We start from the raw sequence: 144,179 nt of genomic DNA, 5'->3' as shown, positions 1-144,179 counted from the left end.
CAGCGTTTCCCCAGAGAACCTGCACCTGTTACCTGTTGATCTTCTGTACCTGACCCGGCTTCCCGTGACCTCTTCTGCCTGCAACCTGCCTCTGACCCCGGCTTCGTCTGACTACCGCTTCTGCTCAACCCCTGGCTCTGTTATCTGCCCACCTGTTATACCGACCCGGCCTGGACTTTTGACTACTCTTTCGGACTTGCTCTGGTTCCTGATCCACCCGCCTGTGCTTGATCCGGTCTGTGCACCCGCTTGATTCCTGTTCCCACAAGTGCCACATCTCTGCACCTGCCTGCTGTTGGTATCCTGCCAGGACCCGCTCTACACCTGCCTGCTGCCACATCCGGTCCGCTACCCAGCTTACCATCAGGCGCATGTGCCCCTCTGGACTCTTGACCCTCTGTCTGCTCTACCAGGGGCTCCTGAATCAGAGGCTTACGAGAGGCCGCTCCCTGCACATTGGGCTCCACAACCAGGTACGTGACAATAACATATATATCATGTGTTTTTTTCTAGATTTTTGATTGATATCCTGTCTCTATCATTTAAAATACACATATGATGGAAATTTTAGTCCCTTTTTTTTTGGAAGTGGGCAAAATCAAACCCAATTTTAAAAACAATATTACCATGCATAAACAGGCATTCTATGTGCTGGTGAATCAGGCTTGCTGTGGCCTTACCAAGAGTCTAATAGTAATTACTGTACATATAAAGTTTTTTTTTATTGAATGAGAGGCATACTTTTCTAGTATATATTAAAATAGACAGGACACAGAATGAATGCACAATGTGCTATGTCCAAGATATTAATGTAAATGTATCCAATAAAAAATGATTGACAAGGTCATTCAAGAAAATTTTAGTCCCTTTTTTTTTTTTTTGGAAGTGGGCAAACTTACAAAATCAAACCCAATTTTAAAAACAATATTACCATGCATAAACAGGCATTCTATGTGCTGGTGAGGACTAAAGAGGTCTCAAAAGGAAATTAAAGTCAAACTGAATAGAAGGAATTTGAAATACTGTATATCAACTTAACTCTCAAGTGCCCAAAAGGCAAAGTTCAGTTCTCAAGGCTTAGAACTGCCCATATCCTTACAGCACATGCAACAGAATTCCTAGGAATCAAATACTAACTTTCTTTTTTTACAGAATCAGGCTTGCTGTGGCCTTACCAAGAGTCTAATAGTAATTACTGTACATATAATAATCATAACACATAGGACAGCTAGCTCCCTTTGCATTCAAGAGGACTTTCCTGCTCAAATGACAGGTTATTTTTGTCCCTGGAAGCTTGTGCTGTAGTAACAACTAAAAATGTTTTATGATCTATCACTTGTTTATCAGTTATTATAGAATCAGCTCATTAAATATAAACCAGTAAAATAGGGATTTGATACACACTACAAAAAAGTTTTAAAATATCAATCTATAATAAATGATTTACAGTGACACTAACACAAAACCTGTCACACAAGAGACATAACATACAGTATTGTAATTGTAATGAATTAACAAACAAGTGATACATAAATCTGGAAGGGTTGCACTTTTTTGGGGGGATGGGAGGTAAAATGTGCTTTTGGTTGCTGCATGAATTTTTTACATTTCATTTCATTTTTTACCACTGAATTCCCCCCCCCCCTTCTAACCAACGAGGATTCTGTATTAGTAGTAGTAGAATCTATGACCATTAGGACAACCTGCACTTATATTAGGAAAAAATCCACAGGTCCCCATGATTCAACTCCTTTACTGAACCAACACGCCCAACTTTCAGCTTTCATAGCTCATTGTTTATTTTTATAACTACCAATGCCTTTGTTAACAGCACAACTGCATTTAAAATTAAATTTTTATTTCTATGAAACAGTTTAAGAACAGTACATACTGAGATGCTTTAGCTTTCCTTCAGTAATAGCTGATATTGCCCCTCTTCTGCAGTTTTTTTTTATTGAATGAGAGGCATACTTTTCTAGTATATATTAAAATAGACAGGACACAGAATGAATGCACAATGTGCTATGTCCAAGATATTAATGTAAATGTATCCAATAAAAAAATGATTGACAAGGTCATTCAAGAACATTTTTGTTTTGTGATTTAAATTCAATTCTAAATAGGTGTATGTAGTGCAGAGATGTTGGCACTGTCAAATAACACTATCTTAGATCTTGGATATATACAGTATCCATGTTAAAGATGTATTGTTTCCTTATAGCTGTTCAGATATTCAAGGTCACTGGGTAAAAAGAAATGATGTAGTTAAAATGATAATACAATACACAATATATCTGGTTTAGTCCTGCAGACATAAGGGCACAGTTGACTGTAATAAGGATGTTACAATGTTGTTTTCTTTATAAAGAACAGTGTTTTAAACATTAATGGTTAAAATATTTTACCTATAATTACTATGTACTTGCATATGCAAATCAATGGTCTAAATAGTTAAGTGCGGAATTCAATATACTGTACACATTCTTATGCTATTGGAACCATTAAAGGGATTCATTACTCTGATGATCTGCTCTGCTTACTGGGAACATGGCTAAGGACATTTCTTGGAACAAAAACTGGTGAGACCTGTCCCAGCCTAAAAAAGCACCAAAATGCCCTCATCCCTAAATATTATGTAAAAAACACTATTTCTTTCTTTGTTTTTACAGAAGGGCATTTCTTGCCACTGTATAATGACTATAACATTGTGTGACCTTGGGGAGTGGTCTGTGAGTGACTTCAGCCTGCTCACTATATTCTTCTTGCATCTTCACAAACAATTGAGTATTGTCCATGATACTTTTTTTTATTTGCACTAACATTCAATTTTTCAGGACAAGCATTTGGGTTGTGCCCCTTTCTTCAAGGTCTAAGGCCTAGTACACACGAGAGGATTATCCGCTGGAAACGGTCCTCCGGACCGTTCCCGCGGATAAGTCCTCTGGCGGATTTTGATCTGATGGTTGTACTAACCATCAGATCGAAATCCGCGCGGAATCCATCCGCGGTGACAGGCCGTGCCGTCGCCGCGATGATGACGCGGCGACGTGGAAGGTAAAGACTTCCCACGCATGCGTTGAATCATTACGACGCATGCGAGGGAGGGGATCGGACGGATTGATCTGGTGAGTCTGTACAGACCACTGGATCAATCCGCTGGACAGGATTCCAGCGGATAGATTTCTTAGCATGCTAAGAAATTTTTATCCGCTGGAAATCCATCGGCCCGAAAAAAATCCGTGGATAAATATCCGCTGGGCCGTACACACCACAGGATCTATCCGCTGGAACGGATAAATACCAGCGGATAGATCCTCTCGTGTGTACGGGGCCTAAGCCGTGTCATTATCAAGTGCTGTTTTTTTGGATGTGCCTACTGAAAATTTAAAACTGTCCTTCTCTATTCAAAATTAGAAAGTTATGGTTGGGGACCTTAAAGGGGTTGTAATGGTTTGTTTTTTTATTTTCTAAATAGGTTACTTTAAGCTAGTGCATTGTTGGTTCGCTTACCTTTTCCTTCGATTTCCCTTCTAAATGTTTTTTTTTTTTTTTTTTTATCCATAAAGATTTTATTGAAAGGAAGACAGGTAAATACATCGGTACAAACATATCCTAAAAGGCAATACAATGAAAAGCCAAGTCTTCACCAGAGGAAATATAACAAGATGTTTACAGGAGGGATAAAGGTACCCTATAGGTATGCAATGTATGAATCAGAGAACAGTCAGGGAAGCCTTAGAAAACATCTCAACCCTATTTCGCACCTAAAGAAGATGGGCAGTAAAGTAGTTCTGGGGTAACAGTTCCAATTGTTCCTAATACAAAGGGCTTCAGTGATCACCGAAAGACCATACCCAATCTGGAATCCCTGTCTATTGGATTATGTCCCATATTTGCCGTTCGGATCCTCTTGATTCAAGTGGGGTGGGGGAGGTGGCCGACTAGCGGGGATCCCATCTACCACCCACGCCCGGCTTCAAAAGATGAGAAAGAGAGAATGAAAAGAGAGAGAAAGAAAAAGGAAACATAAAGAGGGAAAGATAAAAGAAGAGAGAGAGAAAGGAAAAAAAAAAAAAAAAGGGGGGGAGGGGAGTGGGGGGGGAGCCTTTTTCTTGGAAGATATATTTTTAAAAGAAAAGGAGGTAGGTGGGGGAGTCCACTACCCTCACCGTTTACAGCGCAGCACTCGCGCCACAGAGTGGCAGTGTCAGAAACCAGACATCCGTCGGATATCTCCAGCGGGTTCTCAATTAGCCCGTGTTCCGTATGAAGATCTGGTACTCCGTGGTGACCCGGAATTCAAACCACGTATTCCAGATAGAAGTATATTTGGAGATCTTGTCATGTGCAGTGCTTATCAGTTCCTCTATCGCCGCAGTATGGTCAATGCGTGCCATCCATTCTTTAATAGTGGGTGGCATTGTGGCTCTCCAATGTACAGGAACACACAGTCTAGCGGCATTGATCATATGTATCGCTATCGAGTCGCAATACCGCTTCTTGTTAATTTTTGAAAGATGAAGGAGGTATTGTGCTGGTGAAAACTCCAGGGGGAGCGAAGAAACTGTTGTCGTCAAGTCATGAACTTTTTGCCAAAATGGCTGAATCATGGAGCATTCCCACCAAATATGGAGGAAAGTGCCTAAGGCCCGTCCACATCTCCAGCATTTATCCGTTATTGAGGGAGAAAATTTATGTACGATGTCAGGCGTCCTATACCATCGCGTCCTAAGCTTGTATCCATTTTCCTGAATGCTCACATTTAGTGAGCCTTTGAAGATAAACCAATTGATCTTCTCCCATTCTGTCCTCATCACTGGTCTGCCCAGCCGGGCTTCCCATGAGGTCTGTTCTGCCTGGATACATGCAAAGGGTTCCCTAAACATGGATGCATAGAGCATCGAGATCACATGCCTCTGAGGTGACTTACTAGAGCACAGCGACTCCAGCACTGTGGGCGGTTTCGTAAGACCACCCCTGAACTTTGGAGTATCTAGATAGTGTCTCAGTTGGAGATATGCATATAAGGGAAACTTCTTTGTGAGAGACCTCTTCTCAAGATCTTTCAAGGATAAAAACCTATCTCCTGAGAAAAAATGCTTGGCCAGCATATCTGCGTGTGGCCACTCAGCTTTCAAGAAGCTATCCTCTCGTCCCGGGATAAAGTCCGGATTGCCCCTAATAGGGGTTAGTCTACATTCTGTCTGCGAGACCTCAAATTTATTACACGCCTTCGTATGTGCCAACAAGGTTGCCCCTATGATCGGATGGGACATGACATCAGGCATCCAATGTCTCTTGGATATCCAAGGGATGTTTCCGAGTTGCGTTCCTGTTATCTGATTTTCCAATCGTACCCAGTCCTTACAACGCGTGTGGATCCGCCAATCTACCACATGGGTCAGGTGTGTGGCCCAGTAATATCTCTGCAAATCCGGAAGACCGATACCTCCTTCTACTTTGGGTAATACAAGTTTCGTCCAGCTAATCCTGGGCGCTTTGGATCTCCAGAGGAACTTCCCACATAGTCTTTTGTATGTGGTAAAGAAAAAGGGCGGGAGCGTGATTGGAATTGTCTGGAGTTTATACAACATACGGGGGAGGACCGTCATTTTCAGAATGGCGGCTCGTCCGAACCAGGAGACTACGGGAGAGTCCCATTGCACCAGATCTTGTTGTATAGATTTTAGTTCGGTCGCAAAATTCTTCTCGTAAAGTTCTGAAAGTTTACCCGGGAGCCGAATACCTAAGTATGTGATGTCATCAGATTTCCAGCGGAAAGGGAAATTTTCCTGACAGCGGAGAGCTAGCGATGGGGAAAGAGATACGTTTAGAGCAAACGACTTGGAATAGTTAATTTTCAAGTGTGATATGAAACGAAACTGTTCAAAGACTTGTAGTAAATTAGGTAAGGATATCAGAGGGGAGGAAAGGAAAAGCAATATGTCATCGGCAAAGGCCGCTAGCTTATAATCTTTTTGGGGTAGTTTAACCCCTGTTATGTCAGGATGTGCCCGAATGCAGCGAAGTAAGGGTTCCAGCGCGAGGATGTATAGTATAGGAGAGAGGGGGCATCCTTGTCTGGTGCCGTTGTGGATGGAGAAGGCCTCTGACAGGTGACCATTGACCCGGACCCTAGCTCATGGGTTTGCGTAAAGAGCTCCAACAAAGGCCCTCAATCTGGTCCCAAGACCCAGAGCTTCTAGAACCGAGTGCATGTAATCCCAGGCCACCCGGTCAAAGGCCTTCTCCGCATCCAATGATAAAAAGAATCCCTCACTGCCTGTGGAGGTAAGCCAATGATGCAAATTAATGGCCTTTATGGTGTTGTCCCTGGCTTCCCTGCCAGGGACAAAGCCCACCTGGTCCAGACCTACCCACGCCGGAACGTAAAAGGCCAATCGAGTCGCCAAGATTTTCGAGAAGATTTTGACGTCGACGTTTAGGAGCGAGATCGGCCTGTAGTTTGCCACGTCTGAGGGGTCTTTGCCCTCTTTAGGTATAACTGCGATATACGCTTCCAACAAAGTGCTGGAATTGGCAGGGGAGGTCGTTAAGGAATTGAAGGCTTTAAGAAAGCCCGGTGCTAGAAGTTCAGAGAAGCACTTGTAATATTGTGCTGTTAGGCCGTCCGGGCCCGGGCTCTTGCCCGGTTTGGTGGCTTTCAGGGCTTCTACCCATTCTTCAGATGACAACAGTGATTCTAATAATTGTCGATCCTCCACAGACAGTGCTTGGGGTAAATGTTTTTTTTCTTTGTTTTCTCTGTCTGAATTTCTCACTTCCTGTTCTTCCTCAGTAAGCTGTTCTAAATGACTTTCCACTGCTCGGATGATGGTGGAAAGCTTACTGAGGAGAAACAGGAAGTGAGAAATTCAAACAAAGAAAAAAAAACATTTAGAAGGGAAATCAAAGGAAAAGGTAAGTAAACCAACAATGCATTAGTTTAAATGAACCAATTTAGAAAATAAAAGACAAACCTGTACAACCCCTTTAAGAAAAACTATTGCAGAAAGAAATAGGAAACTGCAGTTGTTTACATCTCCTTATGAAAATGGTAGTTGTCTGGTGGGCCAGCAGATCCTTTAAAATGTAACACTTTCTGATCTTGTGACCTGAAGGCAATAATGCAGATCAGGTGTTCCCGACTGCATGTTTGTTCCAGATCGGTACCCTAAAACTTTCAGGTCCAGAGGTAATTAAAGCCTTAAAGACCAGACCACATTTTGAATTTGGTTTGCAAGTTTATTCAACAATAATTTTTAACTACTTTGCATTCCAAAATGATTTTTCACATATTTTTCACATATTTTTTTTGCACATACAGTATGAAAATTGATTATTAGAATATCCATAATAAACCTATAATAGGCAGATAAATAGAAAACAAAAGCAAACAAATTAAAATGTTAGTTTGTTTAACATATAATGTAATTTGTGTAACCATAAGAACTTAAAATATTTCTACTAAATGATACCAATAAGTATGGCAATCACCACTAAGGTGATATATCTGAGATGCTGCCTGACACCAGTATGCGTTTCCATATAAACTATATCAATACTAAGAAAAAAAGTGAAGCGCTACCTCCTCAAAACGTGAAAGACTGCGACGACTCATAACTCAAGAAATGTTAAATGTGAATATGTATGGTAGAGAGAAAATGTGAAAAATGTGAAATATGTATGGTAACCTAATTGTGATGGTGACTCCCAAATCGCAGTAAATCAAATTAAATAACAGTTATAAATGTAGTGAAAAAGGTAAATAATAGCATTAAATAACAAACATATATACAAATTAAACTAAGATAAAGTGAACACCCTAAAGTGAATCTTAAAGGAGTTCTATGACCTAAAAGTTTTAACCCCCGCTGTGCCCGGGCTGTAAAAAAATAGAAAATAAACTGTCACTTACCTGCCTACGATCCCCCGTTGTTCCGATATCGCCGTCCCGTTCTCCGGTCCCGGTCTCTTCCGCTTCCTGTGTGTCGGTGACTCATAGTGCGCTCAGCCTATCAGTGGCCGCGACGGGACATTGCTGCGGCCGCTGAGCGCACTATGAGTCACCGACACACAGGAAGCGGAAGGGGCCCGGGACCGGAGAACGGGACGGCGATATCGGAACAACGGGGGATCGTAGGCAGGTAAGTGACAGTTTATTTTCTATTTTTTTACAGCCCGGGCACAGCGGGGGTTAAAACTTTTAGGTCAGAGAACTCCTTTAAATGCATTCTTTGTAAATACATATTGTTAAATATATCAAGTTCTTCAATCAGTGAACATGCCAAAACACTCCATGGTGGCAGTCATAAACCTGATATCAAACTTCTGTGGGTTTTGTGTTCTTCTAACATGAATATTTACTTAAATTTTCCCCCAAATTTTGTCAAAAATTACAACTTTAAAAAACTCACCATGTCTATTGATTAAATTTAATTATATTTACAATGTATATATAGTACAGTACATAGTTCTATAACCTTCAGTGTCTAAATAATAAACAGTACACATTGTATTTTTATTTTTAACCAAACAAATATAGCAAATATATATTTTGGCCTAAGGTGCCTTTTGTTCCAAGGCCGCGGGTAAAATGATGCTAAAACAGCATTGATACTGTACAGGTGTGGTTTTATAAGAGCTCTGCAATGTCATCATTGCTTCTCTTTGGGTTTGTTCCTGTCTATATACAGCGCACTGCATTGATCTATTGGCTTTATTGTCAGTTCAAAGCGCGATTGAATCAGGTCACAGGGTGCAGGGAGATGGGCGGCACAGGATGGGCCAGTCGCCATGCAATGGTGTAAATGATCTTGGAGGTCTGCACTTGAGAGGGCTTCTCTCCCTCTCTCTGCAGTCCTGTCGAGTAAAGGAAAGGACTTTGTCTCCTGTCTGCCTCTGGATGTGTTGTCCCGACTCCCTTGCTATGCTGTACTTCTGTGGGTTTGACGGTCTGACTGGTTTCTAACTGTGTCTGCTGTTTGCCTTTGGAAATGCTGTCTGAGCTCACCTACGGCTGCATATGAAGTAAGTGAAAGAAGGCAGATTGCTCTTAAAACAGAGACAGGGTACCATGTGTTTGGTGAGAGGCAATATGTTTTTTTCCATATATTTTGTGAAAATATGAGCTTGCCACACCTGTTAGTGGCACAGAAGATTAGCAGGGGGGGGGGCAACGTGGGACATGGTTTTTAAAAGAGTGCTCAAGGAAATTATGCAAATTAAGGTGCTTTGCATTATTTTAGCAGCAGAAACCTTGAACGCAACGCTTCAAAAAAACATAAGATCACCAACCTTCATCTTATCCTGACCAGGACGACGACACCTAACAGGTTGTCACATTCATTAAGCATGTGGTCAATACACTCTAAAGGAGTTGTTTCCACTTACCCTGTGAAGGGACAGGATCCAGGAAATTGGCACACGTTTATGCCAGCATGATAGAAAATGCCTTGCCAAACTCATGGTGCGATTTGGGCCTGCATTCAGTCTGCAGTGGCAGAGAAATTAATTTGTAAAGGTTGCCTCACAAGGATATGGTTGTGCAAAATCCTAAGCCCTATTAAGGCAGCTATAGCAGAAAGTATGCTGCAAATATCCATGCCACAAGCAACAACCACAATGATAGAGCGCAAATCGCTAATTGAGGAAGGATGACAGAGACCTCATCAGAAGACCCCTTTACAATTTACAATAACAGGTTCTCTAAGCTTTATCCAAATAGGATGGCTGATGTATGTTTATGCACTGCACTTCCAGGGGTGGATTCTGCCCTCTAGGGCAGCATGTTTATTTGCCTTCTTAAAACTTGGTTGCCTTTAGAAATCCTATGGATGAGAAAGTGGACTTGTTCACACCAGATACAGTCCAGTGCATCAAGAACGCAAGGACAGTGTCTAAATGTGATTCTAATTACCTAGTTCACACCAGTACAACGCATTCTAGTGCAGTCAACAAAAGTTGAATGTTGCATTGATTCTTGGTGATCTGGCCATCAGGCTTGCACAGAATCTATACAGTGACAGATTTTGCCTGCCAATCATCAATAGAGTTAATGTCGCTATATAATCTTCAGAAATTGCATTATATTCAAAACTGAAAATGACAAGATTTGTTACAGTATCTGGAAAGAGTGGAACCTGGCAATTGACTGGAAACAAAGAATTATCTGGGGGCCCTTCTCCCCAGTTTTTCTAGTAAACACATCTGGAAAGTGTCAAAAAGCATTAAGGCCTTCTAGCCTGTTTCAGTTTGAAGGAATCAAATGTGTTCATACACACCAAGAGGTTCAAGATGGAGTCCATGCAGACAGTCACAGGGACAGTTCAGCAGGAGGACCAGTTGGTATCAATCGACCTGCAGACTCATACTTCCATGTACTGATCAATGCCGAACACCAGAGGCATTTGAGATTTGTGGTGGCCAGATGTCACTTCCAGTTCAGGTGTCTGCCTTTTACAGAATTGGACCAGCCCTGGGAATCTTTTTGAAGATCTTGTTGACAGTGGTGGTACCTTGGGCCAGATGGTACATGCAGGCGTTTCAATTTGCCTTCTCTAGCCTATTAACTGGGCTGTCTATGGATGATTTAGTAGCCATCGGGCTCTCAAGAGTCATCCACTCTTGGGCTACCAGGGTGATTAGATTTGCATGCAGGAAGTACGCTTTTCTGCTCTGAAACAATTGCAAGCCTATTTGACTAGAGGGGTTGCAGCCTTTGGGGCAGTTATGCAAGGATTGCTTGGAAGATATAAGTAAGGGCTAGCTTGAAGGTCTGGTGCGGCCTTCACTCAACCTTACAATCTAAATATGCGACCAGCAAATTTGGGACAAAAGAGATCAATTCTTTCTGGCTTTAGCAGCCTTCTTTGATTGTCAGTATCTCTTTTCTTTTGTTCTCCCCCACCCTATATTAGCTTTGGTATATCCCATTGTGTGCTGACGTGAGGTGGGCCAGAAAAAAGGAATATTGTTATCAAATACTTCCCGTAATTTTCCTTTCTTAGCCCATCCTCATGTCAGCACAGGACTCCCTCCCTAGTGGCCTGTTGCAGGCTAAGTTATCAAACATCTTAGTTGGGGGAGAGGCTGTCTTTTATTCAGCTAGGTATGGGTGGTCATGTGGGACTCCATAGGAGCTGTTAACCCATTGTGTGTTGACGTGAGGATGGGCCAGGAAAGGAAAATTACGGTAAGTATTTGATAACAATTTTTTTATATATATATATATATATATATATATATATATATATATATATATATATATATATATATATATACACATACACACAGTATATATTATATATATAATTTAAATAAAACATTTTGTAATGGACTTTGTATCTTGGGAAACCTTTGACTAGTTATTGAATAGTTATTGTATAGAACTTAATTTTGTATTGACAACAATTATTTTACCTTCTGTTTATCCATCCCAGCTGGACTGTTAAATTAACTTTCATTCAACAATATTCCACTATTTTTAATATGCTAGTAGATGATATTTATTATACAAGGATGCAGTTAAAAGACTAAAACTGTATTTTTGGAGCATCTATCATGTTACCAAATCTCACATTTGAACAGTGATAAAAGAGAACAAAAATGTGGAGTAATAAGTCAGAAAAAAAAATAATGTTTATATCCAATTATATCCCATCATTCTTTAAGTAAATGTAAATGGACAAAGCAATTTTCCACTAATGGGTCCAGTAGAATTGTTTGACAGTACTATTTTCTAAATACTCATGAAAACAATAAATGTCAGTGGCGATGCATAGAAAAAAAGATATAGATCTGTTATCTCTAAGTTATAAAAAATTCTTTCAACTGCAGACTGAGATATTTAATACAGAGTCCCTGGTCAATACAGCTCCAGGTAACTGTAATTCTCTATTTGACATTGCATTGTCAGACAACTGGCATATCCGATATATTAAGTAAGTTCTTGATGTATTGCTTGCTAGAGGCTTTCCTCCTGGAAGAGATTTAAGAAGTCACGGTAGCCGTACAATTCATGAGATGTGCATAGCTACATTTGACGCTGTTAATTGACACATTTATAGATGAGGCAAAGCAAAGTACTTGATTTTCTTTGAATGACATTGCCTCTGAATCCTAAAGCTTCACAGGTAGCTTGTGGCTATAAAAACTACTATTTCACTTACAGGAAGATGTGTTTATAATGCTAAAAGTGCTTTGCTATGCAATGACAAAATGCCCATGACATCTTTTATCTGCACAGTAAAAATAATATACTATATTTGTCTGGATTTTCTTGTGCAAGTGGCACAGAAGCTAATCGCTGATACCTACATGTAATGTCTAATTTTAAGTTCAATGTACCTCATTTTTTTAATTCAGGCATAGTAAGTTAAATATATCAAACTAGGTTCCTTGGTCTAGAGTTGGGCCATCCTCCCTGCCACATTTGAAGCTTCACTTTTGGACAGCAAGATAACACATCATGGCGATGAGCTTGTAGAAAAGCTTAGGAGTTGGTAGAGGTTAGAGCCAGCAACTTAATCAAGGAAGCTGGGCAGATATATTATGTCAGTTTGTTCCAAATTCAGAGCACTGTGAGTACTTAATTCAGGGCTGGTGCAAGGATTTTTGACACCCTAGATGAAACCTAATTTTGCCGCCCCCATTGGCTCCACCCCTTACCCCACCCCCTTTCCCCTACCCTTCCTATGTGACAAGAGGCGACGCTATACAGAAAGCATCGGCTCTGCTTCCTCTAGCGCTGGCTCAGTGCTGCACTGTGCTTCTAAGTACACAACCGGTCGGATGGAGCAGCTGCATGAGTTGGTTGAATGCTGCAGCCTGCAGAGCATGCAGACACGGAGGGAAACCGGTGGCCAGGCGCCTCTAGGTGGCTGCCTAGTTTGCCTAGTGGTAGCACCGGCCTTGACTTAATTGGAAACAGGACCTGATAATGTGGGGGTGTATGTTACATGTTGCCAGCGGTTTTATAGGTCTAGTTTTATTTTCTGTACACAAATGTCAGCTAATGATTCATACCCTCTCTATCGTTGCTCACATACAAAAGTCTAGAAATTTGGTCATACGATCCTGCTAAAGTGGGGGATCAGAGCTCAAAAGGACTGATCCTGTCCTTCAGAAAAAAATCATATGACTAAATGCCCATACTTTGGTTATGTGAGTGAGCACAGTGGGATGCTTAACTGGTTAACGCCCGCCGCATGTACATGTATGTCCACAGAATGGCACGTACAGGCATATGGGCGTACATGTACGTCCCCGCCTTTCCACGGGTCGGGGGTCCGTGCGGCGGTAGGTAACCCGCAGGGAGCGATCCGGGACGATGGCGCGGCTATTCGTTTATAGCCGCCCCATCGCGATCGCTCCCTGGAGCTGAAGAACAGGGAGAGCCGCATGTAAACACGGCTTCCCAGTGCTTCACTGTGGCGGCTGCATGGATCGAGTGATCCCTTTTATAGGGAGACTCGATCGATGACATCAGTCCTACAGCCACACCCCCCATCAGTTGTAAACACACACTAGGTGAACCCTAACTCCTACAGCGCCCCCTGTGGTTAACTCCCAAAGTGCAACTGTCATTTTCACAATAAACAATTCAATTTAAATGCATTTTTTGCTGTGAAAATGACAATGGTCCCAAAAATGTGTCAAAATTGTCCGAAGTGTCCGCCATAATGTCGCAGTCACGAAAAAATCGCTGATCGCCGCCATTAGTATTAAAAAAATAATTATTAAAAAAATGCAATAAAACTATCCCCTATTTTGTAAACGCTATAAATTTTGCGCAAACCAATCGATAAACGCTTATTGCGATTTTTTTACCAAAAATAGGTAGAAGAATACGTATCGGCCTAAACTGAGGGAAAAAAATGTTATATATGTTTTTGGGGGATATTTATTATAGCAAAAAGTAAAAAATATTGCATTTTTTTCAAAATTGTTGCTCTTATTTTGTTTATAGCGCAAAAAATAATAACCACAGAGGTGATCAAATACCACCAAAAGAAAGCTCTATTTGTGGGGAAAAAAAGGACGCTAATTTTGTTTGGGAGCCATGTCGCACGAGCGCACAATTGTCTGTTAAAGCGACGCAGTGCCGAATCGCAAAACCTGGCCTGGGCATTTAGCAACAAAATGGTCCAGGGCTTAAGTGGTTAAAGCAACATTTTCTCCAGGAAAAGAAAGTTTTTTCTGTTACTTCTATTTGTCCATCCAAGCAAGGCTATTCAAAAAGATTTAAAAAAAGAAGTCTAGCCATTTTAAGGAAGGGAAGGGTAAGACATCAGAAAGGCTTTTGCTACTGGCTGCATTTATGGTGAGGAGATTCTTGCTTTAACCACTTGCCGACCAGCCGCCGTCATTATACTGCAGCAGATCGACACATTCCTGTGAACCATTGTAGCTGTATGTTGGTCCCTTTAAGCAGGGATAGCAGGCGCGCTGCGAGGGTGCCGATGCGCGCGGCCAGCGGTCACTACTACTGTAGCTAGGAACAACAATATGTCATCTCCTCTAGTCAGTCCCATCCCCCTACAGTTAGAGCACACACGAGAGAACACAGTTAACCCCTTGATCACCCCCTAGTGTTAACCCCCTTCCCTGCCAGTGACATTTACACAGTAATCAGTGCATTTTTATTTGCCCTGATCGCTGTAGAATTGTCAATGGTCCCAAAAATGTGTCAAAAGTGTCTGATCTGTCTTACATAATGTCGCAGTCCCAATAAAAATGATCACCACCATTACTAGTAAAAAAAAAATGCCATAAATCTATCCCCTGGTTTGTAGACACTATAACTTTTGCGCAAACCAATCAATATACGCTTATTGGTATTTTTATTACCAAACATATTTAGAAGAATACATATTGGCCTAAACTGAGGAAAAAAAAAACATTTAAAAAAAAAACAATTGGGGATATTTATTGTAGCAAAAAGTACAAAATATTGTGTTTTTTTTCAAAATGTTAGCTCTTTTTTGTTTATAGCACAAAAAATGCAGAGATGATCAAATACCACCAAAAGAAAGCTCGATTTGTGGGAAAAAAATGGATGTCAATTTTGTTTGGGTACATCGTTGAAAGACCGCACAATTGTCAGTTAAAGCAACGCAGTGCCGTTTCGCAAAAAATGGCCTGGTCATTGAGCAGTCATATCTTTTGGGGCTAAAGTGGTTAAAGGGTAACTCCACTTTTGTGGGAAAAAATTGCAAATACAAACATAATATAGCATATACAATTGTGACACAAGTCATATTGTGATTGAATGTTTTTTAAAATGATTTTTCCTTTTCAATATGTAGCTCTATAATTTTCTTTAAAATGCAATGCAATATGGCTACCTGGAGATAGTCTGTGCACAGAAAGTGTACAGAATGTCCCCCAGATATGTAATTTACTGCTTGTGTGATTGGCTCACTGATCTCCCTGGAAGTCAGCACTAAGATACACGTTAGATTTCAGGCATCCCCTGCAACAAAAATGTCCCAATAGGAAATCACATGTAAAGGGATGCAGGCCCTGCACTTTTCCTCGTTAGAGCTTTGCAGGTGCAGCAGCTGATTGATAATTATGAAACCACTCCCATTAGACTCACTCACCGGGGCACAGACAAACGCACATGGATTTCTTCAGAATAACAAAAGGTAATAATCTACCACAAAGATTGTCAAAATCCTTGTAGAGTACATAGATCACCAAGAGGGGAATGTTTTTTTCTCAACAAAAGTGGAGTTACTGTACACTTTAAATAAGAACCTCAAAAACGGAGATAAAACTAAATCAAGCAAAATCATATTTTTTTCACTTGAGCTTGAAAGATATGCCCCTGCATTTTGCATCCCTGTTTTGTGTCTAATGGCTATCAGATGTACAGTATGCTATAATTTTACCTGTGGGTGCATCAGACAGTGGTAAGACAGTCTTTAATGATTGTTTATCTTTATCATGTAAAGACAAATAAGAGCTATTTTGATGTATTATTTTTAAAATTAACTCACCCTAAATTAGCAGAAAGGACTTGAATGAGCACAGCAAAAATTAGAGAGGCTTCTTTACTCATGGCACATCTAATGAATTAATGGTTGGTCAGTCACATGTTTAATATTGGGGACCCCCGATTTCTCCCCCCATGTGAATGAGTAAGGAGTAGAGTTAAGCAAACTTCTTGGCCCGAACATTGGCCCAGATTCAAGAAGCACTTGCGCCCGCGCAACCATAGGTTGCGCGGCGCAAGTGCTTACTTGCTCCGGTGTAACGAGTGCTCCTGATTCAGGAACCTCGTTACACCGAATGCAGCCTAGGATCTGACAGACATAAGCCTCCTTATGCCTTCACATCCCAGGCTGCATTCTTGCGTTGGCCGCTAGGGGGCGCGGCCATTGTGATCGGCGTATAGTATGCAAATTGCATACTACCACCGATTCACAAAAGTTGCGCGGGCCCTGCGCACGCAAGGTACGGAGTTTCCGTACTGCGACTTTAGAGCAAGGTTGCTCCTGCTATAGCAGGGGCAACCTATGCTAAAGTGTAGCTGCGCCTCCCGCCCGTGAAATTTAAATTTCACGTCGTTTACGTAAGTGATTCGTGAATGGCGCTGGACGCCATTCACGTTCACTTAGAAGCAAATGACGTCCTTGCGACGTCATTTGCCGCAATGCACGTCGGGAAAGTTTCCCGACGGAGCATGCGCTGTTCGCTCGGCGCGGGAGCGCGCCTAATTTAAATGATTCCCGCCCCCGGCAGGATCATTTACATTAGGCAGCCTTACGCCCGGCTGTTTAGCATATCGTCCGCGCAATTTACGGAGCTTCTGCTCCGTGAATCGCTGGGCAAATCGAAATATTTGCGTGGGCGCAGAGAAAAATCTTTGCTCTTTGCCCACGCAAATATTGCTCCATTCTACCTGAATCTGGGCCCATTGTCTGTTTGCCCATTGGACAAACTTATGAAATATCGGGGCTTTCAAACGTTTGTTCAGCCCGCTGAACGACCACAATGCACTGCGTCACCGAAAAGTGCATTGGAAGTCCTGATTGGCTAAGGCAAAGAAAACTTTGCCCAATCAGGGCACAGAGCACTGTCAGAGGCATGATTGGAGAAAGCAATGATGACTATCCAATCATGTCTCATTGGGCCAGATTCACAAAACAATACAACGGCGTATCTCCTGATAAGCCGTCGTATCTCTGTTTCTATCTATGCGACTGATTCATAGAATCAGTTACGCATAGATATCCATAAGATCCGACAGGTGTAATTGTTTTACACTGTCGGATCTTAGGATGCAGTACCGCGGCCGCCGCTGGGGGGAGTTTGCGTCGTAAACCTGCGTCGGGTATGCAAATTAGGATTTACGGCGATCCACGACGGATTTTCGCGTTCGCTACGTCGCCGCTAGTCTAGTTTCCCGTCGCAAAGTTAGTCGTCGTTTTGGGTGCCCTAACTTTAGTCAGCAAACATATTGCTGTCTAAAGTATGGCCGTCGTTCCCGCGTCGAAATTTAAAAATGAACGTCGTTTGCGTAACACGTCCGGGAATACGGAAGTACGCTATGCGCGTCGCCGTTCGAAAAAATGACATCACGGCGCGCAAAGCACAACGGGAATTGCGAAACTGTGCATGCGCAGTAGGTCCGGTGTGGGAGCGCGCCTAATTTAAATGGCACACGCCCATTTGAATTGGCCTGCCTTGCGCCGGAGGCTGCCAGCGTAGTTTTCATCGCAAGTGCTTTGTGAATCAGGCACTTGCGATGAAAACTTGCGGCGGTGTAACGTATCTACGATACGTTACGCCGCCGCTCACCTACGTGAATCTGGCCCATTGTTCTTAGTCTCGTACCACACTACACTATAAAAATATTCTCCCCATAGTGTCCATTTGCAGTGTGATATTGGTGTGGAGAGAGAACAGGGCTCAGTGCTACTAGCGAGTTAGTGTGCTATAGTGTACTATGGTAATTCTATTGTCAGTGTAGAATATCAGTTTAGTAGGAATCGCGTCATAGTTCGGTGCGAGTGTAGTGACTAATCATTTTTCCTTTAGGCCCCTTTCACACTGGGGAATTTTTTGAGCGTTTTTTGAGAATTTTTGGAGCGTTTTTCGAGCGTTATTACAGCGTTATTCAAGCGAAGCCTCATCTGCAATCCCAATGTGCTGGTAACGCACCACTAAGACCCTAAAGTTTTAGGGCGTTTTTGCAGTACCTTGGTGTGAAAGGGTAAGGCGTTTTTACAGCGCTTTTCAATTCATTTCAATGGAGAGGGGTGTTTTTGGAGCTTTTTTTCAGCGCCCAAAAGCTGCTCCAAAGATGCTGCTTGCAGGACTTTTCTCAACGCCCTGCCAGTTCAACGCTTCAGTGTGAAAGGGTAAGGCGTTTTTACAGCGCTTTTCAATTCATTTCAATGGAGAGGGGTGATTTTGGAGTGTTTTTTTCAGCACCCAAAAGCTGCTCCAAAGATGCTGCTTGCAGGACTCAGTGTGAAAGGGTCCATTGAGATGCATGGAGAGCGTTTTATGAGCGTTTTAAGAGCGCTATTTTTAACGCTAAAACGCTGTAAAAACGCTTCAGTGTGAAAGGGGTCTTAGTGTCAGTTTTGGGAGTGTAGTGTGACCAATTTTTACTTTAGTGTCAGTTTAATTTGTCAGGGCAGGATTCCTGGAGTATATATGCGTGCGTCACTGCACGTTTAATGCAGTATATTTTAGTATGTTACTGCACATTTAGAGCAGTATATTTTAGTGCGTTGGTGCATGTTTAATGTATAATATTTCAGTGAATTATTGCACGTTTAGCAAAGTATATTTTAGTACATTACTGCACGTTTAATGTTGCCTATTTCAGTATGTTACTGCACATTTAACATAGTATAGTTCAGTGCGTTAGTGAACGTTTAATGACATTTTAATGCGTTACTACACGTTTAGCGCTGTATATTTCGGTGCATTGGTGCACGTTTAACGCAGTACATTTCAGTGCATTAATGCACGTTTATCGCAGTATAGTTCACTGGGATAGTGCGCGTTTAACAAAAGTAAATTTCAGTGTGTTACTGCATGTTTAACACAGTATATTTCAGCACATTAATGCATGTTTAACCACTTCCATACCAGGTACTTACGCAGCTTCCCGCCCAAGCCAATTTTCAGCTTTCAGCACTGTCGCACTTTGAATGGCAATTGCGCGGTCATGCTACATTGTACCCAAACAAAATTGGCTTCCTGTTTTCCCCACAAATAGAGCTTTCTTTTGGTGGTATTTGATCACCTCTGCGATTTTTTTTTTTGCGCAACAACTAAAAAAAGGCTGAAAATTTGGAAAAAAAAATACGTTTTTATTTTTTTCTGTTAATTTTTTTGTAAATACGTTTCTCTTTCAATTACGGGCACTGATATGGCGGCACTAATGGGCACCGATGAGATGGCACTGATGGACATCGATGAGGTAGTACTGACGGGCACAGATGAGGTGGCACTGATTGGCGGCGCTGGTATGCGACACTGATGGGCACACATAGGCGGCACTGATGGGCACACATAGGCGGCACTGATGGGCACACATAGGCGGCACTGATGGGCACACATAGGCGGCACTGATGGGCACACATAGGCGGCACTGATGGGCACACATAGGCGGCACTGGGCACTCATAGGCGGCACAGATGGGCACTCATGGGCGGCACTGATGGATACTTATGGGTGGCACAGATGGGCACTGCTAGGTGGGCACTGGGCATGGATGGGCACTGTGGGGTGGCATTGATGGACACTGGGGTGGCGCTGATGGACACTGGGGTGGCGCTGATGGACACTGGGGTGGCAGCACTAATTGTTGCCAGTCAGTGCCCATTTGTGGGCACTGACTGGCATCTTTTTTCTTTATGCTTTTTTTTTTATTTATTTTTTAGACTTTTTTTTTTTTTTTGGCTTTTTTTTTTGCACACCCTGGTGCTCCAGGGTGGGCATCCCTGGTGGTCCAGTGTGGCGATCAGAGGGGGGGCTGCACTGATAAACAATCAGCGCGAACCCCCCCTGTCAGGAGAGCCGCCGATCGGCTATCCTCTACTCGCGTCTTTCAGACGCGAGTGAGGAAGAGCCATCAACGGCTCTTCCTGTTTACATCGTGATCAGCCGTGGTTGGACACGGCTGATCACGTGGTAAAGAGTCTCCGCCGGAGGCTCTTTACCGAGATCGGAGATGCAGGGTGTCAGACTGACACCCCGCATCACCGATCGCCGCGATGCGCGCCCCCACGGGCGCGCGCGGCATGAAATCCTGCAGGACGTTCTAGAACGTCCTATCAGGATTTCATAACCACTTCCCGGACGTAAATCGGCCATAGGCCGGGCGGGAAGTGGTTAATGCTGTATATTACAGTATGTTAGTGCACATTTAAGGTAGTATATTTCAGTGCATTACTGCACATTTAATGCAGTATATTTAAGTGCATTGGTGCACATTTAACAAAGTATGTTTCAGTGCGTTAGTGCACATTTAACGCAGTATAGTTCAGTGTGTTACTGCAAGTTTAACACTGCATATTTTAGTGTGTTAGTGCACATGTAATAAAGTATATTTCAGTGCATTACTGCATGTTTAACACTGTATATGTAACTGCTTTACTACTTGTTTAATGCAGCATATTTTAGTGCATTAGTGCAAGTTTAACAAAGTATATTTCAGTGCATTAGTGTATGTTTAACGCAGTATAGCTCAGTGTGTTAGTGCACGTTTAATGAAGTATAATTTAGTGCGTTACTTCAGATATAATGCTGTATATGTCAGTGCATTTCTGCACGTTTAATGCAGTATATTTCAGTGTATTAGTGCATGTTTAACACAGTATATTTCAGTGTATCTATGTAACTATAGATTTGTTAGTTCAACTTCTGTAGTCAGCAAGATTATTATTATTATTATAATTATTATTATTATTATTATTATTATTATTATAATACAGGATTTATATAGCACCAACAGTTCGTGCAGGGAACAACATCAGGGAAGACAGTACAGTCACAATACAATTCAATACAAGAGGGATCAGAGGGCCCTGCTCGTTAGAGCTTACAGTCTAGAAGGGAGGGTCAAGTGGAACAAGTTCTGGTTCTGGTTCTGACCAGCTCAGCAGATTTCTTTAAAAAAGGCCTGGATTATTTTCTAAATATACATAGTATAACTAGGTACTAATCTTTATAGATACTGGGGAGTTTAATAAAAGACCACATAGATGAATCCTTGCTAGAAAAAAAAAAAATAAGCAACAGACAGCATTAATTCATGAAAGACAGAAGTTGCCAAACAAACCGGATTTCTTTTTATGAGGAGGTAAGTAAAACCTTAGACAAATTGGTGTCTGTGGAAGAGTTATACTTGGATTTTGCAAAAGCATTTGAAACCGTTCTCCACACACCACTAATGTGCAAGTAGTCTATGGGCCTGGGAAGATCAGTTTGTAAATGGATAGAAAACCGTCTAAAAGACAAAATTCAGAGAAGGCTTATATGCATGTAATTGTGTACACAAAAAAGGTATGGGGGTCTGCGTACTGCCCCGGAGGACATTTATCAATAAAAGTTTGTAAAACAATTTTTTTTAAAAGAGCAGTGATTAACTGATCCTTAAAGTGAAACCATCAAAATGAGAAACAACAATAACAATGAAAAAAATCCTTTAAATATAGTGCATGGGAAGTCCTCTTATGCCCCTTCACAAAATTGGTCAAATCGATGAGAATGGCCTGATGGACCGTTTTTATCAGACCAAACTGATCATGTGTGGGCCCCATCAGTTATTTATCCATCGGTTAAAAATGTGAAACTTGTTTTAAAATTAACCGATAGAAAAAAACAATTGTTTGTAGGCACGTCCATCGGTTATAAATCCACGCATGCTCAGAATCAAGTCGACGCATGCTTGGAAGCATTGAACTTCGTTTTTTTCAGCACGTCGTTGTGTTTCACGTCACTGCGTTCTGACACGATCGTTTTTTTAACTGATGGTGTGTAGGCACGACTGACCATCAGTCAGCTTCATCGGTTAACTGATGGAAAAATTCATCAGACCGTTCTCATCAGATTGACCTATCGTATGTACAGGGCATTAGTCTGTCTGTATAGTGGCACATCTGTACCATGTATGGAACATGCTTCAGCAAAAATCACATTTATAAAGCCCAAAAAAATGACATCTTCCATTCAAGCTTTCCTTTTTTTATAAACAATGGCTTGGGGAGTCAGTCTGTAAGATGAGGCCACAATTTAGTGCACTAGAGAAACAAGATTAGAGATTTTTTTCATATATTATGTTGTCTCTTTCGCAGACTTTGGATAGAAGTAACATATGCGGGAAAAATTGAGCTTTGGGTGTTGGTGATGCCTTCACACCATAACCCTATACAGGTACTCTTGGTGAAAGCAAGAATTAGCCTTGCTGTCAAAAATTACAATGATATGCCCCTGTCAAACAGGTGCGGAAAAATTGGTCTTTGGGTGTCGGCAGGGTGCCTCCACACCTTAACCATATACAGGTACTCTTGATAAAAGCAAGAATTGTTTTTCCTATCAAAAACTGCAATGATATGCACCTGTCAAACAGGTGAGCAAAAAATGGACATTGGGTGTTAATTGTGCCTATGAAACCTAGAGCAAAAAAAATCTTCTAGATGAAATCAACACACACAAAGCTAAGCAGCCTAGACAGTGTTTCAGAGGTTCCAGATCCAGAAAGCACTTAATCAGTGACATTGGTATCAGGGGGTATCCAGGACTGATTCATTTTGATAAATGTCAGCCTGTCCACTGAGTCTGTGGACAGACGCGCTCGTTTTTCTGTCACAAAACCTCTGGCAGCACTGAATGCCCGTTCAGAAAGCACACTGGGTGCAGGGCATCCCAGCAGCTCTATTGACAGTGGTATATTTTCATGACCCAGTAACCCAGTGAATTGTCAACTGGAAAGTTCTCCATATCTGTATGTGCCCCTAGATAATCTCACAATCATATGATGATGCCGACGATGGTATGTGGAAAACTGACAGCCCTGGGTGCCAAGGGCTAAAAAAATAATTATAGGCATTACTAAGTTGGCCCCTTCTCCACCACTCCTCTCTTGAACAACAGAAGCCTCAAAATGACATTTTTCACCAGACTAACCTAGCAGATTCGGGAAAGGCGTTAAATTAACTTCTCTTTAAGGTGTCTTCAAGAGATTTCATCTTCTACTACCTCTGTAGGGATGGGATGAGATTTTCTCCTAATGGTGGTCAAGGAGGGTTGCCAACCAATATTGATCCTTCTCCTTGATGCCACTGATTCAGGAGTCCTTTCAAGTTTGCAGAGGCATGAGAGGTCACAGAGGATTACACTATCTGGAATGGCCTCCTCCCAGCCACATACTACTCCCAAGGGTTCTGTGGATGAAAAAACATCTGTTAAGGGTTGACGCATGCCTTTCTCTGCTTCAATGCCTTCAAAGCTGCTAGAATCCTCATCTTCCTCTGCCTTCTCCTCCCCCTCTCCTCTTGTGTTTTCTGTGGCATAGGAAAAATGGTGTCTGCATAAAGTAGGCCTTGAGAGGAAAGGAAGTCCTCCTCTTCCTCCTGCTGCTCTGCCTCTAGTGCCCTGTCCATAATGTCACGCATAGTCTGCTTCAGCAGGAACAGAACAGGGATCGTGTCATTGATGCATGCATTGTCACGGCTCACAATCCTTGTGGCCTCCTAAAACGGTGACCATACAGTGCATGCATCCTTTATCAACAGCCATTGGCATGGGGAAAAAAAGCTGAGCTGGCCTGAGCTTGTCATTGTGCCATACCCACAGGTACTCATTGACGGCCCTCTGCTGCATGTGCAGCTGCTGCAGCATTTCCAAAGTTGAGTTCCACCTCGTGGGCATGTCACAAGTCAGGTGGTTTAACAGCTCCCGCAATCTTGTGGAATAGGGTGACTGCTCTTTACTCTTTCATGATGGCTTCCTTTTGGGGCAGGACCCGGGTCTCCAAATGCTATTTATGACAATAACTTGCATATAAGCCTTTAAAATTAGCACTTTTGATTTTTCATTTTCATGTCCCATAGACTTTAACGGTGTTCACGTGTTCGAACAAATGTTTTGCCTGTTCGCATGTTCTGCTGCAAACCGAACGGGGGGGGGTGTTTGGCCCTACAACTGCATGCGCTTCATCCTTGTAGGGGTACAAGGATCTGGATACCCCACGGTTTGATGTGCCACAGACAAGGTAACCGTTTTGAATATTGCAACTATACTCACTACATACGCTTTACCTGGTGAGTGTGGATCTGGTGAGTGTGGAACTGAATGGGAGCATGAATGTCACTTTATTTTCTTCATATGATTCGTGGTTAAGTGTACGCACAAGTCACTTGGGAATTTGCAATTTGCACCAAAAACTGGACTTAGTTATATATTTTGTTTACAAAAATTCCTCACATGTGGAAAAAAAAATCTTCTTTTAAAGAATTTTTTGATGGATTCTTTTGATGAATTTTCTTGATTTTGGTTTTTGTGTTTTTAGATATACATATATTTTCACATTCTTTATCTTCATTGTGTGTTTGGAATATATACAAACCCCAGGGATTAAGCACTAAAAGCACTTACTAAAGTACTATACACAATATTTTGTACTAATAAAGTGTATTAGGTTGGGAACACTTTTTACATATGTTTTTTTTATATATATTTACATTACTGGTACACAACACTCCCTGTCATAAATACTTAATCAATTTACCACTTGCACTTTCACCTGAGAAGTGTGTGACACTCAGAGGTTCACTCTTCAGGTGACGAGTAGCACCACTTACCCCTTTATAATTTTTTTACAATCACTGCACTTTGTACATCATTCATTGCCTTATTAAGATGTTTACATTTATTTTTTACTGTGAAGTTGAAGTATTAGTTATTTCAACCTATATCTTATCACTAAGGAACCCATGACAAAGATTCTGGAAATAATTCAGTTACAGTTGATAGTCAGCCGATGGCTATTCATCTATCTAAAATAAATGTGATGCAGAACAATGATCTGTTATCTCTCCTATGTCAGGAATATGAAAACATTACTAGATTGTGAAAAAATATGCAAAAATATGCAAGAACAGCAAGTGTCATGCGGTAGAAATTAGTTGCTAGTGCTTGTGTTTCATGTATACTATTACTAGAGATGCTATTTAAGTATCTATGGATTTGTGTAGATACCCAGATAAATAAAGACCCATGTAGCACATTCCTTCTTAATCTGTGAACTACTATCTAGGGCATTGTACCGTCAGGTGAAGATGTCAAGTAAACAAAATTACTCTATTAACGTTTATTAAGATGTTTCATACCATCTGTCTGTAATCGAATTCTAAAGGCAGGTGTAAAATTGCAACAATAAATCATAAGATTTAATGTGAAATATAGGTCCTTATATGTGAACAACATTTGCTAGTAACTTAGTATATCAGATGCATTACGCAGGTTGATAGATCATCCAATATATATTGCTAATAATAGAATACTGCTAAAAGAACATATTTATTTGCAGGTGTATTGCAGTCTGCTTTAAAAGTGACTGTCAGGAGCAGCAGGAATTTGTTGGTTAGGATTAAGGTGGTTAAAAACATCAAAGTCAACAGCTTGGGAACTCAAGTTAAAACTAGGTTGGTAAGTAGAGGCAAGCTTAAGGGAAAATTGAGGATCAATGACAATAATTAGCACAAACAGAGACTGAAGGGGCAGGATGTAAAACAGTTGGTTACTTCAAAAACAGGTGCCAACATGAGTGCTATCAGGATCTGAGAGTGTCTGATCTTCCACACTTTCATGCTAAAACCTTTGGGATACAGGGTAAGTTTTGAAAGTAGCTTAGTACTGCATGAACTGAAATAAAGGCTATTGAGGGAAATGGTGAGTATTAAAAGAAAAAGAAAATGAGGAGAGAGCAGCAAGTCAGAAAAAGAGCCAGGGGCACAAGGAAATGGCATTAAAGGGCTAATACATAACATACAGTATTTATTGGCGTATAACACTCACTTTTTTACCCCGAAAATAGAGGGTAAACTGTGCCTGCATGTTATGCGCAGGGGGCTATGCAACGTTCTTTTCCTGAAACTTCCCTCTTAAAGTAAGGGTGCGTGTTATACGCCGATAAATACGGTAAATATTGCATGGGACAATAGTAATTTAATTAAACCTAGAAATTCATTAAAAATAGTTAAATGCCAACTATCTGCATACTTCCACATGTGCACAAAGTCCTGTGTATTATTTCACTCAGCTAGGCACTTCCAGGGCACAATATTTGATAGCTTAGATTGGCACCACGGAGTAAGATGAAAACTGAGAGATTAGATGTCTGACAACCTAGTGACAGGAGGAGAAATATGTGTAATCCTGGCTGGATTTTTAGTCCCACCCTGGGCACCCGGAAGTGTCCCCAGTACGGAAGGAGGGGTGGTCATTTTTGTGTATACCATAGGAGACCAGGACTGGGATTGTCTGCCTTCCTGTGGCCAGATTTAGCCTTTGCCTGCTGGGACAAGAAAGAGGAGGAGAGCCGACACTGGGAAAAGAAGGGACCATGAGGATGCAAAGCAGAATGAACAAGGCTTTTGTGTTTTGCTGAAAGTGAGACCTACAGTGTATAGAGCCTGGAAAGAGCTATAGAGTGCAGAGTGGAAAAGTGACACAAGCTGAAGGGTGAATGGAAAAGCCTAGAGAGCCTGTACAGAGTTCTGAAAGCACAGGAGAGAAGTCTATAGATCCTGCCTGATATTTGCCCTATGGAGGGAGACAGCACTGGTTTGTGCTCTGCAGCATGACCCCTAAATTGACCTCCCAGAACAAGACTGCTGACCAGCTTTAATAGTGAGGGGCTGTTTGGCCACACCTTTCTTTTGTTAGACTTGCTGTCTACCTTGAATTTTGCTGCCATCAGGAAAATCTATTCAGAACACATTACACATTCAGTTAACTTTGAATACAAATACACTCACATTGAGAATAAGTGCTCAAAGTAGAGTTTAAAGGCTTCATGCCTTGTTCTTCCACTGGCCAGTGCTGTGGCTAGGGACTAGGCACTATAGGGTAGGTCACTCTGCTATTAGTGTGCTTCTTTAATTGGTAATTTTGCAGGGCTTGTCCTTGCCCTAATGTACAAGTTTGTTGTTGGGTTCGGTTAAAGATGGATGAACCACATGTGGTTGCACAATTTTGAAAAAAAAAAAAAAAAAAAAAAGAGGCCATGAAATATCAACACAAAAAGATTAATCTTTTAACAAAAAAGAAAAAGAAAAGAAGGCTTCCATCTGAAAACTAGCAATGGTTGTGTCCAATGCAGAATTTATCATCCACATTGATTCCCTGGAACAGTCAGATCAGTACATCGTATTTTTATGTTAAAAGCTTTAAAACAATTAAAGAGGATGTGAAGGGACAAAGGTAATAGTATTCTGTAATACAAAAATGCTAGGCCACACACTTTGTTTACTACTACAGAAAAAATGCAGATGCCAAACTTTACCACCCCATTGCATCCATCATACAGTTTAGGAGTCATGCTGTGTGACATCCATCTTTCTCTAAACCTGAAAGAAGACTTTCCTGGACATCACTATTCACCCAGTGAAAAATGCTGTTGGGGAAACTTTGTGTGAATTTATACATGATGGCTGTACAAATATGCCTATTGCTCATAAAAAGTATTTAGTTATCTAGTGAATCTATAGAAAAAAAATGTGTATATATATATATATATATATATATATATATACTGTAATTAAAGCATATTCTAAAAAGTATTTATGTGCTTAATTTATTAAATTATAACCACCAAGTCACTAGACATAGAGGCATTACTTATCATTCAACCCTTGTTACATTTCATAGCTTTGATTCTGCACAACACCAGCTTATTACCTAAATTCAGCCCCTACACCCCTCATCACAAGTGGCCTCACACAAACCTATACTACAGAGGGAGAAAGAAGAAGTCAGAACATTTGGTTACTACTTTTTTATTTTGACTACAAAAGTATATGTATGTATGTATGTACCTATACTATGTCTATGATCCTTGTGTAGGAACCCTCCCTTGTATGCACCATTGTTACATATTGTAGTTCTGTCATCTCTTAGCTATATTTGATTTCTGGCTATTTGTGGATTGTTGGCTATATTCCAATCAGGTGGCTGCGTCCGCGCTATTATGCTTTGCTGTTTTTTTCTCTGATAAAAATCCCTATTGTTTTTTTTGTTTTTTTGTTTTTTTTGGGGGGGGGGGGTTGCTTACTATGGTGTACCATATAAGAATGTTATATGTCCTCCAAAAATATGTATACAACATATTTAGATATGCAAATCAGTCATGGCATCTAGGCATCAATGACGTCTGGTTACAAGAGGGTTAAACCAGTACATATAATTGTGCAGGAGCAAGCCTTATTGCTATAGAGATGCTGTGGCTTTGACTGATAACTCTGTTAAAGGTGTACCTGAAGGAATCAGATGGAAATCAATCAATTTTATATATATACAGAGGAGCTATGTGAAGCAGTGGAGTCTAGTGAAAATGTACCTTCTGTGCAAGCAAAGCACCTGAGTGTACTTGCCCTTGGACTTTTGATATATCAGCTTAGCCCTAAATTGTTCCAGTTCCTCTTCTCTTCCACCCTGGACTTTTTATTAAGATTGATCACTTGATCCCTTTTTACTGCCTGCTGCCTTTTGCCAGCACTTGTAATTATTTACTGACACATAAGACAAAGCAAAGTTTTTTCTACGGTTTAAAACGAAGCGAATGGTACCATTTGTCTTCAGATGGTGAGATTTATATTATTCTAAATCTGTGGATTTATGGTGTGGATATGCCCACTCTCCACACATTCACAGTTACTTTATATAGTGAATTTCACTGCATTTATTTGAACTTGCTGTAAGCTTATTTTGGCATAGCAGAAACAAAAAACTGTTTGCTTTTTTCCTTTAGTACTATATACTTTATATATTTTTTATAATATAAAGTGAACTTGTAATTTGCCTATGCTGAACAATGCAACACGTTCATTTAAATGGCAGCACCACAAATATTCTTATCTTAATTTACTACATGATTTAGCTACATGTTGAGATTCAGAGCTTTCTTGTTTTCTTATGCAAAACTCAATAAAAATATTAAACAAGTTACAAATGCAGTATAAAGAATGCAAATATGGGACAAATATCATAACAATAATGACTGAAATATCGGTAGAGTTTGGTGCTCAAATGCATGTTCATATTTATCAGATAAATACTGAAAAAACGCAAATGTCAGGTATAAGGGACTAAAGAAAATAATAATAAAAAAAGGACTATATCTTATATCAGGCTTAGCGTGCCTCCGGACCACCCATCCACCCCTAATGGGTTTAAACTGTAGATGGGAGGGGGCACGTGAGAGGAAAGATAAATAAATAAATAAAATATGAGAAAGCTAAAGTCCCAAGAAGATAAATATAATTATCGTGACATACAAGAAAAAAAGAGCATACATCTCATGTGCGTTGTTTCTGAAATACCTGAACTGACCCTAAAAAAAGGGTAGTATTAATAAAGGAATCTATTAGGTAAATAGTCCAGACTCTAAATTATATATGCAGACAATTGTAGAAAAAACAAGAGAAAAAATCCCAAATTTACTTGTTGATGAATAATGAGCAGAAAGAAAAAGGAAATTGCTAAGAAAAGAAGGAGAGGAAGAAGTGAGAAAGAAGAAGAAGGCAAGATAAGAGTATGATTCTCTCCCGAAGGTGGCCCGACCCCAGCCCCCCCAAAAAAAAAAAAAAAAGAACACAAAGAAAAATAAAATAAATGGCGCAAAAAAAAAGGAAAAATTAAGAAATGATTAGCAAGGCATCAACAAAGATTGATCAAAATCCGAGGGTAGGCAATGATTAACCCACGGTTGCCAAATTTTATAGAAATGTTTAATAGTATCATTCTCAATAGCCGACATTTTGTGAAAGACAAGGACTATTCATTCGGTGTTTAGCTTCAGCCACAACAAGCGTTTGAGATTTCCATGCCTTAGCTATGGTTTGTTTAGCCAAAGTTGTCAGATATACAAGTTGCTGGAATTGAGTCCGAGTGAGTTCAGGGGGCTTAAGGTTTAACAGTGCTATGGCAGGGTCGGGCGATATCGAGATTTCCAGAGCAGTAGAGGCCATATTGAATATTTTGATCCAAAATGTTTGAGCTATTTGACATTCCCACCAGATGTGTAAGTGAGTACCTGGAGATGTGCAGCCACGAAAACAAGTATCTGGATAAGTAGGGAGAAATTTAGCTATTTTTGCTGGTACCATATACCAGCGTGTTAAGACTTTGAAGTTAGTTTCCAGTGCATAGCAATTTGGGGATAAGTACATAGTGGTCAACCAAATATTATCCCAGTCCTCTTTGCAGAATATTTTATCGAAGTCCTGTGACCATTTATTAGTATACAAGGGTAAAGTATCTGTGAGAGGGGAATTAAGAGGTTTATAAGGAAGTGAGATCAGACCTCTAGTATGAGGGTTTCTTTTGCAGATCCGTTCGAACTGTGATAATTGGTTGAGTATTGAACCCGTCTCAATGATTGGCGTATAGAAATTTTTAATCTGTAGATACTGAAAAAGTTAATTACTGGGTAAACCATGAATATCGCACAGAGCAGGGAATGTAAGGATGTTATTAGTAGAAGCTATATCATATAGGCAAACTAGTTTCTTAGTGGTCCAGGCTGCAAAGGATAGTGAAAACGTCCATGCAGGATAAAAAGCTGGGTGTCTAATAAATGATAGTAAGGGGTTATGTGAGGATTGTAATTTATGGGAATTCCTAATCTTGTCCCAGATGTTAATGGAATGCTTTGTAATAGGATTGGATATATGAGCTCTGTCGCGTGGGGATAACCATACAAAATTGGCCACTGATATTGAATCTATGTCTATGGATTCTATTGCAACCCATAGAGGAGATTCAAATGTTGCATGGTACTTGGACAATTGTGCTATTTGTGCTGCATGATAATATGAAGTAAAGTTAAGAAGGCCTAGTCCACCTTTAGATTTATCGAGAAAAAGTGAAGCTTTGGAAATATGTGGTTTTGTATTACCCCATATAAAGGACATAACTCTTTGTTGAAGAAGTCTCAAAAAATAAGATAGAATTTGGATGGGAATTACCCTAAAAAGATAAAGGAATTTCGATAAAATAGACATTTTCACAGCATTAATCCTACCAAACCAAGATAGAGGAAGTGAAGACCAATTTTTCATTAAACTTGTGACTTGTTTCAATAGTGGCAAATAATTCACTTTAAACAGGTCTAACATTGAGGGTGTGAGCTGGATACCCAAATATGGAATGTAGTGTGTGACCCAGTTGAATGTTAAGGATGCTTGAGCTCCATGTAGTTCGGTTTGCGAAAAGGATATGTTAAAGCGGGAGTTCATCCAAAATTTTTTTTTTAAGATTAGATTGATGCTCATTTTGTCAAGAGGAATCGGGTAGTTTTTTAAAAATCCGAGCAGTACTTACCGTTTTAGAGAGCGATCTTCTCTGCCGCTTCCGGGTATGGTCTTTGGGACTGGACGTTCCTACTTGATTGACAGGCTTCCGACAGGCTTCCGACGGTCGCATACATCCACGTCACGAGTAGCCGAAAGAAGCCGAACATCGGTGCGGCTCTATACGGCGCCTGCGCACCGACGTTTGGCTACTTTCGGAAAATCGTGACGCGATGTATGCGACCGTCGGAAGCCTGTCAATCAAGTAGGAACGCCCAGTCCCGCAGCCCATACCCGGAAGTGGCGGAGGAAATGCATCTCTAAAACGGTAAGTACTGCTTCGATTCTAAAAAAAACACCCGATTCCCCTTGACACAACGAGCCTAAATCTAATGTTAAAAAAAAAGGTTTTTGGGTGAACCTCCACTTTAAGTGCATTGGATTTAGAGTGGTTGACATATAGCCCTGAAATATGAGAGAATTTTCCTAAGATGTCTAGTAGGTGTGGGGCTGAGACGTGGGGATGAGTTAGAAAAATAAGTATATTGTCCGCAAAGAGACAGATTTTATGGTGATGACCACCTAATTCTAAACCTTTAGAGCCAGATCCACATAGAAATAGATCGGCGCAGCATATGTGAGATACGCTACGCCACTGTAACTTACTTTTGGCTGCTTTGAATCCTCAAAGAATTTGCGCCGTAAGTTACGGCGGCGTAGTGTATCTCTGGCGGCGGAATTCAAATCGGCGATTAGGGAGCGTGTTTCATTTAAATGAAGCGCGTCCCCGCGCCGAATGAACTGCGCATGTGCCGTCCCGAAATTTCCCGCTGTGCATTGCACTAAATGACGTCGCTAGGACGTCATTTTTTTAACTTAGACGGACTTACGTACATTCCGATTCACGCCGACTTACGCAAAAAAAAAAATTCAAATTGACGCGGGAACGACGGCCATACTTAACATGGCAATTCTAACTATACGCCGCAAAATACCAGCTTTAACTATACGCCGGAAAAAGCCGACTAGAGACGACGTAAGGGAATGTGACTGCCGCGCGTACGTTCGCGGATCGTCGGAAATAGCTAATTTGCATACCCGACGTGGAAAACGACAAGAACTCCACCCAGCGGACGCCAAAGTATTGCATCTAAGATCCGAAGGCGTACGAAGCCGTACGCCTGTCGGATCTAACCCAGATGTCGTCGTATCTTGGTTTGAGGATTCAAACTAAAGATATGACGCGGGTAATTTGAAAGTACGCCGGCGTACTCTGTCTGTGGATCTGCCCCATAATATTGGGGTTAGTCCTAATCAGTATTGACAATGGTTCTATGAGAAGAGCTGCCTTGTACCTCTTTTTATATCAATTGTTAATGATCTGTAGCCCATATACTTAATGTACACTTTCGGATTGTTGTATAAAGCAGAAATCCATAATAGAAAGTTATTTCCAAAACCCCATTTTTGTAGAATATAGTTCATATATGGCCATGATACCGAGTCAAAAGCTTTACGCATATCTAAAGATGAAAAACAAGTAGGGATATTTCTAATTTTGGCTGCATGTGTTAGTAAAAGCGCTCTTCTGATATTGTCACCGCCTGACGTTTGGGCATGAAACCTATTTGGTCAGCGTGTATTAGTTTACCGATAATAATATTCAGTCTATTTGCCAAAATTTTAGCTAACAATTTGATATCCAGGTTCAAAAGAGATATTGGACGATAGTTGGTCCAAGAGGTGAAGTCAGAATGGGGTTTAGGAAGCATAGCTATGATGGATGTCAAAGATTGATTTCTAAATGAATGTCCAGCTAGTAAAGAATTCAAGGCTCTGGTAAGAATAGGTGCTAACGTTTGTTGAAACATAAAGCTGAAAAACCATCAGGGCCTGGTCTTTTGCGAGGCTTCAATGCTTTAATAGCAGTTTGAACCTCAAACAAAGTAATAGGTTTCTCAGGGGAGTCAAGTTGGTCAAGTTCCAGGGTCGAAAATTTTATATCAGAGAATAAATCATCAGCTTTAAGTTTGTCAAAAGTATAGATCGGCTAATTTTGACCGAAAAATCTCTAATATTCTTACTGGGTTGCTAGAGAATGAATCTTGGGACGTTGAGTTTAATGGATGTTTATGAGTGTTGTACTGTTTTAAGGCAACGTGCCATTGGAGTGTCTGGTTTGTTGGCCTTGAGATAGTGAAAATGCTGTCTTCTACGTACGGTTTTGTCTGCAGAATCTGTCAAGAAAAGGTCAAGGTCAAGTTTAGCTCTCTCATATTTAGTATTATTTGTGGCATTAGGAACAGATTGAAAAGCTGTGTGGCAGTTATTAAAGTTATGTTCTAGTTTATTAAATAAAAGTTTGCATTCTCTTTTAAGAGCTGCAGCTTGTTGCATCAATTTGCCACAAATGACAACTTTATGGGCTTCCCATAGTGTAAGAGCTGAAGTATCTCCATTGTCATTGAATGTAAGATATTCAGTAAGAGCTGTCTCGATTTCTAAACGATGTGACGGGTGCAACAACATAGAATCATTGATACACCAGGTCGTATCGTGTGACCTAGTTACGGGAGAGGCCAGAGTGATGGAAACCGCACAATGATCTGTCCATGATTAAGGAATAATTGTAGAGGAAGTGATCTCAGGTAGCATGCTGGATGTGATAAAAATATGGTCTATACGGGAAAAAGATTTGTGGTGATAAGAATAATGTGTGTAATTCCTACTAGTTGGGTTAACCTCCTGCCATGTGTCAACCAATTTGTGTGTGGACGGTAAGTTTTGTAGAGATTGCCTATGGATATTAGAGATGGGTGTAGACGGGGATTTGTCTAAGAAAGGAAAAGCCATTGTATTAGAGTCTCCGCACAGCACAACGATTCCAGCTTTATGTGTTTCCACCACCTGAAAGAGGTGTGATAGGAAGGCTTCCGGGTATTTATTAGGGGCATAGTATACGACACCAATGTGATTACAGTATCTGTAAGAAGACCAGTAATTAAAATATATCATTAATTTGCGAGGTAAGGGTAAATGGCATAGAACGGTAAAATCCAATAAGGGTTCCGCGTTGCTTGGTTGTGGCTGAGGCTACGTAAAATTGTGGACAGGAGGAAGATAAGAACTTAAGAGAAACTTTGTCAGTGAAGTGTGCTTCTTGAAGACAAAGAATATGTGCCTTCTTAGCTGCGAAAAATCGCATTGCTTTGGTTCGTTTCTGGGGGATGTTGAAGCCTTGTACATTTAAGTATAAGATATTTATGGGGGCCATAACACGTCAGAAACAGTGTTCATAGACAAAGGGACAAAACCCAAGACTTATGCCGCCTACACACAATCATTTTCGGCATGAAAAAAACGATGTTTTTCCAACTTCATCATTAAAACGACGTTGCCCACACACCATCGTTTTAAAAAAATGCTCTAGCAAAGCGCGGTGACGTACAACACGTACGACGGCACTAAAAAAGGGGAAATTCCATGCAAATGACGCCACCCTTGGGGCTGCTTTAGCTGATTCCGTGTTAGTAAAAGACGAATCTCGCTTTTCTGTCTGTTACAGCGTGATGAATGTGCTTACTCCATTATGAACGGTAGTTTTACCAGAACGAGCACTCCCATCTCATAACTTGCTTATGAGCATGCGTGGGTTTTTAACGTCATTATAGCCCACAAACGATCATTTTTTACAACCCGAAAAACGACATTGTTTAAAACATCGTTAAAAAATGCAGCATGTTCGGGAAAAAAAAAATGTTGTTTTTCAGAACCCGAAAAATTATGTGAAACCCACACACGATCATTTTAAATGATATTTTTTAAAAACAACGTTTTTTTAATGCCGAAAAATGATCGTGTGTACGCGGCATAAGACCGGTGCCACCCCCAGGATAGATAGAATATAGAGAGAGAAGAAGAAAGAAAATAGGGAATTAAAAAATAAATGGAAGACCCTTATATTTATAAACAATTGCTACATAATAATAAATATGCAAAAAGGGTGTAGGAACATCTCAGGGGAACAACAATTGTACCCCAAGAGGTTCCACCATCACCATCTGACTCCCGTCTAGTAATAGCAGGGGTCAGAGGGTGAGAATAGGGCAACATGAGGTTCCTAGGGGCCAGTCAGCACCGGAGAACCTACAAACAGTACAATTAAACTTTAGGTAACAGCAACTATAAATATAGTAAAAATAGAGAAAAAAAAAAAAGAATGGCTTAAAAAAGTAAAAATATGCTTTCACCAGCAACAGTTTAGTTATATAGTATGAGGGGAAGGGGAAAAAAATAAAAAAATAATAAATAAAAAACAAACAAACAAAAGAATAACTTATGAGTATAACTACTCCAAGAATGATAATATTATTAACAGTATTCATATCATGAAAAAAATGGTAAAACAACAACTTTAAAAACATATGGCAATGTCCAAGTCCTATACCACAAACAGCGCTGGTGTTGGTACTTCAGAGTGGCAAAATGATGTTTAAAAATGACCAACTCCACACATTAGTAAAGCAAGTTGATGAAATGCAGAGCAATCAAAAGGAGAGTCTGTGAGTGATTATATTGGAAAAGATAGCGAGCACCATCCACCATGAAATCCAAATCCACCACGTCGGACAGACATTCCCCCTCCGGGGTACACACTCACCGGAAAAAAAATAAAACCAGGCCATGTATAATTCCCAAAGGATGATGCACTCGTCACATCTTAGGCATACACCATCAGCTAAAGGCAGAGATTGTACTCCCCACGATAGCACTGATCACTGTTATAAACACTGAGTCCCTATGCTGTAGAGGAGATTGTAGTGTCAATGCCCCTCCCCTCCATACACATGGCTCTTATTATGTGCACACTTCCTGTTTATCTCCCCAATGGCAGCTCAGGGGCTTCTCTTATCTATCCCTAGGGTGAGTTATTAAAAAAAAAAAACACACACACAAATATATATATATATATATATATATATATATATATATATATATATACACACACACATATATACATATATATATATATATATATATATATATATATATATATATATATATATATATATATATATATATATATATATATATATATATATATATATATATATATATATATACACATACATACATACACACACATATGTGTAAAAAAATATATACAAATATATATATTTTTTTTGTTATCAAAAAGGTTTCTATTGCTCACAGAACATGCACAACATAAGAATATGACATACCGTACACAGTATACAAACAGAATGGCAATGTAACCTCAATCCATGCGCATAACAGGTAATAAGTATAACCAGCAATACCTATTTGGTCCTTACTTGCCCACAAAGCTCAAGCTATACCCCTAAAGCCCATTCCCACATCATTCCCCGAGAATCTCCCAGCTGTTTAGGTGTTCACACCAATGGCCAACCGGTCCACCCCACTCCACCATGCCCAGCACTACACATCCCCCAACAGCCTCATACGAACAAGTTCTAGGGGGCTTAATCCTGGTGTAGCAAACCATGGATCCCACAGCCTATCAAACTTATCCACATTTCCCCTGTGTTGGTAAATGTATTTCTCCATTATAAGCATTTTAACCATATGTAGTATCCCAGTTTTGATCGTGGGGGGCGTCTTCAACTTCCAATTTAAAAGTATGCTTTTCCTAGCCTGAAATAACACTCTGGCAAACGCCATGCGAGTCAGCTCCTCCGGTATCACCCCCTCCAGAACTCCAAGCAGGCAGTGCAGCGGGTCAAGAGGGACATTGGTCTGGAACCCCGAATTGAGTGTAGCCAGAACCCCTGTCCAAAATCTGTGGAGTTTGAGGCAACGCCAGAGCAGATTAATCAAATCACCAGACATCGCCCTGCACCTGTTACACAATGGGTCAGGGACCCTGCCCATTTTGAAGAGTTTCACTGGAGTGTAGTGAACTCTCAGCAGGATGTACAGTTGAGACACCTTCTGTGCCACATTAAGCGAGCACATATTAATTGCCTGCAATGCCTCCTTTCCACATCTCCCCCGGTATGGGTCCAACATCAGCCTCCCACTGGCTCACTGCTCTCATGGGGTGCCCTTCCAAAAACTAAGCTAACAACATGTTGTAGCACTGCTAGATGATACCCTTGGTCTCAGATGCAGCCTGTAAAATGTGGAAAACCGAAGTGGGGGACTGAGCCCACTCCACCGCAGCACCCTGGACTCTGACAGCGTGCTGCAGTTGTAGGTAGTAGAACATGGTGGGAGGGAGCACGTATCTAGACTGTAGGGCACTAAACGGAAGAAAAGCACAGAAGATTTGCCTGAGGTGTGTTATACCCAAGAGGAGCCATCTAGAACCCTGCTTAATCTTGGCCAGTTCGGCATAAAGTGTTCCCCAAAAGCGGGCTGTACGCAGTGAACCCCACGTGACCCCCTGGAGCTGTTTTGCTTTATTCCAGACCTTCTGAAGAAGTGAGTATGTGGGCATTCTTTTATTAGCCTTTTGAAACCGCTAGGCCTCCAACCCCTCTGGTATCAAATCGGCTCCCGAACCCAGCTACAAAAGCCCAGCCGAGGAGCCCGCCGGCATGGGGGACATCTCGCCAACCAGATGCTGCAGCTGCGCAGCCAGGTAATAAATCCAGGGATTGGGAAGAGCAAGCCCCCCCCCCTCCTTAGGGTGTTGTAATTGTTCCAGTTTTATCCTAGGGGTTTTAGTGTGCCACAGCAATTTCCTAAAGAGAGAGTTGACAACTCAAAATATTTTGAGTGTAATAACTACTGGGGAGTTGTGGAGCAAATACAGCAGCTTCGGCATTAAGATCATCATAATGATATTAGTCTTGCATGCCAGGGACAATCTCAACTTGTTCCAGATGTGTATTTTATCTCTAAACCGAGTCAATAAGGGATTCAATTGGCAGTAATTGGTCACCCTGGGGGAAACGTGAACCCCTAAGTATTTAAAGGAGGTCACTACAAGAAGCAGATAAAGGGGCCCACCATTAAGCGTGGAGGTCCCATCCAGAAATAACAGGGCAGACTTTGTCCAGTTGATAGTGAGGCCCGAAAAGCGTCCAAACTCCATGACAAGGGACATACAGTAGGTGTTTGTGATATTGTGTTTTTAGCACGACAGCATCGCGCTGATTCTCGGCGACATGGTGCCGAGATCTCGCCGACATCTCGCACTCACTGGAATAGTGACAGCACATCCCAGCAAGCGCGTCATAGAAGCGACGGGAGATCCGACTTGGATTCCCGCCAATTCTACACGTGTGCGGCGTTTGTTATGAATCCTGAGGGGGAAGTCCCCGCCGGATTTTAAATAAAAATCCGGCATGGGTTCCCCCCTCAGGAGCATACCGGGCCCTTAGGTCTGTTATGGGTTATGGGTTGTAAGGAGAGCCCCCCTACGCCGAAAAAAACGGCGTAGGAGGTCCCCCTACAATCCATACCAGACCCGTATCCAAAGCACGCTACCAGGCCGGCCAGGAAGAGAGTGGGGACGAGCGAGCGCCCCCCCCCCTCCTGAGCCGTACCAGGCTGCATGCCCTCAACATGGGGGGGTTGGGTTCTCTGGGGCAGGGGGGCGCACTGCGGCCCCCCCACCCCAGAGCACCCTGTCCCCATGTTGATGAGGACAGGGCCCCATCCCGACAACCCTGGCCGTTGGTTGTCAGGGTATGCGGGCCGGAGGCTTATCGGAATCTGGGAGCCCCTTTAATAAGTGGGCCCCCAGATACCGGCCCCCCACCCTAAGTGAATGGATATGGGGTACATCGTACCCCTAACCATTCACCTGTAGGAAAAATGTCAAAGTTAATAAACACACCACACAAGGGTTTTTAAAATAATTTATTTTTCTGCTCCGGAGGCTCCCCCTGTCTTCTTTATTAGCTCTTTTACCAGGGGGAGCTTCTTCTTTGACGTCTTCGGGTGGGTGGGGGCCGCCGTCTGGTTCTCTTCCACCGCCGGGGGGGGTCGCTTTTAAAAAAGCCCCCACCCCCCGGCGGGTTTCCTCCGGCGTCTTCGGCGGGGGGGCTTCTTCTTCCACTATCCCGACGGGTCTTCTCCGCTATCCGGGGGGTCTTCTCAACTCTCCGGGGGTCTCCTTCTATGTTCGCCACTCTCCGCTGTTGACTCCGCGCACCCCGGTTCTTCCTCTCGCTGTCCGGTGCCTTCTCCTTCCGTGCTGTACGTCTTCTTCTCCTTCCGTGCTGTGAGTTCTTCTTCCGTGCTGTGACGTCATGTTCTCCACTTCTCTTCTTCTCCCGATGTTGACACGTCGCCTTTCCTCGCTGCAATGACGGGTGCGCGGCTTGCATCGGATTTATATAGAACTCACAATCCCATCATGCTCTGGTACCTACCCATGTGATACCTACCCACGTGGGTAGGTATCACATGGGTAGGTACAGAGCATGATGGGACTGTGAGGCCTATATAGGTCCGATGAAAGCAGCGCACCTGCCATTTCAGCGAGAAGAGCCGGCGTGTCAACATCTGGAGAAGTGAAGAAGATGACGTCACAGCCCGGAATAAGAAGAATACGTCACAGCACGGAAGAAGAAGATAGACGTTCAGCGCTGAAGGAGAAGGCACCGGACAGCTGGAGGAAGAACCGGGGTGCGCCGAGTCAACAGCGGAGAGCGGCGAACATAGAAGAAAACCCCCGGAGAGTTGAGAAGACCCCCCGGATAGCGGAGAAGACCCGTCGGGATAGCGGAAGAAGAAGCCCCCCGCCGAAGACGCTGGAGGAAACCCGCCGGGGGGTGGGGGCTTTTTTAAAAGCGACCCCCCCGGCGGTGGAAGAGAACCGGATGGCGGCGAAGAGCGGCCCCCACCCGAAGACATCAAAGAAGAAGCCCCCCCTGGTAAACAGAGCTAAAGAAGACAGGGGGCGGCCTCCGGAGCAGACTAATAAATTATTTTAAAAACTCTTGTGTTGTGTTTATTGACTTTAACATTTTTCCTCCAGGTGAATGGGTAGGGGTACGATGTACCCCATATCCATTCACTTAGGGTGGGGGGCCGGTATCTGGGGGCCCACTTATTAAAGGGGGCTCCCAGATTCCGATAAGCCTCCCGCCCACATACCCCGACAACCAACGGCCAGGGTGTCGGGAAGGGGCCCTGTCCTCATCAACATGGGGACAGGGTGCTCTGAGGTGGGGGGGCCGCAGTGCGCCCCCCTGCCCCAGAGCACCCAACCCCCCGTGTTGAGGGCATGCAGCCTGGTACGGCTCAGGAGGGGGGGGGCGCTCGCTCGTCCCCACTCCTTTCCTGGCCGGCCGGGTAGCGTGCTTTGGATACGGGTCTGGTATGGATTGTAGGTGGACCCCCTACGCCGTTTTTTCGGCGTAGGGGGGGCTCTCCTTACAACCCATAACAGACCTAAGGGCCCGGTATGCTCCTGAGGGGGGAACCCATGCCGGATTTTTATTTAAAATCCGGCGGGGACTTCCCCCTCAGGATTCATAACAAACGCCGCACACGTGTAGAATTGGCGGGAATCCAAGTCGGATCTCCCGTCGCTTCTATGACGGCTTTGTCTCTATCGCGGCAAGCCAGCTCGGCGCTGGCTCCCGCAATGGGGCTCGTAGGTGCTCAATCTCGCCGAGAAAGGGAGCGAGATTTACACAATATCGCGTGCACCTTCTGTAACCTGAGTCAAGGAGTCCTCCGCGTCCTCCAAGAAGAGGAGCATATCGCCATAGCGGAAGCCCTTAACCGTAGGGCAGTTCCGCACCTGGGCTGTCAGGGTCTCGATGGCCAGAGCAAAGAGCAGGGGGGGAAGGGGACATCCCTGCCTAGTCCCCCTGCCCAGTGCAAAGGCATGAGACATCCTGTCTGACAAACGTATGGCCGCCTGCGGCGCGTCATACAGCAGTCTCACCCACCTCAAGAAGTTGGGCCCGAAACCGAACTTGACCAGAACAGCCCATAGATACCGCCAGCCGACACTGTCGAAAGCCTTATTGGCGTCAAGAGACAACAGTGCCCTGTGGCCGACGGAGTCCGAGGGGGTCTATTCATATTCAAGTATAGGCACCTAAGGTTCATTGCAGTAGAATTGCGAGGCATGAACCCTGCCTGGTCTGGATGGATAATGGTCAAAATAGCCTTGTTAACTCTCATGGCCAGGGCTTTTGCTAGAATTTTCACATCATTTTGCTGTAGCAAAATGGGCCTATATGAGCCAGGGTCGAGGGGGTCCTTGCCTGACTTCAACAAAATAATAATATTAGCCCTTGTCATGGAGGGGGGGAGCTTCCCCGACCTAAACGAGGAGTTAAAAACTGCTAGTAGTTTGGGAAAAACCACCCTCCCGAATTGGGTATACACTTCCATAGGGATCCCATCAGTGAGTGGAGCCTCCATCTCTGCTCGTGCCCGACCACCCAGAGATGGAAGTGTCACAGCACCCATATAGGTTTGCAGCTCCTCATCAGAATAATCATCACAGGATTTATACAGGTCAGCGTAAAAGGCGAAATAACTTGAAATGCAATTCATAATAATACACACAAATATTGTATGTAGATTAGATGGTAGCTAAATACTAACCCAACCTACAGTAAGAGCATTTCCAAATACATATCAAAGTTGTTAAAGCGGACCTTCAGTAATTTTTTCATCTTTCCATCTATTAAATCTTCTTCTCTTGTTGTTTTAACTTTGAATAGTAAAACTTTTTTTTTCTACCAGTAAAAATACATTATACAGCCCTCTTCCTGTTTCTTGGCTGGTCATTAGCCTAGGCTTATGACATCATGCACAGCTCTCTCTCTATATGCCCATATATGTCCCTAAAACATTGGATATGAATAATTAGACAGTAGACTTATTTAACCTCTGTTTAGTGTTTTTTTCCTGTTTTCAAATATTTTTGCTGTTTAAAGTGGAGTTCCACCCAAAAATGTAACCCCCTGACATGCCATGGGGGGAAGGTACCAAGTTTTCATGGATACCCAGCTCCCACTTCCTCTCCTGGCTCCGTGGTGCAGAGCGGAAGTTCACCTTTCTCCCCTCCCTCCCTGCAATTTTTTTGGGACACGTCACAGGTTCAGTCCCAGAAGATTTCCCGGCTATTCAGAATGCGCAGCACGGCTAGCGCATGCACAGTGCACAACCAGCTGGGAAGCCACAGCCAGGTGCCCACACTTGCAATGTCGGCGCTGCAGAGAGGAGGGGAAGAGAAGTGAGGCTTCAGGTGGCCGCATCACTGGACCGTGGGACAGGTGAGTGTGTGTTTATCAAAAGTCAGCAGCTACATTTTTTGTAGTGGCTGACATTTTTTAATGGGTGGAACTCTGCTTTAAATGGTAAGTTATATTCCAGTTGACACATGTTCCAATATACCCTTCATGTACCTGTTTTGCAGAAAAGAAAAAGCTTTCTCTGTCTTTTAGGATTGGCATTACCTTAGCCTCCCATCTCCTGTATAAAACTCCTCTATTACATGTCCTGAAATGTGGTATTTAGGATGGAAAAGTAGTAAGGTAGAATAAAGTACTTCACCAGCTGACCGCATTAACACATGCCCTGCACCTGCCCTCCCCCTCTGGGAGATTGCTTCTACCCAGCTACCCTAAAGTTACTACTTTTCCAATGCAGGAAATGTCAGCTCTGTTTTCACTAAATACATAGCCAGGCTTTTCCTCTTTTTGTATGTTACCATCTTTTAGCATAGATCATTCATTTGGCACAGTGTGAAGGAGGTCAGCGATAACTTCCTATGTGGAGCAGAGCTGTAGTATTGAAAACCAGAAGCTTGTCAATGAAAGTCTGTAAATTCGCCATACACTATACAATCTGATTATAACATTTCCTTAAGCATCAACTTTGTAATGCAAGGGCCTGCCTGACTGTAACTGCCTTCTCCACTGAGGCTGCTATCATGGGCGAGAGCAGCGCAGCCACAGCCTGAGCTATGCGCTCTGTGCTCCCATCCGACTGGCATGGAGAGGGAGAGGCATGATGTGAGGCCAGGGAGGCTGGATGAGTGGGTGGAAGGGCTTTGCAGCCGCTTACCTCCATGTCCAGGGAGTCCGCCGTGGGAACCGGCATGGCCGAAGCCGGGGGCCTCGATTTGCGGCTGGGCCATCAGGGCCGTATGCGATCAAGCGCCATTTTTTTCAACAACATTAGTGTGAGGGGGGCTCCCGATGGGTCTGTCGGTCGCAGATGAGGGCTGGGCTGATGTTATTTGCTGGTGTTTGAGATCGTGGTGCGGGAGCTGAGAGGACCTTCAGCTACTCCATGTGGCGCCGGAACCAGAAGCATGAATATTTTTAGCGCTATAGCGCCTGTAAAGAGCCTCAGTGTGAAAGTAGCCTAAATGGTGATCTTAGTTTTAAAAAAAGGGCTTTATCCTTTGATAAGAAATTGTCTCTGTATCTAAACATGGCCATGAATTGCCAACAAATCTCCTCAAATATGATGGACAGGAAACGTCCTGTATGCCTGTAAAGAAGAAAACCATCAGAGCACTGGGATCTGCCACAATATTTGCCTGATGACTACAGAGGCACCTTTTTTATACTGTTCTAGTAAAGCACTACTCATCTAACTATGAAAGATTGGGCCTATGCCTAGGTAGATTTTCTGATAAGTATTATAATCTTGTTGTGCAAGAAAGCACCTACAGTATAACTGTCAAAAGCATTTGTTATCAGTTGGTGGTCATTGTGTATTTTTGGACATCAAAGATGATCCTTTTTTTAAACCAACTTAGCATTTCAAACTCTAGACAATTGAGAATTCCACTGAAACAATACCATTTTCTCTTTACGTATAGTGTACTATCTCATGTTAGGGTCAGGAAATAATGAGATTAATTGTTTCAGCAAGCGCTGCAGTTTTATAATGAGGGTAATGACCAATCTAACAACCCCCCTCATTTGGCTCTGCTTCTGAACAATTAAAGAGGCCCTTATGAAAGGTGTGTTTGTAAAATCTCTTGAACAGAAGAAAGAAGGTGTCTGCAGCAGTATTTGCTAAAAAAATCTAGCAATATACGCTATATCAGATTCACAATTCCTTTTGCAGTATTCACATATATAAAATAAAGTCTAATGCCTCATAAAGTACAGCGCAATCATATATACCTCACAATTATAATAATAATAATAAAAAAACAAACATTTAGAGTGATCAGAGTAACATAGTGTTAATGCAAACATAAATAAAGATAAAACGACAATGCTGTCCTGTGCTAACAAAATGAATCCAATAGTTATACAAAATGTTCAATAAAGAAATGTGAAAAGAAACAAAGTAGCCACCGTCCTCAATCTTTCACTGCTGTCTCCTGGGAATAAATATCATGCATCTTGCAAACCAAAAACTTTCCACCCTGTGGTAAACGTCCTCCTGTGCACCGCCCCAGAACAATTCACAGTGATCCCTTTTACCACAATAATCAGGGATGCACTTACCAGACTGACAGTGCCCCTAGCACTCAGTGGGGGCGCCATGGGACAGTACAAAGGGTGCTCTGCTCTCTCTTTTTTCAGGTTTCCATTGGCAACAGCGGAGTTGAGCCTGCACAGCAACAGCGCTCCTATTGGAGAATGTAGGTGGGCAGCGGCAGCGGGATGGTATAAACAGCGCTGCTTTCATGCTTCCGTGGCTGCCTGAGGAGAACTTCCAGCTGTAAGGAGCATCAGTCTGTAGCTTCCACCCTCCCTTCCCCCAATTCGTTTTTTACATTGTTATTTCCTATCACAGTGTTGTTTAGAGGGCAGGGCCGGTGATACCACTAGGCAAACTAGGCAGCCACCTAGGATGCACTGCTGCCTAGGGCACCCAGCCACTGGTGTTCGTACTCTCTTCTCTTTGCAGCAAGCAACTAAGTCTCAGCATCAGCAGGCAGCCGCTGTTCCATTCGCACATAGTAGGTGCTGATAGGCTGCATTGATGAGCACTGGTGAGGCTGCATTTGATGGGCGCTGGTGAGGCTGCATTTGATGGGCTCTTCATTAAAAAAGTGGGGTATACAATTAGGTTTCACCTAGGGTGTCAACAATCCTTGAACTAGCCCTATTAGAGGTGGTTATCACCCAGTCTAGTTATGGATGGAGAAGTTCATATTATAATCTGGAAATTGTTTATGGTTGAGCTATGCCTTTAATGCAAGATCTATTCTGCTGTTATTTGATTAAATAATTATATAAATTGGGTTACCCCTAAAACGCTGTGGTTAATTTGGCCCTTTAAACTTATGTGTGGTATCTTTATTTATGTTTATGATTGTTCTCCTTTGTGCTGTTCCATGAAATGTATTTTGTTATCAATTAAAGGCACACATGCTTAACCACTAGCCGACCAGCCGCTGTCTGCAGGTCGGCTCGGCTGCGCGAAAACACGTAATAGAACGTGATTTCGCATTTCAGCCACTAGGGATGCGCATGCCCCCTGCTCGCCCCTGTTGCCGCGCACGTGCCCGGTGGGCGCAATCGCCGCCGAGCACCCACGATCGCTCGTTACAGAGCGTGAACCGGGAGCTGAGTGTGTAAACACACAGCTCCCAGTCCTGTCAGGGTTGATCGCATGTTCATACAATGTATTAAAAACGATCGGTCATTTTCCCTAGTCAGTACCACTCCCCTTCAGTTAGAACACACCTAGGGAACATAATTAACCCCTTCCTCGTCCCCTAGTGTTAACCCCTTCCCTGCCAGTGACATTTGTACAGTAGGAAATACTTGTGTATGTATACAGGAGCTGTGTATACAGGAATTACCAGTTGGCTCGCTCTGTATGTACTCAGACTATTAGGCCCTGTACACACGATCAGTCCAAACTGATGAAAACGAACTGAAGTTCAGTTTTATCGGTCCAAACCGACCGTGTGTGGGCCCCATCAGTCTGTTATCCTTCGGTCCAGAAATTTAGAACTTGCTTTAAAATTGAACTGATGGACTGGTAACCAATAGGTCAAAACCGATGGTTAGTACGCAAAAGCATCGGTTCCAAACCCGGGCATGCTCAAAATCAAGTCGACGCATGCTTGGAAGCATTGGACTTCGTTTTTTTCAGCATGTCGTTGTGTTTTACGTCACTGCGTTGGACTCGAACGTTTTTTGAACTGATGGTGTGTAGGCACATCAGACCATCAGTCAGCTTCATCGGTGAACCGATGAAACTGAACTTCAGTCCGTTTCCATCAGTTTGGACTGATCGTGTGTACAGGGCCTTAGAGTCTGGGTTCTTCCATTCACACTGTCGCTTCTCCTCGGTGTGTTTTTTAGCTATCAAGAGGATGGTCTTAAACAGTGTAATAGTGTAATATATAACAAAACCACCCAGACTCTAAGAGAAAAGACATCCTAATAGATTAAGGTGACATGTACAGCACATTTACAAACAGCACAAGAGACAGATCACAGCTGTTTAAAGTGTTTCATGCACCATCCTGAGGAAGTGGCCAGTGTAGTGCCACAGAACGTGTTGACAGTGTTTCATACTATTCTGTGAGCAATAAATATCAAATCAATGAAGAATCCATTTCTCAGCTTCTCCTTCATATTCAAACACCTCTGCTGACACCAATTTCAAATCTTTTGGGGCTCATTTACACTTGCTTTGGCAAGCTTACCGCTTTAACATGCTTTTATGATGTGTTTTTGATGCTCCAGTGGTGCTTTGATTAAGCTTTGGTGATTCTTCGGTGAAGCATCGGTAATGCTGCCATAATGCTCTGTTGAAGCTTGACGAATGCTCTGTGTGTGTGTGTATAGCTCATACTTGCAATTTCTCCAAAATAAAGTGAAGCTTTAGCTGAATTAAAGCCTCTCAAAAGCTACAGGTGCTTCAAGCAGGCTTTGTTATAGAGTTCTATGGGAGCTTTGAAGACACTTTGAAGAACCCCTAAATCAACATGGGGTATAGTTTTTGAAGCAAAGCCAAAGCAAACACAAGGTGTAAACAGGACTGTAAACTACCGGTAACCATTATATTTAGCGACAGGAGCTTTGAGTGGCATTCAGAGAGCTTTAACAAAGCAAGTCCGAAGCTTTGTTTTGAAGCAAGTTTAACTAGCCCTTACGGTGTAAGTAAAAAACTATTTTACCATTGCAGGTATTAATAAATATCAAAAACATAAAACCAAATAAGAATAAAGTATCAAAAAAATGCATGTGACACATACTCTTCCATACTCTCCTTGCTGTGTCATATTTTCTCAGCTGGACCCAAAAGGCCACGTTAATGAGACTTGTATGGATGCTGATTGGTTTCTTAGCACATAGAGGAGTTTATTTACTAATGCTGGAGAGCAGGCCAGGACTGGCCATAGGGCACACCGGGCATATGCCTGGTGGGCCTCGGCTGCCAGGCCGCCAGTTAACATTTCCCCACGCTCAGCTGCTTAGCTGGCCTCTCTGCGCCAAGATCACGGCCGAATTCGTGGCCGATTCCGTGGAGACGGCCGCATTTCTATTAGGCAGGTGTCCGGCCGGGTCCCCCCCACACTCTGAGGCAGCGAGCTGGGCTTCTCTCTGTGCTGGCATGGCGGCGCCGCTCACCACGGCCAGCTACACAGCCGCCTCCATGGCCGCCGGCCAGCCTTCTGCTCTAGGCTTAGAAGGAAGGAGTTACGTCAGGCATCATTACGTCAGGCCGGTCATGTGACTGTGAAGGGGGAGGAGCTGCTGGAGGAGGCCTGATGTCTTAAAAGGACCTGGACGTCTAGAAAGGTAAGTGACACAGTAAGGCAACTTGCCAATGTTTTTTTTTTTTTTTTAATAGCTTGCCTGTCAATGTTTTAAATGAGCAGTTAAATAAAAATGCCTAAACGACCCTGAAATAAAAATCTGATTGGCAGCTGTGGAGAAATACCTCCTGCTAGTAAATATATATTTTATTTTCATTGATATCATGAGACTTTCAGACTTCATCAGCTTCTTCTTGCTAGTTGGATCACTAGCAAGAAGAAGCTGATAAAGTCTGAAAGTCTCATGATATCAATGAAAATAAAATATATATTTACTAGCAGGAGGAGGTATTTCTCCACAGCTGCCAATCAGAACTAAATGGACTTCTTTAACAGTGAAAATGCAGTGATTCATAGTACACAACTATGAATCATTGCCTAATTGGTCTATTGCTACTTTCACACTGGATCGGTGCGCTGTCGGCGGTAAAACGGCGCTGTTATTAACAGCGCTTTACTGTCCTTTTTGTGGCGCTATTCAGCCGCTAGCGGGGCACTTTTAACCACCGCTATCAGCCGAAAAAGGGTTAAAACCGCCAGTAAAGTGGCTCGGCAGCCCTGCACCTTGATTTCAATGGGCAGGAGCGCTTTAGGAGCAGGTGCATACACCGCTCCTACAGCGCCTCAAAAGATGCGGCTGGCAGGACTTTTTTGAGCGTGCTTCCAGCACACCGCTACAGTGTGAAAGCCCTGGGAGACGCTTTTTCAGGGCGCTTTGCAGGTGCTATTTTTAGCTCTTTAGCGCCCTCAAAGCACCCCAGTGTGAAAGCCTAAGTGCAGAATCATGAAATCTGGTTGTTACAGGTTACTAAACTCTCCAAACCAACCAGCAATGCTCTTGTACCCCTTTCACACTGGGTTACTTTGCAGGTGCTATAACGCTAAAACTAGCACCTGCAAAGCGCCCTGAAAGAGCCGTTCCTTTCACTCCAATGTGAAAGCCAGAGGGCTTTCACACTGGAGCAGTGCACTGCCACTCCTTACAGCGCCTCAAAGATGCTGCTAGCAGGACACCGCTCCTAAAGTTCCCTTGACCATTGAAATCAAAGGGGCAGCGCCGCCGAACCGTCGGCAAAGCTTTGCAGCAGCGCTTTGCGGATGGTTTTAACGCTTCCGCGGCCGCTAGCGGGGGGTAAAAAACACCCTACTAGCATTAGCACTTTTCAGGCACTATTTTTAGTGCTAAAACGCCTGAAAAGGGCTGAAAAGCGCCTCCAGTGTGAAAGGGGCAAAGTGATGGTGTCAGACATTGTGTGAGAGAAGGACAGTTCTTGTACCCAAAAGGTGTCCTGCATTCACATTGGGCCGATTTGGCATGCGATTTGACATGTCAAATCGCATACCAAATCAGCGGCTATAGCCGGCAATAGTACTGTCCGAATCAGTGTGTCATCGACTTTGCATCGCCGCACAAATTCCCAAAAGAAGTTCCTGTACTACTTTTGCCGACTTCGGGGGCAATTTAAATAGAAAAATCGCCCCCCAAAGTCAGACTGCATTGCCGGTTTGAAATTGTGCGAGTTCATCTGAACTCGCATGATTTCAAACCGGCAATGCAATGCAGTCCGACTTTGGGACACCTTTTGGATATAGATAGATAGATAGATAGATAGATAGATAGATACACACACATACATATACACACATATATATACCCCCTTCCACCGCCGCCTTCACCAGGCTCTCCTGTGTGAGTGGGCAACCCAGTAAGAATGCAACTGGTGGCATCCAGCTCTAGGCACACAGTGAGAGGAACTGATCTTATTCCTCTTACCTTGTGACGTCAGAAACAAGGAGCGAGGATTTAGTCACTTCCTGTTCTGGCTCTTTGGTTACCTGGCCATTACCGATCAGATGATGTAGTAAGTGACAATCCGCAACTTCTGGCAGGTGACATGAAAGGGACAATCTGCAACTTGTGGCAGGTGATGTGGCAAGTTACAATCCGCAACTTGTGGCAGGTGACGTGGCAAGTGACAATCCGCAACGTGTGGCAGGTGATGTGGCAAGTGACAATCCGCAACTTGTGGCAGGTGACGTGGCAAGTGACAATCCGCAACGTGTGGCAGGTGATGTGGCAAGTGACAATCCGCAAGTTGTGGCAGGTGACGTGGCAAGTGACAATCCGCAATGTGTGGCAGGTGATGTGGCAAGTGACAATCTGCAACTTGTGGCAGGTGACGTGGCAAGTGACAATACGCAACATGTGGCAGGTGATGTGGCAAGTGACAATCCGCAACTTGTGGCAGGTGACGTGAAAGGGACAATCTGCAACTTGTGGCAGGTGACGTGAAAGGGACAATCTGCAATGTGTGGCAGGTGACGTGAAAGGGACAATCTGCAATATGTGGCAGGTGACGTGAAAGGGACAATCTGCAACTTGTGGCAGGTGACGTGAAAGGGACAATCTGCAATGTGTGGCAGGTGACGTGAAAGGGACAATCTGCAACTTGTGGCAGGTGACGTGAAAGGGACAATCTGCAATGTGTGGCAGGTGACGTGAAAGGGACAATCTGCAATGTGTGGCAGGTGACGTGAAAGGGACAATCTGCAACTTGTGGCAGGTGACGTGAAAGGGACAATCTGCAATGTGTGGCAGGTGACGTGAAAGGGACAATATGCAACTTGTGGCAGGTGACGTGAAAGGGACAATCTGCAATGTGTGGCAGGTGACGTGAAAGGGACAATCTGCAATGTGTGGCAGGTGACGTGAAAGGGACAATCTGCAACTTGTGGCAGGTGACGTGGCAAGTGACAATCCGCAACGTGTGGCAGGTGATGTTGCAAGTGACAATCCGCAACTTGTGGCAGGTGATGTGGCAAGTGACAATCCGCAACGTGTGGCAAGTGACAATCCGCAACGTGTGGCAGGTGATGTGGCAAGTGACAATCCGCAACTTGTGGCAGGTGACGTGAAAAGGACAATCTGCAACTTGTGGCAGGTGACGTGAAAGGGACAATCTGCAACTTGTGGCAGGTGACGTGAAAGGGACAATCTGCAATGTGTGGCAGGTGACGTGAAAGGGACAATCTGAAACTTGTGGCAGGTGACGTGAAAGGGACAATCTGCAATGTGTGGCAGGTGACGTGAAAGGGACAATCTGCAACATGTGGCAGGTGATGTGAAAGGGACAATCTGCAATGTGTGGCAGGTGACGTGAAAGGGACAATCTGCAATGTGTGGCAGGTGACGTGAAAGGGACAATCTGCAACTTGTGGCAAGTGACGTAAAAGGGACAATCTGCAATGTGTGGCAGGTGACGTGAAAGGGACAATCTGCAACTTGTGGCAAGTGACAATGCACAACGAGTGGCAGGTCATGTGGCAAGTGACAATCCGCAACTTTTTATATTTTGCTATTTGTTATTGTATTGAATCGTTCATTAAAGATGTTACACCTTATATATTGCATTCATTCTATCATTTATTATCATATATTTACATAATTCCAAATGATTGACAAGATACAGTGACTGAAGCAGGCTAAATATAACTAAAATACATAGAGAAACCGGTAGCCATGATTTGTAATTTGTTTTTTAACAAAATGGGCTGCTCAGCTTAGAATGCCCGGGCCTATTTTTTGTCCCAGTCCGGGCCTGCTGGAGAGTACAAAATCTGTCTCACTTCTGCAAAGAAACAAATCCACAATATTCATTCTAACAGTACAGTGGAGATGAGGTTGTAGTATGTGACTGACATCTGAAAGTACATCCAGTATGCCCAGGTGTTTGTAAATTTGGAGAGTTTATCTTGGGATATATGAATCAATTCTTCTATCTCAACTATATTGGCTCTTTTCTCAAAACCACCATCTCATGAAGAGGGTACATTTTAACCTCCAGTGCATCAGCACACAAAGTCGGGCTGCATTAACCACTTGACACGCCTCAGGAACAGCACACGTGGCCGGAAGTGACGCAAGTTCGTCCACCCGTCCGTCTGGATGCTATTTTAATCCCTGCTTGGTTTTATCTTATACATGTAAGTGCATATATATTTGTATTAAACAAGTTTATCTTTGCATACTTCACAATGGGATTCTCCTTTTTGTTCTTGGTTTTCTTGGTAATCACCTGATTCATTTGTGAGCCTCCATTTTCTTGAAGACCATCACAGTCAGTACTAGGAATACTCACACAGAAGATACCATCTGCTCTGGAGGCTGGGTTATAGCCATTGAAAGCTGATATATTCACCTTTTATGGTAAGTGCTCTGTGAGCCCATCTACCAGGAAGATCTGCAATTGAAATGATTTCTTTATGGATTGATGCACGTATATTATGGACTGAAGCATATGAAGAGTCTCTCACTCATTGCACTGTTATTTGGACTGTTGCTTTTCTATAACAGCAGTCATTGCTTTGATTTGTTTATTTGCACTGTCACTTAGTGCTGTTGCTCTTTTGAGTTTTTTTTGAGTTTTGAGATACAGCTTTAGTTTGCACCTGCACTTTATTGTTGTTAATACACATTTATAGCTTTGTGGATACAGTTTCAGATTGCACTTTATTCTCGTGTGGGACACATTTAAAAAGGTACACACACACTGTTCAGCAGTGAATACATTATATTGTATTTTATATACATTAGGTGTGCTAGAGATTGCGCTCATCCATTTATTTTCATTTTTTCCACTTATAGTGATTTGTACACTTTAGATTCGGACAGCAATTTCACTTATTTTACACATCTCTTCCCTATTGTAGATTTCCTTTTAGATTTATTTGGCTAGCTCAGAAGAAATGCCCCCCCCCCCGCTTATTATCAAAGCAAAATTATTGCTTTCATCAAGACTATCTTTAGAAGGTTATGGGGTAAAGGTACCAACAACAGCCAAATACCAATTTATCCACAACTGTTTGACAGGGGCATCACATTTTTTTTTTTTTTTTTACAGCAAGACCAATTTTTGCTTTCATCAAGTGTACCTCTATAGGGTTACAGTAAAGCAAGGTCCATAAAAATATGGATGATCGAGTTTGGGGTGGAGGAACTTGACTGGCCTGCACCTCAACCTGATGAACACCTTTGGAATGAGTTTAGAGTGGAGACTGTGAGCCAGGCCTTTTTGTCCACATCAGTGCCTGACCTCACAAATGCGCTTCTGGAAGAATGGTCAAACATCCCATAGACACACTCCTAAACCTTGTGGACAGCCTTCCCAGAAGAGTTGACGCTGTTATAGCTGCAAAGGGTGGGCCAACTCAATATTGAACCCTACGGACTAAGACTGGGATTCCATTAAAGTTCATGAGTGTATGTAAAGGCAGGTGCCAAATACTTTTGGTAATATAGTATATATTATACTGTGATTACTAGGTCTGCCACTAGGTGATGGTGGTCTTCCTAATGTATTCTGCCCTCCTGTCTCTATTTCCCTTGTGTTTTCCAATAAACAGGAAGGGCTCAGCCATATGTCCAACAACATTCTGACTGGTAAGCTTTCCAACAATGTATTATTTATTTTCTGTTATTATATCTTTGACTAGTAAGGTCAGACTTCAGCTGGGTTTTTGAGGGTTGCAATATGTAATCTAGGTAATTTACAATGAGCTGAACAGCATGACATGCCTTCGGGGCATTAGGATTGAACTACATTAGTTTGCTGAATAACATCAGTTTATCTTTGCATAAATCAAATGAGCTCTGTCAGACCCATTCATCAATGGTATGTCTCCAGATGGACGTACAGTAGGTCATAGAAATGCTAAATGGCCTATTGCTCATATGTCGGTGAATTACAGTTTACATGAAACCCCTGCCAGTATTTTTTTTTGAATACACATATGATATTTTAGGAATTTATTCAACAAAGTTGTTTTTGTTTTACCTCCATAGATCCACATGTTTTATTTACAGTGAGTTGAGACTTGCTTTAAAGTCTATATCCGCCTTTGTTTAGCAGTAATCAATCCTATTCTTTATATTGTGCTACGAATTTAAAGTGGTGTTCCGTCCGAAATTACACTTTTTAAATAAAAATACCCCAATAATGCACAAGCTTAATGCATTCTAGTAAAGTTAGTCTGTAAGCCAAGGTCCGTTTTGTTAGGTTATTACAGCATTTTGAAAGTTTATAAACTAGCACTAGACTGTGGCCATCTTAAGTGTTGGCATCTGAAGCCAGACCATATTACTTCCTGTGTAAAAGTGTGTGAAACTGTCAGTGTAATGGCAAAACACACCTGTTGCCCTTATTTAAAATGGCGCCGGGTGCGATGCTACGGCCCAGGGCCTCCTGGGATTGATGACAAACATCTCCCAGGAGGCATAGCGGGACATAGATGACGTGCTGAGGCTCCTGCTGCCGCGGCTGGAAAGAAGAAAAGACATGAAGATATAACAGTGAGCTTTAAAAAAATAAAATGATATGCCAAAACGATTTAAGGGGACATAACTACAGGGGATGCAGCATAGTTGTCAAAGAGGAAACGAACTCCACTTTAATACATTTCCTTGCTGAATCCTACCTGGTGCTATTTCTATTAAAACTGTTACTCAATTTGGGTACACAAGGATTGAAATTTGGATGGTACAACAGAAACCAGACACATTTTGAACTGTGTGTAAGCCTCTCTGTTCAACAGATGCCCATGTTTAGATCAGCTTCTATTGAATGATCCTGCTGGAAAGCCAGCATTCAATTAGCTGCTGCAGCGCTGACCGGTGCACAGTATTCTGACAGTGCGGGAGCCCAAGCTGTCAGAATACAAAAGTTTAAAGCTGGGTACACACTATACAATTCTCTGTAGATTTTTATTTTAGATTTACTAAAACTAAATATGCGGTCAAACATAAACACTTTAAATTTGTATGCAAACAAACAGGCCCTTGCACTACATAGTTGACGGTAAATCTAAAGAAAGCCAAACAAAAGTTGTATAGTGTGTATCCAGCTTTAGGCCCCATACACACGATAGAATCCATCCGCTGAAAAATCCCAGAAAATGGGTTTCAGCGGATAGATCCTATGGTGTGTACACTCCAGCGGATCTGTTTCCCCGGATATTTCTCCCCTGGGAGAAGATTAGTTCTCCCCTGGTCTGTATAGACTCACCGGATCCATCCGTCCGAAGGGATCCCCCGCATGCGTCGTAATGATTCGACGCATGCGTGGAATTCCTTATATGACAGCGTCGCGCACGTCGCCGCGTCATAATCGCGGCAACGGCGCGACACGTCATCGCCAGAGGATTTCAGCGCGGATTTCAATGCGATGGTGAGTACACTCCATCGCAGAGAAACCCGCTGAAATCCTCGAGAGGATTTATCCGCGGAAACGGTCCGCTGGACCGTATTCGCGGATAAATCCTCTCGTGTGTATGGGGCCTTAGACTCCACTGACTTCTAACTTCCTTGAGTTACATTTTACTTCCTTAGTGAGAAGATCTACCTGCTAAATTACATGTGCTGGCCTTTTACTTTATTAAGATACTAAGATATAACTGCTAGGAAAAGCAGTCAATCGGATGTGGGAAAAACATTCCCAATATGTATAAGAATGCATCTCTTTCATAATTTTTTTCTTTTCTAAAATTATAGCTGAGAAAACCTCCAACACGAATTCAATCTCTCACATTCAGAACTCTACACCTATATGAGAATCTCCAACTTTCTCAAGTCCTCAAAACTACAACACACAGCCATGCTGCCCCAACCAAAGTTCCAAATTTATACACGATCCCCATACCCCAAAAAGGAAATATCCTTATTCTACATCTTACTGAATGACAATCACCCTTACTTGCAAATTACTACTTTAACCAAATGGCCAGAAAAGCTGAGAGTCCACATTACCCCTGATATGTGGGAACGAGCATTTAAGGTCACCTACACTGCATCTCCTTGCTCCAACCATTGGGAGACATAGCAAAAAACCCTACATAGATTGTATCTAACACCCTACCAGCTATCAAAGATATACCCAGGAAGCCCACCATGTTGTTGGAGGAATTGCGGCAGCATAGGCTCCATAGCCCACATACTATGGTACTGCAAATCCTTCACTTCATTCTGGAGACAAATATTCACATCGATCTCTACTATCTCTGGAGTGACTTCCACTCTTACCCCTGCACTAGCGCTGCTACATGTAGGGTTAGAAAATACCTTTCAAACACCAGAACTGTCATAACACATCTTTTACTAGTAGCAAGCTAAATATCACTAGGTTATGGAAAACCGCAGAAACACCCTCAAAATCTAGCACAATTACAGACCTTAATCAACAATGTGAAAGGGAAAAGATAATAGCCGGGAACAATATGCAACTAAACAAATTCTCTGTACAATGGTCCAGTGGATGACACACCCAAAATGTAAAGTTTGCAAGTGAATTGTTATGTTATAGTCTGTTTTGATCAATATTTTCCTATACCGTTATGAAAATTTCTCACTTGATGTGGATGATCCTTGCTTCTCCTTACTTCCCCCATTCCCTAGTCCCCCCTCCCCCTCATATAACCCCCCTCTCCTTCCCTCCCCTACCCTACTATTCTGTCCTCCCTACCCCCACTCCCCCCGCCTGCTTCATACGTTAACTGTTAAAATCCAAGCACTTGTCTCATTACATAGAATAACAAACATAAACATATATATGTTGCTTGTTCAAGTTGTATTAGACTCACTCAAGCGAGGCGGACCCTCCGTTTTTGTTGCAACTGAACTGTTCTTACTATCTCTGTACTAAAACTGAATAAAAACCTATTGAATCTAAAATTAAATCTGAATACAGATTGAAATTGCAATTAATTTATTTTACTCTACAGGTATGTCAGTGGTTTTGTTGAAAGTGTCTGTTCCTTCCTGGTAGTTTTTTGCCTACAATTATATATACCTATTTAATGAAAATAGAATTATATTCACATATGGTATCATGTGTGTAAGCAAGAATAGTGTGAACTAGATACTGAAAATTCTAGTTTTCTGCACCCATATATACTGTAAATTTGGCCCTGAATAAGATAATTGGATACATTTTTTTTTTACTACAGCATGGATCTGTATTACAGAGTTACTTTTTGTTTAGCAGACAATTCTGCATATTCACAGATAATAAGAAACAACATGTTATTGTTCAGCTGTATACTTTGTCAATTCTGCTTAAATCAATACTTTGCATTATTAAGCTTTTATCTTTTATTTAAAATTATTTGACAGGGCATAATATAGTTGTACAATTCTCAAACTTCAGTTACAGTATACAATAATAGTTCATTAAAATGAATGCACTGCCTAGGAAATAGACAGCAGGGATTATACATAACAAGATAGTAGGTTCTGGTGCAAAATGTGTAATTTTAGGTGATTGTTTCCAAGATCTTCTGATCTCTGATGTGTGACATCAGTGTTAGGTAATAATTATCACTCTCCCATGCTGTTAGTCTGTTTCATGTATACTACAAAAGTTGTGTGTAAAGCAATGTTGTTTACATTATTACTCATACCTCATCACCTGCATTGAATTTCTTCTCTTGTAGAACCTCTAGCAGGTGAGATTGAAACATGACTAAATTAGAGGACCCTAGGTCAGTGGCATGTTTTATATTAATTTACACTGCAGTGAATTACCACATGTGTTGAATTGCATTGAATGAAGGCCATTCATTTTTTTTTTAACGCATTGAATTTTCATTAGAAAACATTTTAACAATAAAAAAGTCTTCATAAAATCACCGATATTAATCTGGGTGCAACTCTTGTCATACAGCATATAATAAATTCAAATCTTGATATCAAAAGCCTTTAAGCGGTATAATCATGGGTGTCTGCTCCATAGGGCAACGGGGGGCTATTGATCCCCCCTGGAAAATCGAGAAGGTGTTGAAGAGTCTCGCGGCTGTGGGCTGTCTGAGCAGTCCCAGGCCGGATGTCACACAGACACAGCGAGAAGAGTGAAGCCACCTCCCCCTCCAGTGTTTGTGTACACCGGGAACCTGCTGTGCCCATGCTGTGCTGATGGCTGATCTGAGGTACTGAATGGGATGGGGGGGTCCATCTGTGCTGAGGGGGGGTTTGTGCTGAATGGGGGTCCCTCTGTGCTGAAGCGGGGGTTCATCTGTGCTGAATGGAGGGGTCTGTGCTGAATGGAGGGTCTGTACATTGTCTAGGCTATATTTATATGGGCATGGAGTGAAGCTGAATTATCTCAAGAGCTATTTCACACTGCCAGCTGGCTACGTTATCGGTAAAGCGCCGCTTTACCATCGTTTTAGCTGAGCTATTTGGCCGCTAGCAGGGTGCTTTTAACCCCTGCTAGCGTTTGAAGAAAGAGTTAAATGCGAATGTGCATTGCCGCTGCGGAAGCGCACCCCCCCCTGAAAAAATTTCAGCGGACGCCCATGGGTATAATACATGCAAATTAATGGTTCTTACTAACTAGACCATCCATTATGAATCACAACCAGTCAAAAAAAAAAGGTTTATCGTTGTATTACACCTCAAAGATAACAGTAGGATACTACGTAGAAAAAAGAAAGAAGAAATAGTGTTAAACTACAAGACTGTTCATTTTCAGTGACCCGACAATACAGTATAATGGTCATTTTTATGGATATGCATCTTTTGTTTCGTTTACAGCAACACACCACAAGAGAAAAATGGTTCAGATCTCTGCATTGTATTGTAGTGACACATGTGCATTGAGGAGCTACTGAAAAATAATGACCTGGACCATATATCATGTGTTACGTTGCATTGGGAAAGTCGAACAATGGCGGGACTATAACGGTGCAGGCAAAAACCCATAAAGAAAAAGTAGAACAAGTACTATAAATTTTAATAGTTTATTTAAAAAAATATAGCGTCAGGTTGTAGGACATATCATAGACTCTAACGGAGCCCAATTCATAAATCAAAACAACCTGAACAAGTATAACAAGGTTAAAAGGTTTCCATAACAGACATAGATACTGTAGCAGAGATCACAACCCGGTTGGTAAACCCTATATATTTCGCCTGGTTAGGCTTCTTCAGGGGTGGTTGAGATCAGAGTTTGGATTCTGCTGGTCCGTAGTGGATGTAAACAAAACGCAGGGTGTATAATACCCTGATACCATCACCTGCCTGAAAAAACAGGCCAGATGGACACAAGTTGACAGCCAAAAGGATAACCTAGGCAGGAAAAAAGGAGAAACCGCTGCAAGTGGGATTCACACAGTCCCCAACCATCGGAGAGGCAGGGGGCGGCACCCAGAAGCAAAGTGGCCAAAGTGCTCAGGTATACAGGTATAGCATCTGTGGAGACTTATGCCTAGCTTGAGACCGGAAGCTGGTCAGATTTGTGACAAGCTGGTTCGTCTGTCTTAGCAGCACAAGTTAACTCCACAGGAGTGCACAACACACTCCAGTGTGTTGTGCACTCCTGTGGAGTTAACTTGTGCTGCTAAGACAGACGAACCAGCTTGTCACAAATCTGACCAGCTTCCGGTCTCAAGCTAGGCATAAGTCTCCACAGATGCTATACCTGTATACCTGAGCACTTTGGCCACTTTGCTTCTGGGTGCCGCCCCCTGCCTCTCCGATGGTTGGGGACTGTGTGAATCCCACTTGCAGCGGTTTCTCCTTTTTTCCTGCCTAGGTTATCCTTTTGGCTGTCAACTTGTGTCCATCTGGCCTGATTTTTCAGGCAGGTGATGGTATCAGGGTATTATACACCCTGCGTTTTGTTTACATCCACTACGGACCAGCAGAATCCAAACTCTGATCTCAACCACCCCTGAAGAAGCCTAACCAGGCGAAATATATAGGGTTTACCAACCGGGTTGTGATCTCTGCTACAGTATCTATGTCTGTTATGGAAACCTTTTAACCTTGTTATACTTGTTCAGGTTGTTTTGATTTATGAATTGGGCTCCGTTAGAGTCTATGATATGTCCTACAACCTGACGCTATATTTTTTTAAATAAACTATTAAAATTTATAGTACTTGTTCTACTTTTTCTTTATGGGTTTTTGCCTGCACCGTTATAGTCCCGCCATTGTTCGACTTTCCCATATATAAATTTGGGATGAGGTGCTCTTGTTAATGATACTATTTTTTAGTCTAGACCAGCCAGATCCTATCCCTCTTTTTCCAAATGTTACGTTGCATTGTGGTAAATCATGCTTGCAACATACAGATGTGAATCTCGTTTTAGCGTTTTTTGAATTTTCCATTCCTTCTTGAGTGCTCATCTAGGCAGGTATCTAGATGAACATATAATAGTAAAAGTTTGTTAATTTACCTTTATTATTATTATCAGTAATAATTATTTATTACATTTTTTACTAATTTTCTTTTTGATTGTTGTATTTAAGAGTTGATCAACTGAAAAATATCACTGGATAATCTGTCTGGGGACACTCAACTTACCTTAGACACAATAAGAATGTGCCTATGGGCAGTCAAAGAAAAGAGCTTTTAATGCATAGTAAATGACTACACGTGTTTTGGCAATTTGGATAAAAATACAGTCATCTTAATTAACCACTTCAGCCCCAGACCATATTGCTGCTCAATGACCGGGCCCCTTTTTGTGATTCGGCACTGCATTGCTTTAACTTGTGCGACGTGGCTCCCAAACAAAATTGGCATCCTTTTTTTTTCCACAAATAGATCTTTCTTTTGGTGGTATTTGATCACCTCTGCGGTTTTTATTTTTTGCGCTATAAACAAAAATTGAGCGACAATTTTGAAAAAAAAAAAAGAATATTTTTTACTTTTTGCTATAATAAATATCCCCAAAAATATATAAAAAAAACATTTTTTTTCCTCAGTTTAGGCTAATACGTATTCTTCTACATATTTTCCGTCAAAAAAAAAAATCGCAATAAGCGTTTATAGCGTTTACAATATAGGGGATAGTTTTATGGCTTTTTTATTAATATTTTTTTTTAATAGTAATGACGGCGATCAGCGATTTTTATTGGTACTGCGACCTTATGGCGGACACTTTGGACACTTTTGACACATTTTTGGGACCATTGGCATTTTTATAGCGATCAGTGCTATAAAAATGCATTGATTACTATAAAAATGACACTGGCAGGGAAGGGGTTTAACACTAGGGGGCGAGGAAGGGGTTAAGTATGTTCCCTGTGTGTGTTCTAACTGAAGGGGGGTGGGACTGACTATGGGAAATGACTTATCGCTGTTCATACATTGTATGAACAGACGAACGGTAATTTCTCCCCCTGAAAGGACCGGGAGCTGTGTGTTTACACACACAGCTTCCGGTTCTCACTCTGTAACGAGTGATCGCGGGTGCCCGGCGGTGATCGCGTCGGCACCAGGGGCGAGCGGGGGGCACGCCACTATTGGCTGAAACGCGAGATGACATATAGCTACATGATCTCGTGCAGCCGAGACGACCTGCCGCCGTATAACTGCGGCGGCTGGTCGGCAAGTAGTTAAACATATTTACATATTGTTGCATTTTATGCAATGGTAGGGCAAGTAAAGTGAGAAAATGTTTAGTGTAAAAGAGAAGGTTATTGTATTAGGCGTCAGAAGCCATGTGCTTACAGATGCCAGTACCCCCACACATCAGGTACCGACACCTAGCAAGGAAGCCGATGAAGTAGATAGAACTTTTATTTTATGTCTATTTATTTCATTAAAGAGTTGCAGCATATGGTAGCAGTGCCATAGATGACATTTGTCCTGGATTTGCAAAGACAGTCCCACACCTTGATTTTATCCCAATTTACCTTTTGTATCACTTGACCCCCTCCCCCCCTCTTAGATTGTAAGCTCTTACGAGCAGGGCTCTATGATTGTTCCTGTATTGAATTGTATTGTAACTGTGCTGTCTGCCCTAATATTGTAAAGCGTTATGCAAACTGTTGGCACTATATAAATCCTGTATAATAATAATAATGATGTTATGTCCCTTACCATGTCCCAGGATCTCCCTAAAAGCAGGGATGCAGAGGACACACAGTTTTAGCTGTGTTTCACAGGGAGCCAGTGGCGGTTTGTCCATAGAGGGTGCTGGAGCGCCACCCCCTCTGGCTCCGCACCGCCACTGACTAATAACAGATTCATTGCATTTCATGAATCTATGTTATTGCCGCTGCTGCCGCTGGTCTATTCAGATGGCCAGACCTAGAGCGCCGGCCACCTGAATAACCAATGTAAATGGAAATATACACTGATCACCATTGGAATGAAGAATTTACACTGACAACCAATGTAAAGGGGCATTTTACATCAACAACCAATAAAGTGGGATTTCAACACTGGCCACCAATGTAAGGGAGGATTTGAAAGTATCCACAAATACAACTTTGGATTTTTTAACAATTACCAATATATAGAGGACTTTCCACACTGGCCACCAATGCAATGGAGATTTACACTGACCACTAGTGTAATAAGAACATTTACAGTAACCACCAATGTAAGGGGGACATTCACACTGGCCACTAGTGTGAATGAAAGGATTGTACGCCAAGCCCCAATGTAATGAGAAGATTTACACTAACCACCAATGTAACAGACATTTAGACTGCATTCACATTTGTGTGTCGGGAACGCATGCAAAATCATTTTACTGACAACACAGAAACAGCAGTGCCATTGATTATTAATTATAAATGATGCCTTCGTGCATCTGCTAAGATGTGGTTAATTCACGGGGCTGTGGCAACATGTTATTTTGAAAAAGGGCTCCACCTCTAATTTGCTTGCCTTTGCAGAACAGGCTGGTGTTAGGCTTAAAGGATCACTAAAGGAATTTTTTTTTTAGCTAAATAGCTTTCTTTACCTTACTGCAGTACTGGTTTCATGTCCTTATTGCTCGTTTTTGCTTTGATGTTGCTGTAAAACTGCTCTGATCTCCTCTGGTTGCCTGTTTCCTTATAACCATCGTACTGGGAGCTTTTCACGATGGTCTAAGCTGTCATCACTGTGTGTCTAAAACTTAACAGAACCAATCAGATTCGTTTTAAAAACAAAACACTGCCCTGGATTTGTTTGTTTTTGTTCTGTGGGTCTCTTTACTTTACAGAAACATGAAACCAGTTTAAAAACGAAAGTGAAACTGCAGGTACATTATATGATTGAATTTAATCTATTTGTAATCATTTTTAAAAGGAATCAGTTAACTTTTATGTCTCTATACCCTGTCATTTCAGCCAAAAAAATGTTTTCCTTTAGTGACCCTTTAATGACCACAGTTGTAGACAGGACTTTAAAGCATGCCCCTTCACCTCCCTAGTGGACAGCATTCAGCAGAAGTGATGGTGAATATAACCTCAGGGGGGCATGATATACATATGAATGCTGCTTCAATTTACATATCAATGCAGGTTATTTACATGTAAACAGGGGGTCTACAGGTGAGTCCTCTGTACATGGCAATAGCGCAGAACTGAGCAGCATTAGTAGCAGCACTTCACACTGAGATATCAGGACACATCACAGTACTAAAACTTTAAGGGACAAGGTAATTTAAACTGGCATATGAGACAGCTGCTTTGGGCCCCACAACCATGATGGGGCTCAGGGCAGCTGCCCTATTTGCCCTGCCTTAAAGATGACCCTGGTTAAATTAGTCATGTTAAAATGGTATTATACTATATGTGGTAGACAGATGGTGTTGAAGGTCCCCATCCCAGTTCAAAATGTTGACCTGTTGAAAATGTACTACTCACTTGCCTCAAAAAATATCACTTTTGTTTAAGGTGTAGAAAACTGCCTATACCTGACCTGTAGAATTTTCTTCTGTGTGTTTTGCCATTCATTTATTGAGAAGTTATTTTGTTCCCCAATGTAGAGGTTTTTGCATTCTTTAACACACTGCATTGCATATCCGAAGGTCCTATGTATGTGTTTGGGTGTTGAGTCTTTGGGATGTATTAGCTTCTGTCTTAATGTATTTCTGAGCTCTATAGACACAGGGATGAAATGTTGAAAATGCTGAGGTTTTCTGAAACTCCAGCTGCAGACAGGATAACTATATTACTCTGCATGTTCTATAACTTCCATCTGTTCCATGGTCCCACATTTTGTTTGACATTGTGATTGTTTTAACAAAATCTCAGTCTGGGTAGCCACAAGCTTTCAAATCACTCTTGAAATGTTTGTGTTCTTTGCCTTTAGATTGCGTGCTTGTTGTTACAGTTTCAGCCCGGAATTTCAGAGTTATGAAAACCCAGAGTTTTTGTTCCAGTAGGTGGTGGGAGACAACATGCACATACCGGTTCATGTGGGTAGGCTGCCTGTTGACCTCAATGCCCAAAAGTGGTAGGTGATAACAGGTGTGCAAAGGTGGTAGGTGATACTAGGAAAGTCAGTCAGTAAAGAGTGCCCAATAGAACAGTTTGCCCAATTGTAAAAGAGATAAGTGGAGTTTGCCCACAATTGGAAGAAGCTGAACCAGGGCTCACATGTAGGGCATTTCCTGGTGCAGGACAGTATGTCTTTGACAGTATGTCAGTTTAATACACTTCAAATGAAAATTACATATACTGTGCACTGCAATGCATGCATAAGCTACAGTATTAGGTACTTTACTTGAGCATCTGCCTGTATTACAGAGATGTGCACAACATCTTACTGTATTTCCTCTCTTAACCACAAACAATGATTTCTCAGATTGTTAAGCTGCTCAGTTGACAACATAATTATTACATTTACTTTTTCCCAGAAGAAATGATTGTCAGAAATAGATAGAAAACTACAGAATTCTTCAGGGGATTTTTGTCAGTAAACTGCTCTAATGGGGTGGATTAACTAAAGGCAAATAGACTGTGCTCTTTGCAAGTTCAGTTGCACTAACTATCCCTAGTAAATGTCTATGTGGTAAAGCTTCACTTTGTAAAGAGTACCCAATAAGGTGCAAGGGGAAAAAAAACATCATTTTTTGCATGCACATAATTGAATGATGGAAACCAGCAGAGCTTTACCACAGCGCTGAGAAAAATTAGTGCAACTGCACTTGCAAGATGGACCATCTTTTTGCCTTTAGTAAAACCACCCCAATGTCTTTAGTGCTCTATTAAGTTTTATACCTCATGTCTCTAAGAGTATTGCTTGATTGTACCAGACTTTTCATGTTGCATAGTAGGTGAGGTTGAAAAACGACACAAGTACAACCTATGTGTGTGATTATAGGTCAGTATTACATTGTATATCCTTGCATGCTGAGATCGTTTGGGTGCTAAAGAGCCTTTCACACTGAGGTGCTTTTCAGGTGAACTACTGATTGATGAGTAACATTACCATTCTCATTTGTCTTACTTCTTTTCCCCTTAGATCTTTTCCCTCTACTATTATTTAGGTTTGTGTCATGTTTGCTACATGATTTTCCCAGTCGTTAGGTGCACATTTGGCCAGTGCAACATTTTTCATTTGGGGGGTTAGCTTAGTGGTGTTGATAATCATGGGTAGGGTAAAAATGTTAAAGGTTCAAGTTTGGGGCAGAATGGGGGTTGTGATAATTTACATGAGAAAAAAAAAAACTTTTTCAGTGTTTCATGGTACATGATACAGACATATAGAGATATTTTGCATGCACCCTTACATTGTTTCAGAAAAATGTTGCTGCACCATGCCATGAGTCGCTGTATGTGAATGTAAAGCTCTTGGTGCACTTTATTGAAATGTTTCAACATGCCCTGCATCATGCATTGGGTAAAAACATTGCAGTCCTACTTGCTGAGAAGAATTTATTGTTGGACCGTTCATTTATTTAATGGCTTCCGCTGCTCCAATAATCTTTTACAATGAGCAGCCAGACTTTCACTTATATTTAAATGTCATCTGTGCACATTTTGGTGAGCAGATTCAGCTACATCCAATGTGGGCTAAATGGTAAAGGAAAATGAATGTCAAGGGGGAAATTATTTGGTCATATCAAGTAGATAATTCAGGATGGGGGGGGGGGGGGATTAAAGAAGTAAAGCATGTTAACTTTTCAAGGGATTTTTACTTAGCTTAGAAAATATGTTGACAATTTAGAACACATCTTGCACATGATTTTAGATTGTAAACTCTAGCACACACTATAGAAGAACAACAACATTCTTCCAGTTACCGTATTTACGCATAACACGCACCCTAACTTTAAGAGGGAAGTTTCAGGAAAAAAAACTTTCCACAGCCCCCTGCGTATAACACGCAGGCACAGTTTACCCTCTATTTTCAGGGTAAAAAAGTGAGTGTTATATGCCAATAAATACAGTACATCCAGAGAACACTGTGGTTACCTCCTCATTCACCAAGTTGCTTATGAACAGGGTAACAGTGTTTTGTATTAAAAAAATATATATATATATTTGGGAACCATTAGCAAATCCAGGCTTGAAGAACTGTGATTCCACACTCTGATAAATACTGAAGAGAACTAAGGATGGGCTCTGGCGTGTTCGCATAGAACACGTGCAGAGCCCGCCAGGAAGTGTGCATGGCGCTGCGCTAATAACAGCCAGGGAGACATTTCACGATCCCTGCAACCGAGAATCAGGACAATGTCTCCCTGGCTGTGATTAGCACAGCGCTGTGCTCATTTCCAGGCGGGCTCTGCACGTGTTTATGGACTTGAAGCAAATTTCACGGCCATGTTTTTAATATTAATTTTGTTATTTTAACCTTTTTTTGTTCATAGCTCTATCTGTCTAAATATGATAATAAATAATGTGTGTAATGTGATACATGCCAGTCAAACTTTCACAGCACTGAAAATGGTCTGGCAATGAAGGGGTATATACATACCCATACTCAGGTGGTTAGGTCTAATTTGGAGTAGTTTTCCTGTTGGTCTCAAGCTGAAAAGTGAAGTGAGGTTGCAGTCCAGGGTTTTTAATAGAGCCCATGCTGATTAGTTAATTAGCTAAGGTCTAAGATTAGTTAAGGTCTGGTCTTTTGTGAGTTAATTAGCTGCCTTTGTTTATGGATAGCCTGAGAAAATAACAATTAATGTAGCTAAGCTTGTAAATATGAAAAATTAAATAATCACAATATTCAGAAAGAACAGTGTGCAACATTTTGCAACTAAAAAATCAGAGAGACTAAAATGTTATAATTTTCCTTTTTTGTTTTTTTATGAATGAATAAATCTATATTTTGGAGCTGAAACACAGAAATGCACATCCCTGCCACATGATGGTGTCTGTTTTTGCGACACCTCGGTGGAGAGGTAAGGTAGCAGGGGTCCTCAAACTATGGCCCTCCAGTTGTTCAGGAACTACAATTCCCATCATGCTCAGTCATGTCTGTGAATGTCAGAGTTTTTCAATGCCTCAAGGGACATGTAGTTCCGCAACAGCTGGAGGGCCGTAGTTTGAAGATCCCCACATAAGGTAGTCAGTATACAGGCATGCTCACAATGGCTAATTACATTTTGGTGAATGTTCTTGATTGTTTAGAAGCAATTGATGCTGATATGACTATGACAGGGGAAATAATTGCTAGGCCCATCTTCCTAGAATAGGTCCACTACATATTTTTTCCCAAGGAACATGTTTTGATACCATGCTGAATCAATATCCATCACAGGTTCAGGCTGAGCAGATAAGCTATTTTGTACTGTCCTGTACAGCCTCTTGAAGGAAAACCTCAGACCTACCACTACAATGCATTGGCTTCCCAAATATCTTGTGTGCCATTGACTGCATGCATGTTGCTTTGTGGGCATCCTGATAGAGAGAAGCTAGTCTGTGATGTCACATAGAGAATAGTGAGCGTGTGTTCAGGTTTCTCAGGGTCATGTCACGATGCCTATATCTTTCCTTGTCAAGAATATCTTTATTAAATGCAAGAATAAATTGTACATGAAGCATACATTCGTTACAGTAATCAGGTGGTTATTATAACATAAGATTGACTAACAGTATCATCTTTCTTAAACAACAATAAACGGGAATATTTTAGCCATGTTCTGTGTACTATCGCAGGAAGAGTTTAAGTAGTTAACATAGCCAAATATGTAATCCTTACAACTTGTCCTAGTGGCTAGTGGATAATATATCAAAGATAATACGTCCTTATTTAATGTAACCTTACTACCTATCAACTTTAAATTTCTAAAATGTGCTACCTTTTCAAAGTTAACGGTAGATACACAAGGGTACTACCTTATGCAGTATCAGATCAGGAAAAGGAAGAAGGGAAGAAAAGGAAGGAAAATGGGGGGGGGGGGGGTCAGGTAAGGAAGTCTGCAGGGATGGGCTAGGATCCGTCGTCAAAGCATGAAATGTACAACGGTTATTTTTGTATAGGAAAGCTACCACGATGCCTATATCTTTCACCACACAGCTTCTTTTCAGAAATTTAAAAAAAGGACAATGCACTATGGCTGCCTTGTTTGTATTAATTTTTTTGGGGGGGGTTGTTTAAAAGGAATAAAAAAAGGAGATTTAGGTAAAAAATAACTGGTCACCTAGCAGACTGAATCTAGCAGACTTACCTGGCTTATGGCTCCTAACAGGCTCCCTCAAAGCTGCATGGATTGGCATGACTTATTGCACCCAACTGTGGGCAGGGAGCCAGAGCTGCACCAGCTGCACCTCCAGATGACTGAAGCTGACTGAAGACAGGGCGCTCAGGGAGCTCAAGAAGCACTAGCTGCCTGCCACAACAAGCCAGAGCATGGAGTCCGGATGCCTAGTGAAGGAGTTGCTTATTGCCAAATGTTTGTAAATATAGATGGATTGAAATTCTGAGAGTTCAGCAGGGATTGTATTCCATACAATTTCTGCAAGAGAGAAGTTGCTCTAATGATGAATTTCCCTTGAATGGGAATGTTTACTAGTTTGACCAGTGCATTCTGGCAGCAAAGGAGTCTTGCTATAAGAAGAATACAATAGGGGCAATTCCTTCATCCACCTTGATTATGTGAATGGGACAATCTGTTTGTTTGCCCATAGACTGATCAAAAAAAAATGATCCACATATGGCCAGTTTTAGAATTTCATGTTGAAATTTGACCTAGCTCACAAACCTTTTGTCAATAAATATTAATTCAGTTTATGTACAGTTTTTGTCTTGTGTGACCACCAAAAAAATCTACCTTTCTCTTAAACTTTCTCTCATTCCCTCTCTTGGTATTTTTCTCTCTCTCTTGTCCACTCTGCCTCATTCTCTCTCTTAATCCTCATACACATGATCGGACTTCCATTAGATTTTTCTGTGGATTTTTTTCCAAAGGCAGTTGTCCATGATCTTGGTATGCATACACACTGCAGAACATTTTCGGCCAACAAACACGAATGTAGTGACGTTTCAACGTACTTACGAGACTACAAAAGAGAAAGTTCAATTCTCAGGCACCACCCTTTGGGCTCCTTCTGTTAATCTCATGTTGGTAGAAGCTTGGTCAGTGTTGATTTGCGTTTTTCAGCTTTGTGCTTTTCAGCTCGTTTCTGAACGGTCGTTCGTCAACCAGCCATGTTGTGCAATTCTATGAGAGAGTGTGCTATTTATGAGCTTGGAGTTATTGCTTTGACTCCAGCCTGGTCCAGGAACAGGAGGAGGAGGAGGAGTTGTTAGACCAAAAATTGGTTGCTTAATCGTGACCAATTTTGTCATATGCCTTTGCTGCGGGAGCTCCAGGAGAATAATCCTAATGGTTTTAGGAATTATCTCCGGATGACAGACTCCTGCTTTCAGCAACTCTTGTCCTTGCTGTCCCCCTATATTAGGAAGCAGGACAACTGCATGCGGGTTGCTATTCCACCAGAGTAAAGGCTCATAGCCACCTTGGCGACAGGGAGAAGTCTCCAGTATATCAAGTTTACCACTGGGATCTCTCCCCAGGCTCTGGGACTCATTATTATAGAGACCTGTTGTGCCATCATACAAGTCCTGCAGAAGGACTATATTCGGGTAAGTTTTATTTTTTAATATCGCATTCTATGTACTTAATGTTTTCTAATGTATTTTACACTTTTTTTTATTCCATCATTCCCATTATTGTAATATTCTGTGAATGTCCTCAATCATATTGTGTCACAATCATATTATTGTCCTCAAATTTATGCATAGTGCAAGAGTCCCTTTTTTTGTGTGCACACACTCTTTCGTAACCCTCCCTCCCACCCCAAAATTCGGAGTCAACCGATATAACTACTCTGTCTGCTGACTTTGCAAAACCCATACACAGTATACGTCTTTTGTGGTCAGATTTCAGCATGAATTCTCCAAAGCATGTAGTGCAATGGCATGCCTGATTACCTTAAAATTGTACAGTATAAAGTTTTGGTCTCCTATTATCTTGTTAATGGTAAATTGTATGTGTCAAAATGTGCTTCTATCTATTTGGACAGTGTGTATTCTTATTTTTGGATTATGACACTTCTTACCTATCCACTGGTCTTCCAATCTTGAAAATACGGAGGGGCTGGCCAAATAATCCATTTTTTTTTTATAAATTTAGCTCTCATGGAAGTGGAGAGGGTTGCCTATTCAAAACATCTACCCATTCATCACCCCCCCCCCCCCCACCATAATTTTTTAATTTGTTTTAGAATGTGCCACCAGAGGGAGTTAGGAATCATATAAGTAGAACTTACACTTTTATTTTTAAATACTCTTTTAAATGTTAGACTTTTATGTTGCCCATGAATGTTCGTGTCAAATATGCTTGCAATGTTATGTGCACAAGTATAATTTTTTTTGCCTTGTTTGACTCCCCAGTTTTCTTCAAACCTCCAGCAATGGCAGGATGTGGCGGCCCAGTTTGCGAAGTTGTGGAATTTGCCCAACTGTGGTGGTGCCATTGATGGGAATTGAGGATTGTCCCACCACCCAACTCAGGATCATATTTCTTCAATTACAAAGGCTTTTGCAGCATAGTTATGCTTGCTGTAGTGTCTGCAAAAGACGAGTTCCTGTACCTGGACGTGCGGAAGAATGGTCACCACTCGGATGGAGGTGTCATAATGCATACCGAATTCTATGATCGGCTACAAAATGGCACCTTACATTTGCCACATGCTCAGGACAATGTCGCTGCTGAATGTTCTGACGTGTATGTCGCATGCAGAATAGAGAATCTGGTCACGCCCCAGCATCATGAAGCACTGAGAGCGGAGTTTCACGCATGTGCAGGATATATTTTTTTTTTTTTTTTTTTTTTTCTTCGAAAACTTCAGACTCCACCTCATAGAGTGTGCATTTACATGCTCATGTTCTGCGTACCAGCCCATTGCATCTCTATTTCGGTTTTGCATCATTAGTGTCTCTGTTTTTTATGCTAGTTGTTTTTGTTTTTGTTTTCCACTTTTGTGTTTTTTTTTTTTTTTTTTTTTTTTTTTATTATATATATATTATATTATTTTCTTGAGTACATTTTTGACTTCTTTTGCTGGACATATACAAAAGTTTTCCCTTAATACTTCACCTCCCCTTACCCGTCCCCCCCCCCCCCCCCCTCCTATCTCACCAAAACAATCTCCTTATCCCTCTACTTCTCTCTGATTTTTCTATGATGGCCTTAAGTGTCTTCTCTTAATTTTTCCGCGTAACTCCACGATTTCTTAAAAGTTCTCCAATTTTCCCATTTCATATTTTGTAATATGTTATTACCCTCCATGTCCTCCTGAAGTTCCTCCATCCTGTACGTTTCTTCAACCACATCGATCCATTCCCAGATCGATGGGCATTCCACCTCTTGCCAGCCCCTTGGAATTAATCTTTTGGCAGCATTCAATAGGTGTGGTACTAGCGATTTTTTATAACTTTTAATGCCTTCTTCCCCCCCGTGGAACAGGACAACCCAAGGGTCCATCTTTATCTTTTTCTTTGTAATCTCTTCGACGCAGGCCAATATTTTTTCCCAGTACCTCCTTACCTTAGGGCATCCCCACCACAGGTGCGCCATATTTCCTGGTAAACCGCATCCCCTCCAGCACTCTCCAGTCTGTCCCTCTTTAAACTTTTTTAATTTGTCTGGTGTCATGTACCATCCGGCTATGCATTTAAAACACATCTCTGCTGTGCGGCTATCCACCGCGGAGGAGTGTGTCAGGGTCAGCATTTTCTCTATTGTGGTCCTATCCTGATGTGTCCCTAGTTCCCTTTCCCATTTTTTAATGAATGGGGGTATGTTCTGCTCTTCCATCTTCAGTAACATCTTATATAGTCCCGAGATAGTTCCTCTGGCATTTTTTGTAGAGCATATTTTTTCCAATTCCAATAACTGATCTCCCGACCTCAGTGGGTGTGGAAGGTCTTGGATAAAATGGTTTAGTTGCCTATATCTCCATTCATTAATTTCCAGGAAAGAGTTTTTTAATTTCAACTCCTGTAGTGTTAAAATGTGCCCTTCCTTCATTATGTCCCTTAATTGTATAGTGTCCATTTTAATCCAATTTCCCCCCACTTGTGTTTTACCTGGTGCAAAATAATCATTATTCTTTAGTGATATCAGGGGTGAATTGTACTCTTTCACGATTTTTTTATAGACCGTGTCCCAAACTTTAAGTGCATTTTTAGTTATCTCGTGTGCGTTTTTATCTATTATCCTAAATTGTGGAGGGTTCCAAATTATCTTATCTAACCTTGCCTGTGACAATTTATTTTCTACACTAACCCACCTTTTTTCTTTGCTAGCCCTGGCCCACTCCACCACTCTTGTTAATATCACCGCCTCATAGTATCTTTTGACATCGGGGACCGCTAATCCACCCTTTTTTTTTGGTTGTTTTAGGGTCTGAAGTGCTATCCTGTGCTTCTTATTTCTCCATATATAATTCATTATTAATTTTCTAAGGGCCGAGAACAATGTCCTGGGGAGGGCAATGGGGATCATCTGGAACTTATATAGAATTTTTGGCAGAATGACCATTTTGCAGTAATTAATTCGTCCTATCCATGATATTGCCCTGTTTTCTACCCTTTTTGTTTCTGTCTTAATTTCATTTAATAAAGGGATAAAATTTATCGTATACATCTCCCTGGTAGATTTTGCTAGCAGTATTCCTAGGTATTTGAGTTCTTTAACCCAAGCAAATTTGTACTTCATTTTAAGGAGTTGTTCTTCTATCTTGCTTATGTTTATACTCATAATCTCCGTTTTTGTGATGTTTAATTTAAAGTTTGAGATTTCTCCGTATTCGCTACAAAGGTTTAGAAGGTTTGGGATTGATGTTTTGGGTTCCATTAAATAGAAGAGGACGTCGTCTGCAAAAGCTGCAAGTTTATGTTCTTCCTCTCCTATTTTAACCCCTTTTATTTTTTGAGAGTTTCTGATCCTAGCCAGCAGGGGTTCCAATGCGAGCACGAACAGTAATGGCGATAGAGGGCACCCTTGCCTTGTACCGTTTCTCATTAAGAAGGTTTGAGAGAGACTTCCATTTATTTTTATTTTGGCCGTGGGGGACCTGTAGAGAGTGCCAATCCACTCCATCATCCTCTGTCCAAACCCCATTTCCTTCAGGGTGAGCAACATGAGTCCCCAGTCTACCCTGTCAAACGCTTTTTCTGCGTCTATCGACAGAAGTAGACCTGGGGACCCCGCCGCCTTCATTTTCCGGAGGATTAACAGTGTTCTAACCCCATTGTCTCTCCCCTCTCTTCCCTGGACAAAACCCGTCTGATCCGGGTACACCAATCTCGCCATTTCCTGTTTAACTCTCCCGGCCAATACCTTTGCAAACAGTTTTAAATCTGTATTGAGCAGAGATATCGGCCGGTATCCTGAACAGTTTCCGATGTCCTTCCCTTCCTTAGGGATAACGGTGATAGTTGCCTCCGATGCCTCTTTACTTAGTTCGTACTCCTTTCCAAGCCCATTATAATACTGGCATAGCCTTGGCAGAAGTATCTCCTTAAATTTTTTGTAATACATTACTGTAAAGCCGTCTGGCCCCGGACTTTTACCTGAGGCAGAGCTTGATAATGCTGCTCTAATTTCGTTTTCCGTTATTTGCCTGTCCATCCCCTCTGCGTCTATTTGACTGACTTTTGATAACCTTGCTTCTTCTAAGAATGCTGAGATTTTTTTGTCTTTCTCCCCTTTTTGCCAACTTTTTTGTTCTACTGAGTATAATTTTTCATAGTATAATCTAAATGTTTCAGCAATATCTTTTGTTGTGTGCAAGACCTCTCCTTTTTCGTTTTTAATTTTATCTATATAATTCCTTGATTTCTTTTTTTGTACCATCCGGGCCAGATGTTTGCTTGTTTTATTTCCCCACCTATATCTCTCCCTTGCCACCAAGTTAAATTCCCTTCTTGTTTCCCGATCAATAAGTTCTTTAAGTTCGTTCCGCTTATTAACTAAGTCCAGATAAATATCTCGTTGTTTACCATTTTTCTTATGTATTAGTTCCAAATTGAAGATCTCATCTACTAATTTTTCCTTCTTACTGTTCATTTCTTTTTTCCTCCTTGCCCCTTCGGAGATTAACACCCCTCTAATCACCGCCTTATGGGCATCCCATAATGTTGCTGCCGAAATTTCATCTGTCTTGTTTATCTTAAAATATTCCTCTAATTCTTTTTTAACCCTCATTAAACTTTTCTCTTCTATTAGTAGTTTCTCATTTAGTCTCCAATTTGGATAGGTCCTTTGATTGCCTATGATATTTATGGATATACTGATTGGAGCATGATCGGAAATCGTCATGGTCTCTATTTTTGTCTCGACCACCGCGTCTAACATTCTATGCTCAATGAAAATGTGATCGATCCGGGAGTAACTCTCATGTACGTGAGAATAAAATGTATAATCTCGTTTGCTTGGGTTAAAGATCCTCCATGTGTCTACTAATTGGCTTCTATGTAGACTACCTTTTACCTTTCTTAATTGCCTTTCTTGAGTCTCTAATGTTTGGTGTGTTTTATCGGCCTTTGTGTCCATACAGAAATTTAAATCTCCTCCCAGTATTATCTTTCCCCTCCTGAAATCTTTTAATTTCCCCAGGATTCCCTGGAGGTATTTCATCGGGGAGGTATTTGGTGCATATATGTTTACAAGAGTATATTCCTCCTCCTCTAGTTTTCCCCTTAAAAAGAGGAATCTCCCTTCTGGATCTGTCAATCGGTCTGTTAACACAAACCTAATCCCCTTAGCTATCCCAATTGCTACCCCTCTGGCCCTTTTAGAAATGGTGTCACCATAGTACCATATGGGGAAGTCAGGGGAATATAGCTTTATGTTTGATCCTAATGTAAGATGGGTTTCCTGCAGGAGGACAACATCTGACCTATACCTCTTTAGTTCCTTTAGTACCTTATGTCTCTTTGATGGACTATTGAGACCTTTTACGTTATAAGATAGGCATTTAATTACCGGCATCTTGGTTGTTGGTTACAGTTTCTTCCGATTGTTTTGGTGAGATAGGATATCTTCCCCCCTCCCTCCCTTCCCCTCCCCTCCCTCCCCTCCCTCTCCCCCCCTCCCCCCATCTCCTCCCCTCCCTCCCTCCCGCCCTCCCAATTTGGCCTACTTAAGACCTCTGAACCATTTTCCATGTCTTGGTTCAGATTTGCTCTAGGTGGGGTCTGAGATTGCCTCTCCCTCTCCCGGGTTATCTACCCGGGACAGGGGGGGGGTACAGGGGCCCCAGGCCAAAAGAGAAAATACAAGTATAGCGAGAAACCGGGGGCCTCGAGAGGGACCCACAAGGTGACTCCAGTAGAAGCGAAATAATAACATAAAGAAAGAGAGAGCAAAAAGACGGGGGGGGTGCTTCCATTTTCCACTCCCTCCCCTACCCCCAACCCGGTATGTCAGGGACCTGCATTTCTAATTTCCTACAGAATTCATTCAAGTCCTCCGGGAATCTCAGTGTCGCTGATCTCCCCTCTTTTGTTCCAATTAAGCAGGCAGGGAAACCCCAGTTATACTTGATATTCAAGTCCAACATCTGTTTTAGGAGTGGTTTTAGCAACCATCTCCTTGCCAAAGTTTCTGGGGCCACATCGGTGAATATCTGCAAGTCCATCCCTTCAAACACTATCGGGGGTTGTCCCCTCAACTTCTTCCAGATTGCTTCTTTTTCTTCGTAGAATCGGAACCTTATTATAACATCTCTTGATCGCTCAGAGGTCACTCTTTTCGGATTTCCCACTCTATGAACCCTTTCAATCCTGATTGGGTTATCTGCAGTTCTTTCCAGTAATGGATTAAATATCGTCTGCGTTATTATCCTGAGGTCCTCACCCCTTTTCTCTGGTATGGACCTTATCCTCAAATTTTGTCTCCGATTTCTGTTTTCCTGATCCTCTAATTTATAGAGAATATGTCTTTGTTGTGATTGAATCTGGTCAATCTGGGCTTTTAATGTGTTGGCTTCCTGTACTTGTTTCTCTATTTGTTCCTCTGCTGTTTCTATTCTGGAGAGCATATGGCCAAAATCGGTCCGCAGGTTCTGTATTTCGGCTTTTATTACGTTTTCCAGTCTTAACAGCATCTCTGCCATTTCTCCTTTAGAGGGGGATTGAGTGTCTACACTTCGATCCTCCATCCTGCTGCTTTCCGGTCCACTCCCTGTAGGTCCTTCCTCTATGGATACTTCCCTGGAAGTATCGCTCTGGGGTTTCTTATTTTCAGTCTTCTTTGCTTTATTCACTTGTTGTTGCTTTGTTATTCCCTGGGTGCCAGGGGCTCGCGGACTTTCCCCTCTGGTCACAAATGGCCTTATTGAGCTTGTTGCTGTTGTATTGCTCGGAGTAGTTGGAGGTCCCCCTTTTGTTGATCTACTCGTCATCCTGCTCATGTTAGTCTCCTTCTTTCTAATTCTCTTCCCCAGCTTGACCTCTTATTGGTGCAAAGCTTAGATTAATGAAATGAAGCCAATTTGGGGTGTCAAACTAAGTCGGACCCGAGTTTCTGGAGTATATTTGATTTTTTCTCTTTTTTTTCTTTCCCTTTCCCTTTCCTTCTCCCTTCCCTTTTCTTTCTTTTTTCCCCCTTCTCCCTTCTCTCCCCTCCTTTTCCTCCCCCCACTTTATTTCAGTCGGAGTTGTCAGAATACCACACTCCTATACCGAATATCCTGGAGGTTTCTAATTTGTATTTAATATTGTGTTCTAGCTGCCTTCAGGTCTCCCTCCCCTTTCAATTTTTAACCAGTCCTGTGAGGAGGGGGGGGGGGACCTCCAGAGGGAGAGCAAGGAAGGTCCAGGCCTGATGGCCTGATGGCACCTGGGATTTTCCAAGGAAGGGGGAATTATAATTATCCTTCGTCCGCGGGCTCAAATGGCTCAAATGGCCCTTGGAGGTTCAGGGAAATGGGCCCCCTTTAGGATTCTTTGCCAAAGCTACCAAAAAAAAAAAAAGGAGAGAAAAAACAAAAACAAAACAGCAGCACAAAAGAGAAAAAGCAACAAGTGAGAAAAGGAGACCCGGCTATTTTCCACAGTTTTTGCCTATTCCCAATTAACGGGTAGGTGGTCCCATTCCATCAGTTAATATGTCCTTGTCCACCCCTTTTTTTTTTATCCCGGGTCATCCAAGGAGATAGGGAAGAGATAGGAAGAGATATGCTATTTTGAATCTACCCTTAAGCCTGGTCTATTCTGGGTGTTTCAATAAGAAGAAGGAAGAGGGGGAGGTATAGGTAGTCCACCCAGCTAATAGCCTGATTAGCCGGTTACCGATAGTAGCAGCTGGCTTCCATGTGATTTAACACTGTCTCGCTGGTTATCTTGAAGTTCTCCTCTGCTCCAACCATTTTGTCCCCAATACTCATATACTGGATAATATATATCATACCATCTCATACCATTTATGTACCTTGCAGAGGACTTTATAGGGGGGGGGGAGGGGTTATCTCTTGTTCTCACAGGATTTTTTAAAATTTGAGTTACCTCTGCTCCTTAGAGTCACCTCTCCACCTCCTCACTCTTTGCCATATTCCAGGTTTTCCACCGGGTCCTTGCCGTGCCCCAAAATCTTCCCTCAGAACCTCAGAATGAAGTGCTTTAAAGTGCTAAGTGCTTTTTAGATTTACTTGTGTCGCTCTAATGTTTTGTCAGTTAATACTTATGTTCAGTTTTTTTCACAGCCAAGAAGTACCATAACACACTTTTGCTTTCCAGATACTTAGGTAACAGCAGAGAAATTCCAGATCTTTTTACTGTATTGATATTATTTTCAGCTCACCTTCTCCTCTCCCACTGGGGGTTTCCCCTACCTTACCTCCGTGCCTCTGTCTTCTGTGCTTATACATGAGAGGGATGCAGGCATCCGGGAGCAGACCTTAGTGGAGGTAGGCGTCCGACATTTTTGGACCTGGCTGCCTCAATCTTCCCGCTGCATAGTACGCTCACTACCTTGGACCTGGCCATCCGCCTCCAATCCTTTTCGGCTGTGTGTCAAAGCAGCTACACTGCACATCGCACCCGAGGCAACGGCAGCCCGTGCAACGCAGTGACCCGCTCCCGCCGATTGCGTCCGTGGCATCCAGCTGATCAGCCTTCTGGTAGGTAGACAGCGTGCGGGCAGAAGCTGCTGCTGTCTGCCGTCTCCTCTCCTCTTCCTGTCAGCACGGTCCGTCCGTCCCCATACCCGGCAATCCCACAGCTCTTCACTCCCCCCACCTACGAGCGCGCCACGTCCTCACCCATGTGCAGGATATATTAATCCATAATGAGCGGTCGATGTAACGTCCGTAGGAACTTTCTTCTAGTTGAGAGATGAACGATAGCCAAAAGGAGCCACAAAAAAAAGGTACGTTTTAAAATTGGGGCACCGGTGGTTAGTGGCCTATACTGCTTAGATTAAGGCCTATATTGTGACCAGATTATGAGTTATAAGCGTTACATTATGATTTGTCTTGTGTTTAGTCTTGCAGCCATCTGATACTTGAAAAGAAAATGAGGGATAATACAGGGAGCTCATCTGTCTGTGGCAAGTAAAAGATAAAGATTATTCAAATAAAATCAAGAGGAGGTCAGCAATGGATCAACTGGTGGAATTGGTGCAGACTGTGTACCCCAGGGCAACCTACAGTTTTGTGAAGACAAAAATTGGGGGCCTCAGGAGCACGTATAACAGGAAGCGAAAGAGGGTTGAGAAATCGAAAAAAAATCGGGAGTAGCAGCAGATCAGATTTAAGTGCCCAAGCTGTGGTACATTAACAGCCTGCGATTTTTGTCTGATCAAACTGTACCACACAGATCTCTCACACTACCCTCCACATCAGCTGAGGCCACCAAAACTGACCCTGATCCTACACAGGATGAAGATGAGGAGGAGCTCAGCTTGACCCAGGTATAGCATTGTTGAAAAGATTTCTAGACAAAAATACAATGATGTTAATTAGATGTTATTAATAATAATTTTCTGCGTTAACAAAGTGATTTCCATATCAATAAACTGTAGTGGCCAAAAAGTATTAGGACAAGAATGATAAATGCTGGGGTCAGAATGATAGTCTTTTCTATTTGTCCACATTCAATTTGCAACAGTCATGAGCTGAAAACTGTGTGTGATTGTTGACCAAAAAGCTAAAACTATGTTCTATTTTCATACACAGGAAAGTGTGAAGGGACAGGCAGACAGAATGCCAAATCCCTCCCCTGCGCCCTCTTACCAGAAGGGCCAGCAAGAGCCACAACCTGGATGAGGCCGCAGCTGACTTCCTGAGTCGGGAAACATCAGCCATCACAACAGCACCCGATAGTGCTGAAGGGTTTGGCTGTTTGACTGCTAATAAGCTTCGGGAGGTGGAGGAGGAGCAAAAGGATCTATTTGAGGGACTAATTCTCCAGCTCCTCAGCAAGGTGAGGAAACGTGAGCTTACACCAAAAACACATGTGTGTGATTTGAAGAACACACCTCCACCACCTCCACAACAAGCCTACCCACCCCAGCAACGCCACCCACCTCAGCAACCCTACCAACCTCAGTCGAAGGAGCATGCATGTTCTGAACACGTGCACGTTACTAGCATCATCCGACTGCAAACAGGGATTCTTGGAGTGACGATTTACCCCTGCGCCTTATTTGCTCTAACCTGGGACACTGGAAGCCATCGATGCCGCCAGAAAAGATCTTACAACGCTAAAGTAGAAGAACGTCTCTTGGAGCCCTGCTGTCCATCCTGCTGTCCATTGGACATTATCATGATGTGCCTGTTTTTATACTACTCAGAGTGAGTGCATTTCTACTAAAATTTAAAATGTGTAATAACACTACTGCACTTAGGTTAGCGCTGCTTGTTATTTTTTCTTGTATTTCTCCTAAAGGACAACCATCAGCGTGCTGCCTTTCTACCGTTCAGCGTGCTGTCAGTTACATTTCCCTGTGGTAAAATACCCAGGCTACAGACTCTCCCATTTTTCCAATTTTTCAAGGAACTGAATTCTCACCAGGAGTCACTAATTCAATTAACTGTTCACTGACTCTCTGCTGCTAATTTTTTTTTAAATCAAACAAATTCTTTTTATTGAGTAAAAGTTACATACATAAATAAATCGGTAATTTGTGGGTATGGAACATCACAAAGTCTCTCATTAACAGAGGTGTCACACAATCGTTACAGTTTTGCATGTGCAAGTAATAATCCGTTTATCTTCTTTTGAGTCTACTCAGCCACAGGTTAAGACAGCATATTAGAAATGGGGAACAATAAACAAAATCGAGGGGGGGGGAGACCATAACCTGTGTAGAGGAGAGAACTAGTTACAGGTTGCAGATTCGTTCAGCCAGCGATCCCAGATCTTATAGTATTTGTCAGGGCACGCCCTATTAATGTAGACGCATTTTTTATAGGGTAGAGTCATATTTATTTCAGCCTTCCATTCAGAGAAAGTAGGGGGGGTCTGTCTCATCCATTTACGGGCTATTATCTTTCTGACCGCGAATAGGGACTCGTGGAGGAAAATTTTGGTGAATTTATCTGTGTCTGTGGGGAAAATTCCCAGCAAGCACTGTTTAGGGTCAAGGGTAACCGGTGTGCCCATTGTATCATGAAGGAATGTTATGATCTGTTTCCAGAGGTCCTGGATTTTTGGGCAGGTCCAGATAAGGTGAAAAAATGTTCCCGTTTCCTGGGCGGACATCGCACATAAGGTGGACTGTGTGCGTTTATATCTGGCTACGCGGATAGGAGTCAGGTACGCCCTGTGAGTGATATATATCTGAGTCAGTCTATCCGATAGCCTAGGGGACACCGCTTTGCAAGTCTCTAGAGCCTCTTCCCATTCTTCGTCTTCAAGAATCCCCACCTCCCTTTCCCACCGAGGTTTTATGGCGTATGCTATTTTAGTGGCTACAGGGGTAGAAAGCATAGCGTAGAATGCAGAGATCAGTTTGTTGGGGTCTCTCCCCTTTACTATGGCCACGATCGGGTGTGGTGTTGGTTGTGGGTAGGTGCGTGAAAACTGTGTCTGGATCGCATGTCTAATCTGAAAAAACCTAAACCGCATATTATCATGGAGTGTAAATTCTTCCTTAAGTGTTTGGTAGGTTTTAAGGTTACCGCCAGATAGCAAGTGATGAAGGTAATCCCTGCGCGGCCCAGAGTTCAGCTCCCTGATCATTAGAGAGTTCCCGTAGAACCTTGTTTTGCCATAATGGTGTGTAATCGTTGTACTCGGGTATTCCAAGTTTGGTGGAAGCAAGTTCCCAAATGCGCCTGTAATGACCCAGGGTAGACATCGTCTCCCTCCCTGAACCGACGCTCCCAGATCCCATCGACACTGCGTAAATTGCATCCCCGGTGAGCTGAGCCACCCGCGGGCATAGTAGAGTTAGGAAGCGTTGACTGTCAGTTTTATCTATGTGAAATAATTGTGATAACTGTGCGGCTATATAGTAGAGGTTAAGATCTGGTAGAGCCATGCCTCCCATATCAGTCGGGCTCTTTACTGCCTGCCACGCAAGTTTGTGCCTGCCCGTTCCCCATATGAATGGTTTCAGAAGGGCTTCCAATGATTTGAAGTATTTCAAGGGAAGATAGGTTGGGGTGTGCCAAAGGATATATAGTAGTTTGGGGAGAAGAACCATTTTGATAAGATTGATGCGTCCCCAAACCCCTAAGGGTAGTTGGGCCCATACTCTGATTTTGGACCTGACAAGTTCAAAGAGGGGTTCCACATTAAGGGCAATATAATCAGCTGGGCGTCTAGAGATGTGTACCCCTAAATATTTGATAACATCTACTCTCTGTAGTGGCATACTGGATTGTGATTCAGATGGTGGGAAGCAATCGATCAGTAGGATCTGCGACTTCCCCCAATTGATCTTTAGGCCTGAGAAGATACCGAATTGTTCAATCGTCTGAAGCGCCGCATGAAGGGAAGGACCCGAATCCGCCAAATACAATAAGGTGTCGTCCGCATACATGCTGATTTTTTCTACTAATGAACCCATTCTGCAACCTTCTATCTCTGGGTTAGTACGAATAGATGTTGCGAGAGGTTCCGCCGCCAGGGCATACAAAAGTGGGGAGAGGGGACAGCCCTGTCTCGTTCCCCTGCTCAAAGCAAACAGTGGTGAAGTCCAGCCGTTCGCAACTACTCTGGCTGTGGGGTTTTGGTACAGTAGGCTAACCCATTTGCAAAACTTCGGGCCAAAGCCATAAGTCTCGAGGCAGCGCCACAAATACCTCCACTCCACGGAGTCAAAGGCCTTAGCTGTATCAAGTGTTACTAGAACTCTAGAGCCTACATTGTCGTGTGTGGCCTGCAGATTAATATACAGCCGTCGAAGGTTGAAAGAGGTATTGCGGCCTGGCATGAACCCCGCCTGATCAGTATGTATCCATGAAAGTATAACTTTGTTGAGCCTATTTGCCAACACCTTTGCAAGTATTTTAATATCTACCTGCAAGAGGGAGATAGGGCGATAGGATTCCGGGTATCCAGGGTCCTTTCACGGCTTCGGAATGAGGACGATGGTTGCCTCCCTCATGGTCGGGGGAAGGACGTGTGTCTCAAACATGGAGTTATAGAGTTGTAACAACTTAGGTGAGAGAATTTGACTATACTGTGAGTAAAATTCGATTGGGAGCCCATCTGAGCCTGGGGTTTTGGATCGAGCAAATGTAGCAATAGCCTCAGTTATTTCCTTCGAGGTCAAAGGGGCCTCGAGGAGGGTAGTCTGGTCAGTCGTCAAGGAGGGAAGGGTGATAGTCCCGAAGAACGACTGCATCGGGCCATCATCCGCCGGGCTCAGAGACGTATATAATTTGGCAAAAAAGTCCTTGAATTCAGACGACACCGCCGACGGGTCAGTAATGCATTGCCCCTCGGGACCATGCAGGGATATGACCACCGGTGGTCTATCTTCACTATGTACCATATAGGCCAAAAGTTTCCCCGCCTTTTCCCCGTGTTCGAATAATTTTTGTTTGGCGAAAAATAACTTGCGTCTGGCTTGTTCAAATTGTAGTTGATTCACTACCCTCGTCTGTAATTTAAGCGCCGCTGCTGTTTCTGGTGTTGGGTCCGTCGCATATCTTCGGTCCGCAAGGGAGAGGTCTAGCATCGCTTTGTCAGATACTTCCGCCGAATCCGATTTAATCTTATTAATGCGGGAGATCAGAGACATGCGGGCGTGGAGTTTAAAGGATTCCCACACCGTCTCCGCTGGTGCGGACCCGTCATTTGCCTCGAAATATGACTTCCACTCATCCGAGAGGTCGTCGTCCTCCGGGAGGAGCGAGAGCCAAAAGGGATTCAAACGCCACGTCCGCCTAGGTTTATCAATCGGGACGCTCAATGAGATCCAGTACGGGCTGTGATCAGATAATAACCGTGGGTCAAATCTGGCCTCTGAGAGTCTGGTCGTGAGGACTTGAGAGACCAGGATGAAATCAATGCGCGACATAGAACTATGCGTGGCAGAGAAGCAGGAATACAGCCGTTTTTGTGGGAATTTAAACCTCCAAGAGTCAATTAAATGGAGGGAAGTGATGAGTTTCGAGAATTTAGTGGTGGTCACCTCTCCTAAAGTGTTGGAGGGCGTTCCGCCCAACCTATCTAGGCTGGGGTTGAGAGTAGTGTTAAAGTCCCCCAACCAGACTGCTTGAATCGAGGGGTGATTTGCCATAAATGCAATCCCTTCCAGTATCACCGTCATGGCAAAGGGGGGAGGGACATAAAATGCTAAGAGAAGGAACGGTTCCCCATATAATTTCACAGACAAAAAGACATATCGGCCCTGCGGGTCCGTAGAGAGAGCACACAGTTCAAAATGTACCGACTTCGCCACTAAAATGGAGACTCCCCGGGCATGGGACGTGTGGGTCGAATGGAATGCCCACCCATGGCCTGCGGAGTGCCATCTGAAGTCTGCCTTCTATATGTGTTTCAACTAAGACCATTATATCAGCCCTTTGTTTCTTGAGGAACGCTAGTATCGCTGACCGCTTGACCTTGTCACGCATGCCCCTGACATTCCAGGTAAGAAAGGAATAGCGGTCAAGGATAATAGGGTAGGTGTCGCGAAGCGACCCTTAAACATAAATACACATTGCACATACAATATCGGGAGTGAGAAACAAGCGTGTAGTGTGACCCACATCTTCATAAGTAACAATTTACTCAATCTAAACTTTCCCCCACCCCGCCTTACACCCCAGGAACTTGGTGTAGGCATCGTCCCAAAACCTAGGAAAAAATCCTAACAGTGGAAATACAAACTTGTCCTGATGTAAACATGTATGAATATGGTGTTGGAGCTGCAAGGTCTCGAGAAAACAGTATCCAAGGCTCAAAAACAAAAAGGGAGCCCAAATCACAGTAATGTTGCAGCCCCAATCATACTGGTCAGATTTCCTTCCAACAGGGGGGAAAAAGTCTCGCTGCACCTTGCATGCGGTGGGTAGAACTACTAGCCATCTGAGGTTCCAGATCCGTGGGCAGCAGTCCGGGCCCCACTGGACCCCAATAGAAATTTGCCGCAAAAAAATTAACAAAAGTAAAACATAAAATAAAAAGGATAAATGTATAAATGGGCGAACTGACTCCGTATTATAGCAAGTGGCTAACGGATCAGACGGGAGGGGAGAGTCATACAGTGGAGTAGAAGTTACAGGGAGAGGCGCACTCGAGCAGCGACATGATGCATGTGAAGGGGGGGGAAAGTCAGCTCACATGGCGGCCAGCTTCAGATTTTCCCAAGGAGGATAAGTTCAGGCTGCAGGGGTCTGCACATGAAGGATTAGAGGTCAGGAGCATAAAAAGGGCCGCATCATGTCACGGAACCCATCCCAACACAGAGACTTACTCATGTGATGTAATGAAAAGAATAGGAGGAATATGAATACAAAAACAGGGGGAATAAAAACAGTTCAAAAGAGGGAAGGTAGATTTGAAATGGTACATGAGGTAGGCCCGGGTACACGAAAAACGGGTAAAACAGTTGAAGAAGGGATAATGATGTTACTCACAATAAGAATCAGCCCTCATCAGCAGCTCCTTCCCGTCTCTCCAGCCAGGCAATTACCTCCTCCGGATCTTCAAAGAAAAGTGCCCGGCCATCGTGCTCAATCCTGAGGCGGGCCGGGAAAAGCATGGCGTACTTGATATGCTTTATGCGAAGTTGGCGCTTAGCTTCCATGAAGCCCCGACGACGGCGCTGGACCTCCGCGGAAAAGTCTGGGAAGACCGCGATCCGGACATTACCTAGGGGGATGGGCAAGTCTCATCGCCGCATCCCGGTCTTTGTAATTTAGCAGCTTGGCAATAAAGGTGCGGGGGGGGCCCCCTGCGGCGGTGGTCATGCAGGCATGCGATGGGCTCTTTCTACCGCGAACATGGGGGAAAAGGCTTCCCTGCCGTATGTAGTGACCAGTAAGTCCTCCAGGAAGGCAGTGGGGTCTCTCCCTTCAGCTCCCTCGGGTAGGCCAATAAGCCTTAGGTTACAGCGCCTCAATCTATTCTCCATATCGTCCTGCTTAGTGAAGAGTTGGTGAATCTGCCGCTGCATGCGGTCTGTGACTTCTTGTAGGGGGGGATGGCGTCCTCCACTGCTCCAACTCGGGCCTCCGCCGTCTTCACGCGGTCACGGAGCTTATGAAAGTCCTGTCGGATCAGCGATATATCCGTCCTGACTTCCTCTATTTGCGTGGTGAGCGCGGTTCTGCAGAGGGTGATGGCTTCAAGGAGATGAGCAGTGTCTCCCGCTGATCTGCTCCCGCCCGCATCCGCTGCGTCGCCATCTTCCTCGGCCTCCACGTTGTCTAGGCGCCGATATTGATCAAGCTTCGCCAGGGCGGCAGTTTTCGCAACTTTTGATGGCGACATGTTCACGATCGTCCCCGGCAACAATGGAGTCAGTTCAGAGGCAAAAGGGGTCTCAAGTGAGGCAGAGGATAATGAATTTCAGGAGTAATGGACGGAGCTGCTCTGACTAGCGTCCTACTCCATGCGGGGTCAGGCCACGCCCCCTCTGCTGCTAATTTAACTGTGTTCCCATCCATGGACACTTTTAATCCCTTCCCTTCCACCCTGTTAACAACCCAGCTTTGCCTACAGCTGACACTCATAGCACAACAATTTATTATATTTTTCCTGACCAACCTCAGCAACCCCACCCACCTCAGCAACCCTACCAACCTCAGAAACCCCACCCACCCCAGCAGCATGGTGGACAGTGGTAAATTAAGCCCCAGGATCCCCAACAAGGCCACTGGTTTTGGGCCTACTAATTTATATATATCTTTTTAAGTATTATTTTATTGGTTATACTTTAGTTCCTTTTCTGTGTATCATTTGCTCTTCTTGTTTCAGTTTGTTAATTTTGATGACAGAGAATATGTCTACTAGTTATTTACTTTTATTTTTGTTCTGAATACACAAGAAACAAAATGGCCTCAGCTGATGTGGAAAGAAGCATGGAGAGTGATGGGTGTGGTTCGGTCAGGTCTGTCAAAAATTGCAGCCTTTTGTAAGATCACACCCTGGGGACAAATATCTCATCTGCTGCTGCTCCTGAGTCCACAACCTTCTTGTGCTCCCTATTGTATGTACTCTTTAGGTTCCCAATTTTGCTCTTCACATAATTGATGTCTGCCCTGGGGTACAGAGGCCTCCCCAATTCCACCAGTTGACCCATTGCTGCCTTCCTCTTGATTTGTATATGCCTTTCTTGTGCTTACTATTCAATAAAAAAAAATAGAAAAAATACTTGCTTATATGTTTAATTTCAAATGACAGTTTAAGAGTAGGCATGTACGTTTCTAAAATACAATCTTCAATTAATAACAAGGGACAGAAACAGAGTTGGAGCTTTGAGCTTCAAAAATACAAGGGGATAATGGGGTTGTACTTGACACAAAAAAAGTTAAAAAAAAATATTCTTGCTATCACTAGAACACCAATCCTTTCTAGATACGTTTGTCATTGCTCCCTCAGTATCACCAGAAAAGAAGCTTCATTATTATCCCATTATAAAGAAGAAGAGCATGTGCGCATTACTAGATTTCCTAATTTGCCACGTCACAAATGTGATATCTCTATTTTGAACGTCAGTTTTACAAGACCGAATGCTTCCGGCTGGTCCTTGCTTCCGAGCATGTGTGTTTGTACTTTGGATTTTAGTCTGACAGATTTGTATACACACGATCAGATGATCCGACGTAACACATTTGTTGTTCTTAAAACTTAAGGCAAATCTCTGAAATTGCACTGAAAGTGCACTTGGAAGTGCAGTCGCTGTAGATCCGAGGGGGACATGTAAGGAAAAAAAAACAGCATTTTAGCTTGCACATGATTGGATAATAAAATCAGCAGAGCTTCCCCTCATTTAAGATCTACCCCTCAGATTTACAGTGACTGCACTTCCAAGTGCACTTTCAGTGCAATTTCAAGGTGCACTTTGCACTTGTAGTTTGCACTTGTAGTGCAAAGTGGATTTTCCTTTCGGAAATAACCCCCTTTGTGTGCCTACTATGGCTGCACAGACAAAACATTTAGGCTTTCATTTTTCATTTAACTTGAGTTTTGGGGCACATGCAAATAATTTTTCAAACACAAAAGTTTTCCACCACTCCTATAGTAAACTCAGACCCAATATGCTTTTTTTTTTGGACACAGTGGAGAGGGATTAGAACCCTGTCAGGAATGTATCGCTGTCTGTGCTCCCATTAGAGATTAATGCCCTGTACACACGATCGGTTCTTCTGATGAAAAGGGACCGATGGACCGTTTTCATCGGAAGAACCGATCGTGTGTGGGCCCCATCATTTTTTTTCCTATCGGTGAAAAAAAATAGACCCTGTTTTAAATTTTTCGGATGGTTAAAAAAAAACGATAGAAAAAAAAAACATCATCTGTGGGGAAATACATCGGTCAAAAATCCATGCATGCTCAGAATCAAGTCGACGCATGCTTGGAAGCATTGAACCTAATTTTTCTCTGCACGTCGTTGTGTTTTTTGTCACCGCGTTGGACACAATCGGATTTTTAACCGATGGTGTTTAGGCAAGACTGATGAGAGTCAGCTTCATCGGATATCTGATGAAAAAATCCATCAGTTCGTATTCATCAGACGAACCGATCGTGTGTACAGGGCATAACCCTCTCTCTATTTGTCTACTTTACAGTTATCATTGAAAGTGAAAGTAAAAAAAAAACATTTTGGGTTGTCCACAGAACAATACGAGTTGGTAAATCTTCCAATGGGACACTGGATCTGGGGACAACCAGGGATTTCTTCACTATGAAAGGATTTCCTCACACTTGCTGTGGTTACTGGACACAAATTAAAGTTAAATCTCCCTAGTAGAACACAATTGGCAAAAACAAACCTGGCAATGATTACTCTATCCAAAATGATAAAAGTTTTGCCTTTAGATCTACTTTCAGTAAAAACAGAACACTTGAAATAAACCAGCCAGATTAGAAAATCTAAAAAACTTTAATGTAAATACTGCACTGGTAAATTTAAATATGTACCGTATTTATCGGCGTATAACACGCACAGGCGTATAACACGCATCATAACATTAAGAGGGAAGTTTCAAGAAAAAAAAACGTTCTACAGCCCCCTGTGTGTAACACGCAGGCACAGTTTACCCTCTATTTTCAGGGTAAAAAAGTGAGTGTTGTACGCCAATAAATACAGTAATTGCTAGAATGCACTATACTTTCTCTTTAAAGAGCATTTTGCAGACTAAAGCATTTTTTTGTAATTCAATTTTTTTTAGAATATAACCTTGTTAAGCAATTAGATGTCAGTGTATTTTGATATATAGGAAGGAGGGTAAAAAATAAGGTACATTTCTCATAAAATTGCCAAACATTTACATGTCCCCATTCAGTAAGTTCAGGTTACATCTATAGTGGCAGAGAATCTTTGTTTAAGGTGAGCGAGGTGAAACGTTTCATGCACATTAAAGAATGTTAATAAGTGTAAGATTTCAAAATGTCTTTCTTACAGTTTTCAGGTGACTTCTTCTAAAAAGAGTTAAGAGTAAAGGTCATAGAAATGCAAATGACTTGACTGTGTGAGATGAGCTTGCTATACATTACATATTCAATACAGAGGATGAGGTGTTGGAAGGGTCATATAAATTCTTCCAAAACCAATTTTGCTATGTGCAGGTTGTGATCTAGGGACAAATCAAGCCCAATAAGATGCAAAGTACTTCAAATGATATAATCAATCATGGGAAAGGCAGATAAAATAGGACATTTTATGGGCTGTGAATTTTTGTGGAAATTTCTTGAAAGTTATATTTATTTTGAAGTGAGTGCTAATATAAAGTAACATGACTATCTAAAAATAGTGAAAAGAAGTTTGTTTAAGTAACAGCTGTTAATAAATCAACTGTGGTTCATGCTCATAAAGTTTAAAGTGAACCTGTATTCCATGTCATACTTTTTAAAGTAAAAGGCTTGCCTACAAGCAGATACCACAAGACACCTGCTATCATGTGAATTAAATTACGTGTAGGTGTCCAGAAAACACGCATTTGTGAGCCTTAAAGAATTGTTGTAATTCTTTAACTTGTTCCTGACTTTTCCTGACATCATAGTTAAACTCCAACAACTTCTATCTACACTACCTGTCCAATGAGGGTGTCTTCCCTGGCCATTGGGTCAATTAAATCAGACATACAAATGGCAGTTACCAGACCATATTCATGAATTCAAGAAAAGCCCCTCTAATGAAGTGAAAACTAAATCAGAAATGAGCACAGAAAAGTGTCCAATAAAGGAAATAGGAAGTGTTTTGTCATATCTTCTTTTTAGTCAGTCTTTTATCTCCAAAAAGGTAAAAGGGAGTACGATAGAACAGCATCTAACCAGTGAAGTTTTAAAAAGATAAAAAAAATACAAATTCACCATGACAACATCACCAATCTTGTTTTTCTGTTCTCCCCATTGAGTCCTGCGATCCACAAATATCACATTCATTTCTGGCTCTACAAATTAGTCTGGCACAGCCATACTGGTTGTCATCCATCTGTCCTCTTTTAAGAACAGAATCCAGCTGTTTAAAGTGAATTCCTGTAAATGTGCACAATAAGCAAAATGCTCTTAAGTCCCTGCAAGCTGTGCAAATATCACAAGACACTCAAAAGATTGTTTAGGTCCCCATGCATCAGTTATTCCTCATTCTGCCACAGCGCTGACAACAAAAAAGAGTAATGCAGGGTACATTCGGCTACATAGGACATGCTAAATGAATGATAGACCTTTGCTTAGAATTATCACATAAACCATTTAAAGTAATATACCTTACACTTTTTTTTGTTTTGTTTGTTTTCTCATTCAAATGTTTTTATTGAAGGATCAACATATGATAACAAGTATAATGTATCAACCTTACAATTTTTTAAGCAATTTCAGCTGCTGTCTGAAACATACTTGGTATGCCTCATATCCTTAAAAATAAATGGACTCATACTGATTAATAAAAATTGACATTTCTTCTTTTTGGTTTTTGTTTTGCTTTAGTTCCTGCAGACTATTCCTTTAGCAATGAATCTCTACTGAGGTATGTACCTGCAGTTATGGGGCTGGAGGAAATATCAATGAACAATGCCGCACTTGTGCCCCATTAAAAACTGCATGTCCCTCGGCCGCAGTGGCAGAAAGAACCTGTATTTCTCATTCACGATTTATGTGAATGAATGACACAGCTAAGTGGACAACCACAATCAAATAATGACATGAGACACTGGGGAAAAGAACCACCAGATTCTGTAAAAAAAGTGGCCAGATTAGAGTGGTAGGCTGAGTGACCATGTTATGTGTTACCCCCCCCCCAATATGGCTGTAACATTAAACAATACTATATAGATAGACTGCTCTTGAAAGACAAACCTTGCTTTCCTCCTGTTTTATCATACTCCCTCATTGCTGCCACCTTTCCGTTTTAGGGCAGCTCTTTTCCCCTGCAGGGTCCTATGGGCCACCCTATTGTGCACAAACACAAAGAACACACCCCTTGAGCTTCTCCTCTCAGGAAAAGTTACTGAGGCAGGGTTAATATATTTTTGAGAGGTGGCTATAGGAGGAGTCATTTAGTTTAAAACCGAAGATAAACTTTCAACACCAAGCAGCTTATGTCCCTGGTTAGATTGCAACCCAAAACCCAACTACACTGCCCTAGAAAAGTATGATTGGTAATACAAATGTTTGCAATACATTTTTGTACCTTAAACAATTATGTTTATATTATGAAACTGTTATTGTGTACACTTTTATAAATGTGTGATGTAGCAGCATATTTACAACCTAGGTGAGGCCCTCCCAGCTTGAGGCTTCATTTGTCATCCTTTTTCTGGTTTTGCATCCCAAATAATTAACACTTTCATATTTGAGGTCAGCAGTGGCATGTCCCACAAATAAAAGCACCTTTAGAACTGGTGACGATAATGGCCCAATTTACACAGATGATCAGTGGAAATTCCCCAGACCTTTTTGAAGTAACTTGCGCATTTGTGGTTAGTAGAAAAAAAACACTACTAAAAATCGTATTGCAATACAAGTCTATTCTTATTTGTGGTAATGGTTAGTAGAAATGGCCCCTTATGAAAGTCCTCTTTATACTGCTAGGCCAACTTATTAGTGGCCAGAGACAATAACCCCCAATAAAATCCCTCTTTTTCACTGATGTTTGGTGGCAGTGCACATTGTAATTCAGTGTGCTCATAATTTTTACTCTTGCTCTGATTTAGTAGTTATTCACCTTTTGATATTGCCACTGCTGCTATCATTAGAACAACTGAATGACAGGTCTGATGCTCCAGTGAGTTCCCTCCTTTATGGTGATCAGACCATTGCCATTGTAAGCAGATAGATCAATGCACAAAAAGTCCACAATTCTTATTATCAGTCTCAGATCCCACTTTTTGATAGCAGATGTGGGGCAGATTAAAACAGCCGGAAGGAAAACTTACTTTAGATGACTTTTCATAAATTCTAAGTAATCCCAAACCAATGCATCCCTCCACCCTCCATATATTCCCTATATTCCTCTATCCATCCTTATATTTTTTATTTCACTATCCTATCATCCATCTCTACCTTTTTCCATTTTTCTCCATCCATCCACCCATTCCTTCCAATGTCTTGATCTATATTTCTACCTTTCAGTTGATCCTTCCTCCCATTATTGTATTCAAATATAACTCCACATTTCCATTTATCCTTGCTTCTATCGATTAATCCATACTTTTCTCCAATAGCTCTCTCCTTTCCCCAATCTAAATTATTTTGTATATTTTTCTTAAAGCTCCTTTATTTTTTATAAATAACATTGACAAAGAAGAGCACCAGGATATGAAGGCAAGTTTCTGAAAAGTGTTTGGTAAGTGCAGTAAATTCATAAGAAACGTACAATACATTCTTGTTGTATTACTGTAGCACATCGTAAATAGGTTTACAAAAACTTAAAGCGGAAGTAAACACATCCATAAAACAGTTTCATTTCCAGCATGTGCTCTCAACCAAACTGTCAAACCATCCAATGGCTGGTATCATACCTGATCACATGTGCAGCATCATGGCAGTTGTAGAATAAACAGAGGCAAATATGGCAGCTTCTTGGCTAAAAACGATAAGGGGGTTGGCTTACTATTTAAACAGCAGTGTTCAGGTAGTTGTGAGTTACACTTATACTGTCTCTTGTCAATGAACCTAGCTCTATATCTGATATAAAGCCCTATATCCAGTTAATCCCAATAAAACGCATGGTATAAACGTCTTTAAACTTTTTAGTAGGTTTTAATGTTTTCTTACAACTTTTTGTATACCTCAGTGACACTGTAAATATAGATTATCTAATGAAAAAAATATGATTAAAACAAATTAAGATCTTGATCCTTCTAAAACAAATAGCGCAATTAAAATAGGAGTCACTTACATAGTAGCATGCCATTACTCAAGGGATTTATATTCTGTGTTAACCATGTAACATAATGGGACATGCACAATTTCAGCAATCTGTCATGGTGATAGGTTAATAATGTAGATCAGCTATCCTATTGAATAACTGCTTTTCATTAGTTTTAACCTGGATATCAGAGCCCTAAGGGAAAGCAGATGTAACCTAATGGGACAGATTTACTGACATAATAGATTTGTACCAGAAGAAGTACATGTCAGGCCCTGAACATTAAATGCTTATGGATTATGTGCTAAGAAATAAAACAGGTTAAAATGAAATTCTGTAATGTTTCTTTATCCCTGAGGCTTAATATATAACAATTATAATGCATTCATTTGTAGAAGAACTCATCTTTAAACAATTATAATCATATTTTGTATGCTCCAAATAAAAAGGAAGGAAGGAAGAGCAATAAAGGGCAAAATGAAGCTCATCAAACTGCTGAGTGTCAAGGCTATAATAATTAAGAAAGAACAAACATAATAACATTGTGGTAAAACAAGGCACCACAAAGCCACAGGGATTCTTTTGCTGTAAAATCTGAAGAATGAAACAGTGAGCTCATATAAGAAATAAAGACAGATGAAAAATCAGACAGACACATAAAATAAAAACACAAATTGGATACTGTTTTTTTCCTATCATTTTTATTGTGTGTATTTTTGATGTTATATTTATAATACGAACTACTGTAAGTGCAACCACAATTGAAATATTAATGGGAATTATGAAGCAGCTACCAATTTTTTATATATGATATTTCTCTGGAAAGTAAATTTTGCTCCAGCCCATCCTTTAAGGTCTGTTAGAGGTATATGTCTAACTGCTGCATTTCCAAATTATTTATTTCCTTGTTATGGAGAACCTGTTAAGGAAGCAGAACTTCATTGCATGCATTTATAATAGTTGTAACTGAAATGATAGAAATCTAGAACCCCAAAAATGTAAAAATACATCATGCAGTTAACCACTTCAATACCGGGCTTTAAAACCCACCTCCTTCCCGGGCCTATTCTGGCACTTCTTTCCTACATGTACAAATCATCATTCTTTTGCTAGAAAATTACTCAGAACCCCCAAACATTATATATGTTTTTTTAGCAGACACCCTAGGGAATAAAATGGCGGTCATTGCAACTTTTTATCTTGCACCGTATTTGCGCAATAATTTTTTAAACTGCTTTTTTTTGTAAAAAAAATGGTTTCATAAATTAAAAAATAACAAAACAGTAACGTTAGCCCAATTTTTTGGTAAAATATGAAAGATGATGTTACGCCGAGTAACTAGATACCTAACATGTCACGCTTTAAAATTGCGTACACTCATGGAATGGCGCCAAACTTCGTTACTTTAAAATCTCCATAGGCGACACTTTAAAATTTTTACAGGTTGCCAGTTTAGAGTTACAGAGGAGGTCTAGTGCTAGAATTGTTGCACACGCTCTAACGCACGCGGCGACACCTCACATGTGTGGTTTGAACGACGTTTACATACGTGGGTGGGACTTACGTGTGCGTACGCTTCTGAGCGCGAGCTACCGGGGACAGGGGCATTTTAATTTTTTTATTATTATTTTTTTTTTTTTTTTTTACTTATTTCTTTATTTTTTACACTTTTTTTTACACTTTTTTTTTTTTCAATCGCTTTTATTCCTATTACAAGGAATGTAAACATCCCTTGTAATAGGAATGTGTGTGACAGGTCCTCTTTAAGGAGAGATGCGGGGTCAATAAGACCTCACATCTCTCCTGCAGGCTGGAAAGAATGAGATCGTGAAAAAAAATTCACAGATCTCATTCAAACTAGCCGCAATTGCGGTTTGTTTACTTACGGGGACCCGGGCGTGACGTCATCACATCGCGCCCGGGCCTCCGACGGTCATAGAGATGACTGGTGACCAGATGGTCACCAGTCTTCTCTATGGCAAACATCCGGCGGACGGCGATCATCTCTCCGGGCCCCCGGTGGGACGGGAGAGCCCGGAGAAGCACCGGATGGCGGCGGGAGGGGGGGGATGTCCCCTCCCGCCGCCTGTAAGAACGATCTAGCGGCGGAACCGCCGCTATGATCGTTCTTACGGTGCGCAGGATCGCCGCCGCTAAAAAATGATATCTCAATGATGCCTCCGGGTGCAGGCATCATTGAGATATCCCCCCCGCAAAGCCCATCACGTCATATGACGTCCACCCAGGATAACAGGTCCCCGTTTTGGACGTCATATGACGGCGTGCGGGTATTAAGTGGTTAAAGAATGAGTCTACTTTTAGTATACTTATCTTTCTACAAACTGTCAACACCAGTTTGAGCATATAATATACCTACTTCAACAGTGGTGTCTGTAGCAATCCATTTGGAAGCTACCAGCCTACGCTGTGTGCGATTGCTAGTTTTTAAACCCAACTATCTCTGATCTCAATTACAACATACTGATCACATACAAGGTCAATTCTTCATATACAAAACATTGTTTCAGTTTACCAGTGCACCTCTTTTTAATACTAACATTATTTCATAGTTTAGTATTTAAAATAAATAAAATTAAAGCATTAGAAAAGTGATCCCACATCCTGAGATGACAGATACACATGTCATCCACATGTCACAGATAGCATTGCAAAACATTATTTCCCAGCTGAGCTGACTGGGGACACGGAGAGCTCAATCCAGAAGTGACATCAGAGATGTCGCTTTCCAGGTCACAAGAAGAAGGGGACAAGAACAGACGTGGGTCCGCTTTTCTCCTTCCCGTCCAGCCACAGGCACCCCCCATTGAGCTCTCAAGCCCACCAATGGGCAAGTGGAGCCTGGTAACACAGATTTAAATGAAAGAAAGGGCTGGGACAGCCGCACTCCAAAAAACTTCTCCTTTAATAAAAATGGGTCACAAAATTACATGCCACAGCCAAAAACAGAACAAAAACCTGACGCGTTTCACACTGTGTCTCAGTGCTTATTCATAGCTATGAATAAGCACTGAGACACAGTGCGAAACGCGTCAGATTTTTTGTTCTGTTTTTGGCTGTGGCATGTAATTTTGTGACCCATTTTTATTAAAGGAGAAGTTTTTTGGAGTGCGGCTGTCCCAGCCCTTTCTTTCATTTAAATCTGCATTCTGATTGCATTGCCTGCACCCTAGGTTCGGATCCCAGAAGACTGATTCTCTGGTTCTCTTGAGCGGTTACCTCTCTTCTCATGGAGCCTGGTAACCATGGCAGGGCGAGGCGGTGGGGGGTGGCTCCGGTAACCGGGATGTGTGAAAGCGATCGGACGGCAGCGCGGCCGCATGCGTGCTCTCACTAGACTACTGCCTGTCAGTTTTACACACAATCCCAGTGGCTGCAGCTACGATTGTGTGTAATACCCCCCCGCTGTCAGGTCCGTACAGACCTGGCAGGCAAAGGAAAAAAAAGGTGAAATACTAAATCACTAAATGCTCACACAATGTGTGTATGTATATATATATATATATATATATATATATATATATATATATATATATATATATATATATATATATTTATACATACATACATATATATATATATATATATATATATATATATATATATATATATATATATATATATATATATATATATATATATATATACACACACTACTTCTCCTGCCAAATAATTTTTTATTCTGCACAGCGGTTTTTATTCCAGGCACTACTCCAAACAGAACAGCACAGTCTTCACCACAGCAGCATCTTTTTTCACATTAGAACCCCCTGCTTGCTGATTAGACAGTGAAAAAACAGTGCACTGATGCCTCATCACTGTGCTCACTTCACTCTCTCCTAGGGCAACATGTTCTCTGCCAGCATATGTGTATGAATGACTGGATCATAGTAATGGTCTCTCTTTTCCAGGCTGAGCATGGTAGATGCTCCTACTTTGTCTCCAGTTAAAGTCAGTAATTTTAACTACTTCAGCCCTGGAAGGATTTAACCCCCTTAAGTGATACTAAAGGTTTGAGTATTATTTTTTTTAAATAACAAACATGTCATACTTATCTCCCCTGTGCAGTTTGTTTTACACAGAGTGGCCCCGAACGCCGTCTTCTGTGGTCCCCCAGTGGCTCTTGCGGCTCCTCCCCGCATCAGATAATTTCCTAGGAAAAGCGTTCTCTCGGGGGTTATCTTGCAGGCGAGCTCCCGAGTCCAGCATTTGGCATCTATAGCTGCTGAATGCAGGACTCAGCCCCACCCTCTGGTGCCCGCATCATTGGATTTGATTGACAGCAGCAGGAGCCAATGGCTGCGCTGCTATCAATCTATCCAGTCAAGAGCCGAGAACCCTGGGCAGAGAGACGGCTCGTCCTCGCCGTGGGACATTCCAGGGCTCAGGTAAGTAAAATGGGGGTGCTGGGGGGACGGTGACTGACAGTATTTTTTTCACCTTAATGCATAGGATACAACCCCTTTATTGACCAGGCTATTTTTGTGATACAGCACTGCGTTACTTTAACTGACAATTGTGCAGGCATGTGACACTGTAACCAAGCAAAAGTTATGTAATTTTTTCCGCCCACTCTTGGAGGCATTTGATCACCTCTGCGGTTTTTATTTTCTGCGCTATAAACAAAAAAATGCTGCCATTTTTTTTATATATTTTTTACTTTTTGCTATAATACATATACCCAAAAAATGTAAAATAACACATTTCTTCAATAATTTAGGCTAATATGTATTCTTCTACATATTTTTGGTAAAAATCCTAATAAGCGTATATTGATTGGTTTGTGCAAAAGTTATAGCATCTACAAACTACGGAATAGATTTATGGATTTTTTTTTTTTTACTTGTAATGGCAGCAATCTGTGATTTTTAGTGGGACTGCTACATTGTGGTGGCCAAAAGTGACACTTTTTGGGGACCAGTGACACAATACAGTGACCAGTGCTAAAAATGCACTGATTACTGTATAGATGACACTGACAGAGAAGGGGTTAACATCAGGGCGATCAAAGGGTTAATGTGGAAAAGCAAAACTGCGCTAAAAATTACAAAATCCAGAATTAATTAATAAGAGGCAGCAGCTGGCGTGTGATACACAAAATGACATAAAAAATGGGAGCAAAGCCTTGCCATAAACATAAATAATATCAATAATGATTGCCAGGGGTGTAGTGTCCATACACAAGTATTAATCAGCATAGGTTACCCTTGAATCAGAACCAGTCCATATGAAGAGGTTGGTATAACTGTTATGCCGCATACACACCATCACTTTATGTGATGAAAAAAAACGACACTTTCTGTGAAGTAAAAAATTACGTTTTTGAAACTTCAATTTTCAAAGACGAAGTTGCCTACACACCATCGTTTTTCTCACAATGTTCTTGCAAAGTGAGGTTACGTTCCACCACGTTTTACCATTGAAGCTTGCTTCATAAGTAGCTTCTGGGCATGCGTGGATGAAAAAAACGTCGTAGAAAACAACGTTTTTTGCTACACACGGTCAATTTCTGTGAATTAAAAAGTGCACTTTTGAAAAACGACACATAAAATTGAAGCATGCTTCAATTTTTTTTGGTCGTTTTTTACAAGACATAAAACGACGTTTTCCCCCACACACAGTCAATTAAAGTGACGTTTTTAAAAACGTCATTTTTTTTCATCACATAAAGTGATGGTGTGTACGCGGCATTAGGCATGAATCATACAGATCTCAATTGGAAATTTCAGCAGATGAAGTCAAAGAAATCCACACCACCAAAATGACTGAACAAATCAAACTTAGTAAACCCTTCACCGGTAATGAGAGGCCGCTTACCAGAAGGCAAGCAAATTGTGCATTTGGCTATAGCCCAGCCGCGGCCTTTGTGTTCACAGGATTCCGCAGAGTCAGACAGCAGGAACCGCTCGATAGTATCAACATCCAATACGTCCAGTGAGAAAGTAGAAAAGAAGATGCACCATAGCGTAACTCTGTATCAATTAGGCATTTATTAAAACAGTAGATATCCTTACAAACAAAGATGTAAAAACAGCATTAAGAACAAATGAAGCCTGCCGGCATACAAAGAACCCTCCACCTTTGCGTGGTGACGTCACTGCGCATCCTCCCAGATGCGTTTCGTCATCAATAGGATGTTTCAATGGAAAAATAGAGCTGCTCTTCCTTAGTATATATATGGTGGGCAATCTTTAAGTGGTTAAACTATTAACCACTTAAGCCCCGGACAATTACGCTGGCCAAGACCAGGCCTCTTTTTGCAATTCGGCACTGCGTCAGTTTAACTGACATATGCACGGTCGTGCAGCGTGGTTCCCAAACAAAATTTACGTGCCTTTTCCCCCCATAAATAGAGCTTTCTATTTTTTGCTATAATAAATATCCCCCAAAAAAAAATATATATATATATATATATATATATATATATATGTTTCCCCTCAGTTTAGGCTGATATGTATTCTTCTACATATTTTTGGTAAAAAGAAAATCACAATAAGCGTTTATTGATTGGTTTTCGCAAATGTTATAGCGCCTACAAAATAGGGGATAGTTTTATGGCATTTTTATTAATATTTTTATTTTACTAGTAATGGCGACATCAGATTTTTATTGTGATTGCGACATTATGGCGGACACATCGGACACTTTTTAAACCATTTTGGGACCATTGTCATTTTTACAGCGATCAGTGCTATGAAAATGCACTGTTACTGTAAAATTGCACCAGCAGTGTAGGGTGCGCTGAAGGGGTTAAGTGTGACCTAGGGAGTGCTTCTAACTATCATATCATATCAATACAGGCTCCATGCTAGGACACAGCAGGGGGTGGGGGGCAGGGGGGGCTGAGGAGGATGCAGAGGAGGCCCTGGACTGGAGGATGCAAAAGAGGCCTTGGACTAGGAGGGGAGTACACAGGAGGCCCTAGGACTGGGTGGTGCAGAGGAGGCCCTGGACTGGGTGGTGCAGAGGAGGCCCTGGACTGGGTGATGCAAAGGAGGCCCTGGACTAGGAGGGAAGTACATCAGAGGCCCTTCTTTGGGGGGTGTAGAGGAGGCCCGGAATTGAAAAGTGGAGTTGGTGTGGCAAAGGACCTGGATTCAGAGGGCAGAGTGCAGAAGAGGCTCTGAACCTTGGGGGCTGTAGAGGAGGCCTTGGACAAGGAGAGGAGTACAGAGGGGGCCCTGGAGCCTCCAGTCAGCTGTCAGCTGACATCACAGAGCTGGTCCAGCCATGGGAAAGATCACAACCATATTCCTGGACTGGCACCGGCCATTCCCACCCCCTCCACAGCCTAGTGTTTCAGTGAGGGGGTGGCAGAGCAGAGAGCCAGAGACTGGCAATCTCCAGCTCTCTGCTTAGGAAGCACTGAGAACTTGTGAGTGATCAGCAGTGTTTAATTACTCAGATACCATCCTTAGAGTCTGCGTGGGACAGATGCAGCATCCACCTCATTCACATGGAGCATATGGCTCAATGTCCAGTGTGATGGCCATGTACCGTGTGGGGATGCATGGTGTTATGTGCATCCCTATGCAGGCAGTCCAGTCTAAGTCGATTGGGATGTAGAATGTGCATGGACATAGTTGAATGTCACAATTTGACATTCAGACAGGAAGGCATGCATGTATCCAAATGCACAGTGTCCGCATTCAGATCGGTGCACTCACTTCTATAGGTAAAGCTCTCTGGTCGATGCAGATGCAGCAGAAAGTGGCTCAGCATACAGGACTTGTCTAAATTAGCTCTTAGGGCCAGTTCACACCAGACGCAGTTCCGTACAGTTTGGTGTGCATTTTTTCTGCACTAAAAATGCATGCACAGTGTTTGCCATGTATTCCAATGGCTCTAGTTGGCTCTAGTTTACACTAGACATGTGCATAGAAAAAAAATTTGTGTTTTTTTTTTGTTCTGTTTCGTATCGTTCCGTAGGTTCGTTTCCGTTCGTTTTTCGTAAGAGGCCCGTTTTCCTGTTCGTTCCCGTTCGTTTTTCGTACGACAAGATTTTTTCGTATTCCGATCGTTTCGTATTTTCGTTACTGTTTATTTTCGTACATGCGGGATGATTCGGTATTCTGTTTAATTCATGTTCGTTACTTGTTAGACAATAATTTTCGTGAATTTTCGTCAATGATTTGCATTCTGTGTTTTGGATTCCTTTTTCTGTTCGTGTTTTCGGTCGTGTGTTCGTGTGACATCTATGACAATTTGTTGTGGATGTCATGTGGGCATGCGACTGAAGATACGAACAGAAAAATAATTTTCGTCATTTTGTACTTTCGTAAATATATCGCAGGATTCGCGGCACTTTCAACACGCGGCTCATCCATATTTACGATTGTTAAGCCCCATACACTTGGTCAGACTTTTTTAACAACAAACATTAAAACGATCGTTTTCCGTTCGTTCTCAGAAAATTTGTTCGTTTTTAAACTCCATCAGAAAACCATTTTTGGGTTCAAAAGTCTGGCCAACTGATCTCCCTTCAGATGAACATCCACAGAAAAGTTTATTTGGCTTTACTGTACTACTCAGCACAAAAGAGAAGCTGCTTCACTAACTACACTCACTGCCCATTCAAAAAAACGAAAATTACATCTGTGGCAAGGGATTTGCATTCTGTGTTTTGGGTCCTTTTTCTTTTGGTGTTTTCGGTCGTGTGTTCGTGTGACATCTGTGGCAAAAGATTTGCATTCTGTTGAATCCAAAATACGAACAGAAAAAAGGAATTCAAAATACAGGGTGCGGGTCTTTTGTTGTGGATGTCGTGTGAGCATACGACTGAGGATGCAGACAGGGAAAGGATTCAAACAAGATACAGAGTGCAAATCTTTTGTCGTGGATGTCGTGTGAACATACGACTGAGGATACGAGCAGAGAGGGGATTCAAACAGGATACAGAATGCAAATCTTTTGTTGTGGATGTCGTGTGAGCATGCGACTGGGGATGCGGACAGGGAAAGGATTCAAACAAAATGCAGAGTGCGGGTCTTTTGTTGTGGATGTCATATGAGCATACGACTGAGGCCCCATACTCACGAGCAAACATGTCTGCTGAAACTGGCCCGCAGGCCAGTTTCAGCAGACATGTTTGCTCGTGTGTGGGCGCGAGCGGGCCGAATTCCAGCAAACATTTGCCCGCCGGGCCTTTTCCCAGCAGACAAATATTCCTGGACTTGTTTTAAAACAGCCCGCTGGAATTCAGCCCGCTCGGACATGTACGGTCGTCAGTACAGACCTACCGTACATGTCCAGCCGCCCGCCGTGCCTCGCATGCGTCGAATGACTTCGACGCATGCGTGGAAGCATTTTAAAGGCGGGCCGCCCACGTCGCCGCGTCATTGTCGCGGCGACACCGCGTCATCGACGCGGCGACACCGCGGACACGCCCCGCGTATTGTTTACGCGCGGACTTCTGTACGATGGTGTGTACAACCATCGTACAGAAGCCCTCTGGCAGACATGTATGGTGAAAACGGTCCGACGGACCGCTTTCACCATACATGTTTGTCCGTGTGTACCCGGCCTGAGGGTGCGAACAGAGAAGGGATTCAAACAAGATACAGAGTGCAAATCTTTTGTTGTGGATGTCGTGTGAACATACGGCTGAGGATACAAGCAGAGAGGGGATTCAAACAGGATACAAAATGCAAATCTTTTGTTGTGGATGTCGTGTGAACATACGGCTGAGGATACGAACAGAGAGGGGATTTAAACAAAATACAGAATGCAAATCTTTTGTTGTAGGTGTCATGTGGACATGTGGCTGAGGATACGAGCAGAGAGGGGATTCAAACAGGATACAGAATGCAAATCTTTTGTTATAGATGTAATTTTCGTTCTTTTGCCGTTTTCGTTTTGTCGTATTTTCGTCAGATCGTTCGTTCGTATTTACGGTTGTTCGTTATGCGGCTCATTCGTAATCCCGTCGTTTTCGTATTTTGGTGCTTTAATTTTTTCGTATGTACACATTGGGCCAGATCCACAAAAGAGATACTCCGACTTAACTGCTGTTCAGTCTGTGTGTAACTTTGGAAACGATCCTCAAAAGGCTTTTTCCAAAGTTAGGCAGAAGATCAGGCATGTGTAATTGAATTACACTGCCGAATCTTAGGATGCAGTACCGCATCCGCCGCTGGGGGCATTTCGAGTCGAAATGCCGTTGCTAGTATGCAAATTAGCACTTAAGGCGATCCACAAAGCTTTCCAGCTTCCTTTTTGCGCCGTAAGTGTTATTTTGCAAGTGTAAAATTAGGGCTGGTTCTACAAAGTGTAAACTAGTCACACCTTGTAAAAGCCCATTCCAGCGCCGGCATTTGGTATGCTTTCCCGAGGGAGAACTCCACGGCAATTTGTAAAGACAAAACCGGCATGGGTTCCCCCCCAGGAGCATACCAGGCCCTTAGGTCTGGTATGGGTTGTAGGGGGACCCCCCTACGCCGAAAAATCGACGTAGGGGGTCCCCCTACAATCCATACCAGACCCGTATCCAAAGCACGCTACCCGGCCGGCCAGGAAAGGAGTGGGGACGAGCGAGCGGCCCCCCCCTCCTGAGCCGTGCCAGGCCGCATGCCCTCAACATGGGGGGGTTGGGTGCTCTGGGGCAGGGGGGCGCACTGCGGGCCCCCCCACCCCAGAGCATCCTGTCCCCATGTTGATGAGGACAGGACCTCTTCCCGACAACCCTTGCCATTGGTTGTCGGGGTCTGCGGGCGGAGGCTTATCGGAATCTGGGAGTCCCCTTTAATAAGGGGGCCCCCAGATACCGGCCCCCCACCCTAAGTGAATGGATATGGGGTACATCGTACCCCTATCCATTCACCTGTAGGCAAAAAGTAAAATGTAGTAAACACACAACACAAGGCTTTTTAAAATATTTTATTATTCTGCTCCGGATGCCCCCCCTGTCTTCGTTATTAGCTCAATTAGCAGGGGGGGCTTCTTCTTCCGCTCTCCGGGGGTCTTCCACTCTCCGGGGGTCTTCCGCTCTCCGGGGGGGCTTCTCCGGACTCCGGGGGGCTTCTTCCATCTTCTCCCCTCTTCCGCTCTTGACTCGGCGAACCCCGGTTCTTCTGCAGCTTTCCGGTGCCTTCTTCTTCAGCGCTGGCTGCCTGCTATGTTTGTGTGTTAGCTCGATTTCAAACAGGCAGCCAGCGCGGTCTTCTGTGACGTCAGGGTCTTCTGGTCTTCTCCCCTCTTCCGATGTTGCCTCGTCGCCTGTTGTCGCTGTAATGATGGAAGCGCGCCTTGCATCCCATTTATATAGGCATCACCGTCCCATCATGCTCCGGCAGGTACCCACGTGGTGGGCACACGTGGGTAGGCACCCACCACGTGGGTACCTACCGGAGCATGATGGGACGGTGATGCCTATATAAATGGGATGCAAGGCGCGCTTCCATCATTACAGCGACAACAGGCGACGAGGCAACATCGGAAGAACAGAAGACAAGACCCTGACGTCACAGAAGACCGCGCTGGCTGCCTGTTTGAAATCGAGCTAACACACAAACATAGCAGGCAGCCAGCGCTGAAGAAGAAGGCACCGGAGAGCTGCAGAAGAACCGGGGTTCGCCGAGTCAAGAGCGGAAGAGGGGAGAAGATGGAAGAAGCCCCCCGGAGTCTGGAGAAGCCCCCCCGGAGAGCGGAAGACCCCCGGAGAGTGGAAGACCCCCGGAGAGCGGAAGAAGAAGCCCCCCCTGCTAATTGAGCTAATAACAAAGACAGGGGGGGCATCCGGAGCAGAATAATAAAATATTTTAAAAAGCCTTGTGTTGTGTGTTTACTACATTTTACTTTTTGCCTACAGGTGAATGGATAGGGGTACGATGGATAGGGGTCTCCTTACAACCCATGCCAGACCTAAGGGCCTGGTATGCTCCTGGGGGGGGGAACCCATGCCGGTTTTTACTTTGAAAATTGGCATGGAGTTCTCCCTCAGGAATGCATGCCGCTGTCATTTTTTTTTTTCCCGACGCAACTTTTTTAAGCCGTCGCGATCCTCAAAACTCGGCGTAACGTAACTTCGCGCATGCGCAGTACGGCCGGCGCGGGAGCGCGCCTCATTTAAATGGGACTCGCCCCATTTGAATAGGAACGCCTTGCGCCGGCGGAATTTTAGTTACACAGCCTGAAATTTCTAGATAAGTGCTTTGTGGATCAGGCACTTAGGTAGAAACTTTAAGGCAGTGTAACTTAAATGGGATTTTTTAAGTTACGTCAGGTTTTTGTGGATCTGGCCCATTATTCTGCGGGTACGAAAATTAACATTGTCGTACGAAAATAACATTCGTACAAACGGGAATGCACATATCTAGTTCACACCATGAAGTCAGTTTCCAGTGCAGAAACCAACCGGAAACTGACTGCATGGTGTGAACTAGAGCCAACTAGAGCCATTGTAATACATGGAAAACACTGTGCATGCATTTTGTGCAGAAAAAAAGCACACGGAACTGTGTCTGTTGTGAACTGGCCCTTTGGGAAATTTATCAAAACTAGAGCAGACAGAATCTAGAGCAGCTGTGCATGGCAACCAATCAGTTCACAACATTTATTTTCAAAGCTAAACAAGCTAAAGATAGAAGCTGGTTGCCATGCATAGCTGTTCCAGATTCTGATTGCACCAGTTTTGATAAAATCCCCTCAGTGTGTTTTACATTTCTTACTCCCGACTATTGCATTCTAAATACAGCACATTCCTTGTTAAAGTGGTTGTAATAGCACAAGGTTTTTTACCTTCATGCATTCAGGAGTAGAGTTGAGCGAACCCGAATAATTGGAAAAAGTTCGGGTCCGGGTTCGGAGTTCGGGAAAAAAAAATGCGCGGAGGTCCCCGCAAATACAATAACCAGACCCTTTAGGTCTGGTATGGATATTAAGGGGAACCCCGCCTTCAATTAAAAAAAAAATGACGTGCGGTTCCCCCTAAATATCCATAACCAGACCCGTTATCCGAGCATGTTGACCTGACCGGCCGAAGAAAAGAGGGGGGGACAGTGTGCGCCCCCCCTCTCCTGAACCGCACCAGGCCACATGCCCTCAACATGGGGAGGATGTCCCCATGTTGATGGGAACAAGGATCTCATCCCCACAACCCTTGCCCGGTGGTTGTGGGGGTCTGCGGGCGGGAGGCTTATCAGAATCTGGAAGACCCATTTAACAAAGGGGACCCCCAGATCCTGACCCCCCCCCTGTGTGAAATGGTAATTTCACTGTACCCCTACCATTTCACGAAGGAAGTGTAAATTCTTGTAAAAAAAAAAAACACACCGTAGAATAAAGTCCTTTATTAATAAAAAAAAAAAAAAAACTCCAACGGCGATAATCCACTCGTTCCCGGCTTCCTGCTCCAACGTTGTCCTGATCCAGCGACGGGTGATCTCCAGCGATGAGAAGATCCATACTTTTCAGAACCGGTGCTAGTGTAAATTTAGAGGGGTCAGAGAGTTAAGTGGCTCTGACCAGGTCAATCTGTTCAAATTTGGAGCCTCTGTCCCAGCTTTGGCTGTGCTGTGGGTTCATGCTGTCGTTTCTGGGGTGTGGGTCACACCCCAGGTCGACAGGTGGCAGCAGTGGAGTCAAGGGTTTCCTCGCTGTGCATGCTCATCAGCCTGTCAGGAGGAGGTTTCCTCGCTGTGCATGCTGGGGAGGGGTATTTATGTGGCAGACGCCATTTTCTTGGGTCTTCTCGTGTGGTGCCCACCTTTAGGGGAGCCATACCATGGCACCCCGACAAAATGGCCTTCCGGGCCAGAGTGTACGTGCTACACAGTGTTCCTGGTTCTGGGACCACTTGGTCCGGAACATTTGATCTGTCGCTGGGGCCCAGTGATTGACTGGGTCCCCAGTCTGATGAAAGTCCTGATCTGTCCGTCCTGTGTGAGGAAGCTGTCCGGTGGAGTCTGTCTGAGGAGTGCCAAGAGAGGCTGGTGTTCCAAGAGGGGCCTGACTATCCATCGGGGACTAGGGAAACCGGGTACTGAGAGGCTGGACGTCGGTCGCCTATCAGTCGGTAACCTAACCAAAACTACCTGAAGGAGATCCGGGTGCTGAATCTGTTAAGGAGGATTCCGAACCACTGTTATCTCCATTATTTTCAACCATTGGGAGGGTCTGTGGCAGAGACTTAACCCCAAGTTCGAGTGACATTCTGGCTGCCAGGCTGGTGAGAGAGACCTGTCCAGATGCGCTATACCCACTCTGGCTGGAGTGGTGAGGTAGAAATTGTCGTTGTAACCATAAAATGTCCATCCACAAATGGCAGCCTCCCCAAGAGGATTAGAAGCAAAATCCAGTAGGAGCTACAGAGTATAAAAGAGAAGAGAGGTGCCTCTAAGTGTAGCATTATGGTTACATTTATTGAAGGTACAACATTTAGCAATTCACATGGTTTATGATTAAAAGAGGCACATCTAAGTATGCAGGGATCCGGGGTAAAGCGATCCACATAGACCGTTCTCCTCACTGCCGGCTCTCACTGCTGTTAGTCTGCAATCGTGACCTGGATGAATACTCTGCAGTAGAGCGATCTGAAAGCGAGGCTTGAACCGCTCGTGGAAGGGACGACATCAATGGTAGTGCGGAGGATGGTCTATGTGGACAGCTTTACCCTGAATTCCTGCATACTTAGATGTGCCTGTTTTAATCATCAACCATGTGAGTTTCTAAATGTTGTACCTTCATTAAATATAACCATATTATAACACTTAGAGGTGCCTCTCTTCTATTTTATACTCAGTTGTGACATGTGATGTTACTCTTATATCAAAACATCGCTTGTATATCAAGTCAAATTTTTTTATAAAAAATTAGCTTGACTTGCAAAACGCTATCAAACCAAGTTACTCTAAAACCAATGTTTTACTGTACTGCAAAATGGCATAGTGAATGGACATTTTCAGCATTGCATGCAATATTTAGGAAAAATGTCTCCGAACACCTAAATATCGCATTTCATCTGTTTTAGTGAAACACCCCAAATGCACCCAAACTTATTGTGGTTCATAGAAACATGATTTTGCTTTTCAGGACCATTATGTTATTCTAAAAGGATCATGAACGTTTCACTTTAAAACAAGGTGCCACTGTTATTTTCTCAACAATGAAAGGTAAAAAAGAAATGCAGTTTCCTCAGATTTTGTTGTTTCATAGATATGTGATCTTGCCTCACTTGTGACAGATTCACATAAATTACATTGCTTGAAAAAGGCAGTCAGCAATCACATGCATATAATCATCTTCAGTATGTCTAGCTTGTGTTGGTCAACAACCATATTAATAACATTTCACAACATTTCAAGCACATCCTCTCTGATATCCATTCATTTAGGAAGACAAATATACTCCCTTTACTGTTGCAATACGCAATGAATTGTTTTTACAAAATCAATGGTTTTGGAGAGAGAGGAACATCTTAACTATAATAGAGGGATCTTCAACTGTTACTTTTTTCTTTGCATGGAAAAACTCAAAATTACTTGAAAAACACTCCTTATTTAGAAGAGCTATTTCAGCAATTGGAGGCAGTGGAAAATGCCAGAACAAAATGGTTCAACAATTGCTCTGCGATTATCTGGAGTGCAAAATCATAGCTGAAGAAGCACCAGTGTCACTAGACTTGGGCTCCCAAGTGTTACTCCCATAGTATGACCAAAACTGTTTAAACTATAACAGAGATGTAAATGTTTCATCAAAATGCCTGCCTGGCATTGTTTTCTTTTTTTGTTCGAATATTTTATTTCTTAACCATCAAAGGTGATTCTAGGTTCTCACAACAGTCATATATACGCAATAACTTTTATAGATATATTTAGTAAATTGAACAATAGTCTAAAAAATAGAAATCAGATAATTCATAGCACCCTCAATATACATACAGTGAGAATTAACACCAACGTTTAAGCTGCCACAGGGAACACCCCAAGTCCCTATACCCGGGGTCACCCTACCTGTTTTAAATTTTCTAAATTACAAAAACGAAAACAAAAAATAAATTAAAAAAAGGTAGGGGGTGGGGGGTCAGCTAATTGACAGGTATCTAGTAGGGATGAGTTGAACACCCCCCAGTTCGGTTCGCAGCAGAACAGGCAGAAAATTAGTTTGAATGGGCAAACACCGATAAAGTCTATGGGACACGAACATGAAAAATCAAAAGTGCTAATTTTAAAGACTAATATGCAAGTTATTGTCATAAAAAGTGTTTGGGAACCTGGGTCCTGCCCCAGGGGACATGTATCAATGCAAAAAAAGTTTTAAAAACTAAATTTTTCGGGAGCAGTGATTTTAATAATGCTTAAAGTGAAACAATAAAAGTCAAATATTCCTTTAAATTTCGTACCTGGGGGGTGTCTATATGCCTGTAAAGTAGCACATGTTTCCCTTGTTTATACAGTAGGTGACCGCGATATTGTGTCAATCTCGCTCCCTTTCTCTGCGAGATTGACCAACTACGAGCCCCATCGTGGGAGCCAGCGCCGAGCTGGCTTGCCGCGATGGAGACAAAGCCGTCATAGAAGCGACGAGAGATCCGACTTGGATTCCCGCCAATTCTACACGTGTGCGGCGTTTGGTATGAATCCTGAGGGGGAAGTCCCCGCCGGATTTCAAATAAAAATCCGGCATGGGTTCCCCCCTCAGGAGCATTCCGGGCCCTTAGGTCTGGTATGGGTTGTAAGGAGACCCCCACTACGCCGAAAAAAATGGCGTAGGGGGTCCCCCTACAATCCACACCAGACCCATATCCAAAGCACGCTACCCGGCCGGCCAGGAAAGGAGTGGGGACGAGCGAGCGCCCCCACTCCACTGCGGCCCCCCCCCACCCCAGAGCACCCTGTCCCCATGTTGATGAGGACAGGGCCCCTTCCCGACAACCCTGGCCATTGGTTGTCGGGGTATGCGGGCGGGGGTCTCCTTACAACCCATACCAGACCTAAGGGCCCGGTATGCTCCTGAGGGGGGAACCCATGCCGGATTTTTATTTAAAATCCGGAGGGGACTTCCCCCTCAGGATTCATACCAAACGCTGCACACGTGTAGAATTGGTGGGAATCCAAGTCGGATCTCCCGTCGCCTCTATGACGCGCTTGCTGGAATGTGCTTTCACTATTCCAGCGAGTGCGAGATGTCGGCACCCTGTCGCCGAGAATCAGCGCGATGCCTTCGTGCTAAAAACACATTCTCGGCGGCAGGTACTGTAACAGTCTCTGCACAAAATGAAATTTCTAAAGGAAAAAAACAAATTTAAAACTACTTGCGGCTATAATGAATTGTCGGGTCTCGGCAATACAGATAAAAGTCTTTGAAAAAAAGGCATGGGTTCCCCCCCAGTCCAATACCAGGCCCTTTGGGTCTGGTATGAATATTAAGGGGAACCCCGAACCAAAATAAAAAAAAATGCATGGGGGTCCCCCCAAATTCCATTACCAGGCCCTTCAGGTCTGGTATGGATATTAAGGGGAACCCTGCAACACACGTAAAAAAAAATGGCGCAGGGTCCCCCTTAAGGATTTTAAGGGGAACCCCGCACCAAAATTTAAAAGAAAATTGCCTGGGTATCCCCCCAAAAATCCATACCAGACCCTTATCCGAGCATGCAACCTGGCAGGCCACAAGAAAAGAGGGGGGAGCACCATACCAGGCCACATGCCCTTAACATGGGGAGGATGTCCCCATGTTGATAGGGACAATGGCCTCATCCCCACAACCCTTGCCCGGTGGTTATGGGGGTCTGCGGGCAGGGGGCTTATCGGAATCTGGAAGCTCCCTTTAACAAAGGGGACCTCCAGATCCAACCCCCCCTATGTGAATTGGTAAGGGGAACATTGTACCCCTACCATTTCACAAAAAAAGTGACAAAAAAGGAAAAAACACACACATGCAGCTTGGGACAAGGCATTTAATAAAAAAAATTATTCCAGCGCCGTAATACTTCTAAGAGTCCGACCCGCCGCTACGAACGATACAGCCTCCATAGAAGACACCCAGCCGAATGACGCGTGACCCATCTGACAGCTCTTAAATAACCAAGGGTTGGGCCACCTGTGACATGGATGAGTGTCCCCGCCCCTCTGATGCAACAGGCGTTTCCTGCGGTTTCCCAGTGGCATCATGGGTGGCCCCGTCCCCTGTGACGCAACGTGGCATCATTGTGGCACCGTCTTTTTTTTCCTTTTTTGACGCTTTTTTTGTGAAATGGTCAGGGTAAAATGTACCCGTTAACCAATTCACATGGGGGCGGGATCAGGAGAATCCCTTTGTTAAAGGGGGCTTACAGATTCCGATAAGCCCCCACCTACAGACCCCCACAACCACCAGGCAAGGGCTGTGGGAATGAGGCCCTTGGAGCAGGGTTCCCCTTAAAATCCATACCAGACCTGAAGGTCCTGGTAATGGAATTTGGGGGGACCCCCACGCATTTTTTTTATTTTGGTTTAAGGTTTCCCTTAATATTAATAACTGACCCAAAGGGACTGGTAATGGACTGGGAACCCATGCCGTTTCTTTAAATGGCTTTTATCTGTATTGCCGGGAGCTGGCAATTCATTCTGCGAGTAGTTTTAAATTACTTTTTTCCTTTATAAATTTCATTTTGTGCAGGGACTGTTATAAACAAGGGAAACATGTGCTACTTTACAGGCATACTATAGACACCCCTCAGGTACGAAATTTAAAGGAATATTTCATTTTTACTGTTTCACTTTAAGCATTATTAAAATCACCGCTCCTGAAAAACTGCCATTTTTAAAACTTTTTTTGCATTGATACATGTCCCCTGGGGCAGGACCCAGGTCCCCAAACACTTTTTATGACAATAACTTGCATATTGACCTTTAAAATTAGCACTTTTGATCTCTCCCATAGATTTTTAAAGGGTGTGTCGTGGCTCTTCCACCTCTCCCACCTTCTGAAGCCAGCATCTGACAGTAGGAGGTAGCGTGTTTTTCCCCCTAAGAGGGATACATGCTTTAGCAGCATTTACTAAATGTCGTAAAATAGATTTCTCATATTTTTTAACTGGGATAGTCGTAACATGTAATAGGAAAATAAGCTTGATCCTCAGGTATCCTATAATCAGTAAATTTTTAAACAATGTTCCATACTTCCCTCCAATATGGTATTATCTTTGGACAGCACCACAAAATGTGTAGCATCGTACCTCCCTCCTTCAGACATCTCCAACAGCGATCTGGCATTTCAGGGTAAAATGTATGTAGCATCTGTGGAGTATGGTACCACTGTGTTAATATTTTATAGTTAGTCTCCTGGATATTAGTACAGATAGATGATTTCAGTGAGAGTCTAATCATGTTTTGTCTTTGACTAGTTGTGAACTTACAGTTCATCTCTCTCTTCCATCTCTCTATCCAAGATAGATATGGTTGTTCCGGAGGGGTAATCAGTAGTCCATAAATCCTTGAGAGTGTTTGCGTCAAGGTCCCATAGTTCGAGCAGCACTCTTCAGTTGTGGATAATTGTCGACTGAACCTCTCAAGAGACTTTAGTGAACAAAGAAAGTGATATAACTGCAGAGCATTCCAGAACAGCAGACTGAAGGAGCCCAAGGACTCCATTAATGCAGCTATAGACAGACAGCTGTCCGGTAGCAAAAAATGTGATGCTCAAAAGCAGTTAGTTTGTTGAAGGATGGAGAAATGGTGATCTCTCAAGCCTGGAAGAAATCTCAGATTCCCAAGAATAGGCATCAAGGGCGAGTCCATTGACGAAAGAGAGGATTTGACGATCACTTGTGAGCAGGTACGTACTGTGGGGCGGGGCCTATCAGAGGGTGCAACTTTAAATAAAATGGAAGATTATCATAGCACATATTTACCAAATTTACATATTTACCAAATTCGTATAAGGAAACACCTATCCAGCCAATTACTCTGTATCCAATCAGACAGGCCCTTGCACTACATAATTGATGGCAGATTTAAAGGAGATTGTATAACCAGATTGTGTAGTGTATGGCCACCTTTATACACCTAAAATTTCTAGTTGCGGGGCTGTGGCCAAGATGACGACTGGAGCGGCAGCACATTAGGAGAGCTCCGGCCGCTTCAAGCAAATATATACCTGGTACCTGTAGTCTCATCCCTGGATTGTACCGGAGAAGGTTCCGCTTGAGCCCCAGCTTGGAATGCGTAGAGGAAATAAATCCTCGTCCTCCCGCATCACCACAAAATGTGCCAAAACCTATGGCGGAATTCCGGCCTCGCCTGCTGCTGCTCCCACTTCCAACATGGCGTCGCAGACGGAGGATGGTGAGAGGGACCTGGCCTTGCTGGAGCAGAGTAATTTCGCCACTCTGATGCAGGCGATTACGGACTGTAAGTCCACGCTTACGGGCAAGATTGAGTCGCTCCAGCTGGATCTTGGACGGATCCGTGGCGATGTGGACACTGTTCGGGGCAGAGTCACTACTGTGGAGCCCAGGGTGAGTGACGCTGAAAACTTGCTGCATGACCACTCGGCTTCCCTGCACACTCTCAAGGCTAAAGTGAAAAGCCTGAAGTCCCGCGTGGAGGATGCCGAAAATCGGAACCGGATAAATAACCTCTGCATAGTGAGACTCCCAGAGGGGGCGGAGGGGTCTGATCCCACGACTTTCATGGAGCGGCTGCTCCGCTCACTTTTGCCCCAGGCTTCTTTTTCGGCCCACTATGTAGTAGAACAGGCGCACAGGATGCCGGCAACCAGGCCCCCTGCTGGGAGCCCCCCTCGCACGTTTATATTGAAACTTCTCAATTTCAGAGATAGAGATGCAGTGCTCAGAGAGGCTAGGAAGCTGGATGAGCTGCTATATCAAGCTACCAAGCTTATGATCTTCCCTGACTATTCGGTGGATACCCAGAGGCAGAGGAGGTCGCTTGACCATGTCAAGCTTAATCTTCGTAACAGGAAAATTAAATACAGCATGCTTTTTCCGGCGAGGCTCCGTGTGCAAGATGGCAAGACGGTGCACTTCTTTACATCCCCGGAGGATGCCTCAAGCTGGCTGGATACTCTTCCCAGGGCCTGATGATCCTTCCCTGTCTGGGTTCTTGTTTTTTTGGGTACTGGGCCTCTCCTTCTCCTGTCATACGTGCTCCAGATGTCCCTACCCTGCCTGACTGGGAGAGTTAGGTATGAGTGCTAATTTTCTGGAGGGGGGGCTGCCTGCCTGATGGGTTCTATGCCTGCCTGGATTATTGCTGTTCTTGGATCGCTTTGCACCCTGGCACTGGCACAGATGCATGCGGTTGCAGCATAACGGATTGCAGAGGTTTTTCACCTTGATTTGTTCCCCTTTGCGTTGTTACGCCTGTTTGGGACATGTGTCTGTCGCTGAAGACTGCAGCCTACGGGAGGATATTGACACTTGGCTGCTTTCCCTGGGTCTTGTTATGCTCCCGCTTTCCCCCCTCCCTTGCTCTCCTAGGATTAGCCCATGTACCCGCTCAGGTCCTATGAAGTAACGACTAGTAAGTTTGTGCCCCCAGGTCTCCTGGGTGATCTCTTTTGCTACAGGTACACTTCATCCTGAATTGACAGTTTTTCATTGATATCCCTTTTTTTTTTGCTCATGCTGCCAGGCTGGAGACCTCTCTGCTGGAGGGACTGAGGCAGTGCTAGTTGGCTGCCTGCCCTGGTGCGCCACGGTACAGGACCCTTATTGGTGGTAGCCATGTTTCGTTCTGGGATTGAAACGCACCCACGTTCGGGGGGTGGCATGGGGTGGGGGAGGGGGAAAATGTGGGGATATGTTTTGTATGGTTGTGTGGTGTTCACCCCAGGTTTATAATGCACTCCTATTTTTGGTACGCTTTTTTATGATATATTTCTTGATACTGCAAGGTCTCTACCTCCCAAGATTTTTGACTATTATGATTTTTATGCCTCTGTTCAGTCTTACAATGGTGGCGCCTGAAGCGCTGTGGGTGGAGATTTGGCTTGCATCACATTGTTTACTGTATGCTCCATGGCCCCCATAACTGTGATCTCCTGGAATGCCAGGGGGTTAAATGATAAAGTTAAACTTACATTAGTGTTTAATTTTCTAAAACGTCACAGTCCCCACATATGCATACTCCAAGAAACCCATTTGATGGGTAGAAGAGTTTTGGCCCTTAAAAAACCCTGTGTAGGGCTTTCTTATCACTTACTCTACTCCTAAGGGTTAGTTTCCTTATCCGCAAGTCCCTGCCATTTGAACTGTTAAATCTCCACCTGGACGCTGAGGGGCGCTATGTTGTTATTCATGCCAGATGTGCCAGAAGTGAGATGGTTATTATGGGGATTTATAATACCTCCCGCTAATATGTCATTGTTACATGAACTTTCTCTAATAGTTGCACAATACCCGGCTGCACAGATCCTCTTGGCTAGTGATTTAAATATGGCCCCTGTCCCACAGATAGATAGACTTTCCCCTGACCCGTCTTTGGACTCTCCTTTGTCTAGATGGGCAGAGGCGTGCAGGCTAACTGATGTTTGGAGATGGAAGCACCCACGGGAGAGACAGTTTACGTGTCACTCGGCCACCTTTGCCACGTTTTCCCGTATTGACCTTATTTACTTGAGTGATAGTATTCTTCCCCGTACTCTAGCTGCCTCCATTCTGCCACGGGGTATTTATGACCATGCTCCAGTCTGCTTGCAGCTGGATATTGGTCTAGATGCAGGTCCCCCTCTGTGGAGGCTGTCCAGTTATTGGGCATCAGATGAGTGGGTTTCCCCCGGCTGTTGCAACTGAACTAGCTGATTTCTGGCCGCAAAATGTTGGAGATGGCTGTGCCGTTGTATGGGATGCTTTTAAAGCCAATATTCGTGGCCAGTATCAGCTCCTCATTGGCAGAGCACGTAGGGAATCGTCTCTGTCTCTTAAGGAGGCGGAGGACAGGGCACAAAGTTTAGAGGCACATTATATCCGCTCAGGGGATAGGGAGGTTTATGGTCACCTGCAAGTGCTTTACAAGGAGATAGCCGTGCTCCGTGCTACTTCTTCCCGAAAGATACTCCTCTCTCAGTCACAGAGGATTTTTGAGCAGGGCGAGCGCACTGGTAGATTGCTGGCCTGGCTCTCTAAGGAATGTTCCTTGACGGCACATATTGCTCAGGTAAGGGACATAGATGGTGGATCCTTTTGCACGGATCCATGGGAGATTAATGTCGAATTCCGGACCTTCTATGCTAGACTATATTCCTCTCGGGTGGCGTATGACGCAGATGACTTACTGTCCTTCTTGGAGACGGTAGACTTTCCGCAGCTTACCCCTGAAGCCCGCAATAGACAAGATGCCCCCTTTACCCTGAAAGAGATACAAACGGTGGTGGCTTCTCTTCAGTCGGCTAAGACGCCGGGTCCAGATGGACTCCCGGCGGAGTTCTATAAGCAGCATGGGGAGGATTTGACCTCCCGTTTCCATTCCCTTCTCCTCACTATGTTAGAAACGAGTGATCTCCCACACTCAATGTCAGAGGCGATCATTGTTGATGTGCCTAAGCCAGGTAAGGACCCTGAGCTTTGTGGGTCTTACCGCCCAATTTCTCTGCTCAACGTGGATGTGAAGATCCTAACTAAGGTTCTTGCTACTCGGCTAAACTCAGTCATTCTGTCTCTGGTTCATGAGGATCAATCTGGCTTCATGCCCGGTAAGGGCACGGACGTCAATATCAGGCGCCCCTATACCAATATTGCGCATTCGGGGGTGGCGCTCCCCTGGGGTGGTGGCGTCCCTTGATGCAGAAAAGGCATTCGACTCTTCTTCTTGGCAAGTTTGGCTTTGGCCAAAACTTAATTTCCTAGATCCGACTGCTGTATGGGTCCCCAACAGCCAGGGTTAGAACAAATGTGATTCTCTCTTCACCGTTCCCTCTCAGTCAGGGCACTAGGCAGGGATGCCCGTTGTCTCCGGGCCTTTTTGCCTTGGCCATGGAGCCCTTGGCTATTCAGGTTAGGACATCCCCTCTTATATCAGCGTAGGGCCTATCTGGGAGAAAATCTCCTTGTATGCGGACGACGCCCTGTTGTACCTGCCTGATGCCCTGGACTCCCTCGACATGGCTCTGACCCTGATAGACCACTTTGGGGTATTCTCCGGCATTAGGATCAACTGGTCGAAGTCGGTCCTCTTTTCCCTGTCCCAGACGCTGCAGCCCCCTCCTCGGACTGGTTCCCAGCTGATGTGGGTGTCACAATTTAGATACCTGGGCATAGACATACAGGCCAACCCCACTCTCTATCTAGAGGATAATGTGTACCCGGTACTACAGCACCTGAACCTAAAATGCCAGCAGTGGAAATCATTGCCCCTTTCCCTGGTGGGCAGGGTTAATCTTATAAAAATTACCTTTCTCCATAAGTTTCTTTATGCGTTCAGGAACACGCCGGTCCCTATCCCTAATACCTTTTTTGTTAAATTGGATTAAGTAGTTAGTAGTTTTATTTGGGCAGGTGGCACCCCCAGAATAGCTAAATCTAAACTACAGCTACCATTAATGATGGGGGGGTCTCTCCATTCCCTGCTTTCGCCACTACTACTGGGCTGCAGTCCTTGTGACTGTCCATTGGTGGTTTGCACAGGCTGAGTCGAACCCGGTGGTCGCCCTGGAAGTGGCTATTCTGGGAACGTATGCTGCATTGAATAACCTTGTGTTCAGGGGGCCGAAGACACAGGCTGGTATGACCGTGTCCATGAAAACTATGGTTAGTGTTTGGGAACAGATGTCAACATCCATTTGCCCCTCTCAGACGATTTCCCCCCATGCTCCGTTATGGGGAAATCCACGATTTCCCCACTTGCAGAAAATCCCTGATCCCAGCCTATGGACTAGGTTTGGAATTATCAATGCCAGTGCCGGCTGGTACTCTCCTACACTATGACACCCTTAAGGCCAAATTTTGCTTGCCTTCTTGGATGTGTTTTATATTCCTGCAGTTACGCCATGCTATCCAGGTGCAATTTCCCCAGGCCCCAACGGTGGCCTCCCACAGTGTAGAATCCTACTTGTCGTTTCAATTTGCCGACCGTATCCTTTCCTCCCTGTATCTTAGGATCTCTTCCTCGGCCGCAAGTCCAGCTGCGCAGCTCTTCCAAAACTGGCAGAGCAACATTCCGAGCCTGGACTCGGATGACTGGGATGAGGGCATCCAGCAGTACATTCCGCTGACGATCTCAGCCAGGGATAGATTTATGCAGCTTAAGTTTCTACATAAGGCTTATTACACCCCTTAAAAGCTGGATTGGATCTATCCCTCCTGCTCGGACCGGTGTCCCAAATGTCTGACTGAGGTGGGTACCTTTTATACACGTAGTGTGGACTTGCCCTATTATTCAAGATTTTTGGAGGGGATTGGTGACTGAGATTAATGAGACTGGAGGGCTGCAGGTTGACCTGAATCCTAGAATCCTTCTGCTAGGTGTTTGTGACACTGTCATGTCCAATAAACATAAACAGCTATTTATCTTCTACTCTGCCTTTTATGCCAGAAAGGCAATTTTGTGTAAGTGGAAATTGGCTGACCCGCCGATGATCTCACAGTGGAGGTCAATGGTGGATAAGGTGCTGCCCCTTTACAAGCTGACCTATATGGGCCGGAAATGTCCCAAGAAATTTGATAAGGTGTGGGGGAGATGGGTGAGGAGACGGCTAATTTGTGATTAGGGCGGTTTAATGCTGGAGGCTGGTTACCGGATATGGTACTGCTTTGTTTGTGGGAGGCTGATTTGATTTGGGTATCTTTCCCCTTCTCCGCCTTCTCTTAGACCCCTTCCTGTTTCTTTTTTCCCCCTTCCCCTGCCCCCTCTCTGTCCCCCCTCTTATTATCCCTTTTTCTGTTTTGTCCTCCTTCGCCCGACCCCCTCCTCCCCCCCTTTTTTTTTCTCTCTCTTCTCTCCCCTGGTGAGTTACCTGTTCGTAATGTACCTAATTGCCCCTATTGTCGTTGATTTGAACTATCTACCCTAAATTCGTAGCTTTGCAGATGTGATTTTATTTCGGACCACTGCTACCTTGGAATTGTGTACCTTTTTGCACTGTATGATACTGTGTTGTGTACCATGTTACTTTTTCTATTTTGCTGATAAATAAAAACGTTTTTTGTTTGTTAGTTTAACAAAAGAGAACTGTGACACCACTCAGTCCACACAAATACTGTTTATTGTCAACCCAATACAAGACGCAAATGCTGAGTGCATTTCTGGCAGATCAACATGCATTTTTCTGTACATTCAGGGTCTTCAAAGTGGTTGTAAACTGCAGCTGTTGTAAAAAAAAAAAAAACACTTGCAAGGCAATGTCATAATGTGCTAGTATGCATGGCATACTAGCACATTATGAAATACTCACCTTGGAACAAAGCCTTCCAGTGCTGTGCTGTCACCGCCGAGAGGGTTGACATCTTCCCCTGGTATTTCTTCTAGGTTACGTGATTAGCCGGAGCCGCAATGACATCATTCCCACGCATTCGCACAGAAGCCCTCGGTTCCAGCGCAAAGCTCTGAATGTCCGACAACATATGCCGGACCTTCAGAGCGCATGTGCAGGTGACGTAACCGGCTGCATTCAGAGAGAATATCTCCTAAATGGTGCACGTTTAGGAGATATTTATTTTACCTACAATTAAGCCTTATTATAGGCTTGCTTGTAGGTAAAAATGACCAAGCGGGGTTTACTACTGCTTTAAGAGGATAAACCATAGATACAAATGTGCATTATTTGCAGATTTGTACTACATTTTATTATTATTAATAATAATAAATAATAATAATAATAATAATAATAATAATAATAATAATAATAATAATAATATTTTGCACTGGCATATACTTTAACTACAGAGTAGAAAGGAGAGAACACTGACTGTGCTGTTTGGCAGGGATGTCTTGGAGAAAATAGAAAAGACAGTTTCAGACACACGCACACACTACACACATACTTCAACTATATTTAGCTGTTCAAACTCACCTTTCACTATAGCCAATGAAAATCACTTGCAATAATTACATAGTTAAATAGGACTATTACGAGTGAAAATTAACTCACAGTATTAATAGTCATTTATTATTTCTTGTACTGATTTTCCAACCTCAGTGGTAAATGTGATAATGTTGTACATGACATAACATATCCTTAAGGGTCACCTAATTAATTAATTGTCTCCGACATTTCAGTTGAATTATAACAACTTATTAAACAATTCTAAATGCATATTTGTAGTACAAAACAAATATCAGTAAAGTATATGCTTGTATTTTTTTAAGCAAAATGATTAGCAAGGAGAAAATGTGCATATTATATAACAGGTAAATGTATTTTAAAACAGTTTACATTTAAATGATACCTTATTATAAACCACAACCCTTTTTTTTAATCAGAGCATACAGTAATGTGACAATTTGAAAAGTTATTCCAAGTAATGCATCTTTTTTATCATTTGATTACCCAGATACTGAAATTCAGAGCAAAAAAAAAAAAAATTGCAGTGCTTCACTTAAAATTTATGTTTAGGGACCTTGCACATAGCAGTGAGAAATATTGCATGGATACAAAAGAGATTGATACCATTACCCAATTTTTAGCAACCACTTTCATGGTTTGTTTTATCAACTGAAATATGTGTAACAGTAACATACTCTTGCTAGTCTTTCTTTTGATAGTTATATTATATCACATTATAAATAAGCCTTGTAATAGAAAAAATGGAATGTGAGAAAATAATAACGTGATGAAATGATATCATATCTAAACCCAAGAACAAAAATGTAATATATTGCAGCTTACCAGTCCAGTGTGGTGACTGCATTTGTTTTTTTTCATCTAGGCAATTTTTTATTGAATTTTCTCTGGTGATCCTGTCAGTAACACACCTCCTGTCAATTAATAAAAATGATAACTCACAGAACTGTATCTTTGAAGGAGCATCATTGTCACCAGGACTAGATTCATACTTTTTTCTCCCCTAGCCCAACTACCTTGTATACACACAGACAAAGACACACACTAAACATATAGGCCCGGATTCTTAAAGCACTTACGCCGACGTATCTTTATATGCCGCGTAAGTGCACAGATGCGCCGTCGTATCTATGCGCCTGATTCTTAATGCTACATACGCCTGAAATGTGGCTTCATCCAACCGACGTAAGTTTCCTACGCCGTCGGAGACTGGGCGCATATTTATGCTGGCCACAAGGGGCGCTTCCATTGATTTAGATTATATTGAGATTCGCCGATTTACGAACGTACTTGCGCCCGTCGCAGTAGTATACGCTGTTTACGTAAGGCGTACATCCGGCGTAAAGTTATTCCACCTATAGGAGGCGCATCCCATGCAAAGGTATGGACGACGGAACAGCCGTCGTATTTTACGTCGTTTACGTAAGTCGTACGTGAATGGGGCTGGGCGTAGGTTACGTTCACGTCGTAAGCATTGAGCCGTCGTATCTTAGGGAGTATATTCAACGTGATTCTGAGCATGCGCGCACATGCGCCGTTCGTTCGGCCCATCATTTCCATGGGGTCAAGCTTCATTTAAATGGATCATACCCACTTCCTTCCTACTTTGGATTAGGCGGGCTTACGCCGGACAATTTACGATACGCCGGCGCAACATTGGGAGTGAGTGCTTTGTGAATACTGTTCTTTTCTCTCAATATTACGTCTGCCTAGCGCATATGAGATGCACTACGCCCGCACAAATATACGCCCCTCTACGTGAATCCGGGCCCTACACACTAAAACACATAAAACAAATCGCTGCTAGTGGCTATAGCCATTGACAGTGATCACCCTGGATAAACCTGATAGGCTGGTTGTACTACAGACAATCGATAGATCGACTTCAGTATGATTAGCCTGCCTATAGATGCATCAACATTTTAGCTGGTTCCCACTGAACTCTCCATATTTCGATCCATCTATTCTGTACTGTTGTTGGGAAGAAATATTAATCCGCTTCCTATATAACATAAGGCTAATTTATTAACCACTTCAGCCCCGGACCATATTGCTGGTCAAAGACCAGGCCACTTTTTTTGCGATTCGGCACTGCGTTGCTTTAACTGACAATTTCGCGGTCGTGCGACGTGGCTCCCAAACAAAATTGGCGTCCTTTTTTTCCCACAAATAGAGCTTTCTTTTGGTTGTATTTGACCACCTCTGCGGTTTTTAGTTTTTGCGCTATAAACAAAAATAGAGCGACAATTTTTTTAAAAAATTATATTTTTTACTTTTTGCTATAATAAATATCCCCCAAAAATATATATAAAACAACTATTTTTTTCCTCAGTTTAGGCCGATACGTATTCTTCTACATATTTAAAAAAAAAAAAAAAATCGCAATAAGCTTTTATTGATTGGTTTGCGCAAAAGTTATAGCGTTTACAAAATAGGGCATAGTTTTATGGCATTTTTATTAATATTTTTTTTTTTACTAGTAATGGCGGCGATCAACGATTTTTATCGGTACTACGACATAATGGCGGACACTTCGGACACTTTTGACACATTTTTGGGACCATTGGCATTTTTATAGCGATCAGTGCTATAAAAATGCATTGATTACTATAAAAATGCCACTGGCAGGGAAGGGGTTAACACTAGGGGGCGAGGAAGGGGTTAAGTATGTTCCCTGGGTGTGTTCTAACTGAGGGGGGGGGGTGGACTGTCTAGGGGAAATGACTGATTGCTGTTCATACATTGTATGAACAGACAGTCAGACATTTCTCCCCTGACAGGACGGGGAGCTGTGTGTTTACACACACAGCTCCCGGTTCTCACTCTGTAACAAGCGTTCGCTGGTGCCCGGCGGTGATCGCGACCGACGGGCACGTGCTTCGGCGTCAGAGGCGAGAGGGCGGCGCGCGCGCCCCTATTGGCTGCTCAGTGAGTTGATGTATAGCTACGTGATCTCGCCCAGCAGAGCGGCTGGTCGGCAAGCAGTTAAAAAATCACTTTCAGAATGGCACAACATTTGTGCAAGCATAACAAATGATTGGCATAATTTCCGTAATATGTGTGCAATATTTTCCTCGCTGCCTGTCACCAGAAAAAATGTAACAACCCCAAACATTCGATCCTAATAAATGAATTATTTAGAAACATTCAACCATGAGAATTCATATGCTAAGAACATTCTGGTACAGTATTTTTTTTTATTGAAAAAAAAAAACATAGCCAGAATACTGGCTTGAAGAAAAGCAAGGCAAAGTGGTCCCGCACAGGGGAACAAAACATCACATGTCAAGCAAATACAAACAAAATATATGCATACATATATTTATATATACATCTTCCTTTTTTAATATATAAGTAAAGGCAAACCATAAAAACATCCGGCGACTGGGCCGGAAGTGGGAATGAGTAACTGGACTCGGAGGTCCAAGACACAGTAAGGCCGCGTTCACGCGGTCGGTTAACCGATGAAGCTGACTGATGGTCTGATGTGCTTACACACCATCAGTTAAAAAAACGCTTGAGTCCAATGTGATGACGTAAAACACAACGACATGCAGAGAAAAATGAAGTTCAATGCTTCCAAGCATGCGTCGACTTGATTCTGAGCATGCTTTTGCATACTAACTTGTGTGCTTTTGCATACTATTGGTTAGGCGTCCATCAGTTCAATAACTGACCGATGGGGCCCACACACGATCAGTTTGGACCGATGAAACTGACCTTCCGTCCGTTTTCATCGGTTTTGACCGACCGTGTGTACAAGGCCTAAGACAACAGACTAATCAAAATGAGCAAACAAAATAAAGAAAGGAAAAAACAAAAAAACAAAAAGGGGGGAAACGGGGTAGGGAGAATAGGGTGGTGTTGCCCTGGGTGAATTGTTAATGTCTAATCGCCATTATTGTACATAGGTATAAATATATATTACGATAACAGTATATGTGTGGTGGGGTAGAAGTTCTGATACTTTAAATAGGCTGACAGTTAGGGATTGAATATATCTAATTAACACCCTCCGTTTGATATGCATGAAGGCAAATGGATAATGTCTCAAGAAACGGCCCATCCACCTCACCTTTGTGATATACAAACAACCCAGGAAGAGAGATAACAGCAGGAGGCTAGATGACACCTAGACACCGTAAATGACTCTTCCTGTACATGAATGGCCATTGAAGGGATGTTAATGAAACATGAGTTAATTAACTTGTCTTCAAATCTATTTCATTCCTCAATTTAAGGTGGAAGGAAGCTGTGACCATATTAGGAAAGGATAGTAATGTCCAATCAGAGTGGGCCTCAGGGACAAAGTTAAGGTGGAAGGAAGCTGTGACCATAAAAGGAAAGGCTATTTCAGCCAATCAGAAGTGACATCAGGATTATAAAGTCAGGGGGTCTCATCAATAGAATGAGAGAGAGATGATGAGAACTTCCCGGGCCCGGGATGTCAAGGTAACATCAGAATCTATCTTCTCCCCTGCACTTATATACTTTGTCATAATTTGTTTTCTTAATACTTTTAGTGTGATGTGCTTATCTTGTATTTGAAACTAACTTTTATTTCCCTTACTTTAAAACTGTAAATGTAGGCAGTATGTTAGATAGCTAATATCTTTTCTCTAAATAAATGTGTTATGTTAAAGCTTTTCACTCTAGTCACAGAACCCTTATTTTAACCATATATCGTATATGCGAGATATTAGATCTTAAATATACAATATAATAACAAAGATTAATATCAGAAAAGCAACAGTGGCGACCACGACGTTGTGAACAAGACTGAAAGTATTTAACAATAACAAATATCTAAGGAAAAGATAAGTAAAATATTTTTGTTTTTTTTAGTGGGTATTAGGAGAGATAATACACCAAGTTTTTTTTTTTTTTTTTTTTTTTTTTTTTAACTAAGGGATTCAAGCTGAGTCAGCTTACCCACAAGTTATTTTTTTTAAGGTTAGTAGGAGTTCAAACTGAGTCAGTTTATCCTATCCTAGCTAGGGAAAATATATGTTAATATTTTCTAAGGTTATTTGATTTTTTTTTTTGATTTTTTTTTTGTGTTTCATTAATATCCCAAAATCATAATTGATAAAAAAATCTCGGATGTACCATTATAACCGGTCAATGTAATGGGGAGAGATAAGGATGGGATCACACATTTTTGTTTAAATATCATTTATATTGACACACTGAAAGGGTTGTCAATTGGTTTTTGTGGAAAAAAATAAATGTTTATTGTTTTTTTTTGCAAATTACACAATTTTTGCTGTTAAGATTTTTTTTTGTTCTTGTTTTTTTTTGTATTAGTTTTAGCTTTTATTTTTATGGATTGTTTTTTTTTATATACAAAAAACGTGCTTATTTTCTGTTGTCTGCAGAAAGACACTGAAAAAAAGAAAAAGCTGACTAGACTTTGATGTTCAAAAAATTCAATGAGTTTTTGTTAGTTGAATTATATGTCCACTAACATTGAAATCAAATCTACAAAAGAGTTGGTTCTAATTTGATGTAGTTTTATTTGACTTTTTTTATTATGAGGAAATTTTACAAGTAGTAACATTCTCATTATTGTTAGTTCAGTACAAAACAGTGGATGTTTAATACTGAAAGTGATATCTTGCATTTTTGGTTTATTTTTTTTGGATTAGTTCAGTTTTTACTGAATTGAGTGTTACACAGTGTAAACACTCAGTTATTTACCTTTGCTATTGATAGCTTAGAGGTGTTCATCCTAATTGATCCTTGGGGGCTTCTATTGTTTCCTTTGTCTACTATTCAGACAAGATAGGCACAATGCTTTGTTAAGGATAATTAGGTTTCCACTCTAATCTAAAAAAATAAAAAAATAAAAAAGACTGTGTTAGGGACAGCTGAAAATATTTTTTTTTTAAACTGTATTTTTGGGTTATTTGGTTGTTTTTCTCTTGGCCTTTTTCTCCTTTACTGTAAATAACTTTATAGTAGAAGGTCACAATTAATTCAATTCAGCTCACAAATTGTGCATACTAGCTGTTCGTAATGGATTCCTGGCTAGAAAGTGTTGTAGCAACGTTTACGCATAAACATGAGAACAAGGATTTTGCCTGTGATACTAAAGTATTGGAAGAACAAGCAAAAGCAACCAAAAATAACAAAAAACTTAAAAATCTAGCCTTAGCAGGCATGTATGCGGCTTGCATGTCTATGCATACTAAAATAAAGAAATTGGAAGGTATAGTCTGTAATAAAAATATTACAATTTCTGAAAGAGAAAAGGAGAATACAGCTTTAAAAAGCCAAGTACAATCCTTATCTACCCTTAATCAAATACTTAATGCCTCACAGGAGGAAAATTTAAAAAAGTACCAATTGGCCCAAAAAGAACTGGTACAATACAAAAGCATGCTAATTAAAGTTGAAACACAACTGGACCATGTAACTATTGCATACAAAGTGTTGCAAGATCAGTTACATGAACCTAACAAAGAAAAATTGAAAGGACAGGCTGTGGCTAGCATACGAGAACACAGTAATACCTGTGCCTTTGAAATTGAGGAAGATATGGATCTTAGTTCGACTTTGCCTGTGGCGAGGGGAGAAATCGCAAAGCCACAGGAAAATCGAGAAGGTCCCATTGTCATGGACTCACCAGACCATGGGGACCAGCTATCCAGAAATGAGGAGAAGGACAAGCTCCCCAGCATGGGTACTCCCCAGATCCTATCTTCCAATGAAGGAAATCAAACATTTTTAGGGTTTGATAGTGAAGGGAATGAGATGATTTCCAATGTATACCCCATTCAACCGGTACAAATCATTATGAGTATGGCTGATGTCATTAGCAAAATTAGATCCCATGAACACAGTACTTCACATGTAACCATGAGAGATATTTTAACAGATTTTTCTGCTACTAAGAATCTTTTTCAGTACAATGACAATGTGCTTATAGCCACATGCGATAAAGAAAAGCATTTGCGGCTATTGGAGGAACTCCGACGAATCCTAGGAAAAACGGGACAGACGTGTAACCCCATTAACGCACAATTGTCGCAGGAATCTGTGTCTTTTCTGGGGATTACAGTGGCAGCAAACGGTAGTAAGATAGCCACGGAGAAGGTAAAAGTCATCCTACAATTCCCTCTAACAGTGAGTATGCCCACTCTCAGATCTTTCCGAGGAGTGGTAAATTATTTGTGGGATATCATCCCTGATGGTGCGCATAAGTCCGCACCACTGTATGTTTGGGGGAAAAAGGAGCAACACACCAATCCAGTGCAGAAGCTTAAAGAAGCTTTAGCACAAGCGCCAGTATTAGCCAACCCAGAGTACCAACTGCCCTTTCACATTGAGACTGCCATATCAGAGACAGCCCTGTCAGCTGTTCTGGCACAGGAAATCCATGGGCAACAAAGACCCATATTATATGTTTCTAAAGCATTATTTCCTGTGGAAAGGAAGTACTCTCTATGTGAAAAACACCTTCTTGACACGTTGTGGGCAGTTAAATACTACACATACATCATAGGACTTAACACAGTCATTCTGCACATGCCCACTAAGTTTCTACTCACAGACAGAGTGGAAGATGGCAATGTATTCAATGCCAGACAGGCCCATTGGGCTCTGTTGCTCCAAAATCAAGACATTAAAGTCAAACAAACAAATATTCGTTCCACTATTGCCCATGGCCTCCTTTTCCAAGGAACACCGCATGAATGTGCTATCACCCCACAATCAGCGGCACAACATTTCTCTAGACCTTTGTCAGCAAATGAAAAGGTCCCGGAAAAGGCAGTCCCAATTTTCACAGATGGATCATGTTTTTACGTGGATGGTTCCCCACATGCAGGATTGGGAATATACATTATCGATCCGCATGCAAAGACCCAAACATCAATCTTTCGGTCATGTCAGGTCAAATCAGCACAATTCACTGAGATGGCTGTGATTGCTCATGCCCTAGAAATGATGAAAGGGGATCAAGAAATTGTGTTATACTCAGATTCTGCGTGGGTCTGTAAGGCTCTTACAGAATTTCTGCCCTTCTGGCACACCCACCAGTACATGTCCTCAGATGGGTCTCCACGTAAACACGTATTCCTGGTGAAATATATTGCAACATTGGTGCAAAAGTTGCCAGTCAAAACATGGGGGTGCAAAATAAAAGGTCATATAGGCACTGCCCCATACTGGGAACAAAATTACGTAGCAGATTGCTTGGCCAAACAAGGAGCACAAGGGGGGGAGATCTGGGAAATTCCTTTGAATTTACTGGGCTCAGTTTTGTGCCCCATTGTTTGTGCCTTCACAAAATTCTGCAACTAAAATGTTTTGCTTTCTTCCCTTTTAGAGCCATGAAGTCGATGTGGATTGTGATCCTGCTCTGATCAGACATACCAAGGGAGAGAAGACTGGACCGCTCATCCGTCTTATTGCCTGTGGCCATTGTAGGGACTGTAGGGAAGCAAGTTTATTGGTGGAGTCCCATTGATAATCATCTAGTTTGGATGAATGGCGTTGCTGGGAAGATCACGGACTACCAGAACAGAGCCATGAGCTTTCACAACGGATCTTTATTGTTTATTGATTCAAGAGACACGGTTGAGGGATGCCGGCGAGTGGAAATATTCTTTCGTTATCTCCATCCTCTTGTCCAGCAACACTCATGCATCCACTCTTCAGTACGTCCCAGGGAAAATTACCTTGCAGGTGTCCCCAAAGACTAACACCCCTACTCCTACAACTTTGTCCAAAAATACAGCTGCAATCCCCTATTACAAACCAACCTCCTTGGAATGCCCAACACTGCAAGAGGAACCACCAAGTAGCCTAACGGAAAACTCAATCCCTGGAATATTGTTTAATAACGTTAAGTTTATTCATGTGCAGGTGGTACTTAATTTGTCCCAGTGGAACATGGCCGAATTCGGCTCATGTGCCCGGACAAATGTATGTTTGTTTTACTCTTCCTTGCTAGTAGATTTTTATTACCTCCCAGGCAAGCAAACTCAGGATCCATTGGCAGAACCACAGGGGCATTTTCAGATCCAGAAAGGTAAAGGGCACGGACAGCATACTAGCATCCAACCCATAACTTTGTGAAACTGACATGTCAATTTGGAACCAAGCCGATTTGACAGCGATTCGCCGGCATATCGGAAATGGTGAATAGGAAAAAGGTTCGGCAAGTGCTGAAACCAGTTCTGCAGGGTGTTGAGGGGCTTGCAGGGGAGGAAAGGTTTTTGTTATTTAATTTTTTTTACGGTTTATAACATAAAGCTAGAGAGGATGGTATGGGCCAAGAGGTGATATGCACCGCGTATGGAAATTTTATCTTAAAAGACACAGATCTTACACAATGGTATTGTACTCACACTAATACTAGTGGTGGAATGAATGTACATTTTGGAGACACGTGCAAACCTTTGCCAGTTTCCACAATTTGAAGCATAGGGATAGTGACACCACACCCAAATAGAGGGCCATTTTCTTGCAAGAAAAGCCAGTCACTGTGCACCTACCGTGACCTAATGTACATATCCTTCACAATGTCGCTGCCCGTGTTCCATCCACAAGAGGACTACTTTTTACACAATGGCGTCCATACACTCCCTCGGATACCTCGAGAATGACGTGTACAAGGAAAGGCGGCACCTCCCCGAAATGCTCATTCAAGTTTAAGGGCAATGGAAAGCACCGCACACTGCCTGCTGCACTGTCAAAGACAATAGATACGTATGCCGTTGTGATGTGTTTGAAACTGACACTCCAGTCTGTGGTCTAAACAATGACCCGGATCCCACAGCCAACGTAGCAAGGGACCCCCAACTGGAAAGTCCACACCAACCACCTCAAGAAACCATTCCACGTGAAATGGAGGCTAACTGCCCAGTGAAGTGGTCAAAATGGAGAACACCAAGCACAAGGGTCACCTACCACATGGATGGACTGTACTGTGTCGTTACCAATCACCAGACATTCCTCTATGGGGGTCAGTCGTGTCCAAATACCCTATCCAAATTTTTGCTTCATTCCACATGAGTACAGTACTATTGGGCAAACTATAGAAACCCCATACCAGTGTTGACATCATTGAGAGGACCCCTGAGGTCCCAGATCCTAGCACATACATACCCCATGTTGATGTAAAAATGTATACTTTGTCAGTAAACCTCCACAATCAAATTAGTAATGATATGGTGAAAACCGAGGAAAGGTTAAATGAACTTTTACATGATGGGGATTTTAGCTTAGTCACCACTAGGACCTGGATGGAAATGGGATGAAAAGGTTTTCTCATATTGCAATGCGGGGTATTGATTTTTATGACGGGCATGGTGATATATCTTGGCTGACTTCTAAAAAAAAAAATGGCAGAGGGAGAAACTTAACATTCTAATGGATATCAGACATAAACAATTACTCACTTAAAGTGTGGCCTAGTCTCATCTGTCTCAACTGGCCACAAGGGGTCATCTGTTGCCCTGGGTGAATTGTTAATGTCTAATCGCCATTATTGTACATAGGTATAAATATATATTACGATAACAGTATATGTGTGGTGGGGTAGAAGTTCTGATACTTTAAATAGGCTGACAGTTAGGGATTGAATATATCTAATTAACACCCTCCGTTTGATATGCATGAAGGCAAATGGATAATGTCTCAAGAAACGGCCCATCCACCTCACCTTTGTGATATACAAACAACCCAGGAAGAGAGATAACAGCAGGAGGCTAGATGACACCTAGACACCGTAAATGACTCTTCCTGTACATGAATGGCCATTGAAGGGATGTTAATGAAACATGAGTTAATTAACTTGTCTTCAAATCTATTTCATTCCTCAATTTAAGGTGGAAGGAAGCTGTGACCATATTAGGAAAGGATAGTAATGTCCAATCAGAGTGGGCCTCAGGGACAAAGTTAAGGTGGAAGGAAGCTGTGACCATAAAAGGAAAGGCTATTTCAGCCAATCAGAAGTGACATCAGGATTATAAAGTCAGGGGGTCTCATCAATAGAATGAGAGAGAGATGATGAGAACTTCCCGGGCCCGGGATGTCAAGGTAACATCAGAATCTATCTTCTCCCCTGCACTTATATACTTTGTCATAATTTGTTTTCTTAATACTTTTAGTGTGATGTGCTTATCTTGTATTTGAAACTAACTTTTATTTCCCTTACTTTAAAACTGTAAATGTAGGCAGTATGTTAGATAGCTAATATCTTTTCTCTAAATAAATGTGTTATGTTAAAGCTTTTCACTCTAGTCACAGAACCCTTATTTTAACCATATATCGTATATGCGAGATATTAGATCTTAAATATACAATATAATAACAAAGATTAATATCAGAAAAGCAACAGTGGTGAAGGGTGAAGGGGGAGAGTGAAGCTAAAGGAGAAGAAAAAGAAACAGAAGAAGTAAAATGTAGGCCAGATGTTGGGGAGGAGAAACAGGCTAGAGAGAAGAATGGGAAAGGAGGAGCTGTAGACTTAGACAAGAAAAGAGTTCAGGGCCTGTGGGTTGGGTGGTATATTTGTACTGTCTGGAATACCCAAGCTGGCTGGGGGCAGGGCAGGGAGAGCATAAGACCACCATGGATTCCACACTTTGAGGAACTTAGCATGGTGTCTTGAAGTACACTGGTCATCTTTTCATGTAACATGAGGGTGGTCAAAATGTTCTTCACCTCTGCAATACCAACCGAGGACTTCCGCCAGACTCTAGCAATAGCACGTTTTGCAGCAATGAAGAGGTAGGTGGCCAGCTTTTGTTGGTAGGAGAAGAGGCCCGGGAGGGGGAAATGGAGTAAAGCATGTTGGGCTTCTTTGCAGAAAGGTACATGAAAAAGAGTTGACAGGAGGCCATAGACCCTAGACCAGAATCCCACAAGTCGTGGGCAGGACCACCAAATCTGTATCTCATCTGCGCGATGGCCACATCCCCGGAAGCATCTCTCATCGTACGATAGATTTGCATGAGCTATGCATGCCGGAACACAATACCAGTGGAGGAGGACCGTATTAAAGAAACATTTGGCAATGGATGACCAGGCCTTCCTCCAATCCTCTAATTCTATAGAGAACATCAAGTCTCGCTCCCATCTGGAAACATATAGGTGGAAACAGGACGAGCCCCCCGGATAGAGGAATAGATAGAGCAGATAGTGCCCCAGGTTCCAGGTGAATTAAGCCAGATGCATTCAAAATTTGTCATTTGGAATGGGAAGGAGGAGTTACAACGGACAGTTGAAATCCAGTGTCAAAGTTGTAAATAACCAAACCATTCTGTAGGGGGTGCGTCATAGGTCTCATGAAAGGAAGCCTAAAATGTAAAGGCGCGGGAACCTAAAAAGTGATGTACCTGTGAATAGCCGTGAGCGGGCCACCAGGCAAAAGCCAGGGGTTGGTCTAGCCCAAGAGAAAAGAGGGGGTTATTCAGGAGAGGAAGGAGTGGGAGAAAGGGGAACATTAAATCTCCTGAATAGCGAGACCGAGTCCCAGAGACGCAAGCTATGGGTCATGAGAGGGCTAAGAGAAGGGGGACGCAAAATTGAGGGAAGTCATAAAAGAGCCGAGACTGGGATAGGAGCGCAGTTGGGGATTTCCAGAAGTACCCATAAAGGAATGTCCGAGGAAGCATGCAACATTGTAAGCTGTGAGAGCTGTGAAGCTAAGTAGTACTTGGAGATGTTGGGGACACCCAGACCGCCCCTTAATCTGTGGGTAAAGAGAGTAGTGCGGGCCACTCTGGGGCATTTCTGGGCCCAGATGCAAGCTAAGATTTTATTCTGAAGTGAGTGTAAGAAGAAGGCAATCACTCGGACCGGCAAGGTGCGAAAGAAATAGAGAATCTTGGGGAGCGCAGTCATTTTAACCGCATTGATGCAACCAATCCACGACAGTGAAGGGAATCGCCAGAAGTCCAAAAGGGTGGTGATAGTACATAAGAGGGGTTAATAGTTAGCGGCAAAGAGAGAAGAGTAAGAAGGAAATAAGCGGACTCCCAGATATTCTAGGGAAAGGCCAGCCCAGTGATATGGGAAGGACGATTGGAGGTGGGAGACCATGGAATTCGGAAGAGAGACATTCAGGGCAGTTGTTTCTGGGGGTTAATCTGCAAGCAAGAAAGGACTGCAAGGCGGGACAGCAATGTGTAGTACTTGGAGATGTTGGGGACACCCAGACCGCCCCTTAATCTGTGGGTAAAGAGAGTAGTGCGGGCCACTCTGGGGCATTTCTGGGCCCAGATGCAAGCTAAGATTTTATTCTGAAGTGAGTGTAAGAAGAAGGCAATCACTCGGACCGGCAAGGTGCGAAAGAAATAGAGAATCTTGGGGAGCGCAGTCATTTTAACCGCATTGATGCAACCAATCCACGACAGTGAAGGGAATCGCCAGAAGTCCAAAAGGGTGGTGATAGTACATAAGAGGGGTTAATAGTTAGCGGCAAAGAGAGAAGAGTAAGAAGGAAATAAGCGGACTCCCAGATATTCTAGGGAAAGGCCAGCCCAGTGATATGGGAAGGACGATTGGAGGTGGGAGACCATGGAATTCGGAAGAGAGACATTCAGGGCAGTTGTTTCTGGGGGTTAATCTGCAAGCAAGAAAGGACTGCAAGGCGGGACAGCAATGTGTACAAATTGGGGAGTGTTGTAATGGGATTAGAGAGGGTCAGAAGAGCATTGTCCGCAAAAAAATTAATCTTGTACGATTCACCGGCATAGGGAATCCCGTAATATTAGGATCAGCAAGGAGGGCCACCACCAGGGATTTCAGGGCCAGGATCAAGAGGGTTGGGGAGAGGGGGCAGCCCTGATGCATTCTTTGAAATATAGGAAAGGAAAAGTTGTAGGGGAGGAGTATATGCTAAGAACATTCAACCAGCAGGTAGAAACTATTACAGAGATTTATGCAGTCTATAGAGAATCCTGTGAAAATGGCCAAACACCGAATTAGCCGAATGAACCTCCAGTTTCAGAGTAAAGCAAAATATTTAGCAGTGGTATTATTACTGCTGTAAATGTGACAGCTTCCTCCTAGTTGCTAGGGAGCCAGCACCTGTCACCATTCTAACAACTAGTGACTCATCCCCGTTTAGCCCTTTCAAATGTGAGCAAGGGATTTCTGACTGATGGATGAATGTAAGCAAACAGTGGGGATAGTGTAAAAGTGAGATCCCCTCAAAATTTATACAAGTCCCATTTATGTCTGGTATGGATTTAAGGGGGAACCCGTGAAAAAAGACAAAACACATGGCATGGGTTCCTCCCAAACGCTATACCAGACCCTTCAAGTCTGGTATGGATTTAAAAAAAAAACTCATGCAGGAAAAAAGAAAAAAAAGTGTGAAGTTCCACACCAAAATCCTTACCAGACTCTTAGCCAAGCAGGCAGTCTAAGTGAGAGACTGGAAAATGAGGAGAGATAAGCATGCCCCATACAAGGCCAACTGCCCCCATCATTGGGTGGTACCTTGTAGGGGGAGCTTGTATCTCGGATCCCCCCTTCGCAAATCACCTTTTTCCCATGTTAATGAGGACAAGGTCATCGTCCCTACAACCCTGGCCTGGTGGTTGTGGAGGTCTGCAGACAGGGGGCTTATCAGAATCTGGAAGCCCCATTTAATATAAGGGGGACCCGAGATACTAGCTCCCACTATGTGAATGAGCAAGGAATATATAGTAACCCTAATCATTCATACAAAAATTGTACCTAGAAATATACACATCTAAATGTTTGACAAGTCCTTTATTGAAAAAAGTCCCATGACGTACATTGATCATCAATCACATTATCCAGCAATACAGGTCCACAACAATCATGGCCGCCAACCTGCTGAAAGAAAAAAAACTGATGCATGCCAAGATACATCCGATCCCGCTGCTTACCTAGTGCAAAATTACATCTCCAGGTCCACAGCACTATAGTAAGCAAAGGGACGGAGTCACCTGTAACATCATTGATGTCATGTCTATATTTGGTCAATGACATCACCAAGTGACCTCTCCTCTTAGTTTACTTTAGAGGCAGGGATTCAGAAATGTAATTCAGATAATTACTGCCCTTTGTTTATTTTAGCGAGCCCTAGTATGCATTTTGGGGGACTCACACTTTTTAACACTATCCCTAATGTTTATTTACATCAAACTGTCAGGTAGGAATGCCCAGCTGGCAGTTGAAATTGCCAGGCAGGATGAGTAACTGGTTGCTAGGACGTCGGCTGATGCTGGCTTCTTAACAACCAGGCAGAAGCTGTCACATTTAGCAGTGGTAATAATACCACTGTAAAATATCTCACTTCACGCTGCATCTGGTGATCTGTTGAGCAGAACACCCATTTCTTTAGCCATTCACAAAAGATTATCTGTAAACTACACGCAGTGCTGAATTCTCCGTCAACCCTGTTGGTTGAGAGTTCTTTCAACTCTCGTGTGTAAATGTTTTTAATCTATTATTCTCTTAGGATGAAATATTACAGGTTGTTACATTCACCCGGTGACAGGTAGCATGGAGACTATTGTGCACATCTTACAAAAATTCACAAATAATTTGTTTATATAAAATCAGGCCCCAAGTGTTTTGGGGCACAATATACAGTTGATTACTACATAGACTTAAAAGACAATAATTTATTTTTTTCTGAGCCACTATGAATTTCAAGCAAATTGACTAGACAAATGTCCCCCTTCCATCAATGCATGACACCCTAAGGGCTCTTTTTACATGGGCGGGGATCGATCTGCTGATCCCCAATCCAATCCCCCAGACGGATGAAATTCACGGACAGGATCGGATAGCATAGCAGCGGGTCACCGCTGACATCCGCTGCCCCATAAGGGTGAATGGAGCATCCGATTAGGTCCACCTGAAAAACTGACAGGTGGACCTGATCAGCCTATGTCATGGCCTCAATGTCCTCAAAGAAAACTTCGCCCTGGTTGTCACCCTAGGACAGAAAGTATTTTAGTACTACAAAATACCTCCTTCACTCCTAATTTCCATTACAAATGTGGGGGCGTCCTGTAGTCCATAGAGAACTGGTAATAATAGTAATTGATAAAAGTCAACAGAGGCAAAAAGCACACAAAGTTATCGGTTCACAAGATTTCTGGAAGAATCAAGTGTTTTTTTTTTGCAATTTTCATAAAGATATAAAACATTTTAAATGGTATATCCAAGGGACTAAAAGGAAGCAAAAAAGAGAAATTATTTATTAGGTTTTACATAAACTTTATATAGAAGTGCACTTGGATGTTATGCAGGTGTGTGTGCTGACTATTTATTTATCTTACCATCAGTAATAGTTTGACCAAATAAGTCTGCTTGTAAGTGTACAGCAGTTGTGTATCCATGGTTTAAAAACAGGGGGCCAGATTCACAGCAGAAATACGCCGGCGTATCTACTGATACGCCGGCGTATTTTCAAATTTGCAGCGCCGTATCTTGATTTGGAATCCTCAAACCAAGATACGACGGCTTTTGGCATAGATCCGACAGGCGTACGGCTTCATACGCCTTCGGATCGTAGGTGTAATTCTCCGGCAGCCGCTGGGTGGAGTTTGCGTCGTTTTCCAGCGTCGGGTATGCAAATTAGCTGTTTACGGCGATCCACGAGGGTACGCGAGTTCGTCGCATTCTCTTACGTCGGTTTTTCCCGTCGTAAAGTTAAGTGTGCTATTTAGATGGTGTAAAATTACACCATCCATGTTAAAGTATGGCCGTCGTTCCCGCGTCGAATTTTCTATTTTTTTTCTTTTTATGCGTAAGACGTCCAGGAATACGAAAGTACGTTACGCACGTCGCCGTTCAAAAAACACGTTGGGCGCCGTAATTTCGTGCAAAGCACGGCGGGAAATTTCCAAACGGAGCATGCGCAGAACGTTCAGCACGGGAACGCGCCTAATTTAAATGGTACACGCCCCATTTGAATTAGGCGGGCTTGCGCTGGACGGCTTTACGCTACACCGCCGAAAGTTTACACGCAAGTGCTTTGTGAATCAAGCACTTACGCTGGAAACTTGCGGCGGCGTAACGTAAACAGGATACGATACGCTGCCGCAAATCTACATGAATCTGGCCCAGGGTGTGTGTTACCCACATCCCAGGTTAGTTCAACAAAAGAAAAAAAACAATATTGGATGGGACTTTAATGGTAACAGAACACCCAATTTTAGGTAAAATGCAAACATTTATTGATACATAATAACATTTCCAACAAGATCATACATATGCAAAGTTAATAAAAGCATATGACTCCAGTTACATGCTAAGATAAATGCATATGTGAATCATATGTCTCCACTCTAACTGACTCATTTCATCAGGGGTGTAATGGGGAGATGCATATGTATAAGACATGTACATAGATTAATTACGAAGAAATGGGTCGTATGTAACTGAGTGCTCAGGGGAGAGAGAGTAGAACTTTATCTGTGTCTAGCTGAGGAAGGCCACACAACGTCCAACTGGAGGGGGGTGTAGAAACCTCACTGTCCCAACAAAGGACATCAGATAAGGATGCCACTATAATCCGCAGATGGGGTGAGATTCATAAAAAGAAGAGACTTCACATTAGTCTCTAGAAAAAAAAGTTTGGTGGAGTAAATATTCCCCTTGCATACAACAACAGACTGCTACAGCCATGCTAGCATCTTGATGGTGTCTCTCCTCATGAAACACATTGGTTGGAGTGGAGACAACATGTGATTCACATATGCATTTATCTTAGCATGTAACTGGAGTCATATGCATGTATTATCTTTTTATATGTATTATCTTGTTTTATGTATCAGTAAATGTTTACATTTTCCCTAAACTTTGGTGTTCTGTTGCCATTAACCTCCCTGGCGGTCTTCCCGAGACTGACTCGGGGTTAGATTTTCCTGCTACTATCGGTAACCCCGAGTCAGTCTCGGCTCGCCTCGCTGAATCCACAGGCACTTTTTACTTACCTTGTCCCTGGATCCAGCGATGCCACCGCGCTGTGTGAGCGAGCGGGACCTCGCTCGATTCACATAGTGCCTCCGTGTGACGCCGATCTCCGTTCCCTGCGACGTTACGACGCACGGGGACGGAGAACGGCGCCAAATTCAAAAACGTAAACAAACACATTACATACAGTATACTGTAATCTTATAGATTACAGTACTGTATGTAAAAAATACACACCCCTCTTGTCCCTAGTGGTCTGCCCAGTGTCCTGCATGTCATTTTATATAATAAAAACCTTTTTTTCTCCCTGCAAACTGTAGATTGTCCATAGCAACCAAAAGTGTCCCTTTATGTCAAAAATAGTTTTAGATCAGCTAAAAAACAGCGATAATAAATTATAATCACTTGCAGAATTGTGCGATAGCGATTTGTGGGGAAATTCGTCATAAAAAAAAAAAAATAATGACAGCAACAATTCTGCAACTGAGCAAATTTCAGTGATTTTAATTTGATTACATTATTGAATAATTTTTATTATAATTATATTATTATTTGTTATAATTATTTATAATTATTTATTATATTATAATTTATAATTTTGTTTTTAAAAAAATGTAATACACGGGATGCCTATTAGAATCTTGTTTGGTCAGATTTAAGTGAGTTATTTCTAAAAATTACAGACCTACAATATAAAACGCCAAATTTCCTTGCAAATAATGGTACCGCTTTCAGCATGTTTTTTCTGAAAGAATCATACCGCCAGGGAGGTTAAAGTCCCATCCAATATTTTTTTTTTTTTTTGTTAAAATTAAGATACATGTCAGCTATCAATGGGTTTATTACTATTAAAAGCCAAATGCAAACTCACAGAAATATAAAATCAAAGAGCTTGCAGTATCTGCAGCCATGCCACATTGGATGGAAGTCGTCCACCAGAAAAGAGGCTTGTGACAGCCACTGTGGGACACAAGGCAAGATGTGGGTCACACCTGGGGTGGGTTTATTGCTATGATGATATTTAATAACTTCTATTGGTTCCTTTCTCAAACCATTGACAGTGAGTAGGTGTATACTATGATTATTTTAGAACAATTTAAAGTGTAGTTCCACTATAGTGATTCAGCATACCTTAAAATAATTTAACAAATATTTTTTTCATCTTTCTGGTTGTTTCTTGGAGCAGATTGATACATAGGCAGCTTCTATTGATTAGAATAGTAAAGAAACAAATTGATGACATTTGTATTGCATTACCATACAAAATACCATTTAAGCCTAGAGATATTTGTCCAAATTTGACTGTTTACATCAGCAGGTGCATTATGGTTCACTTAACGCATACACTGGTGTGTGTTGTGTAGGGCGGTGTGGTGCATTGTTACATGCTTGGATGAGGGTTTGGAGCAGAGAATGCCAACAGGGCACTGCCAAAAAAAGAGGTAGGGGGCTGCTCTGTGCAATATCAATTGTACAGAGCAGGAAAGAATAACATATTTTCTATTTTATGGCAAAAAAATCCTTTATTATTACTTTAAATCTACGGATGGTGTGTTTACCAGCAGCAGATGTAGATTTTTGCAGGTGAGCTGGCAACTTTGTTCAGGGATATTCAAAAATATGAACAGGCTGGAAATCTCATTCCTAGTCGGTATTTGTTGTTTGTGTATACTGTAACTGTTCAGTCACCTTCAATTTCTGAACAAAGGAACGACTATGTGAACATGATGTGTTTATTGACAACCATTATTTTGTCATATGCCTTGTGAAGCATTTCCTATTTATTGCTCAGTCTTCATTTGATATTTGAACATTGCAATGCTATTTTGCCAAATGCAAGATAATGTTTCCTGTCATCTGAAGGCTTTTTAAATGTTTAAGAAAAATGTTCCCAAGAAAAAAATTTGCATTTTCTTATTGAGCCATACATGACCTGACAATGCCAGTGAGCTTCAGGAAAACACGACAGGCAAATTACAACTTGCTTTTACTAAGTCATCTTGAAATATATATATTTCTATTCTAAACAAATTCTTTCTGAGGTGCAGCATTGCTAACAGTAATTTGTTACATATTGAATATATCCCTTCTTTTCACATACATCATTCAAGATATACCTGACATACTGCAGCTGGAAGGCAGACAGGCTCATTCAGGCTTATGCAGGCAGTAATGGTAAAACCATTTGTATATTTACATATGGCAATGCATGGCTGGAGTCAAGCTAAATCTGAAAAGTATGTCATAACTTAATTTAACAAAATAAAATCCCATGTAATGTAGGTCACACATTGCTATGGAAAAATTTAAATTATTATCCATAGCAGTTTTTTAAACAGACTCTCACTTTCTAGGACTTGTACAGAACTACTGCATCATGCCCACATATTAAAGTCCACAAATGCATGAATCCATTATTTTACATCTCAAGATTACTTAAAACGAACACATTATAAATTTTCTGAAAGCAAAGACTCTATAGATAAAAACATGGCAGAAGCAATTTTTCATGTCACAGGATACATTATATAATACCCAATTGTTTGGTAAAATATAACAGATGAGGTTGGATTGAGGAAAAACTATATAAAATATATGAAGCTTTAAAACTGTGCATGGGTGAAAAACTTTGGTACCAAAAATTGCTTTTTAACCTAATGTTGTTGCTGTCACATTGTTAAATTAATTGAGAGCATAGTGCAGGTAATAGTTTTTTTTAGGGAGACATCATATTTTTTTTAGACCCTTAATTTCTGCCCTGCATTTTTTTGAAGCTGATCATTAATTAATGATCTTCTGCTGCTTAGCATCCTGACACCCGCCATGTAGATCCCAAGCACTCAGGACCTCAAGACACATGGAAGGGGGGAAGATCAGGCAGAATAGAAGTGAATATGCATTTGTAAATCACTTCTACAGGAAAGGAGAACAAACCTCCAGGAACTATAAGGCCGCGCACACACGATCGGTCCAAACCGATGAAAACGGACTGAAGTTCAGTTTCATCTGTCCAAACCGCCCGTGTGTACGCCCCATCGGTCTGTTGTCCTTCGGTCCAAAAAAAGAGAACTTGCTTTAAAATCGAACCGATGGACAGCTGAACAATAGGTCAAAACCGATGGTTAGTACGCAAAAGCATCGGTTCAAAACCCGCACATGCTCAGAATCAAGTCGACGCATGCTTGGAAGCATTGAACTTTGTTTTTTTCAGCACGTCGTGTATTTTATGTCACCGCGTTCTGACCCAATCGGTTTTGAAAACGATGGTGTGTACGCACATCAGACCATCAGTCTGCTTCAGCGGTGAACCGATGAAAAGGTCCGTCGGACCATTCTCATCAAATGGACTGATCGTGTGTACGCGGCCTTACACTTAAAATGTTAGGGTAGGCAGGGCTTTTTTTCAGGGGGAACTTGGGGGAACTCAGTTCCACCACCTCTGGCTCAGATCCTTTGGTGCCTGCTCACCACAATCACTTGTAAACACAGAAGTCCGGTTTCTGTGTTTACAAGTGACAGCTCTGCACTCTGTGTGTAACCCCTGAACTCTGCACTCTGTATGTAATGCAATCCTGGTATTTAATGCCCCTTTAAGACCCTTCTACTGTTTGTGAAATCTGAACAGGGTCGTGGTTGAGTTCCTGCACCTATTTTCTGAGAAAAAAAGCTCTGAGGGTAGGGCACCAGAAAGATTGGTAACTTTTTTTAAATACTTTCTCAATTCCCTCTTTTATTGGTTGAACTAGATGGACTTGTGTAAACATGTTTTCCCTGAAATTAATGAGTTGAAAGCAGAAAAATTGGCATTGCAGTTTGATGTGTATGGGGCTGCATAGCTGCAGACTGATCAGGCTGCACATGCTCCACAGCCAAATGCACCTACAATAGACCTGTGAGTATCAGAACTACAATGCAATGGAAGAAGGTGGCCTGGTCTTATAAATCACGTTTTCTGTTATATCATGTGGATGGTCGTGTGCGTGTACATCGCTTACCTGGGGAAGAGATAGTATCAGATTGCAGAATGGAAATAAGATAAATATAAAATAAGACATGCTAGTGGAGGAAAAGTGATGCTTTGGGTAATTTTCCAAATTGTACTGACCAGTAAATAACAGAAATGAGAGAGGATTCATGTTTCTAGAACAAGGTTGCTGGTATAATAATAAATGCCAGGAATCCCGGCGGGAAAAAAGAGAGCTGGTTCTCTTTTTTCCCCGGCAGTTTTCCTGTCGGGAAAACTGCGATGGAACATACACACGGCTGGTTTTCCAGGCCAAAAGCTCTCATGGCAGTTTTCCCAATGGGAAAACCAGTCGTGTGTACGAGGCTTGAGAGTTTATATTCAGATTATTTAAAACAAGCCCCAAACTGTATGTTCACAGTCTTTTGTATTTATTTATATATAATCAGTTAATATATTATTTTTAAAATAATATCATGTACAACTGTGTTAGTCAGTTATATTCCATTATTTCTATCTGCAAGAAAATGTAAAACATATCTTAATTCATTTTAGAACTCCTTGTTCAAAAACATTATTTTATTTGTATAATTGTAACTATTCTATAGTCAATCAACAGTTTTATGTCTTTCACCATAGCATGGAAAATGGAGTAATAACAATTGGGTCACCTTCCAACATATTTTATTACATACAAGGTTTTTGCTTGTTGACAGATTTAGGATGGTTTAGAAAATCAGTAATTGGATTGGGAGTTTTGTTGGCATATTGCTCTTGTTGAGAGCTACAGTTCAGCCATCTTGAAAAATGCTTTGAGAGTTACTAACAATGATGCCAAAATTCAGAGAGATTTTCTGCTTAATAGAAATACCAATAGTATAACATTCTATCCAGAGTATATTAGACTGGAATTATTACAGAAAGCTTTCAGATAAAATAATTGTAACTTCTTTCAGCTAGCTATGTAAGCCTAGGTTCCAGAGGGCACCCTCGAGAAAGTATAACACTGTTTGATACTGACAACTCTTTGTTGTTTACAAATACCCATGTAACAGTCTTCTAATTACTTCATTTCACCAAGAACCAACTGTTTGGGCCTATTTACATTGGTGCATACAGAAAAGCATAATAAAACACACCCAAAGCTATTTTACAATAGAAAACAATGCACCTGCACTGCAACACTTTGCATCACACATGGCATGTGCTTAGGTAACCCTAATTCAAAATGAATAGGCTGCTTTATTGCAACATGCCTTTACACACAAAAACATGTTGCATTAACACACGTGTTAATGCCAGGAGTGTTTCTTGGGGATGGGGGAGGAGATTAGGGAGTGGTCCCTTCTGAGTATGGAGTGAGGTTGGGGGTACTCTAGGACTGCACCTCTCCTCTATATTACCATTTTGGAGGGGTCCATGCAAAGCGGTAGAGCACATTTGTTGTCTATACATTGTCCCTATTTCCAATTAATTTACACAAACTTCACTGTCTCTGTTTTTTTATCTTAATATTATTATTATTATTATTAATGTAATTATTTTAAAATCCAGATGAGAAGAGGCTATGGAAACCGTGAAGCTGAGCTCTAGCCACAGTGGAATTTGGCTCCATTGCTGAGATCTAGTGTTTACATATTTTACAGATCATGCTAGGGGGACGTGTCCAATCAGAGCCTGAGTAAAGAGACATCAAACCTCAGCTGTTTGCCTGTCTTGTTTGATATAGATATGGGAGGGGATATAGATATGAGAGGGGAGAAGGAATGGACTCTCACCTGTTTCAATGCTTCCCCTGAGGATGTCATTTGTGATGAGGATGAAGGACATCACTGCACATGCGTTCTGTACAGAGGGATATGTCGTGCTGTTTGTTAGCAGATGTTTTGTGGATGTATTGTTTTACTTA

Source organism: Rana temporaria, chromosome 4 (assembly GCF_905171775.1).
Source record: "Rana temporaria chromosome 4, aRanTem1.1, whole genome shotgun sequence".
NCBI lineage: Eukaryota > Metazoa > Chordata > Amphibia > Anura > Ranidae > Rana > Rana temporaria.
This window is presented reverse-complemented; position numbering follows the sequence as displayed.